The sequence below is a fragment of the Apus apus genome, chromosome 1 (genome assembly GCF_020740795.1).
Source record: "Apus apus isolate bApuApu2 chromosome 1, bApuApu2.pri.cur, whole genome shotgun sequence".
In the NCBI taxonomy this organism is placed as follows: domain Eukaryota; kingdom Metazoa; phylum Chordata; class Aves; order Apodiformes; family Apodidae; genus Apus; species Apus apus.
Window position 1 is genome coordinate 70,553,488 of NC_067282.1, and position 128,148 is coordinate 70,681,635.

Consider the following 128,148-nt stretch of genomic DNA (forward strand, 5'->3'; position numbering starts at 1 on the left):
GGACCAAAAAAAAATATAAGGAGATTCTTGACAGCATGTCACATGCACAAACTGGGACCCACAGCTGACTGGAATCAGGGTTAAAAATAGACATCGGCTCTAACGGGCTCAGAGCAGCCTTCAGCAAACAAGTCCCAAGGTGAATTATGAAATCTAACACACGTTCTCTCCCTAACAAGTGTGGTTTCTATTGAGAGTTATTTACCCAGGTCTTAATACCTGCTGGACATAGGATACTGCTCTTAGGTTTCACAACTAAGCAGCTCTGTGCCTGATGGGGAGATGGCCAAGAAGTCAACAGAAGCATAATTATGGAGGATGCAGCTCCACACGCCTTCTCCTCAGCAACAGCACCAGCCAAAGGACTTTCTGGTTGTGGACCTTTGCTCAGGCAAACTGACCCAGCCAAGTTGTGATGCCACTTGGTAAACCTGGCTTTCAAATAACCTGCCAAAACCTTTCATTTGTACAACCTCTACCTGTCTATCCACAAATGTCTTTGGTGATACGCATCAGGGGGTGAGGGTCTGATGGCTGACATCCAACTGATGCCCACCTGCCCTACCCATCCCTATAAACCTGGTCTGGCTGAGGCACAGTAAGAGGGCTGCATTTCTGTTGAATGAGCCAGAGGATCTCATGGTGCTCCTGATGGTTTTGTTCCCATGTGCAGAAGGATGGGCAGTGCTTGATCCAGAAAAAAAACATGAGCAGCACAGGCATGAAGCCTGGCTGTGCAAGAATTATTGTCTCAAAAATTCACAAAAGATTTTGAACCAACAAGTTTATACCTACCTGTCCTGTGTATGGCACGGGCAGGTTGTGTTTGATCTGATGTCAGAAGCCCTATTGTCAGATCCACCACATCATCAAGCTACTACCTGAAATGTCTGGGAAGAATCTCCCTGCAGCTCCGTGCTGCCCCAGTGCCAAAAGCTGGGCCTGTGGGCAGAGGAGAGAGGAAACAGGCTTAGCAGGCAGCTGTATTTTCCTTTCCCCAGTGAGGCTATTTTCCCCCGTGTTTTCAGTTGTAACTACAGTTAATCATCCAGGCACTTTTTTCCTCTCTCTCTCCACCCCCACCCCCACATTCCCCCAGCCCCTTTTTTTTCTTCTTTAAAAACTACTTTCTAAAAGCAAATTAGTGCAATTTGAAAGACATTGTCCCCGGCCTCTTTCTCACACATGCTCACCCATATACTCTTACTTCTCTGCTCTGCCAGTTTTTTCAAGAGGCAATTCATCCCCAGAGGGATCAAAATAGAAATAAAACAAGTTTTGCCTTGGAGAGAAGAATATTTCTAAGTGACCTTTCTCCTCCTTGGTGAAAAATAGCCATCTTGGATTAATTGCTCCCAAAGCAACAGATACCACTTGCAGGCTTTCAGCAAAGTCTCCTCATTACTGTAGACCAGGGGTCAGGAATGGCTCAACTGTGCTGCTGGCATCCAGTGCAAGCTGGTGGAAAAAATGTGACCACCAGGAAATACGAAGGTACGCTAAGAAAGAAAACTTAATACGGGGATGAGCACCCTCAGTATCTGCTGGAGAAACTATTTTGGTGGCAGATAGAGCAGTCCAGGGAGGATCCTCACTACCTCTTCTGGAAGTAGTCAGATAGCTAGAGTTTGTGTGAGCCTTTCTCTTTTTCATTCTGGGTTTCTGTGTGTTTTTGTAATCAGCTGTCTGAGCTCACCAACATCTTTAAACTCCCATGTGTTGTTACTGGCATCAAGGAACTTGTCCTGGTGTCAGCAGGGTCCCTTTGCATGCCCTCATGATGTAACTGGTTTCATTTTATCAATGAGGTTGTGTGTAATCCTCAGATTACTACCAAATTTGGAAGAAGCACCAAACATCTCTTCCTCCTCTCTGTGCCTCATCCCCGAGTCAGCTCCTCACATGAAGCTCTGCACTTACACTGCTGCATGCACGTGGTTGCTGGATCCTCAGCCAACACACATGAACTCACCTCCCCAAAACACACATGTAGCATGTAACAACCATGCTATAAAAGGACTTTTCATATTATCCTTAAGGATTGCTCTGTTTTCTCTCCCATCAATGGAATATTAACACCAGAACACTCAGGCAAGGCCTAGTTGTTTAAATACATGACCACAGATGTCTTATAGCTACAGCTGTATAAATACAGCTACATAAATACTCTTTTGCCTGATCCCTGTTCAGGCTTGAATAGGCTTGTCCCACTCTCTAGGGGGAGCACAGTAATATTACTGCTCCCAGGGTGTCAGTGGGGCTTGATCCCCAGCAGCTCAGCATCCCAGCTGTGCCCTAAAGGAGAGTAGAGAGCTGGCTCTGGATACCTTCCAGCAGCAGCCTGGGAAGGGTGCAGCAGCCCCCCAGGGAGAGGGCTTGCACCCTTCTGCTCAAAAACACAGGGAGAGGCAGGTATTTTGCCTAAGACTTCATGGATATTGAATTGCCAGCAGCCCTGGAGAGCAACTCGAGATGTGCCTTGTTGTGCCACAACTATGTGATGGTTCACAAGGGATGAGGGGAAGCAAAGCCTCCCGACCCAGGTTTGAGAAAGGCACCCTGCTAGAGCCAAGCTTGAGGAATGAAGGAGTACAGAAAAGCCTTTTCTTTCACAGCTTCACTCATATCAAGCCTTGAGCAAGAAAAGGGAGGCCAATCCCTCTCTGAATATCAGGCTAACATCTGTGATCCAAACCTAAGAAGTCCCACCTGTTACTGTTATACAGACATGTCCGTGGGATGAATTTCTGTGGGGACACAACCCTCCAATCCTGCAGAGGTGAGGCAGGAGTCACACGCCCCTGGGCAGGCACAGTCAGATGGGCAGGTTTGATGGAAGGGGATGTGGCATGGGGAGGAGCCCCTCAGCAGCCACATAAGAGCAAGCACGGTGTGTCCCACCTTGGCACACTGGCTTCCCTTTGAAGCTGTTCCTCTTCCTGGTCCCTGTCTGTGACAGCTGGTGGGACATCTCTGGTGCATGCTGAACAGTTGTGGTGTAGGCTGAGCCTGTTCAGCCACCCCCAGCTTGTATCCTCTTTCTTGCTAAAAAAGTGAGAAAGGGGATTTTTTTGCTTTCCTTCACTGTAAAGCACTTGGGACCAGAGAGATTTTGCTATAAATGGCAACTTTTTGTTGTTCCATGGGGAAAACTATGTCACCCTTGGCCTAGAAGTGCAGAGCTAGCCAAATAAGAGGTATTCCTCCATACTCATATCATTCCCAGTTCCCTAAACTTCCCATCCTCGGCCAAGGCTATGCATTTGGGAACACAGGATGGGGGATGAGATGTGAGGGAAGAAGGGCTTCTTAGGAGAAGATCAAATCTCAAAACATCATATTTACACTCATTAGGGAGCAGTAAAGAAGCTAGGCAGGCAGGACAATTAGAGATAAGGGCGAGCAACACTCTGTTCCCAGCCTGATGTCCTGCTTACTGGTAAAACTGGGGGTGCAGCCCAATGCATTCTTGACATTTTGTTCTCCCAGCTGATGCCAGTTCAGCTCTTATCAGATATCTCCACGGCTAGTGATTTTTCACAGTGGATAACACTGCTGAACTGCATAGCAAAAAGTCATAAACCTCTGTCCTAGGCAGCTAAGTGGAATGTTCCCTTCCCAGCCTTCATATGGGGGTATTCATGACTTTACCTTTTCCACTCTTCTTCACTTAACCTCTTTACTGCCCTGCACATTTATGGCTCTGACCGACCCTGAGTTGGCTGAAGGTGAGGAAGCACAGACCAGATCCTTCCTCCACTCTCTTCCACAAACAACCCAGGCTCACTCCCCCTTTTCTTTGAGATCCAACACACTCTTTGCTCATCCCCTGCTGGTCAAGCCAACCATGAATTGCAGTGCCAGCACCCAGGCTTGGAGCTGGGGCAGGAGGGCACAGCCAGAGCAGGGCTGCCATCAGGGACTGGCACAGCAGCAGGAAAAGGCTGTACCTTGCTCCAGACCCCCTGGCTCTCCATGGCAGGAGAATGCTGCTGTCCACCTTCCCTGCTGAGGAAAGCCATCCCCATGCTCGAGGATGCTCCCAGCTTTCTCATCTCCATGAAGGCCCTATGTCTGTGGCCAAGGTGAAGGTGCACCAGCTGCCCACCAGGCTTAACGTGGGGATTGCCTTGCAGCCAGTGGAGCCGCCTCTGAAAGGAATCTGACCTTGAGCATGCTGGCCTGACCTCCCAGCAGAAGTGGCACCTGAAGCTCCCTCCCAAGCAGATTTTGGCCGAATCTCAAGCATGCTTTTGCTGCTGTTCTTCCTTTACACTGAGCTACGTGAAACTGGGCTTTGTGTCACCACACCATGCTGGAGAGTGTTCTGCTCCTTGTTTTTTTCTGTGTCTAACTCTCTGCTAAAGCAATATTTGGGGAGCTCAGTTACGTGTGCTGAAGCCAGGGGCACTGGGGATGCAATCCAGCTACTTCCCTTTTAATGCTGTGCTCCAGGATAAGAAAGCTTTCCAGTAAGTGATCACACCCTGGTGATAAGAGTGACAAAAGCGCACCCTTGCCTAGTAGGCTAGTGCAAGCAAGGTGCTGCTCTGCCCTCCACCGTGCATGCCACATCTTGAGGCTTTTTAAAGTACTCCCCCTGGGATGGGTCCTCACAGATAAGGCAACAAGGACGATGTTAATTTTGACCAGGTAGCTCTGCTTGCAACCTACCTTGGGCTGCCTTGTCCTTGGCTACACAGCCCAGGGGCTCCCTTTTGCTGCACCCTCACCCCAGGAAGCTGAGGTCTTTTGGTAGTCCTGGGGCTGTCGGTAGAGACCCCAGTCCCTCTGCTGGGGGCCTCAGGCTCCTTGCAAGAGATCTGCCTTTTTCAGTACAACACAACTTGCACTGCAGCTTGCCTGAATCACCAGGGCTAGATCTGGCAGGTACTGTGCCCAGTCTCACATCTTCCTTTTCAGATCAAAACAGGAAAAGGACAGCAGAGTTGGTTAGTGTAGGGCATCACTATAAACAGTCAGAACAATGCACCTGGCAAGCAATGCCTGAGAGCTGCTGCAACACCCACTGTCGTTGTTCAGACTTGCAGGGTTCCTCCAGGACATTAGCAATTGCCACCAGGAGCAGGGGTTCAGGAATCTCGTTCTGCTGTAGCACTTTATTGCTCCTTAACTTCAGATCCTGGGGGGTGTTTGTTGTTTCCTCTTTCTTGTCTCTGTACTACTTCAAATTCCCCCTGTCTCAGGGAGCAGGGTCCTTCTCTTCAGGTTTCTGTTGAAGGTGATGTCAGCAGGCAGAAACACCCTCTTCATTAAGTGCTCTATGGTAACATATATACAGCATAACATATATAAAATGCGTATACTGTGTGTAGGTTGCCTGTGTGTGTGTGTATCCCTACATATACAAACATACACACGTACACACAGACGTACATATATCTCTGTGTCTACACTTGCACACACTACACTCTACTTGCACATTGCTACTAGCTCTGCAGCACTTTGCAATGGAAGTGTTCTTGAAACTGTGATAACAGGGTATCATAAAATTATAGAGTGGTTTGAGTTGGAAGGGATCTTAAAGATCATCTAGCTTCCAACACCCCTGGCATGGGTGGGACTCCCTGGGTCCTCCCTAAGGTGAGCTCTATGGCAAGTTTCTGAGCCAGTTTAGACCCTTCTTTGGGTCTTTTTCAAAATAAGCAGGATTATTTTCCATTTTGTCCATTCCTCCATGGTTTTGACAATGATAGGCATCAGCAGTCTGAATCTCCTCTGTGCAGACTGCTCTACCACAGACCCACCAAACCTTGCAGCCAGTCTCAGGCATTATCGTATTTCAGCATCAGGTAGCAGCTACATCTAGCCATGTTCATGTTTTCGTGGCTTGCACAGATTGCCCAGGGCCCATAGGTCTGTGTGCAGTCATCCTTGACCCACCTTATTCTCCAGGTCCTAACTCCCTGTCTTGCAGTGCTGTGAATTCCCAGCTCTACAAACAGTTTCAGGGCCCTATTCACCCAGCCAAAGCCATGCATTTGGAGGGGATGCACTGTGTTGCTTGGCACAGCCAGGGTTAGCTCTGGCTCTCCAGCAGTCCTCCTTGTTTTCAGTTCCAGCCACAGATCTGTCTCCTCCCCTAAAACTACCAAACCTATCAAGCACATCAGAGCCAGGCAGTCTTAAGAAATATAACTATTCCTGGAGACCTTTTTACTTTCTTGCACCTTGTGCAGAGACAGAATGAAACAGTCTTTGACCTTTCTCTTCTGCTTCCCACAGCCCCAGAGCTCTACTGGAGCTTTAAGTGCTCCATCCTTCTGCTTTGATGTTTTCTTTCCATGTCTGGCACTGTGTGATTATCAGAGATTACTCAATAATCCAGGTATTAATTTGCAAGACAGTGGCCTGCCTGTGATCCACAAGGAGATGCCTTTGCATTTATTACATGCAAACTCTGCTCCTTCTCTGTCCCAAGAAATACTTCCCAGCACCTATAACTGATGGAAACCCTTCCATACAAAAGCCTGGAAGCCACAGGACTACTAATTCCCAGCTCCTTGCAGGACTAGCTCTTCCAGGTGAAATCCTGGGTGACCAAATCACATCCCCACATTTCTTCCCTACCTGAGCAGAAGAATGATTTATTTTGCTGGCTTAGATCTGGACACTGAATATCTGAGCAAAATGCACCAGGGAGATCCTTGAGAGATTTCCTAGCTCAATCTGAACACATTCCACCTGGTCTCTCTATCTGTGGCCAATATCTAGCACTTCAGACAGTCAGCCAGAACTGTCCTGATTTTACAGGAATATGTAGCAATGGGAAGCAGTTAAGCAAGTGGCTTGCAGACAGAGACAAAATCTAGCCAGACTGCATGCCTTCCTCCTGACCATGCAGACAGTAAGCACACCTGTGATGGAGAAGGACACTTTAGAGAGTGCTCTTCATGCTTGGACCATGGCTCAAGAGAAAAGCTGAGCTGTAGCTCAGCAGCTGTTCCTGGGCCCTAAGTGTGCATTGCTACAGATGCCACAGTCTGTAAGGACACCAGCAGTCAGATAACCCTGTGACCTGCCTCCTCTCTCCCTCTCTCTACCAGCTGTGTGGGGCCCTGCAAGTGCCTGGTGGGAGTGGCATGGTCAGGACTGCCTTTTCCAGCAGATGTAGGAAGGCACCTTTCCACCGAGGGCAGATGAGTGGCAAGGGCAGGAATAGCTCATCTGGGCTAGATGCTGCACAAGAAGCTCCTGGCTGGCTCTTGCTCCAGGGGTTTTCTAAAGACAACACAAAATCATCAGCCAGCAACCAAGCTACATCACTTGAGACCCATTCAATGTCCATCATCCAGGGTCACAGCTTGGCTTCCTTGCCTGTGTTCCCTGCCCAGAGACCAGCCCCTAGCAGGGGCCAGCTGTGGCCTCTCTCCTAATCCCAGAAGAAACTTACTGGAAGACTCTGGTCCAGCATCTGCCCAAGACCCCAGCAAAGGCAGCCTGAAGGAGCACAATGCACTGTCCCACTCATTTGGATGGACAAGACGCTGCTGGTGCACACTGATGCTGATTTCAGTCATTAACATTGTTTGCTTCTGAGGGCTGTGTTGGCAAAAAACATTTGATCTCCCTAGCAATATAAATGTGCAGCTGCTTCCTCCAAAATAGGAGGTAAATGGAAGCAGGAGGAGTGAAAGTGTGTGCGCGTTTGTGATGCTTGTGCTACAGAGAAGAAGAGAGAGGAAATGAGTCTCAGTGCAAAATAGAGGAAGTGGGAGAAAAACAACACAAAGCAAAGGCTGCATCCATTGAACAGGGCTTGAATTGGTGTCTTGGCTGCTGTTTGACTAACTTATGGTATCACTAAATCCCATTCTCCTGGCAGGGAAAGAAACCCTGCAACTGTGTATTGTCAGCGTGACGGAAGAAACAACGGCAGCTGATGCTGGTTGGGTCACTATTCCTGTTGGTCTCACAGACTGGCCTTTGTTCCCAGAACAGTGACAAAAGGCTCCCTTCTTTCCTTTACCTCCTCCGAGTTGCTCATAGGCGTGTTGGAACAGTGCATGTTTTAAAATTGTATCAGCTATGGGTGGCATGCTTTAGCCAGCTCTCATCAGGACCTTGACCACCCCTGCATCCTGGGAGGTGCTCCTCTCATGCACCAGTGCCCTCCACGGAGGGCATGGGCAAAGGCTCATCTCCTTATTGCTTGGTGGAGCTGTGTGCTGCTGGGAGCCTGCTGGTACTAAGCATGGCCACAGGAAGATCATAAACCCTGAGCTGACAGGTTCTTAGCATACCAGGAGCGTGCATGGTGCTCTTGTCGCTTTCTGGTTCATCTCTCTAGTTACACTCGGTGTTTCCTAAACTTGTCCCTTGGCCATTCTGCTCTCTCGCCTCTTGTGACAGATGAGGCAGGGGAAAGGGAGGTGGTGGTGGTGAGTCCTAGCTGGGGTTCATCAGAGTGACCTCCTTCTTTCCCCACATGGAAGAAAAGACTTCAGAAGCTTTTGCCAGTGCCTGAGAAGGTGCAAGTTACTGCTGCTGGTATTATCCCAGCTTGCGCCGTACGCTCTTCCAAGAAGTGGTAGCTTCTCAGCTGGTGGCATTTGGTAGGTGCCTGTGCCCAGCATCTGGCAGAAGGAGAGAGTCTGCAGGGCTTTGTGGTGGGTGGCAGAGCTCTTCTAGGCAAGGGACTCTGCTGGAAGACACATTTCCCATGTTCCGCCTGTCTTCTGACTGGTATTCCCTCTGCAGTGAAGGGCTTCCCTCCTGGCATCTGCATGATGTAAATGGAGAGCATGCACAGTGGGGCAATACCTAAAGACCTGAGAGTGCATCTGCAAGGCCATTTGGTGTGACCCCAGTATTCCCAGTCTCCACACTCTGCACAAGTCTAGTCTGAGCTATCAGAGTGGCAGGATTATTCCATCCACATTTCTAGTGCTCTTGGACTCGGCAGCATAAGGATTTCACCTCCATTACATTTCTCATGTTCTTGGTACAGAGGGATGAACCTGCATGGAGACAAAAGTAGACACAAAATAGGGCCCATGCCCTGATGCACACAGGTCCTGACATATAAGAAGACATATTTGCATGCATATTCACAGAGACCCACTTGCAAAATAAGGATCTTGCGTGTACAAGCAGAACAGTACAGGGAGATAATGACAGACAGGTATCTTCTAGTGCTCTGCAAGAAATCCTAAGTTATTGTCCCTTAAGGGAATCTGACAAAAGCACCGTAGTACATTAGATTTGAAGTTAACATTTCAGTGTCTCCCTTTCAGAAAACAGGGAAATAACTTTTTAACCTTGGAGAGCAGCAAAGAGCAGTGTATGGAGAAGCAAACATACGTGCCACAGCCTCCTCTATGGCTTTGATGTGTGAAAAGACTTCAGCAGGAACATCACACGCTGGCCATCATGTTTGCACACAGGTCGTACCACTGGAAGATGCCTGCTGTCAAGAAATCCCAAATCTATCTTTGGAAGTTACATCTCCAGGCCACATTTGTACAGGGTAGCCCCTGCAACTACATGGAAGAGGCTTGAACCTTGAACAAAAGATGAACATTTCTGCATGGAAGTTAAATAGGTGGAGCTGACCACATCAGTCAAGACAAGCGGCTCATGACTAATGTTCTCCTCCTCACTCCTTACTCTTCCTAAGGAGTTATTTTTTCCCCTTTGGCCTGTGTCTGATGCCAGGCAACACGACTCACATGAAGCCTAGGAGGCAAAATACATCTTTATTTCCCTTACCTGGTGGACTACTGTCCAGAGCTCCATGAGGAGCTGTGGAAACACGTCTGCTTGTATCAGGGAGTGCACAATGGTAAAGGCTGTGCCAAGTATGTGCATTTTGGGGAGGTCAGCAAAGAAGTTTACATTAATAGCAGACACCCACACATCCAGATCCCAGGAGCAAAGAGACCTGGGACTGTACTTTATACATCATGTGAAGCTGGGCAAAAGCACATGACCTTGAACCTATGACATTTTGGAGGGACTGACCTTCTGCATCAGGAGTTAAAACTTACCTACTGCATGGCTTAGCTGGTTCCCACAACAAAGCAGGGGGAAGGGCTTAAGCTTACTTGAGATTGGTCCAGGGAGAGAGAGAGTTTGTTTCCAGAGCTGTTTTTTATGGCACACATCTGAAAACAGTTTATATGTGTCTAGAAGGAAGCCTTTATGTTATTGTGGTTGAAATGACCTCTTAGTATCTAGCCTCTATTTTAAGTAGGTGATGTGTATATGTTCCTATGCCAGTACTCTTCAGTCTTTTAGCTCAAAGAGCAGTCCTCTTTCACTGGGATTTACCCATCTGATGTATTAATAGGCAGCAATCATATGCCCTCTTAACATTCCTTCTGCTAGGCTAAAAAAAGCAAAGACCATCTAGACTCTTACCATCATCTCTCTCTGCTTCCCCAGAACACTCTAGTGCCGCTCTTTGCACTTGTTACAATTCTCTCTCTCCTTTTCCTGCTCTTCTGGGAGGTACTTTTCTCCCCCTCAGTACTGGCAATGCCTCCTTCTTTTGTCTCTTCAGCTAACATTTACATTTTTTTCTCCAAGGTCATCAGTGAAGATATGAAACCAACTGGTGCCAAAACCAGTCCCTGAAGAATTTCATTAGCAATTGCCTACTATTTTGTGTTTCAGCATCTCTTCATTAAGCAATTCATTACCCACTTCTCAGATCAAGTGTGAATCCCTGCACTGCCCTGCTTTCACATCTTCCCAACCACCTCCTGTGAAACCTACATACATTTCATATGCCTCAAAACCAATGCTTAAAAAAATTATCTATTACCCCCCCTTCCCAAGCATAAAAATATGAAAAATACTCTACCTTTCATACAGCCATGCTGAATTTTGTCCCCTTGCCTATGCACTTCAGTAACTTTAATTATTCCTACTTTGTTCTAGGATAAAAAGAAGAGTTGTTCTAAGTCCCTGGGTCTGTAAGTAACCACATTCTTGTTTTGTTCCTTAATCAAGTTTAGGTAAAATTGTCGATACTATACAACTGTTGGGTCCCCACCCAAGCTTCAGTTGAAAAGGCTGATTGGACATAAATGCTATTGGATTTACTACTTGATGTGACTCCAGGATCCTTCTGATCTGAATAATTCTTGTGAGTTTTGCCTTGATCTCTGATGGGATTGGTTTGATTTCCAGGCACTTTTAGCCATCAACTTGTAAAACCCTTGTTCTACACCATCTTTCCTGAAAAATGAGGCAAAATTTTTGGTTTCTGAGGCATACCTTGATCTTAGCTGCACTGCACAGAGGTCTGACCTCTTGCCTTGTTCTTTTTACCTTTACAAATAACTTCTTTCAGCAGCTCTGCCAGGTCTATCTCACCTTGATTTCTGCCAACTGACGTGTCTTTTACCCTAAACTTTGTGACCTCTGCAATGTACATTTCTTTGCTGACCACTCCCATCTTTCACTGAAGACATTTTTTCACCAGATAGACACATTTTCTATATGCTTTCCCTCCACTCTCTTGCTCAGGAAAGCAAGTTGAATTTTGCCATACTGAATCTGAATGCCTTCCACATACAAGTACTCGAGACTTTTAACTTAAACTGCTTCATCACTTCAGTCTCATAGTTTCTTTGACCATTCCTGACTCGAGGCTGAAAAATCTTAGCTGTGGCCCCATGATATTTACTCTTCCATTTAATATAAACAAAATCGGTCTGTGCACAGTCAAGGTTAAGAGTTATCTTCTGCCACATTGTTCTGTAATATCTCACTGGTTACCAAGACCAGGTCAAACACAACGGCAGCTCTGATTAGCTTCTGCCTCTTTAGTGAAGAAATATGTCAGCCAGTGATCCAGAAATACCCAGGCCCAGCCTATGCTAGTACTATTTTTTTTCCAGGAAAGAAGTTAACACCTGTAGTAAGGAAGAAGTTAACAGCTGTAGTAATGACAATCCCTGGTACTGTTTATCTTTCTAAAAACATTAGAGACCTTCATCAATATCCTGTTGCAACCTTGGATAACTGCAGCAGAACTACAGCTGTCTTTTCTCAATGTGATTTGAACCCAAACAATGTCTGTTGCATCACCTCTCCTGCTTCTTGTTTCTTCACACCCAACAATAACATTCACAGGCAATACTGTCATACACTGCACTTTTCTTTGCTCTTCCAAGCAGTGCAAATATTTCAGTTTCAGTGGTCCAGCCATGCCAGCTGTCCATCCTGCTCCGAAAGTCCTGGCATACACAGTTGCACACCCTAGTTCTGCATATTGCTGATGAGCTCTTTGTCTTGGCATTCAGGCACTTCCATTGTTTCCCCAGTTTCCCATATATTCTGACTATATAAACCTGAATGGAGTATCAGTCTCTTGCTCAAATTACTACTATGCTCCTGCTGTCATATGTTCCTTTAGTTATTGCTGTATCTTAATATCTATGCTCTTCCATCAACTACACATCAGAAGCCAGTGTGGAAACCACACAAGTCCCAGCTAAACTGCTCATGGACCCCCAGGTCTTCCTCCCCACGTCTTAGTCTAAAGCCTTTCTTGGCTGTCTCGGTCCCTGCAGGCTGTATTCCTCCACATGCACACTCAAGCTGCCAAGGAGAGCCCTCTTTCTGTGGATGCCTTCAAAGAAACAACACATTGCTGGCAGCAGTTCACAAGGTATCTGTAATGTCTGGGCCATGGATTTGCCCTCCTTCTCTTAGGACATGTTTCACTGAGGTACGTAAAGTGCCTTGAGCAGCATCTGCCATCATCCTTCTTCCATTTCAGTAGGAATCTATCTCCCTCATTTGTCTCAACATGAAAGGAATCACTGGATTATTCTCTCTTCCTGTCAGGCTCCTTTTCAGTTCCACATCCCCTTTGAACATGGTGATGATTTGTCTTTAAAGAGTCCCCACTCACACAGACTTATTTTTCCTGGTGCTCCTGGGGGTCTCCAGCTTCATTTTGTCTCTTGCCCATTGCAGCTCCTCCTGAAGCCTCTCCTCCTTTGCATGCTCTTGGATTCATGCTTCCCTGGCCTCTCACTTTGAGCCATCCTCATCTCCTCTTTGCATTCTCTGCTGGGTTAGTTTTTCCTTTCCTCTTGTTGCTTTTCCTCCTCATTCCCAGTCCACAAGCTTTTTTTTGAACTTCAAATGAAGCAGTATCAGGGGAGAACTTGCTAACATGTGGTAAATTCATCTCTGATGTTTGCTCAGAAGGTAGGGTAGGGATTAACTGAGTGCATCCTTCTCTATACTGAAAACCTGAACTCCTGAAAAAGGCTGTGAAATTTCACTGGCACAGAAGCTGTAATCCTAATTTAGCCATACCTAGATCCCAGCTCTGAAGTGATCTGCTGACTTGCAGCAGCAAGGGCAGGCCACAGCTGCAAAAGGCCAGAACATACAGCAGCCTCTACCTCAAGACAGCAATTCCCACTGCATTTTTGAGCTAAGACTCTCCTTTCCCCAGGAGGTTGGCAGCTACTACTGCTCACGTTGTCCATCATGGTGACAGACTGAGATTAAATAATCCACTTGTTTTTGTTGACAGAAGACAGCTATAGACCCTGCTGCTGCCTGTCCCCTGGCATTAGCTGAGAGCTGCCAGGGGGTTGGCAGCTCTGTTGTAGATGCCTCACCTGACCGTGCTGCCTAGACCCCCTGGGGGTTAACTGTCTAGGACAATTAACTCAGGTGCAGGTAGATACAATGGACAGATCTTCAGCACCTTAGTCCAAGTGTCACACCTCCCGCTGCCCTCTGCTAACACCTGAACCACAGTCCATCCCAGAGCTCTCCTGCCTTGGGTGCCATACTGTTCAGCACACCACGGCTGGCTTAGCATCACTCAGGTGGAGCACATATGTTTCCTCCCTTAAGTTCCCATCCTAAATAGTCTTGTGTTGTCCAGGGCAAGTGACACAATGCTCTCACTCGCTGGGCTGAGAAGCAGATTGCCACAGCACAGCAAATGATGCCACGGGACTGCCTCCCATTGACCTTGCTCAAGGTCACGCCGTGTGGCAGCGACAGGAATAGAGCTCATGAATGCCACCTCCTTATCCTGCTCCTTCCAGGGCCAGGCCCTGCTGGGAAAAGCCACATCCGTCCAAGTGCGGCAGCAATGCCCGGGTGTTGTTGTGAAGCTCAAGAACAGGTCAACACTTGTGCTGAAACCCCCCCCCACACACACAATAGGCAGCAAGAGGTGCCAGCTCTGGAGGCTGGAGGCCTGGGGACAGGTTGTGCTGGAAATGCTGGGGCCCCATCCAGCTGTACCAGCACTCCCTCGCCCGTGGGACTGCGAGTTCCTCCCCAGGAAGGCAGCAACGCCTAGCTGACTGTGCTCCAGCCCCAGCAGGAAAACGCCAATTTACAGACAATGCCCAGATGGGGTGATTAAGCAGCCTGTTCAGAGATGCACCGGCCAAACTGTGAGCTGTGTGCACACCAAGGTGCACACCTGCAGTCCGGGCTGGATTTTGTGCCTCTTCCTTGTGAAGGTCTGCTCTCCCCTAGAGAGGCACAGGAGTACCAGGGTATTTTCCCTCCACCTCTCAGGAAGCTTTGTCTCTGACCCAGAGGCATCCCAGAGGAGGCTGGGGAGGTGTTCATCCTGACTGAGACAGCCATCAAATCTGTTAGCACAGGCCCTGAAGAGCTTGAAGGATTTGGGCACCCAAGCACTAGGGAGTGAAATATTGCTGCTTTGACTTCAGTGGATATGGCCATGGATCACAAGCTACTGCCAGCTAATGAGAAATGAGTCTGGACAATTAATCAATACACAATCTCCTCCGCTAATCATACTGATGGAAGATGAGCTCCATCCCCCACAAAGGGCAAAGGCCATTGAGCAAAGCCATTTAGCAGCATTTATTTATATCCTTGGTCATTCGATAATTTTAGTCTTGCCTGATAGCATCAGGTCCCCTACGGCTAGGCAGTATATGGTCCAGCTGGAAAAAAACCCACCAAAACCCACAACAGGTATTACTTGAGAGAAAAACAGCCTTTTAATGGAAACATATATTTTAAAGTTAAATGCATTCCTTTTCTCTAATATTTTTTCAGTGACACATATGTGTGCACAAAGAATTTCTTAAATACTCTATGCATGGTCAAAAAAAAATCATTTTCTAAGGGGAATACTCAGAAAATTATTGTCAAGGTCTCAGGGCATATATTACCCAATTGCAGCAGAATGCCCTGCTTCAGAAATCTACCATGATGTATTAAAAGAGAACTTGTCTGTCCCTCACTTACTCATCCTAAAACCACACCTTTCCTCCAGCAGGCACAAACTGCTTTGTAAAAAACCTGGCCCTGTAGCCAAGGTGAGATCATGCTTACGTAATTAAAGCCTATGTTGAAACGCATACACATCAAGAGACAAAGATGACGTCGTGGCACAGCTGTTTCTGCAACACAGCTGGTTTCCTGGCTCCCTGATACAAGTGCTGCTCTCGCTGAGCTGCAAGCAAAGCAGGTGGTAAAACTGCCAGCTGGTAGTTGCAGATTATCCCCGCCTGGTGTGTGTGTTGCTTCGGCCTTCCCTGCAAAAGCTAACAGAGCCCTTCCTTTGCACCCTCTGCCAGACAACGTAAACTGTGGAGAAAGGCACTGGTGCTTGCAAAGAAGCTGTTTACTTACACAGTTGCCTGCTGGGACTTATTTGCAGAGTACTACTGAGAGCCACCAAATCTGCTTGTATAGCTCTGGAGACAGTTCAAATCCCCTGTTCCCAGACCAGTGATTAATGCTGTATGGAAAGAAGTTGGGACTGAGGATAAAAGCCAGCTTTCAAAACACAGGCCTCTGATCTCAAACTGAACAAACATTTCCCCTTGCCTGTGTCAGCTAGTTTGATTTCCAATAAACAAGCAGATTAGTTTGGAAAGCACAACCACGCTGGTGAATTACCTTCCCGCTGGCCAGAGAGAGGGGTCCCAAGCGCCCTGTCCTGCTGCCTGTCAGGTCACAGGCAGAGCTCCCCCTGCAAGCAGCCAGCACGAAGGAAGCTCAGAGGTTAAGTCTCCCAGCTCAGACCTTGGCAGCAACAAAGCCACACACTTTAGAGCCCCACCTCCTCGTTACCCTTATAAAGAGCCATAGGGCCTACATGTGCTCAGAAAAGGCACCTGGTCCTGCCCGCAGGAGACCCAAATGCAAGACATCAACACAACAGCTAAGCCTGCCCTTTGAAAAGAGTACAGAAACCAGAACAGGGTTTTCTCACAGTTTGAAATTATCTCTTGTGAGGCCTCACCTGGAGTACTGTGTCCAGTTCTGGATTCCTCAGCATAAAAAGGATATGGAGCTGTTGGAGCAAGTCCAGAGCAGGGCCGTGAAGATGATCAGAGGGCTGGAGCACCTCTCCTGTGAAGACAGGCTGAGAGAGTTGGGGCTGTTCAGCCTGGAGAAGAGAAGGCTCCAGGGAGACCTTATAGTGGCCTCCCAGTACCTGAAGGGGCTACAGGAAAGCTGGGGAGGAACTTTTTACAAGGGCTTGTAGTGATAGGACAGGGGGTAATGCCTTTAAACTGGAAGAGTTGGACTAGACATGAGGAAGAAATTATTTAGTGTGAGGCTGGTGAGACACTGGAACAGGTTGCCCAGGGACGCTGTGGCTGCTCCCTCCCTGGAAGTGTTCAGGGTCAGGTTGGATGAGGCTTTGAGCAACCTGGTCTAGTGGGAAGTGTCCCTGCCTATGCAGGGGGGTTGGAACTGGATGATCTTTAAGGTGCCTTCCAACCCAAACAATTCTGTGATTCTTTGATTCTATGATCTCTGGACACTAAAGACTTAATTCCATTAGTATCAATGTGCTCCATGCAAACAGGGTCTGTGGCAGTAACACAGAGAGCGCTGTGATAGCAACTGCCCAAGACACAATGTGCTGATAATATGGTCCTCCATAAGGCATGATTGGACCTCCCTCGCTGCCCTGTCCCACATACACAGGATATATGAAACGTGATGGATGATCATGAGCAGCTCTTAAAGTCTGTGGCTTCCTTCTACATGTCCATAAAAGGACTGCAAATACAGACGTACATATGTGCATGCACACCCCATCCTTCATATACTCATGCTGTTTTAAGCCCATCCAACCTGCAGTCATTGCCTTGGGTACTGCCAGTAACTGATGAGATCTTGCTGAAAAGTTCTCTAAGCCTGCCTGTGCTCAGGTTTAACTTGGTGCTAGCCTTTCCCAGCTGAGTCCATAGAGAACACTGCTATTGTGAGGGTCAGAGCCTTCCTGCCATGCCAGCACACGCAAAGGCTGACGTTTCATAAGCTGCCTGCCATCAGGAAGACAAAGTCCTGTTGAGTGGGCATTGGCTCTGCCTTCCCTCACAGATAGTGAGGGATCAGCTGAACTCAAGTTTGGCAGCCTCCCAGAGCATGGCACAAGGCTAGCCAAGCATGTGAAGCAGAGTCATTATCAGTGCCCTGTTCCTAACAAAGTGAAGACATTCACTTTCATCTCAAACTAATATTTGTCCCTGCTTTTTCCAAGCAGAGGAAGAAAGACGCACATTGTGCCAGATCCCCTGCTGTCCTGTGTACCTCCTGATCTGTACCTTGTACAGGGAGGCTACAGGCATGGGAAAACACTTCAACATCCAAATTGAGGAATAACATCCAGCCAAGGTGTGAAGGAGAAACAATAAATAAAGGCTCTTTGTGAACGGGAGAAGACAAAATTACTTAATTCAGTATGTTTTCCCATCACAACAGCTAAGGTTGCTTAGCTAATGAAGCTCAGGTTTGCAAGGGGCAAGTGAAGAAGACGTGTCCATTCCCCTTTGGGAGGAAGAAGGTACTGGCTGCCCAGAGGCACCATCCAGAGATGTGGTATCTCCTCAGTCACCTGTAACACCGGAGGCAGGGAAAGTGAAGTTTTAGGACCTCTCTCAGCATCTTAGTTCTGGTTTAGGTCACAGACCAGTCAGCCTCATGAGTTAGCCAAGATCCTGAGCACCTGAAGGGACTTACTTCTGTTAAGAGTAACTATTTCTGCATGACAGTTACGCCTTTTTATTGTAACTTGACTCTATCTGTGAACCAGATTCACTTGCATTTCTAAGCAAAAAAAAATCCATCTGTAAATGGTGACTTAGATCTAAGCTGAATTATATTACACATTCTGGAGACGCCCTGCTCTTGCTGGGACAGAATATTTTACACAGAACTGTCCTGGAAAACTGCTTGCATGCCTGTTGCCCATGAAGTAGTGGAGATGCTGAGAGTCCACAGAACACTGAGTTGCAAGGTCCTGGTCCTAGGCAAGAAAGACAGGCTGTCTGGTTAGAGAGGGGTGTCTGTTCCTCTCTGAGGGTTAGATTGAGACTCTGACAAGCAGGGAGGTGGGAGGAGATGGGAGAGGCACAGCTCAGGGGGTCACTGTGAACAAGTCCAGGACAACCACCAGCCTGCCCTTGTATCCTCAGGCAGCTGAACTCCAGAGAAACCTTAGTGGGGAAGGCGCCAGAAGGCAGCTTTCTGGGTCAGCTGATTTTGGAAATACAGGACCAAATTGATTTAATGCACTTTGCAGTTAGCTCCTGTTCAGACCCAGTTGGTCACAGCCTTTGCGCTGCTGAGTGAGAGACAGAGAGGAAAAATAAAGGAAAGCTCCCTTATGGGTCACACCAGCACTAAAAAAATAGAAGTAGAAAGCAGGCAGACTACAGACACCAAGAGGTAGGGTACAAAACTAAGCCACAGGTTTTGTCCCCTGAACTGGAGCCATTTTGCATCCAGCCAGCTCAGAGCATAGGCAAGGAGATGGGCTTTCTGCCCCCTCCATGTGGAAATGTGCCCTTGCTTGCTTCAGCAAGAATGAAGCAGTGCAGTGAACCTGAAGAAGGTCAGCCTTTCAACCATGCCTGCTATTCACATCCAGGCCTTCCCCACTCTTTGCAGATATGGGCCCCTTTGTACCATATCCCCACGATGCTGCCTGGAGAAAGGGACGGGGGAGCAGAGTGAAAAAAAGAGTCAGAGATAAAATGGACAACACAGCTGTGAAGTGCTGAGTGTCAGCCCCTTTTCTCACCAGCTTTCCTTTCCTTTAGCAGCCTGGTGAAAACCCTGTGCAAGCCCCTTACAGACCTCTCACACAGCATCAGTGTCCCTGGAGCAGAGGCGGTGTGTGGCAGTGTGGCTGGGGTGGTGTGAGCAGCCAGCAAAGCAGGTGCCTCATCAAAGGGGCTGTGATACCCAGCACCACAATGGGGATGGTGCCCAACATCACAGCCAAGAGGCTACAGCCCAAGTTGGGCAGCCACGTGCAGCCCATGGGGTCCCAGCACAGCGCTGCAGAGGTGTGCAATACATGCAGGGAGTGGGACCGGACCTCACGCTGGGCCTTACATTCAGCCACGCCTGCATTTTAGCAGGCCTGCCAGCCCAGCCAGCCAGCCTGTAGCCAGACCTGGAGCATGCACATTTCTTGGCTCCTCAGTCTACTCCAGACACCCCTCCTGCATCCAGGGGATGAGCAGGGGTGCTGAAGTCCTTTCACAGGGTGCCAGAGAAGCAACAGAGAAAGAGCCAAGGTAAACTCTTGAAGTAAAGCAAGAGCCACCACAAACACATCTGACTGAGCCCAGCAGGAGCAAGTATGTGCTTGATGTTGTCCCTTTAAACAACATTCAGGGAAGCAAGATAAGCCAGCAGCTGGCTCCCAGGAGCCAGGAGTCTTGGCTCCCATTGCTAGGCACTTTGCCTTTTGGCTTTGCCTAGGCCACAGGACTTCTGTCTTTCTGTTTCCCTGCTATTACAGCACGGGGCAAAGGGGAGGGAATCCTTCCACAAGATGTCTGCTCCCTTCAAGAAGAGCAGCAAAGAAACAACTCACTTTGGCACCGGCCAGTGAAGCAAGGAGAGCATAACATCTGTGTCATGTACAGATGCTGCCTGCCAAAGTGCTTGGAGCACAGTTCCTCAGCATTCAAATCCCTGGGGAAATAGACAATGTTGCCCATCTGTTTTCTTCCAGCCACACTCTTCCCATGGAGCTCTGCCTCCATAGGACTGCTCTGCCAGGTGGTGAAAGGTGGAGGCTCTCAGGTATCTTGCCTCCACACAGTAGTTTAAGCACCTGAATGCTACATTATGGATGAGTCAAATACCTAAGAAATCCACCCCACTACCAGCATCTCAGCTACCTACCCCTCAGCCAGAGCCCTCCTGTAGCCTGCAGGCATGTGTGAGCTCTATGGTGGGCTCACCCCATGCATGGTTCCTGGCTCAGCACATGCCCTTCCTGGACCTCCCACCTCTGCCAGGTTTAGTAGTCGCAGAGGAGAGAATATTCCCCATATGTGAAAGGAGCTTCAGAGAGGCTTCACAGCTGAGAAGCCAGACTGGCTCTCTGCTATCACCTCCCAGAGCTAAAGGGACTAGTTATTTCAGCAAAGGGGACTCCATCCTGGGTGACTGGCACCTGCGGATCTCACCTGGAAGCCTCTGTTTTTCCCGGTGTGCCAGTCAAGTGAAACTAGTCATGGATGGATTTTAAAGTACCATATAGTGTCTCACCATCTCTGTCCCAAAGTCTGTTTCCTCATTTGTGCTGCTGCTTGACAGACTGCCAGGGCCTCTGCATCTCATCCAGGAGTTAATATTTTATCTAGAGGTCCAGGGAAGCTCAGTGGAAATTGAGCTATCCTTGAAATGCCAAAGGTAACTTTAAAATATTTCCTTCCGGACTCCAAAATGTTGCTAGTAAAAATGTATTCTCTGATAAGGACATGGCTCTTGGACCCAGACTAACAGCTGGGGAGATTATTTATGGAAATTAGTGCCATAAGTCTCTGTGTTACTTTCACATGTCTTTCCCAGACTTCACCTTTATGGAGACCAAGTGCATCACTCTTGTAGCTCCAGTGGGAGCAGTGCTCCAGCTCAGGAAAGTCTACTCATCCTGAAAAGATTTCTTTGTTCTCATTGCACAGGATAATTTTTGTACCGTGCAGCAGATTTATGTGAGGAACAGTGATGGCACAGGGAATAATGACTCCATTTTGTTTAATAATTAACTCACGCAGTCGCCTGGTGCCACACATTCCAGCAGATGCTGCAAGGCAGTCAGGCTGTGCTGGCTGGAAAGTTAAGCACAAGGTGGACAGTAAGGAAAAAATGATTTGTTCTGCTTACTGATGTTGTGCCCTGACCTGCTGGGGTTTGGCTCTTCCTACCTTCAGCACAGCTCTTTGAAGACTGAAGATTCTGCACATTTTGAATATTTTACAGAAACAACTGACACTGTGGTGTATTACTTCAATAGGGGGCATATAGCAACTATTTCAAAGACCAAAGTCAAACTATATAGCAAGAGTAAGAAAGAAAGCCAAGGGAAATTAATCTCATTGAGTTTTCCAGCTGCCATCAAGAAGCTCTGTCTTGCAACCTGTCACTGTTTGGTTTGCAAACTGCCAGGAGCAGCTTTACAGCTCAGGTCTCAGGAAAATTTGCTGGAAATCTTTTGTCAAACTTTTCTCAAATTTTAATGCTGGTTCCTCACAACCAAACCATTTTCAGGGAGAAGCTGCTTTCAAATAACTTCTCAGTTTGAAATATTGCTGAGGGTGTTCCCTTTCTAGATGTCATAATACTTAGACATTGTTAAAGAAAGAAAAAAAAAGAAAAAAAAAAAGAAAAAAATTAGACCACAGATTTACAACACTCAGTTGTTTGAAAACTGAAGAAAACATTTAAAGGTTACTGAAATAAAATACTTCAAAAAGAGATTTTTCTTCCTAGCAAAATACAAAGTCTTTGAAAAGTGAAAGTATTTAACTTTTTCTCCCAAGTCAAGATATGTGTTTTTTCCTCCCTGAACCTTTGGGAGAGGGTGAATCTGTTTCCTACTCATCTTGGCTTTTAGAGAAGCAGAAAAGGACAAAACAGAAAGGAATTTTGCTGTGGGGAAAAAAAAAAAAAAAAAAAAAATCACGACCAGAATCCTTTACTGGAGTGAGGATGACCTTAAGGCTACCAGTGACACTTGCAGCCACTGCTGAGGCAGCTGCAGCTTGAGCAGCACTTCCCTTCCTGAGCAAACGCCTGAGGTGCCAGCAAGTCCATGCTGTTTGAGACCTGAACTCCGTTCCTATATTTCTGTCTATTTTAAGGCATAGCCCATACGTGGTCCTTTTAGTTCCTCATGGTCAGGAATGTGGCTCCTCCTGGAAACCATCTGCTCAAGGAGACAGCTGGGCTTTTCCTGAGGGCTGAATCTGCACCCTGCAATGCAGCCCCTCCCGGGTGGGTTAGGGTGCCCTGAGCAGCATTGTCAGGGTAAGCACCTCCTTGCAGCAGGTTTCCAGGGTTTCACAACCTCAGTGCTCAGGGCAGACCAGGGAACATGAAAGAGACTTTGGTTCACATGATTCCCAGTCCTCATACATCAAACTATGCTTTGGATTCACCCTGACACCCATATCCCCACCCCCTGCCACCCCCAAGTTTCCTCCGCCCTCTGCACTCATCAGGCCACGGTCCTGCTGATAGCTTGTGCCAGGTGACTGTTTCCACGTCCTGTGAAGGCTGCCAGCCAAGCTTCGCTGCCCTGCCAGTCCAACAGTCTGAAATGACCTTCAAGAGATTGGCTCCAAGGTGAAAAGTACACAAGCAGATTGAAGCTGGTTATTCAGCATCCAGGGATTAGAGCAAATGAGAGGAAACAAAGCTGGTTTGATCGTCTTCTGCAAGACATCATTGTCTAAGAGTCATATCTGCAAGCCCCAAAGCAGAAGCTAAGAAGAGCCAAGGTAACCCAGACTCCAGGGACTGGAGGACTGGCTGGGCTACCACGGGAGAGAACAAGAGCCAGTGAGAAGTGGGACAATATTATTGCAGGCCACGTCTATCTGGTTACTAAACTCTGGAGTACTCTAAAATCTGTATTTTAGCTTTTCTCCTACAGTCAGTCCCAGGGAACTTCTGTATGATGGCATCATCTTTGATTTACAGTGGGAGAGACAACAGTCCAAACCAGGAGTAAACTTTGGTACTGGGCAAAATTCTGTAGAGAACCTTGAAAATCCTTCCCCAACTGAATGTCCTAGTAATGTTCTAGGGGTTCTTGAGAGCCCTGATGCAGATATTATCTGCCCTGTACCACTGAATCATACTATGTTCTTTTACTCACTCCCTAAATGCTACTAGAGCAAACTGGCTGGGGGGACACACAACAGCACATCTGCACCCCAAAATCATAGAATCATAGAATGGTTTGGGTTGGAAGGCACCTTAAAGATTATCTAGTTCCAACCACCCTGCATGGGCAGGGATACCTCCCACTAGACCAGGTTGCTCCAAGCCCCATCCAACTTGCCTTTGAACACTTTCAGAGATGAGGCATCCACAACCTCCTTGGGCAACCTCTTCCAGTGTCTCAACAGCCTCACACTAAAGAATTTCTTCCTAATGTCTAATCTAAATCTATCCTCTTCCAGTTTGAAGCCATTACCCCTCGTTCTATCGCTACATTGCTTGATTCCTTCAGATGAGAGGTGAGAGATCTAGGAAGAGGAGGGTGGGGAGGATCTTAACCCCTGCTTTTGCTTAGCACCACAACATGCCTCCTGCAATGCCTAGTCTGTAAAGGTGGTGTCCAAGCTCAAGTGATAATGAGGGTTTATGGCTCAAATTCTCCCTCTTCAGCCTATGAACAAGCAAACAGTGGCTCCACATTTCCTCCCAGGCCCATCAAGCTTGATGATGTGTGACAAACTCTTTCATTGACTAAAGCCCAACCACTTCCCTCACATGACCTTACATAACTGCTCATCTATTTCGTTAATGAATGGAGCTTGAGAAAATTTCCACTGCCCAAGGCCCTGAGGGGAAAATGCATGAGCACTGTCTCAACCTTCCGTGTGCCAACGTGGGATTTTCCTATGGATTGACTGGGTACAGCGGTATTATTTTTCAATTGCTCTCACTGGTGCCTAAAATGGTAAGCTAACAGCCAGGTGCCATGGAGATAGGGGGAAAAATATCAAAAAGAGCCTGTCTGAGCTAGAGGAAACAGGAGACTCCGTCTGCCAGGAGGAGCAGCAGGGATGTCACTACTGTGCCCAGGGACTGCACCTATTCCCAGGGAAAAAACTAATGTTTGCTCAGCCCAGCGCAGAGCCAAAACACCTCCTGGCCTCTCTCCCCTCCCTGTCACAGATTGAGCAGCACCAGCCTGCTGGTGTCCTGGGGGCCAAACCCAGTCTTGGGGCTGGCAAGCAGCTCTCTCTGCCCCACCACAGTTGGAATGGAGCAGTCTGATGCTGGGCAGAAGTGGAGGAGGATAATATGTACCTGTTGGCTACACTGGCATGTCAAAGGCACACACACCAGCATTTACAGCAGGTAGGAGCCAGGGAGAAGATGGGGATACTACAAGTCCATAATGATGCTTCAGATTTTTCCACTCTAACCACTTCACTGTGGTGCTGCCTGCAACAGAAATGACTTTTACCACAGAAGTGCTTCTGCCAGTGGAAGGCTGGGGAGGGGGAAGTTCTGCCTCTCCCAAAGTGATCTCATGCAAAGGTGCTTGGAAGTTCTGGAGACGTGTGATTTTTCAGAAACACAATTCATGCAGTTCTCCAAGGCTGTACTTTGGAACCAAGGTATTTGTTGGGTGTGCAATGTGGGCTCCCCATGGTGTGAGCGACAAATCTCATGGCCAAAGGGTTTAGGAATGTTGCTGAAGCTAACACCGTAGCTGGGTTGAACTGTGTATATGACAGGACTTCCATGAAGGGTGGAAGTGACAGCACTGAAATACTGGAGGATGCTCCTTTCTCTTCCAATTTATGGGGAGAAAATCCAAATGCAGCCCTAGCCTCTGTAATGCCTGGTCCATGTGCAATGATAAGTAAATATTTAACTGCAGGAAGAACATTCCCTCCCAGAGACTGAGCAGCCAAGTTAATCAGTTCCAGACTATATTTAAGTCATGGGTGTCAAGAGGACAATACAAGTTCAAAACCTTGAGGATGTTCAAAGTCTTCCATGCCTGGGCAGTTGCTGTATCCCTCCTGGGATGCTAAAAAGGACAATCTTTTCACCTGCTGAGAAAGCAGGGTGATTATTCACTCAAGGATATGCTTTGCAGAGAGGGGGAAGGGCTGGAGGTGTGGCAAATGGGGGTTTTGAAGATCCTCCTCTTCCATCCAGGTGGTGCTTCACGACCTTGGGAACAGAGGCTGCTGCAGCAGATGGGCTGGGCCAGGAAAGCCCTCAGGCAGGTATGGAGATGTTCCCTGTCCTGGCAGCACACCGGATGTTCACCTGCAGGGCTGATGACAGAAGTTGTCACTGGTAGTAGTTCACAGGCTTTGGAAGGTACCCAGTCTCTGCCAGACCCTCCTTTTACACAACATACTCCTAGTTTTCTTTTACTCCAGTATATTTAACTTGTCCTCCTCTGTCTCTTCCTCATAAAGCCAGTCAGTTCCTTTCAGAAATTATGCAGTGGAGAAAAGGTTGTTAGTACTCATCTCTATAATAAAACAAGCACATCCAGACATTATGTAGTTAATATTTTCTTATGTCCTGAGGGCTTGCACAATGCTCTGGAACCTTGGAAAGAGGCTTAGCTGTCAGCATACCTTCTCCTATCTGCATCAGTAGCTGACCAGCTGGTGAGTTGGGGTCCTGGCTGCTCTTGCTCTTGTCATTCACCTTTGACTTCTGCTGGTGCTTCAGAGTAGAGCTGTCTCTCTGTGGAGAAAAAACACTCCAAGAATGTTTCTCTTTAGACACATCTCTCCTCTGGTGTGTCCTCCACAAAACCCCCTGAGTTTCAAGGTAAATCCTTGCAGTCCCCTGTACCAAACAACACTATTCTTTCCTCTAGAGGCCATTTTACTCAAAAGGACATAATTGAAAGTTGGGAGGAGAAAGGATGGAAGAGATTCAGTGTCCAAGTCTACTTGGATGACACTGCATCTCTTAAGTACTTCAGCCACAGCACTTGACATTTACTATTTGGGGTATTTTTTTGTTAACAATCAAAAGAGTCAAATATTTTACCATGAAACTGAAACCTCTGTGTATTGTTCAAAGCTTTATTCCTCCTAGAGGAATGACAAATCATAAGCTGTAGCGGTAAATTGAATTTTGCCTACAAAATAAAAAAGCAAAAGTCTGTGTTGCTGTTTTTCACTTTGGATTTAAATCCTCTGGAGTGAACAGCCCTCGCCAGGCACTGTGTAAATTTTTTTTCCTAAAATAAGATGACAGGGGTCAGGGGCCCAAGCTAAGCTGATTAGCACAGCTAAAGCTGTATCACATTGCCACAGCGGGGTCATATGATTGATCACTGGGCTAAATATTTAGGAAGCTTCCCAGGGAAGGGGAACAGATGAGACATAGAAGTCAGGGAAAACGGGCAGCTGAGGTGTAGCTAAGGGAGGGTCTGATACCGTTCGCCTGTTGTAATGCAGGTCAAAAAATCAGGGGTGCCTTGGCTCTGAGTTACACCTCCCATCAGCTTCCCCACGGAACACGTGTTCTGCTTCACAGCCCCAGGACTCCAGATCATGCAGCATTTTCAGCAGGCAGGACAGGGAGACACTGAGGCAGCCCATGTCCCTCTGCAGCCACATGCCACCCTCCCACCACGCCTTGCTGGCACCAGACAGCCCCGCTCCCCTCTCCCAGCAGCGAGGGACAGCCCCGTGCCCGCTGCAGACGGGCAGCATGCCCGCCAGCAGGTCAAACGGGCTCTCTGGGGGCATTACACCCTCTGTGAAGGGCAGGCAGTTTGGCGGGGGCTCTCAGCAGCCCCCAAGCCCTGCCTGCATGGGAGTTGTTGGGGGGGGAGTGGCACCAGCTACACCCCTTGACCTTTCCCCACCACCACACTCCTGCGGTAGTGAAGGTGGAGAGGAAACAAGCTGTGCCAAAGTAAATGCTCGTTTGCATCTACAGCAAGCACCTCCTGGAGTAACCTGGGGGAGTCTTCTTCCTCTCCTCCCTCTAGCGTAGCTGCTTGAGGAGCTAAACAGCACTCTCAGACTGGCATCCAGCTTGACTTAGACCCCCAGCCCTCCTCTGGGGCCAGACTGTGCCCCCTGCTCCACCGGGACTCAGTTAGGGGGGTGCTGACTGACCTCAGGGGCTTTGCCCCCTCCACAGCAACAGCAGCAGTCCTTCCCCCACTGGTGGGGTCTGCCAGGTGGCCTCCCTTCTTCACAGGTGGACCACCAGCTCGTGGAGGCTCCCTTCCCTTCCAGTCCCCAGAGAGACCACCGAGGCACCAACTCAGGACCAAGAGGACCCCTCCAAGACGGTGCCAGCCCTGAGATGGCCCCTGCTGGCAGGCCCAGGAAGGGGAAGTAGCCCCCAATCCTCCTCTGCTGCCCCACAGTTCTGCAGGGAATCGGAGAGGCCTCTGGACCCCCCTTTTTCTTCCACAAATGAGGGGAAACACCCTGGGCTTGAACCCAGCCTTTCGTAGGCACGGCCAGGGCCTCGCTCAGCTGCCGACCCACTTGCACCCAGAGCCGTGACACGAAAAGTTTCCTGAGCTCCCTCCACAACTAACGGCAGCCGAAATGGGAGGTGGGAGGGCTGAGGGAGCGCTGAGGGGCAGCCGGGAGGGAGTCACGGCCCCAGTGACCCCCCTGGGGCCCCCCTGCAGCACCCGGGAAGCCTCCTCTCTCCTGCCTGGGTCCTGGGCGGCCGACAGGCACGGGAGCGAAGGCGAGGCCTGGGGATCGAAAAGGATAAACACGAAGGCAAGGAGGGGGTGAGTAATGGAAAGTGAGCGTGCAGTCGTCCTGGAGAACCTGTATGATTAGACAGGTGCCAGCGCCAGCTGCCACCTGCCCTGGCGGGGGGGCCTGGGGGGCTTTCCACACAAGCAGCGTTTTTAGAAGCCTTTCCCCCCGGTGGTTAAAAAAGAAGCCACCAGAAGTTAACCTTCTCCTTTAACCGCAGTCCCAGCAGCTCTCACTTCTTCACTCTGTTTGTGTGTTTCCTGCCTTGTTGCAGACCGAGGTTGTTTGCCAGAAAATAAGACAAAGGCTCGTTGCTGCCAGAATCTGCCCTCCAATAACAAGGAATTGCAGTAAGTGGGCAAGTAGGGACACACAGAGCTGCACACAGAGAGGAAGAGAATAGCTCCTATTATTTTGGTAAGTTGCTGTTGACTTTGAGGCAGGACTCCCAGGGAAAGGTAACAGCTGGTGTTAGACAAATGATACAGCTAGAAAAAACAGAGGAGCTTTTAGACACATGAATCCTTCTCCTGAGCTGAAGCAAAAGGCTGTAAACGTCAGACTGGAAATGTTTCCTCCAAGCCTCTCTTTTCTTTCTTCAGGGAAAAATGAGGCTCCAGAGGGAATTAACTTGCCCCCCTGGGGAAGCAGCAAGACAGAGGCACGACTGGATCCCTAATCCTAGCTCTACTGTGGTGAGAAGGTGCTTCCCCACCTGCAGAAGCCATTGCTGTTGCAACGCAAACAAGTCCTGTTACGGTACTGCAACAGCACTCCTAGTACTGGTGAGGCACCAGCAGATGCTTTGCCCCACTGCATCGCTGCACACAAGCAGTTTGCAAGTGCCACTCAGATCCAGCCTTGTAATGTTGAGCTGGGATCAACATTGACTCCAGACACTTCAGGTCACCTCATGCAACTGCTCAGCTGAGCCTTCACTGTAAACATTTTGTGTGTTTTAAAAAAAAAAAAAAAAATAATCCAAAAAACCAAAAAGGAACAGTTTTCAGGCCCTGGGGAGAAGTACCAGTGTTGAGCAGAGCTCAGGAACTTCATCAGCACTAAAAGAAGCAGGTGAGTTAGATGAGGCACAGCACAAAGACACTGATGGGCTGTGACGTGATGATGGACAGTAAAGAAGACTATGCTCTGCCAAGTTACAGGGTCAAGCAGCAATAGCATATCAATTAATGGTGTTAAGGTTGCCACAAGACCTGTCTCAGGTGCAGCAGACAGTTTGCATGGCGTTCTGGGATCTCTGTGTCTGCTTTAGGCCAGATTTGAACTGCAGCACCATTTGGACTCAGGCAGATGCCTTGGCTTTGATACTGCACAGTGGGATTTGCACAGAAGACTGCATTAAGTACAATCACAGAGTTTTGTAGGAGAAACCTGGCCTGTAGGCAACAGACTCTATCCCTGTGACTGGTGCTCAGCTGTGCAATATCCTGTTGCATGGCATGGACATTTTCCGACTTGTAGTTTCAGGCCTTCCTTACCCTCTGCTTTCACCCTGTTGCAGAACTCCAGAGATGTTCCTCCAGCAACAACACTGTTTTGTTCAGGAGAGAAAAACCCAAGGCCAATCAACCCTGCAATCAACAAACAGGTGCCTCAGTTAGCAACAAAAGAAGGAGCATCAATAATGGAGAGGGCAGGGAGAGATAGAGATGCAACGAAGTGGAGAGAAGGAAGCCAATCAACCTAATGAAATAAGGCGCAAGGTTAGTGAAGGGCTATTTATAGACTCTGACTGGTTCAGCCCTGTGCACTTAGAGGCTGGTTCAAACTGGCTCCTTAACAGCAGTAATAATCATTACAGAAAAGAAAGAAAAAAAAAAAGTGAAAGCTTGGAAAATTCACTGCCGGAGGTAAAGCTTTAGAGCCAGGGCTGGCTGGAGTCAGAAGTAACTGCATTACTGAGAGATTGAAAGGTTAATAGGAAACCAGCTGACACTGAAAGGGAACAATTAGAGAGGTTAAGGGGCTTAATATTAGATTAATGGTTGCCTGGAGGAGCAAAAGCAGAGATTTCAGGAGAATGGGAGAATCATGTGCAGAAGGCTGTTTTTTCATGGATGAGGAGCCCCAGGTCTGCTCCTGCCACTCCCTGGAAGAAAGTGGCTCTGCCAGTCTTTGCCAGTCTTGCTCAGTCTCCAGTTTCCATCTCTCTTCCTCCTGTCCCATCTGTTTGTCTTCAAGTCCCTTTGGGTTTGCCCTCCTCTCTTAAGCGCTCTGTGGTCTTGTCTTAGTGTCTTCCTTGTGTTCCTCCTCCATCCTCCCACTGACTCCTTAAAGGTCATAATAATGAAATTATGCTTAGCATTCTCATGGCCCTTTCATTCCCCTTCAGCATGCTGCTCTCCAGAGACAGGGGTGGTGGGGATGGACACTTTCATCTGCATTGTCTTTAACCAGGAGTCAAAGCTTAAAAGAAAAAAAAAAAAGTTGACAAACATCAGATTACAGGCCCGTTCCGCAGCAAATTCTCCTCAATTAGATGGACAAGACTGACACTGGTGAGCTCCCTGACTACCAGCAGCCATTTTAAAAGACTATTCATCAGGAAGATGTTGGACATACTGCAGAGAGTACTGATTTAGCAAGACAGGAACTGGCATGGAGCGATGGCATTAACAAACTTGAAAGGGGGTGGAAGATGCTAAGGAGGGGACATTCAGTACATGAAATGCAGTTGTACCAGATGTAGAGCCATGAGTATGCTGCTGCTGTGTGTCCTGCTGAAAGGACAGAAGGTTAAAACATGCCTCTTACAGGAAGACAACTAAAGAAAGGAGGATATTCTGTAGCTCAGAGGTGCTAAAACCTTGTGCTTCAGAGAGGAGGTAAGTTGTTCTCCCTTCCCCCGCAGTACAAGATGAGTAGCAAAGGATTTGGGATGGACTTGCTGCGTCTGTACAGTGCAGACTCCCCAGCCATAACCTGACCTGTCCCATTTCCCCATGGTCCCCAGGGCTGCCAAAATAGTCAGTCCTCTGAGAGTCCCTGAAGGACTCCTAAGACCCAGGGGAGAAACTCTCCCCTCCTGCACCACCCACGGCTGCCACACTTAAGGATCTTTCCAAACATACATGGTCCTCCCACAGGACAGGGAGAGCTTTCCCTGAGCGCCTGGCCCTTGACAGCTGCTTGTGGACTCAAACGAGCAAGCTGGCTGGATCCATCCATATCTTACACTGCTTCCCACAGCACAGCCTCCTCTCTGGAAAAACTCCCTGGCAAGATTAGAGAGCAATGCACTCGGCACTTCCTTCTAGGGCTGCAAAAGCCAGGCTGGGACTCCGACACTGTGCAGGCACCTGACAAAAAAGTTTCCTCACTTGTGGTTATGACAGTGAAAGCCCCAGCCTGGATGAGTTGTGGTCCTTTGTGGCATATTAGCTCCAAAAGACTTGAGATGCAGTGCTCTGGCTTAATGCAACCTATGGAGGTCACCCATGACTTCCCAAGGAAAGATCAAGGAGGCTCTTGCTGACATCAGAGGGCAACTCAAGCTGTTTTCTACTTATATCCATGACAGCTGAACACAGACTTCTTACCAGCCGGGACACTGCTGGTTGATAGAAAGACCAGAAAGATGGCTGGAGAAGTATTTGCTTGATGTGTTATTCCTCAGGTCTCTCTGCTTAAAAGCAAAGAGCCTGAAGGGACAGGGTCTTCCTCCCACCTTCCAGCCCTACATAGGAGCATTTCCCAGGTCTAACATTAACCTCCCTCCTGTGCCTGGCCAGCCACCTCCCTGGAGCTGCATCCCTGTTTCAGAAGATCTGATATCCTTGCAGTGCTGACCTCTGCCAGAGCCTGAGGGTACCCATCACCTCCAGGCTGCAGTGCCCCAGAGTCAAAAGCACATTTCAGCAAAGAAGTGCTGTACAAACAGTCATTAATCCTCAAGCCACCCCTAGGAGCCAGGCCTATAATTATTCGGCTTGCCATTTATCTCTGGAACTCACTGTGCCTGTTCCCCCAGCCTAGGGATGAAGGAAGGTAAAACAATACCTACCATTTCATAACAAATTGCAAATTAAATTCACTGCAGCTCTGCTGTTAAGGGAAACGTTACCTTTTCTATAATCACCTCCTGCAGGCAAAAGCCTGAGAAAATGTAACAACAGCTATTCTTTAACAGTTAGGTAAAGTTTGACCAAAAAATTTAAGTGATCAACTCCTAGTGAGACAGCCAACAAGTGGTAGTGATTTCCAAGTGCAGAAATCAGGAATCCTCCTGGTTTCTTGTTTTATCAGCTGAATTATCTTTCCTCCAGCCCCCAGGCCCTTTAAAAATGACCAGCAAAGGAAAAGCAATGCCACTTTATGCCCTTTATGTGCCTTTGTAACAGATTAAGGAGCCTGTAGGATTTTAGTCCAAGGGAAAAAGATTAAGCGTTTTTCCACTTGTTTTCTTACATTAGAAATGCAGGTCTTTGGGAGCCTAAAAGTCTCCAGTCTGTCTAGCCTAGATCATGACAAAACCAGGAACAAATGAAAGAGGGCAAGAACGGGGCAGAGGAGAGGAGAGGGGAGGGGAAAGTGAGCCAAACTCATGAAGTGCTGTTTGCAAGCAACAACTGCATAAACACAGTAACACAATGACGCACAAAATATAAGCAAGAAATTATGTGCTCTTTAAGAGTTAACTCTCCTGCAGCTCCAGCCAGGGTGTGAGAACCCACAGAAGTCAAACTCTGAGGACTTCAGGAGATCCACATGAGAAGAAGATAAAGAGGAAAAAGGAAAGGATCTTTTTTCTTGTCTTCTCAAACGGAAGCAGTAAGTGGCATGAGATCTCAAATAAGACAGACCCAACCTACAGGAATGGGAAGGACTAAGCAACAAGAGCAGAGCAATGGCTGTCTTTTTTGTGCCTCCTGTGTTGGCCAGGCTCATGCAGAGGAATCCCTGGAGAGGAGATGCTGAAGGGAAGAAGCACGGGGATGGGTGGGGTAAACGAACAATACAAAAGGCAATTACAATGTGAAGCGGAGGTGAAGAAAGCAGCAGAAGGACAGGGCTGGAGCAAATGTCAGCACACAGAGGAAATGGTCCCACTCCAGTCCAGAGAGCAGAAAGGTCACTCAAATTGGCTTCTAGCTGACAGAGCTGTCCCTTCTCTGCCCTCTTCCTACAACTCTCTCCCCTACCTGTTCCAGGGGGGCAGCAGGAGCCCCTCTCTGTTCTAGGCTCAGAAGGTGGTAAGGAAGAATTTCAGTCTGTTCTAATTGTACTGGTTTAAACTATTTGTGCTGCTGGGAGATTCAATTACAGCTAGTCTGCAACATGGAGGCTTTGGACTGCTTTTATAGTCTGGGGTTGAAACCTGCATGAGCAGAGGGTGGAAGGAAGGGGTAAGGGGGCTGCAGCTGTTCTAAAGAAGTGCACTAGAACAGGTTGAATCTGTATGTAGCTGAGATGCAAGCAGAGTAAGTTTGCACAGCGGCACTTGGTTGCAAGTCACTGGGCACTCTGAGGGCTAAAATCCAGTTCAGTAAGCAAAAGCCTTTCCCTAGGAAACGTATTTTCCCAGGTCTTTGAAAATCCACTAAGGTAGCTTGTCCAGAAACCTCCAAGCACAGAGCATTAAATAATAATTGCTAAAACTACCTCCCTCCTGATTACCTGGCAGTAACGCTTCATTGCTAGATCTAGGTGTGCTGAAGCCCCAGAGAACTCCAAGAACTGCCTGCAGTCACCAAGTGCAAATCTTGTTGGTAATCCCTTCCTTGTGTCAGCAGGCAGGTGAACATACTCTTATCTCTCATGACCCCTCGGGACACGCTGGAGCTTTCCAGCGCAAACTGGTTCCGTGATCTACGGCCGCACCGCTCCCCTGCAGAACGCAGCTGGCAGGGAGGGCGAGGAGCTCTTTGCCCAGCAGATGCCAAAGCAGCCAAGCAATTCCTGGTGCTCGAGCGGTGCCTGCTGGCCGGTCGCATCAGAAGCCCACGGAGGATGAACTTGCCGTCGAGTTCAGGAGCACACTGCTAAGGAAGAGCTGCGTGTCCAGCTCCACCTGCCGGGGAGCTGGCATCCGAGCTCCCACCGGCTGCAAGCAAGATGTCCCAGGTCTGCGGCTCAGTCCGGTGTTTGTTTCCTTTCGACCTCCAGCCCTGTGCGGTTTCTTGTCTTTCTTTACTCTTTAAAGTTTGATGATTTTTTAAGCCAACCACAAGGTAATAGATTATCACTTTGGTGTGACAGATGCAGTTTGGAAAATGCAATTTCAATAATGCAATTACCCTGTGAAAATTCAGATTCTGGGTAGTGTCACCCCAGCAAACTCCTTAACCTGTCTAATGTTGGATGCTAAGAACACCTCAAATCACTGAGAGCTTTTGCAAAGCCTGACATTTTTACATACGTTTTACTTACAGAAACATGTTCAAATTACCAATAATACCTCTGCTACACAAACTGGGTGGAATGGGTGCCAAAACCACTGTCTTTCTGCTTGTCCTTATGGTGTGCCAGGAGACAGAAATGATTTATAGGTGAAACAGTTCTTGTCACAGAGGCAATGTCTTGGATGCTCACAAAATGAAGAATTAAAAAAAAAAGAAAAAAGAAAAAAGAAAATATGAAATTACAAAGAAATAATCTTCAGAAATACAGCATAACACTCTTATACCACCTCTACAGATGTATAACAATGCATTATCATTGACTTAATCATCCTAAGCACCAGGATCTGAAGACAATTTAGATATGAACAAAAGAAAACAGGTTATATCATGTAGTTCCTGAATTTACATTATGAAAGAAAATAGGGCTCCATCAGAAGACTGGGATTATGTCCCCCTGAACCTACAGCTCTTCTAAGCAACACCACACATTTATCCAGACATAAGCACATACACAGACAGAGCCTTGCTCCTAAGGCAAGAGTTTGAAATGGATAAGACTGATAATGGCAAAGGGATGCATCCATCCTCATGGGTCTTCCAGGGGCTGAAAAGGCACAGCAAACTCTCTTCAACCCCTGTTTTCTCACTGATGGCAGGTGATGCCATGTTAGGCAGCCTCAGGTAGAGACTTCCCATTGTTTACATTTGTTTGCTATTTTGCCATACTGTCAGGCTGACATTTTATACCCTCAGCATAAACAGGACAGATGTCTGTGGGAGGTGGGCAGGCAGACAAAATCAATGGTAAGGCTGTTAAACGCCTTTCTGAAGAACTGGATGTTATCTGTATTGCTGTTTGAGGTCCTCCGTGCTGTACATACACCCAAACATTCAGCTGAATACATATTTAAGGTAGACATTGGCCAAGTGTCTGTGTTGGCCCAGCAGCTGCACAGATTTTAACCATCCTGCTGTTGGCAGTAGATGAAAGCACCTCTCTCCCCCCATCCACTCCAGCACAATTCAGTGGAGAGTGCTACACCAAGGGAAAACAGAGCCCTAATACTTCACAGCCCAGCACAAGCACTGATCTACTGGCAAGTACTGTAGCAACACAAACCCTTTCTACTCTAAAAGATCCAGAACACTAAAAGGCTAATAATTTACCACTTCAGCATACTTCCCTCTCCTGTAAAAGCAGTGCACAATAAACAGCTGCACACTCAGCCCTGCACATGGGTGGAACATAATCATCTGCAGACACACAAAGCACAAAGTTTCCAGAAAATATTGGGTTTTACCTAACAAGGCAAATGACCAGCTTGTACTCACTTATAAACAACTTGTCTCCTGGATGCTCCTTCTACTTCTAGCAGAAGGGGAGGACGAAAGTTCAGGGAAACCCGTCTTCTTTGCTACCTAAACATGGAGTTTCACCCAAACAGAACTAATACATGAATTGCCATGCTGAAGTTGTTTGTGCATTCCCTGTTTCCCCAGGTGTGCAGTAGCTTGTAGCTGAAGGTGATTTGAGCTCTGTCTTAACCATATGAGGGCCTCCAGACTACCCCAGCATGCAGGAAAGCCAAGACTTAGTCATGTACACTCCCTGATCAGTGAACCCAACCCACAGACTTGCTCATAATTTCACTGTGTGTCCGTTTGTCCATCTGTAAAAAGAGGACCACACCACCATCTGCCTTACAGAGTAGAAAATTTGTTTATGAAATGGTCAGATGCTATGGCGTGAACATTGTAACTCATACACATCTGAAGAAAAGTGACTTTCAAATACATCTTTGATTCTGCCGAAGAGAGAACACCAGGGGGCTTCACAAAGTTAATGGAAAAAAATTAAATTAAATGTTGAAGCAGGATCCATTCACTACCAGCGACAGGAGTCTGCGGAAAATACAAGTCCATTTTCAGATTGCATTAAGTACAGGGGAATAAGGGAAGATTGTGCAGAAAAATCTTGAATTCAGCATTCTCTGATCTTACGGTCTTTCATTTTGTCACTACAATGAACTTCTGTCAATGGTTTATTTGGCTCCAGAAACAGAGAAGTGAAAACAACCAGATGATAAATAATTATCAATACGGTGCGCATTACTTATGATTACGATGTTTCAGTGCACCATTTACTTGTTGCCAGTATGACACCATAGTGATTAGAAAAAGCATATTGAATGAGTTCTGGTTGAAATACTGCAGAATTGAACCAGAGGACTTCCACGTGACAGCCAAATAACAGTAAACAGTCTGGCTGCATTCCATCCACTGACATATTTGAGGAATCATGTAACAGTGCTATTATTTCCTGTGACCTTTTTTCCTGCTAGATTGGGTACAGGAACCAAGCAGGTCCACACCCACTAGAAGCCGGCAAAACTTTTCTGAGAACACTGGAGTGCTTCAGAGCAGATGGAATTTAGCAACCATGCAAGGACACTGAGCAAGAAAACTCTGCATGGAGCCTGCTCTGCTCCTCAGTGGAAAAAATCTGCAACCCTGGTAAATTTTTTCTCCTCCTGCTGTTGAGGGGGAAGAGAAAAGCGGTGGACATGGGAAGCAGAAGGGTTCTCAGAGCCCAGCACACTGCACAGGACACTAGCAGTCCATGTGTAATGGGAAATGTGACCCACAGCATGGCTGGGTCACAACATCTTTTTACAAGGAAACAAGTCCCCACCCCTATGGGCTGGCCTTCAGCTGTAAAGGCCTTCAACCTCCAGGTCCCACAGCCAGTCCCTTATGGATTTCTTCTCAAATCCAAACTTTGGCCCACCCTACCTGCTGGCCTTGTGTTACCCTAAATCATGATACTGCTGAGATCATTTCCCCCAAGGGTCCAGGCCCCTCTTTCTGATGTTCGAAAAACCATATAAAATGTTGCATGTCTTAGCCAAGTTTCGATTACTCTAGGAAAAAGAAATAAATTATTGGCCCTTGAAAACACTTGCAACAAGCCACCCCACAGGGGAAGCCACCCCCATGCTCAGCAAATGCCCTTTGTCTAAGTTAAGTGGGCAGCAACCTGCCTAAAGCTCTCAAAGCAAAACAGCTAATCCATAAGTGATTCATCTTCAGAAGCCTTTTTCTCTCACTCCAAATCGATGGCTTTCCTTAGTAAACTTCCCTCTCCACACAGCAGAGGGAACCTGGGAATAAACCCGTGCACTGCCGAGCAAGTCCTACCCCAGCAGAGCAGCACTGCTGGGACGGGACATGCAGAAGCTTCTGCCCTCTTTTTCAAATGTTATCTCCTTGGGACTAGTCCTGTGGTTTCAGTGACAGACAGCATCCCCACCAAGAACATTCCTTAATTTGTTTAGTTAAATTAGTAATTTAGGTTAGTCTAACATTCACTTAAAGTTGAGAACTGTGAGAAACGTTTGTCGCACCAATGAACAGGCCCACACAGATCCTTCAGCGAAGCACAGTTTATTTACACTCTTGCAAGAATGGGTGACCTAAACAAGTAGGCACAACCATAGGAAGGTGAATAACTGTTTATATTCCCTATTCCCAATGCAAAGTTCCCTCCCCCGTTTCCCCACTGGCTGGGTAGTTCAGGGTTTACAGCCTATCCGACACTTCTAATGATCCTGTAAGTTTCCTGCCCCTGTTTACACATTCCATTCTAGCAGTTTACTTTTTACCTTTAAAGGTATAATTTTGACCTTTCTTGCCCCTTAGGCTGTCTTCCCAATTACCAAAATGATCTATACCTAGTGGTGTCATCCTGCCCCTAGGAGCAAGATAGAAGTGGCTTTGTTCAGTCTTATCTTGGGCCATAAATCCTGCTCCATGTTTGGATCCCCCAGATGGAGCTCAATTAAGTCCCTCAGTTTCTTGGACCATAAACCACCCCAGGTGTCATTGGAACGTGCAGATATCTCACTTCTCTCAAACAAACTATTATATTCCTAACACTAGGGTATATATATATATATAAACAAACCCAACACTATGTTTCTAACACTCGGATGCAAAAACAACACTACATTTCATTTCTAACAGAACTTGTAACTGGAAGTGAAACCTCTGAACATCTCAACCAGAACTGGCAGGGAAATTCTGGTATCAAGGGAAAGGCATGGCTTCTCTGCTGCCAGGACTATAAGACACAGCCTCTTGCAGCTTAAAGCAAGCATTTCAATATATGATTCTGGGACAAATTTACCCTTGGAGCCCTGAAACCAATCTATTTTGTAGCACTGTACACAGAAAATTCTAGATTATATTTGCACTTACCTCCAGCTACCATTCTTCACTCAGCTCCCCTCCAATACTGGTCCAACTCTGCATTCTCTTCTCTACACTGTCATCCAGGAACAGAACAAGCATCTAAAAGACACACTCCAAGAGCACTGAATCCCCCAATAAAGAGGAATGGCAAACAAGCACAATCAGGTATGACGGAAGAGGAAGAAGTCTAAGTGGGAAACAAACTTGAGCTTTATAAGGCTAGGAATGTTATTTTCTAGGTAAAGAGGCACAGTTCAACTCTCTAACTGCTAGAAAAAATTGTTAAGTTTCGGGATTCACAGGCCCATCCTCAAATATACAACAGGGATTAGCATAAGCTGCATTATACCCAACTTTTGACTCGTTTTATATTTGGGTAGTATTTAACTTGGCAAAATAGAAACTTAGATATGCCCTTTGGCGTAGGATATACTGATTTCTCCCATGGCTGCACTAGTTAAGCCACAGAGGCCCACATGGTGCCTCGCAGTCAGCTGTACTCACCACCTTTTAAGCAGGAAAGTCCCCTTGAAGTCAACCCTAAGGCAAAACTCCTCAGAATTTTGTTCACGTGCTCATTAAGGCCGTAGAAACACTTCAGGCCCTTGTGCCACAGCTCAGACTGCACCCAGAGACAGCGGGAGCACACAGGCTCACCTCCCCCTTCCTGCTTTGGATGTTAGTAAACTAACCTGCTACTGCTTGAAAAGCACTGCAAACTTGTGCTCCAGCAGCAGCCTGCCAGGTGTTACCAGCCCCTGGTTTTAAGGTATAGACACAAGTCTGCTCAAAAGGCAACCATGCCACCTGTTGGTGTTCCTGCTGTCCCCAGCTTTTGCTGCAGTCCTGCTCCTGGAAGCCAGTCCTCACAACTCTTGCCTGTGGAGCTCCATATGAAGTTAACTTTTAGGCACCAATGAAGGCTCTTTCAACTCATACTGTAATCTGAGATTCTTCCTGACAGTCACACAGCCAATGATAAAATGAGGGTGGTGTGACTTTTCAACCAGCATAGCTAGATCCAGGACAGGGTGTTTGCAAAACAATCAAAAGCTACCCTATGCATGTCAGCACAACACAAAGCTGCCTTCATAACTGTGGTTTGAGCTTGTGGCCCAAAATCCATAAAATTCAGCCTGGAGAAGAGAAGGCTCCAGGGAGACCTTATATTGGCCTTCCAGTAGCTGAAGGGGCTACAGGAAAGGTGGGGAGAGGCTTTTTCAAGGGCATGTAATGATAGGACAAGGGTCAACAGTTTCAAACTGGAAGAGGGTAGATTTAGATTGGATATTAGGAATAAACTATTTTGTTCCATAGTGTCAAGACACCAGCACAGGTTGTCCAGGGAGGTTGTGGCTGCCCCCTTCCTGGCAAAGTGTTCAAGGCCAGGTTGGATGGGGCTTTGAGCAACCTGATCTAGTGGGAGGTGTCCCTGCCCATGCAGGGGAATTGAACTGGATGATCTTTAAGGTTCCTTCCAACCCAAACCATTCTATGGATCTATGAAAATCAGTTCAAGAACAGCACTTGGGCTGTGATCTCACTTATTCTGGGAGGGAACAACATTTCCTGCAGGGATTGCTGCCATAGGTTAAAAAAACTAGTATAAAGAAAAGGAGTCAGGACCAAGGAATCAATTTGGATCCATCTTGTGAGCACAAGTACTTGGCAGCAGCTTCTCCTCACTGTGATTTTCTGTTATTAGCAACAATCAGGTCTCAACATCAGCATGAGCTGGGACTCCCAAGTTGTCAGAGGCCACATTTGCTTCCTGGAATACAGTCAGCATTTCCTGGACTCAAGTTGTACATGAGCCAGAACTTACTTTTTGCATCTCCAGTGAACCTCTGCTCTTTGCTATTGAGAACTGCCTATTTTAGCATTTACTGCAAGGTAAGATTGGAGACAAATTTTTCTCAGAAAATACCTTTATTCATCTTTAGTCATTGCACAGGAGACATTTGGGGAGAAGGACACGGGGAACGGCACAGCAAATGGCTGTCACCAAAACTGGCAGGAAACACAGTAAATTTATTCTCCCAAATGTCTGTCTTCACATCCACATGGGAAATAAATATCTACCCATCATAAAAAGTACAGAAACAACAATACCAATAAAAAGAGCCCCGAGTTTCATACTCGCTTTGAAAAGTGCGCAGCCTGTACTTCTACCGGTGGGCAGAAGTTTCTCATGCCCAGCAGACACGGTGCAAAGGGAGTGGGTGAAAGCAGGCAGTGAGATGCTTGGAGTCTGCAGCTCTTGGTCTTAGGTCAGCCTGCCATGTAAGTGTTTTTTTCTACTTTTGATAAAGCTCCAAAATTCCATTAATTATGCTGAAGGCTTCCAGCAACTGTGGTTAATTAACTCCAATTGCTTACTATTTTTGGAGGCTGTTGCTTTTTGCTTTGGAAACAAAGTCAAGTATGTCAGGGCTCAAGGTATTTTCAAACCCACATTCTATATGAGACTTGCATGCTTGTTTAATATTAAATTGCACAGGATGTAAACTGCAGCAGTGTATTGGATGAAGTAGTATAGTTTCTCAGAGCAATTTCAGCCAGTTCCTCCAAACAATCATGATTTTGATTATTATTACTTACAATAACAGAAAGTAAGCCTCTGTCCCATCAGGGAAACAAGTTACAGGTTTACCCTTAACACAATACACATGACAAAGGACATCCTTGTGTGGGAATCTGTTTAAAAGTTACTAAGAAGTAGACAGTATCATCCTGATAAACCCACTGAAGGTGCAATGGAGAACAGGAGCTGTGACTTACAAAAATTTAGATATAAATCACTTCGTGTTAAAGATTATTTTGGGGATCAGTTCCTAACTTTTAAGGTTAAAAAAAAAAAGTGTAGACACATATAACAAAAACATATGGCAAAGTTTTTTTACATTTTTATGAGTTTGTTGGGTTTTTAAAAATAAATTATGAGCAAATATTTACAGACAGCAGTCAAGTAGTCTAGCTCTAACAAAAGATCCTATTGCACACTCCTGAAGTGCAGTGTCAGTGGAAGTAAACATCTACATGGTATGTATAGCAATAAGGAAAGATCTGACACTTCCTACATCAGGACAAGGTACAGGCATAAGTTACCTGTGATTCTTCTCATACTGTTGTTAGTAACTGTTAGTTAGGTTTCACTACCATAAAAAGCACACAGGAGTCATCTAAATATCCTCCAGAGCTGCCGAATGGAAATCTTTTATCAACAGGCTGGCCATCTCCATGAGGAAAGCTCTGAAGTAGGAATGATGGAAAGGGAGATCACCACCCACCACTAAGTAGCAGTGGATAAGGGTTCAAAGTAAAGGGTACAGGGTGACAGGAACAACATAGACCTCAGAGCAAAAAGTAAAAAAAAAAAAAAAAATCAATCGGCAGAGCGAAGCATGAAGGTACATGCACAAATGCATGGAGCTTGGAAAGCAAGCAGGAAGAACTACGTTTCTCCACGAGTTCACAGAACCACAACATTGTTGGAGCACCTGAGACATGGCGAGCCAGTCTGCATGACTGAAGCTCTTGCAGTGCTTGCATAGAAGCTGCACAGGAAAGCCATGGAGGAAGGAGAAGAGAGGCTGCCCTCTCTGTGAAAGAGTGGCTTGAATGTTCAGAGCTTTGATACAGAGCAGGTGACAGGCTGGCTGAGAGCTTGTGGGTCACAATCCCAGGAAAGGTCAGTAGGCATGACAACACGGTTGGAGCACACGACAAGCCACCAGATAACAGTAAGGAAAGAGGAAAAGGCTTCTGTAAACAGCTCGAGGACATCCTTGAAGCTGTTCGAAGATCAGCTTGGCTATGCAGGGAGCCCCTGACAGGGCTCCAGTGCAAAAAGGACTTAACACTAGATGTGGAGGCAGGGATAGGCTACAATGGGGGAATGTAGGAACACTGCCCGAGTAGGTAAGGAAGGTGTCAGGAAAGCCAAGGCTCAGCTATATTTCAGACTTGCAAAGGACAACAAGGGCAACAAGAGCTGCGTCTGCTGCCACATGAACTGTAAAGGAATGAAGGAGGAAAATACAGGCCCATTCCTGAACTGAGGAGCATGATTTAAGGCTATCAGACAAAAAAAGCTTGCATACTTGATGTGTTCCTTGCATCAGTCTTCATTAACAAGGTCTCACAGACTCTGTGCTTTGTCAAAGGGCTCAAGAAAAACTACCACAAGTCAGGGATTACTTGAGAAAACTTGATCCACACCAGTCCATGGCACTTGATCAGATGTATTTAAGGGTGCTGTGAGAAGATGGCTGATGTCACTCTGAGTGCTGTTACCTTTAAAAGATCATGGAGTTTGAGGAAGACCTTGATTAGACTAGAAAAACTAGACAACTAGGAAAGTTGCACCTATTTTTAAAGAGCACCAAAATATCAAACTAGGGATCTGCAGGCTGGTCAGTCTGACTTTCATCCCTGGAAGAATCACAGAGCTGGTCCTTTCAGGACATATTTCTGGGCTTGTGAAGGATAAATTAGCAGGGAACAGTCAGAATACACTTAAGCAAGAGTAAATGATGCCAAACCAGCCGAACTTCCTTCTATAAAGATTAAATAATTAGATTTGTGGATTAGGGGAATGCAGTATTTTTTTATCTTGACTTTAGCAAGGCCTTTGACATCATCTCCCACAGTATTTCTGTATCCAAATTAGAACATTACAGCTTGAATGGGTGAACTAAATGGAGTGTTGGATGGATAAGGAATGGGCTGGATGGTTACATCCAAAGAATTACAGTCAATGGTTTAACGTTCAAGTGGAAACCAGCAATGAGTGGCAAGCAGGTCAAGGGAGCTGATCATCTCCCTCAATTCTGCTCTTGTGAGACTCCATCAGAGGGCCATGAAGATGATCAGAGGGATGGAACACCTCTCCTATGGAGAATGCCTGAGAGAATTGGGGCTTTCAACTTCAGAAAAGAAGGCTTCAGGAAAACCTTACTGAGACCTTTCAAAACTTGAAGGGGGCTTGTAAGAGAGGAAGACTTTTCACCAAGGTCTGTGGTGAGAGGAGAAGGGGCAATGGAATGAAAGAGGGTGGATTTAGGTTGGACATAAAGATGACATTTTCTGTGATGAGGGTGGTGAGACACTGAAACAGATTGCCCAGAGAAGTTGTGCATGCCCCATCATTGGGAGTGTTCAATGACAGGTCTTTGAGCAACCTGATCTAGTGAAAAATGTCCCTCCCCACCTTTAAATGCCTGTTCCAACCCAAACCATTCTATGATTCTATGGATATGTTAAGAACTGGTTGGACTATTTGGCTCAAATGGTAGAGATTAACAGGTCATACTCCACCTGGATAGCTGAGACAATTCGAGTACTACAAATGCCAGTGCAGGAACTACTCCTATTTAATACCTTCATTAGTGGTCTGGAGAAGGGGATAAAGTGCAGCCTTGTCAAGTTTGCAGATTACATCAAACTGGGGAGAATCAGTCAACATACTAAAGGGCTGGGCTGTCACAGAGACCTAGACAGGTTACAATTACAAAAGGACAAATGTAAAGATCTGGGAAAGAGGAACCACTTGCACTGATACAAGCTAGGGTCTAGCTGAAAAGAAGCAAGAGGATTTCAGTGAGCAGCAAGCTGAACATGAGTCAGCAGTATCCTCTGGCACCAAAGGCAGCCAAAAACCTCCTGGGCTGTATTAAGAAGAGCTCACCCAGAAGATTGAGGGTAGTGATTATCTCTTTCTAATCAGCACACATTACACTGCATTTAGAATAGCACATCCAGTGTCAGACCCCTTCAAGAAGGGGCATCCATAAAACTGGAGCAAGGTCAGTGCAAGGCTACCAAGATGGTCAGAACACTTGTACTGTGAGAAGAAGCTGAAGGCACTGTACTTGTTCAAGCCTGGAGAAGAGGAGGCTTTGGGAGGGTACCTAACAGCAGCCTTCCCATACCTATGAGTTGAGATGGAGACACATTCTTCATAGTAGTGCCTTGTGGAGTGGCAAGAGATACTGGGCATAAGCTTTCAAGTTTTCTTTCCAGTCACAAGCAACCTAAAAACGTATTATTATTCCCTAAAAATAAGTAAGTTGTCTTCATCTTAGAATAATGCGAAGCAGAAGCCAAGACATAAAAAAACCCTCTAAGAGTGCAAAAAACCATCAAAAGTTCTAGGAAAAAAACCCAAACACCAAACAAACCACTGCTAATAGTTTTTTTCCAACACAACAAATTGGATTACAGCTTTATCACAAAGTCAACCACCATCAGGAGATTATCAGTCTGCCAGTCTTTTGCCAAGTCCAGGAGATAGCTACCTTGGAGAATATTTATCTGAAGCACCAAGTTCCTGCTGGAGAACTGAGACTAGAAAATACAAACTTCTGTCCACCTGGAACTGTTGAAGGATGAAGTGTTTTTCTTCTGACTGTAAAAAGGTGCTGATCCAAAACTGCATAGCAAGCTGAGTAGTTTTCGGTTTATCCATATTCATGCAAATGAATGCCTTTGTTACTCTCTACATTCCAATTATAAAAAAAGGCCTGAGCTGTTACATTGTGTTAGTAGAGCACTGTTCATTACAACCGGATACAAAAGAACACAAAATATTTTGTCCATTATTTGGCCTATTTATCTTCATGCAGTGACACTAGACAAGAAGGCTGTCCTTCTGAGAAAAAAAAATAGGCACTGGAAAGAGCTCAGCTAGTCTTAAAATCAATTCTTCAGGGATTACTTCAGTGCTAGTGGAAAACCTCCAAGAGAAAAGACAGCAGCTCCTTAACTGTTGAATTCTACCACTTCTCTTCCATTGTTGTTTGATCCACAAAGTAATTATTTGCTTATGATTTAAGATCTGAAGCAAAATAAAAAAGAAAAGCACATAGGTAAATTATTATATTTTCTATAAACTGAACTAGTTACACAAGAATACTGCAGGCTTTAAATACTAATAAAGTCTGGAAATGAATCAAGACATTGGCACATGATCCAAACCAATCCAATTACAGTAGCTATACAACCGGTGGGATCCGACAGCCATTAGCCACTTTATACCCAAAATTACCTCTTCATGGTTAGACAGGTTCCCTGCAATTGGGAAGAACATTTACCACTTACTGCCAGTCACCTGTTAAGCAGCTGGTAACCTGTAAGGCTGCTCTGGATCACATAACAAGGCACTTGTGACATCATTTTTATGCAGAGCTTCATGTCTATTATCTTAGTATCAGGTGTGCACCACATGTGCATGTGATGCTGCTGCTAATTCTTCCACAAGGTAAAACCATGTGTGTTTGGAGTTCTCTCTTTTGAGGACTGCAAATAGAGGTCTTATTTGCCAAGCAATGAAACTGAAGGGAAAGGCAAGTTACACTGCAGGAAGTTAAGACTCCTCCAAGTTCAAGACTACAGACCCAACACAACTCACTGCATGAAACATCCATCAGTTACTAACCAGGCTGATCTCCAACAGAGCCTACACAAGGCCCACTCACATAGGAGTTTCCATCTTGGTGCACACAGAGCAACAGTATAAGGGGAACCAAATGGATGTTCAAAGGCACTGTCATTCAGTCTTTGCTCCTATTTTGATAGCACTACCCCTCCCTTCCACTAGTCTCTAGCTCAGTATCACTCCAACCTGGGATAAGGTGCCAGGAGACAACCCAGGAGAGCAGCATGTGGTGACTCACAACACTCATCTCTCTAGACAATGAGAAAAAGAAAGATATCCCTAGTCTGAGCAGCCCCCACCCCTGCCTTTCTATTATTTCTCACTGTTTTGCAAGAAGGGGCCAGAGTCATACACAGCCCAGCCCAGCACTGCCACTCCCAGCCTTCGTGCCAGTCTGCACACTCTCCCGAGACATGTGGAGCTTGCCCTGCACACACCTTCTTCACTGCAGCTGCGAGAGTTTCTCAGGTGCTCCCCATTTCCACCTTCCACATCCAGAGTCACTTCTGCAAGGACAACAGGCAACACTCAAGACAACTCTGCAGATCACAACACTCGCCCTCTCCAGCCCAGGTGGATGAAGATTAATCTGACTGACAGCTGGGCCCCGTGTTTGGCATCAATAATAGCCCTGACCAACATCTCCTGCTCCCATCATACAACACCTCCCCACTCTCCTCCATCCCCCAACTCTGTACTGTCCTCATTATCCCTTCCAGACCCTGCAAAGGCCAAGCACAGAAGGCACACAGCACCCATAGTGCCACCTATAACCCATCACCCATCAAGAAGCATTAGGCAGAAGCCACAACAAAGACTGCTCCATAGCACAGGAACTTACCTCCTTCATTTATACCATGGTCAGCTGCATGCTTGGACAGCAAGCTGCTGTTCTCCTCCTTAAAGATATCTGAAGAGAGATCAGAAGACAACTACAGTCAGTCCCCTGCTTTGCTCAGCTTCAAGGCAGTGGCTATTCCGTAAGAGTGAGTTAGTAGCTAAAACTTAACATTTTTCCAACATCATCAGCCAACACCAGAAAGCCAACACCTTTCCCTCAGGACAGCTCCCCACCACAGAACAGGCTTTCACCTCCCTTGGTTACATCATGGTCAACTGCACACTTGGATGTCAGGCTGCTGCTCTGTATAGCAGAGAGCTCTGAAAAAGACATCACAGGACGGAGTTTCAGTGCTCCAGAGTGTATCTCACTGCTTAACTTCACACTGGTATCAGCCATTACTTAGAGAGGAGTCACCAGCTACAATTCATAAGAGGCACAGACTCACTCAGGTTCCCTCAGGGACAGATTCCAGGAGGTTTCTAACCCAACATCCTCCTCAATGAAAAGTCAACATACAGTTCTAGACAGGTTGCTCAGGACTTCTTCCAGTCAGATCTTAAAAACCGCCAGGGGTATAAACTCCACAATGACTCCATGCAGCCTGTCCTAGTGGCTAGTTATGCTTAGAGGCACTGTTTTCTCTCCTTTGTCAAGGTCACCATAACAACAGACCTCTGCAGTACTCCACTTGCCACCAGCATCCATGAGGAGTACAACCCATCAGCCACTACCTGTAAGCTTGACGATCTAGCAAGTTTTCTACCCATGTAGATAATCCCATTCACTGGTGTTGATCAAGCTTTCTCAAGTAATCCCTGGCTTGTAGTCTTTCTTGAGCCCTTTGACAAAGCACAGAGTCTGTGAGACCTTGTTAATGAAGACTGATGCAAGGAACACATCAAGTATGCAAGCTTTTTTTGTCTGATAGCCTTAAATCATGCTCCTCAGTTCAGGAATGGGCCTGTATTTTCCTCCTTCATTCCTTTACAGTTCATGTGGCAGCAGACGCAGCTCTTGTTGCCCTTGTCCTTTGCAAGTCTGAAATATAGCTGAGCCTTGGCTTTCCTGACACCTTCCTTACCTACTCGGGCAGTGTTCCTGCATTCCCCCATTGTAGCCTATCCCTGCCTCCACATCTAGTGTTAAGTCCTTTTTGCACTGGAGCCCTGTCAGGGGCTCCCTGCATAGCCAAGCTGATCTTCTGCTTTGACTGCATGTTTTCCTGAACATCAGGATGGCCTCTGCTCATGTATGGAGCAAGTCCTCCTTATAGTTGGAGAACCTGATGGTTCTCTTGAGCTCCTTTGCTCTTCAGCACTGTCTCCCATGAGACCTGGCCTGCCATCTTCCTGAATAAGTGGAAGTCTGCTCTCCAAAAGCACAGGGCTGATGGTTGCCTTCCTCACTGCTTTCTGCAGCTGCAGCTGTAACTTGGTCACTACAGCCAAGGAAACCATTCGTGACCACATCCCCATCCACTCCTCCCTTCTTAGTGAGCAATAAGTACATCTGCACATCAGCCTTTGCTGGTACATCTAGTAGGCTGCGTGTGAAGAAGTTGTCCCTAACGCTGCACAGAAATCTTCCTGACTGCTTGAATTGTCATGTAGCCTAACCTCTCTGCCATCTGCTGGAAGAAGACACGCAAACACACACAGAATACTGTCTTCCATCACAGACAACAAAGGACAGCTTGACTTCACTTCACAGAGCAGCAATCTCTCCAAGTTTCCTCTTGGCAAAGCTTCTTCTTGTTCACATCAACACTTGCTCCTCACTTACGTGCTTCATGCGCATACTGGGGGGACTGGAGCCCCACTTGCAGCCATCTCCCAACAGTGGTAACCAGAAGATCAGAAGCCGGCACTTCAGCACAGACAGCCACTTGACTAGTATTCTCATCTCACTCTGACTGGGTTTATTATTTTTCTTTTTCTTTTTTTTTAGGTCCAAACACATGTCCTTCAAGTGCATATGCTCTCCTGGCATTATTTCCAAGGCTGGTAAAAATGCAGGACTGGCTCTGCCCTTAACTAGAGCCCGAAAGCTGTTTAACTGTATTCCTGAAACCTCTGCAGAGGACAGGTATTCAGTATTCAGGGTGCAATCCACCCAGTACCTCTATTGAGAAGCATTGCAAAGACGTCACTCTGAGGCTTCAACTCCAAGAAATCCCATTTGCCCACTGGGTCATTAACACTGACTGCTCCATACAACACACACTTACCTTCCTGATTCACACAATTGTTAACCATCTGCTTGTCTTTCTGGGCACTGTCCTCTTTGTTCAATTCTTTGTCTGAAAAGAGATTAGAGAAGAGCTACAATCCCCTTAGGAGCACATTCCACCACTTCTTCCCCACACCAGCATAGGTCATTGCTCTGTGCTGTCCAGAGCTCTGCAGTACACACCCACTGCAACTGCTGCATACTGCTGTCCTACCAGCAGAAACTATTAGAATTGCTTTGTACATGCATTTTGAAGAACATCATAGCCTTGACTACTGTTTCCCATCTGCACAGCAGTGATTTCATGTTACCTGGGTGCTGCAGGTCTACTGCATAAAGGTGCACTGACTCCGCTTTCTGGTATTCTGGTTTGTTCTTCTGGCGTCCAATCAGACAACCTTTATCTATGAACCTGATTCTCTGCTGTCTGAGCCATACATTTCCCTCCTTTCTTCCACAAGATAGGCATATAATTAACCTCCTTCTCCTATATGCATATCTATGTATGTGGAAATAGTTATGCAAGTGATTAAAAAATCCCACAGTTCACCACACCTTCGCCATCAGCTACACAACCCCTGTTCCTCCAGATGAGGAAAGCTGTTCTACACCCATTACAATTCATGCAGGAAAAATAAGCAGCAAAACCTAGGGGCTTCTGGGTTTTCTTTCCCTCATTGTCATCATTAGTGATTTTTCCCTTAATCAGAAAAAATTTATGCCTTCTCCAACTCTTTTTATTAGCCACTTGTGGAAAATGGTGGAAGAGTGAGTTAGTGAGAGAATGAATCGCCAGTGTAACAGCCTGGGGAAAAACACATATTTGTTTTTCTGACTTGAAGTATAATGTTTGTATTTCACTATCCCTCTGGAGTAAAAAGAGCTTCTAGAAAAAAATACAGGTCCCAGAATTTCCTTGAAATGTACATTAACTGTACTAAGAAAGCAAAACTGGGGCTTTGCTTAGCTGCCTGATGAATGCAGTAAAAATACTTTCCTAGAGCATAAAGACAGTGAAAGATACTGCATCCAGAAATGGTGCTTCTCTAAGGAAAGAAGTCTACTGTATCTACCAAAATAGCATTTTGCAAGCTTGTAAACATTCCATCTCTAAACTGGTGTGTTGAGTCTCAGATCTATTTGCCATCAACACTAACAAAGCTTTGAAGCCACTACATTTCATTGTCTTAGGTCATTACCTTGAAGTTTTTTTTCCAGCTGAAAGCAAAGATCACCTACCCGTGAAAACATGCTATAAAATATCCTTGCACTCTTTTGCAAGCAAGTAAAAGGTAGTATTACACAAAAGGGTGATTTGCTTATTTACTATAAAAAAGGGTTCCCTCATACACACTTGGTTCTTTCCATTGATGGTGAAGTGATTTGCAAACACAGCACAATTCTCATCCTATCAAGAAGGAAGCTGAAGCCCTAATAAGGTATTTGTTCTTTAACAAACACAAGGATCCAGTTTTTTTTTACTTCTCATCTAGTGATCTACCCATCAACATTTATTGTTCCTAAGGTAATGGGTCTTTCTAGGTGTCGCAAGCCGGTACTGGGGGGCTACCACTGAGATTTGTTTAGACTTGTGTGGGGAAGAAAAGAACAGTTTCCCACACTAGGCCAACAGGGGAATGGTAACCTCTACATTGAGACCATGCTAGTATGCTCTAGACTGTGAAAGCCATATGTGAAATTGACTCCTTCCTTCACGTTCCCTTGTTTTAGGGCACCATCTCAGTTTTCACCTGCTTCGGCTTTTCATCTTCATATTTGACAGCTTGTGAAGATACAGCTGTAGGTACATAGAAATCCTTTCTAGGAATGTGTTTGGAGGTAGCACAATAGCCTGCAAAACATACCAACACAGCCTTAAAGTACAGTTTCATTATAACACTTTTAGCAGATAACCCTTGAGAACCAGTATGTTATGCTACTTTACTGAAGGACTCACAATTAATTTCAACTCCAACTTCTCTCCCACAACAACTTGGCATCCCAGACCATAACCACCTTTATCTATTGTTATACCTACAGCGTCACAAAACCTTTCTGACAGGGGTTTTCATGAGGTGACAAAGATTTGCCATAAGAAGCCAAAGGCAGCTGAGAATCCACATCTCCCTTCTTTATTTCATCTGCGTGTTGCACTGTGACTTTAAACCCTTTCTCTTTACAGACCTTAAAGTTGTTGGGTTTTTTTCCCCTCCATCCTTCTCCTTTTTTTCACTTTCAATTCTGTCAGTAGTCTATTTAGACTTCAGTGATCTCTGAATCATGGGTTAGAACCACAGCTTTTGGGAATAAAAACCCCTTAACAGACTCAACAACAAAAAGCCCCAAACCCCTGCTTTCATGGCACTGCCTCCCAACCTGTGGCATCTTTTCCAGGCCCATCACCAAGGACCTCATCATGTTTTTTTAACCCCCAAACCCATAAAAAAAGCATTAAGAAACTTCAGGAATCGAATTAAAGAACAACTTAAGAAATAAAATTAAACATACAGAAAACCTCTGCAAAGGTGACACAGTAGTTTGCAATCCAAGAAGCATTCTGCTCCAGCCATGTACTAACTTCAATAGATCGTGTAAGATATTAGACCGAGTATCTCATGTGAAGCCACTGTTAGTTCAACACCACAACACTCCAAAAGGGCACTGAACTTGCATCTGAGCCTTGGCCATTCCTCACACTGACACTGTATTTTTTCTGGTGACCTTCACAACTAAGTATTTTTCAAGAATCTTTCCCTGCTCCCTCTGATCTGCTTGACAGCCTATGTTCTGATTTAGTTTGGTTGTTAAGAACAGATCATGGTGATTCTGCCAACAAGACACATACATGTTAAAGCTGGAACACATTAGCCTCATTCACACTTGTGAAAATGGCAGATTAGAGGAGCTGTCTCCTTCCTCAGCTGCTCACCATGCAGAGTGATTCCCACATCTCAACACACAGACAGACAAGGCAGAGAACTGAGCCATCTTGCTGCAAATTAAAGGAGTAAAAAATAAAAGGGCATCGCATATCAAAATCATGGGTGGGCAGCAGACTGGTAACTAATAGAAAGAGGGTGAGAAGTTCCTACATAGTCTCCTTCCTTCATCTTGACTGTTACAAGAAGGCGTGTACACAAAACAGAGTTTTGAATCAAAAGGTCAAAAGGTGAATCAAAAGGTGCTGCTAACAGATTTTTTCCAAACAAGTGAAAGGGGTTTGAGAAAGTAAAGAAGACAACTGTAACTTGACCCACAGGATGTAAGCATGTGCCAGTCATGCACAAAAAGCCAGGACTGGAGTTCTTGTCATGGTTTGGGCCCAACACAACAACAAAGAAACAGCCCCACGGCCACTAACTCAACTTCTCCCCCTCAACACACACACACTCTGGGATGAGGACAAAGCTCCTGGTTGAGACAAAGGACAAGGAGGGTTCTTCACAGATTAAGGTCCTGGGCAAAACAGACTCAACCTGGGGAAAAAATAGTAATTTGATTTCACACTAATCAAACACACACAAGAAACAGACACACACAGAGCAGGGCTTGCATATGTTACCCCACCCCTCCCTTCTTCCCGGGTCCAAATCACTTTGTTCCCGGTTTCCCTCCCTCCTTCCCCCCAGCGGCACAGGGGGACAGGGGATGGGGTTTAGAGTCAGTTCACAGGCTGGTGGTTCCTGCTGCTCCTTCCTCCTCAGGAAGAAGGATTCCTTACAGTCCTCCCCTGCTTCCCCACGGGGTCCCTCCCATGGGAGAGAGTCCTCCACGAACCTCTCCTTCATGAGTCCTTCCCACAAGGTCCGGAGCTGCTCCAGCCTGGGCTTCCCACAGAGCCACGGGCTCCTTGCGGAACAAACTCCCCTGGCCCCGGGGTCTTCCAAAGCTGCGCAATCAGAGTCCATAGGCAGCAAATCCTCTGGCCACAAAATCCAAGTCCAGTGGCCAAGTTCACCCCTCCTGGCACCTTCAGGGAATGTTCCACCACGTTCCTCCATGAGTGCAGGGGGACAGCTGCCATCTCGCCATGGGTTGCAGGGAAACTTCTGCTTGGGCACCTTCTTCCTTGCCAACCACCAGCACCACTCTGCTCCTCCAGCACAGCTCTTCTCTCCTAAGTGCTTCTCTGCTCAGGTGTTATAGCTGTTCTTTCGTATGTTAATCGCTAAGGCACATCTGTTGTCCTCTAATGGATCTTTGGCTGGGTTTTGGAAGCAGAGGGAACTTCTCAGCTTCTTACTTGAGCCATTCCTGTGGCCCTTCCCCCGCTACCTAAAAACCCACCAAACCAAACCAGAACAGTTCTGCACATCACACTAGCAACATGCCTGTCTTCACCAGTCCTTGGATGGATTTTCAAAATATGATCAAGTTAAGCTAACAGCAAATGCTGGATGGTGGCATCCAGAGAGTAGAGGTGAACAGCTCAATGTCTGGATGGATTCTCAGTGACAAGTGGTGTCTCTCAGGGGTTCATATGGGGACCAGTACTGTAGTATCTTCATCAGTGACATAGACAGTGGGTTTGAGTGCATCCTCAGCAACTTGGCAGATGACACCAAGCTGAATGCTGCAGTTGGCATGCCTGAGAGACCAAAGATCTGGATGAGCTCAATAAATGGGCCCATGTAAATTTCATGAGGTTCAACCAGGCCAAGTGCAAGGTCCTACATGAAGCAACCAACCCCCTGTATCAATACAGGCTGGGGGCTGAAGGGATTGAGAGCAACCCTGTAGAGAGGGACTTGGGGATACTCGTGAATTAAAAGCTGGATATGAGCCAGCAACGTGTGTCTGCAGCCCAGAAAGTCAACTGTATCCTGAGTTGCATCAAAATAAGCGTGGGGCAACTGGAGCAAGTAATGGATATGCTGGAGGGCAGGGCTACCACTTGGAGAGACTTCAGTAGCCTGACGAAATGTGCTGGAAGACACAATGTTCAAAGTAAACCAAAGTCCTGCACCTCCCAAAATCACCCTATGGAGAAGTACATGCTGAGCTCTCCCTTGCTAGAAAACAGCTCTCCAGAAAAGGGCTGGAAGCACTGGTGGATGACAAGTTGAATATTAGTCACAAATGTGGTCTTGCAGCAGAAGCCTACCAGATACTGGGCTGTGTTAGCAGAAGCATAGTCAGAATGTTGACAGAAATAATTCTTCCCCCCTATTCAGCATTTGTGACACCACATGTAGAGTACTGTGTCTACTTTTGGCCTCCCAATTAAAGAAAAAACACTGATGTTCTGAAGGCACTCCAGCAAATAACCACCAAGATGTTTAAGGAGCAGGAGTTGCCCAAGGAGGTGCTGAGAAAATTGGCTTTGTTCAGCCTGAAGAAGGCTAAGGGGATGGCTCATTGCAGTCTACAACTAACTTCCACAGAAAATAAAGGAAACTCCTCTCAGAAGTACAGAACAGAAGGGCAGGACCCAACAGCTGCATGTTGCAAAAGGGAAAGACCTAAAAGAAATAAGGAAAATATCCTTCCCCACAAGGATGATTCAGCACAAGAACACCTGCCGAAAGAGGCTGGGGAACTTCCATCCTTGGAAATATTCAAACTTTCACTGGATAAGGCTTTAAGTAACCTGATTTAGCATTGACATTGGTCCTGCTTTGAGCAGCAAATTGGATGACACCCCCAGAGACTCCTTCCCACCTATTTCATTTTATGATTTCATGCCAACAGAAACTAAACGGAGAATGATCAAGAAAAATATAAGGTCCACATGATACATACATGTACAAATGCTCTCATCAGAGCCTCCCTACAGAGTATCATCAATTATTCCTTCCCAGTTAGGAGATGCATCCCATGTTCTTCACTCTGCAACCAGCGCCAAGTGGTGACTCACACCTGGACACCAACAGGAATTCTCCATGGAGAGCATCCTTAGGATGAGGCAATGTATTCTTGTTTAGGACTTTCTCAAATACAAAGAGAAGAAATTGTGTGCATCTCTTTTTTGAGCCAGAATACAACCTAACGTATCCACCTAAAAAGGTGGCAGCATGAGATACACACATGGAATAAGCTTTCAGATTTACAAAACAGATACTCAAATTCAGTGTAGGGGTGGATCAAGATACAAATCTAGCACTCCAAGAGGATGGCAATACAGGCTGACAGGAGGCACAGAAATCCCTATCTATCACCTGAGCACAGGGAGTTGTAAGATTAAGACTCAGCATAAGGCATTCAGTGGACTTTGATAAAATCTGGTCCTGACAACACATCTTATCTTGAGGACAGCTTTTTTATGCTCTTAAAGTAAGGCAGTGAAAGCTCACACAGGTAGGAATGGGAGAGGCCATAGATACTTGGTAAGTAGAAACACACAGTAAATGAAACATCCATTCTGAAGGAGAAACATGGAAATACAAACTACAGTGTTTTCCAGTACATAAAGCCCAGTGTCTAGGTGCAAGAAAGTTCAGTATATTATTTCCTTCAAATCTACTAGTCTTTGCATAAGATGTACCTGTTTCTACTGCTGTATTTACAATACATCCCACTGTCAGAAACTCACACATTCTATAGAACCTCCAACCAGGCTATTCTTGAAGCATGTTAAGCTCATTTAGGAAATTCTGTACATACCTCTTCTGCATAGGAATACAAGTATTACTGCAATAGGAATGAAGACAACCAAAGCCGCAATAAGACCACCTCTGCTTCTTTCATTGTAGCTGCCTCCTTTAAAATAAATAGTGAATGGTTAGTTAAAAAGCAACTGTTATACATTACTTCAGTAGAAATAGAACCCTGAGTATATTTTATAGCTATTTGTTTTTTTAAATGTAACCTTAAAAAAATTAATGCACCAGAGTCAGTTATTAAAATAAAAACCTAAGCCAGCTCCAGAAAAGTTACACAGTAAGACCCTAGGTCAATGAAAGTTCATCACTGCTTCAGAGCTGATGACTATTTCATTTTTTGGCCTATGAAAGGCTTAGTCAGATCTTAGCCAAGAGCATTAGTGACTAAGACTCTTAGTGAGTCCAGAAAACAGGAAGGGGTAGGGAGAAGGTGTTTTATATTTTTTCTTGTTTCTCATTATCCTACTCTGATTTTCATTGGCAATAAATTACATTTATTTTCCTCAAGTTGAGTCTGTTTTGCCCTTGATGGTAACTGTTGAGTGATGGTCCTGTCATTATGTCAACCAACAGCACTTTTGTTGTATTTTCTACCCTCTGTTCTGTTGAGAAGCAAAGTGATAGACCAACGTGACAAGCACCTGGCAGCCAGCCCAGGTCAATCCACCTCATCTCATTTCTAACAAGTCTCTAACACAGAATTCCAGTGGAGGAGGAAGAATTCTATACTGGTGAACCACGAAAATTACGCTTGCACAGAAGTGGGAAATTTTGTCAATTAGGGAGTGCCTTACACACCCTAAAACCAGATAGTTCCAAAAGTATTCTCATCCTATGTTTTAAAACAAACAAACAAAAAAAAACCAAACAAAAAAACCAAACAAGCTTCAAGCTGCTCAAGCTGACCTGAAGCTCAGCCATGGCTGTCTGTGGCATTCAGAATGTACAGTGCTTGTCTCGAACAATCCAAGAGATAAGTGATGGACTTTGGCACTCAGGATATCTGTTGTCTGTCTTGTGGCATCTGAGAGTTGAACAACATTTGTTGATGGACTAAAGAGATGTCTCAGCAACCCACTCAACTGTTTTGCTTCCCCTCCTGCAATGTGTACCTGAGAACTGGGGAGTTTAATGTGGGACATGCTGAGCTTGGAGAAAAAAAGGAGATCTACAGCTGGTGCTGGGACAGTGATAACCAGGCCTTGATATGATATCTCATGAAAACCACCAACTTAGCAGGACAAGACAAAGAGTGCTGGTCTCAAGCCACTTCCTAGGACTGAAACTCCACTGCAATAAACTAATCCTGTGGTGCCAGTTGTCTCAACCTCCTCTTTGAAATGGCTGGTCTTAACATTTAGCCAAACAAAGACTATCTGCAGGACATAGCCCTGGAGCCGTACCTACCCCCCTGCTATCTCGGAGGAGCACAGAGAAGATAGCAGAATTTTCTCCCTTATTCAGGGAGAAAAGTGGGGGTGCAGTGGGCAAGAACTGTATAAAAATCTGTGACACTATGGGTGCGTTTGAAGCACTTCCCCACCAGGAACCACTTCCCCACCGACGACATCGCTGGACCGTGGTGGTAACTATGCTCTTGCTTGCTGTCATCTGTATCTCTGCTTTCTCCTTTCTTTTCTGTCTCTGTTTTCCTCCCTGTCCTGTCCGCTCTAGGGACTTTGCTGTGTTACTCTAATAAAAGTTTGTTGTGCGTGTGACATCTGACCTCGTTTGCGTCTTAATTTCACCATTTGGGATCACCTTTAATAAAAAGTGCCACGTATCCGAATACCGGATCGTGACACTGTCCCAAAGCAATAAGCAACAGCAGGAAAACTCCCCTTTCTCCTTTTTATATGTCTGTGAAAAAGGAAAAGAGGCATGCTCATTGACTCCCTGTCGCAAGCCACTGCCAGGGGGGCTACCGGCTGTCAGGATGCTTTCCTGACTTCCACCCCCCCCAGTTTGAAGGGGTTGTTGAGTAAGACCGAGGGTCACACGTGGCGTTCGCCTCTCACAGAGGAACGGCTGCTGCAGGACCATATTTTAGAGTGGTAGTTAGAATACAACCCCACCATGGCCACAAATTGCTACTGAGACTAATGTTTAGTTAACCAGCTTATTAAGGGTTAACACAAACTGTGGGATTAGGTTTAGGGAAAATGTAAAAATGGCAAATGGCTACCAGGGATATATCAGGGAAGTAATGTGTCCTTTAGGGAGGTAATGCAAAAAGTACTGTGCCCTTAAGGCATTCTCCCTGAGGAAGGGTTGTGGAACTCTTTATATCCTAGTGACCCTCCTGTCCTGTCAGTGTCACTGTCCAGAGCCAATGCGCATCCATGAGCCCTAAATTAGGGTGGTAACTATCAGGGGCAATGTATAACTTGTTGCCCATCCTTCCTGCCTTGTACCTTGTACCACACCTGTTGTTTTGCTTTTGTTTGCCCTTGAGCAGCAGGCCTGTTTTAGTCTGTTAGCTGGGAATAATCAGCAGAAGGCCTTTGCTGACTTAAAAGACATTTTGTTTAGACTTATGTGGGGAAGAACTGTTTCTCACACTCCCACACACACTAGATGAGAAATTGTTTTTCTAATGGCTGCCAGGTGACTCACTTGAAATGACTGCATAATTTCATTCCGGTTCATAGAAAGCAATACAAAGAACACATTAGTCGTAAGCATTAATTGCACAAGGCTAGAAGGTTCAGAAGAGATTTTCTAAGTGCGTCTCCCTCTTTACCATTACTCATTTCAAGTCACACGTTTCGTTCTGTTGGGATCCCCACAAAAAAATGTCTTTCTGGGGGCATCGAACTGTTGACCTCATCCCTTCCACCAACCTTAAACACACTTTTAGCAGACAAATCACTTCTGATGCTTTCTACTCTTAAATTCAACTTCCTGAGAAATAAGTAGAAATCTTACAGTCAAAGTCCATGCTGCTTCCCAAACTAGCCTCTCACTCTGTTGCGTATACAACCTGTCCCATTCATTACCTGTTTCTTCTGTAAAACATTGAGTCAAAGAGATTTCAGAGCTCTTTTCTGTTTGAGAGAATTTAATGACACATGTAGCTTTCTCGGAAGCATCAACACTCTTCTTAGGGATTATAATCTCCTGATTCTGATAAATGGGTTGTATGGTAGTGAACTTCCAAGTATAATCCAGAGGCTGCTGGAAATGTGCTGCACATTTTAACGTAAAGTTATCACCACTGATGTTGCAACTTATTTGAGGTTCTGAAGGGGGATCTAAAAAGGGAGAAAACATTCTGTATTTACTTTGGTTATAAACAACCTTGAATTTTAGCACAGTACGAGGGCTGGAGCAACAAAAGCAGCAGGAGAATGCATAGATAAATGTGTGTGTGTAAGGGGTCTGTGTGTGTGTGTGAGAAAGAAATTAAAGTGGCCCTGTTTGTGATTCCCCAGTTTGAGACTCCTCATGGTTCACTGTCAACGGGACTAATATAGACACTCGTCAAATATATTTCCCAAGACTACTAGTGAAGCTACATAGATCTGCACTAGATGATGCCACAGATATTCAAGCATGTATAATATGCTTGCAGGAGCATCTTTATTAGATATTGTCGTGATCTGCGGCCTATTATATTTCCTTTTTGGAGTGAATTTGACTTATCGGGACCTGCCGAGAGGTCCGCACGCAGCGCTCGCCTCTCAGAGAGGAGCAGTGAACTTCGGCACTGACTTTTCAGGTGAGACACTTGTCCAATGCTTACTAATGCTTCTAATAACAGCAGACAACCCCCAATTAGAATTTACAAACACACGGTTTATTGAGGGGAAAAATAAAACAATTTGGGGCAGGAGACTCAAAGAGGGTAATCAAAAGAAATAGGATCTGTAAAATGTCTTTAAAACACCGAATACCAAGTACTTACATATACCCTAATACTTATATATAGATACACCTTATCATTTACACACCCAGATTAACTATTATTATCTAAGAGGGGAAGAGGAAGGAGGGATATGCCCAACACCTGTCCCGTATAGGGTCGCGGTTTGTGTGGAGGTAAGAAGCAGGAACACCTGAGGGAGAGAAATTATACCCAAATTACAATCCCTTACTTTATTCCTGAGATAGTCCAGGTATTTATGTATTAGGTGCAGATGACTTCTCCTGCAACCCGGTCTTAGAACCCACGGGTGTCGGGAAGAAGTCTCACTGCAGATGGTTGGCAGCAGGCAGGTTCTGCAAGCAGGCAAGGACTGCAGGCAGTCAAGCAATTAATGATGGGCACACAAATTAGATGCCACATTTGAAAATCTGTTAAAAGTGCCTAAGCAATTTAACAACAGACCCAAAGAACAGCCCTCCTTTGTTTCTGTTTGCTTCCCTGACAAACAAGCAATCCCCTTTTTAGCCTTCTGAAAGTGAATATAGTGGTGCAAATTCTTTATGCAGTTCTTCCACTACTTACCTAACACAAAAAGGACAAAAGTTAAGTCATAGTTTTCTTCCACAGTAGCCAAGTAGTGTAACTCATATGTGCCATTGTCACTGCTCTCCAAATTATATATAGTTAAGCACCCATTCTCCTTGTTAAGCAAGCCTCTGTTACGGAGAGAAGGATAATATGTTGCTTCGCTTTCCCCTTCCCATTCAGCCACTTTGTTCTTGTTTCTTTTCCAAGTCATTTCCACTATTCTTCGGTCTATTTTTACTGGAAAAGTAAAATTTTCTCCCACAATGCCAAACACTTCCTCACAGTGGATGTGTGCTACAGAGGAAAAAGAGAAAAAAGTTACTTTAGCAAAATATATATATAAAAAAATAAACTATTGCTTGACTAATGCTGTACACACTGTCAGATAGATTCAGATTTAGACCAGAAGCACACCACAATGTAGCAAAGTAAGGCAGATGTCAGTTAAGAATTACCCAAACCCAGTCTGTCTGCCCAGTCATGTGACAAGTACCACAAAAGAGATCCAGTTTCCACATTACGGTCCCAGGGAGAATTATTGTCCTGATCTTCCTCATTATCCTATGCACCTCTATCCTGAGTATTTTGCTCACTCGAATTAGGTCTCCTGCAAAAAAATCTATCTCAGCATCTTGTTGCAGAATGTCCAGACTGAAGCTCTGGCTGAACAAATAAATGACAATTTTCCCAGCATGAATATTCACGGGATTAGTAAAAGCACATTCTTGACACAAAATCACTACTTGGTTCAAAGAGCCTGCTCTGAAATCATGAGGATGCTAGGAATTTCCCTTGGAAGCATCACTTCAGCAAGTTTCTTTCACAGCCAATGTATGTGAAATGGCTCCAAGCAAGAAATGAGAGCTGTCCAGAAACCTTAACTGCTATCCAGAAACCTGAAATTAAAAAATCCCAAGACTATTGCCATGGCAGATGTGTACATGGACATAGACAAAAACATGTCCTGGTAGGGTCCCATGGGATAAAACCCTGGAGGGCAGAGGGGCCCAAGAGTGCTGGTCATTATGCCTTTCTTTGTGTTCTGTCCTGTTCAGACAGATGTAAACATCTCATTTGCTCCTGCTGCTCCAGTATAAGCATCTTTCCACCTATCTCAATTAACGATTTCCAGAAAAGACAGGAACCCAGGAGCTTCAACATCTGGGAAATGTACCAGAGGTGGAAAAGTGAAATATTACCGGTTGAAAATTACAAGGCCGTTACCAGAGTATGCAGAGATGCAGTTAGGAAAGTACAAGTTTAGCTTGAGTTGACTGTCGCGATCTGCGACCTATTATACCTCCTTTTTGGAGTGAATTTAACTTATCGGGACCTGCCGAGAGATCCGCACGCAGCGCTCGCCTCTCAGAGAGGAGCAGTGAACTTCGGTACTGACTTTTCGGGTGAGACACTTGTTCAATGCTCGCTAGTGTTTCCAATAATAGCAGACAATCCCCAATTAGAATTTACGAACACACGGTTTATTGAGGGGAAAAAATAAAACAATTTGGGGCAGGAGATTCAAGGAGGGTAATTAAAAGACACAGGATCTGTAAAATACCTTTAAAACACCAAATACCAAAAACTTACATATGCTCTAATACTTATATATAGATAGGCCTTATTTACACACCCAGATTAATTATCTATGAGGGGAAGAGGAAGGAGGGATATGCCCGACGCTTGTCCCGTATAGGGTCGCAGTTTGTGTGCAGGTGAGTGAGGCAGGAACACCTTAGGGAGAGAATTGTACCCAAAATACAATCCCATACTTTGTTCCTGAGATGGTCTAGGTACTTAAACAGTAGCTGCAGATGACCTCCCCTGCAACCCAGTCTTAGAACCACAGGTGGCAGGAAGAAGTCTCACTGCACCTGCTCAGCAGCAGGCAGGTACCGCAGGCAACCGCGTTCCGCAAGCAAGGACCGCAGGCAGGCTGGCAGGACCCACAGGCAGACCGGGAACCAGGACTGCAAAAGCCGTGGGCGAGGTGGGACGAACTGGGGCTGCAGGGATTAGCTGGCACTGCAGGTGAAGCGGGAGCTGGGAGTAGCTGGGAGCCCGGCTGCAGGAACTAGCCGGGAGTAGCAGGTACGAACCGGGAGCCGGGACTAGCAGGTAAACAGGAGTGGGAACAGGATCGGGGACTTCTGGCTGGCAGGCACCCCCAAGGCGCAGGTCACCCCCCAAAAGCAAACAGCAGCAGCTTCCGTGTCCATCCAAAAGCGCGCCCAAAGCAGCCCGCACGCTTTCTCTTTTATGGGTCTCCTTTGCTCCCAATTGGCCAGTCTCTTGTTTCTGGGGCTTCTCAGTCAATCAGGCAGGGAGTTTTTCCCGCCACTGCTGGCACCGGGCAGACTTGTGGTTTGCAACATCGTTGCTGTTTTCCCTCCACTGCTCCTGTCTGGCAGCTGGCTACCTCCTCATGGCGTCTGAGCTGTTGTTTTCTGGCAGGGGAGGCAGGCAGGAGAGGGTTTAAAGTGCCTGGTGGAGCAGCCATCTTTAAGCCAATTATGACTGCTGACCTAAAGGGCATATTATGTTCGTGTGAGGAAGGGTCTGGTCCTTCACAGTTGACATTGGCCAAAGTTGTCAAAAAACGTCAAGAAAGGGTTCTTCAGATATGTTAACCACAAGCAGAAGAGAGGAATAATACTGGCCCACTTTTAAACAGGAGAGGTGAACTAGTCACCAACAATGCTGAAAAGGCAGAGGTCCTCAACACCTTCTTCACGTCTGTCTTTACCAGTGCTCTTGGGTCCCAGGCCATAGGAACAGAAGTCCAGGTTGATGCAGACCCTGACCTACTATCAGTGAAGGAAGAGTTGGTGTGTCAACTATTACAGGAGCTTGATCTGTACAAATCAACGGGCCTGGGAGCCATCCACCCTAGGATGCTGAAAGAGCTGGCTGATGTTGTTGCAAAGCTGCTCTCCATAAGCTTTAAGAAGTCACGGAGATCAGGAGATGTCCCTGAAGACTGGAGGAAGACTAATGTCACCCCCATCTATAAGAAGGGTCCAAAGGAGGACCCAGGTAATTATAGACCCATTAGCCTCACTTCAGTCCCTGGGAAAGTCATGGAACAAATCCTCCTGGGGACTCTAACAAGTCAATTGAAGCACATGATTGGGAAAAGCCAACATGGATTTACCACGGACAAACTGTGCTTGACAAACCTGATTGCCTTCTACGACAAAGTAACCTGCTCGGTTGATGTAGGATGCATGGTGGACATTGTCCACCTGGACTTCTCCAAGACTTTTTATACGGTCCCCCACAGACTCCTCCTAAAGAAACTGACTCGTTATGGCCTTGACAAGTGGTCTGTGCGGTGGGTGGGCAACTGGCTGACAGACAATACCCACAGGGTGACAGTAAATAGTTCCTTCTCAAACTGGCAACCAGTCACAAATGGGGTCCCCCAGAGATTGATACTGGGCCCAATGCTGTTTAACATCTGGACGCTGGGATCAAGAGCACCCTGATTAAGTTTGCTGATGACACCAAGATGAGTGGAGAGGATGACACTCCAGAAGGGAGAGCCATTCTCCAGGATGACCTAGACAGGCTGGAGGAGTGGGCTAGCAGGAACCTTCTGAAGCTCAACAGAGAGAAGTGTAAGGTCTTGCCTCTGGCAACACAGAACCCAGGAATGCAGTTCAGACTGGGATCCACCTGGCTGGAGAGCAGTCCTGTGGAAAGCGAACTGGGGGTCTTGGTGAATAACAGGCTCAACATGAGTCAACAGTGTGCTGCTGCAGTAGCAAACAAAGCCAACAGGATGCTGAGCTGCATCAACAAGGGGAGATAAAGCAGAGATAAAGAAGTCATCATCCCACTCTGCTCGGCGCTTGTCAGACCACAACTGGAGCGTTGTGTTCAGTTTTGGTCCCTGCTCTACAAAAAGGATGCGGACATCTCTGGAGAGGGTTCAGAGATGATGAGAGGGCTGGAGGACCTGCCATATGAGGAGAGGCTAAGAAAACTGGGTTTGTTCAGCCTTGAGAAAATAAGGCTATTCCCCCACATTGGACAGTTTTAAGTCTCAGCTCGACAGGGTGCTGAATCATCTCATATAAACGATAGTATTACCTAAAAAGGTTGGACCAGATGATCCTTGAGGTCCCTTCCAACCTGGCATTCTATGATTCTATTATTTGTGTTCAGAGATCACAAGAAGGCAGGATGCTGGGTGAGATGAAACACTGTTTCCACCTGCTAAGTCTCTCTAACAAGAGACTTAAATTTCATAAAGACAATTTCTAGGAGGGCATTTTCCTCAGGAAGTCATCTGTCACTGCTTAGGAACCTATAGTATTCCTAACATGGAAAAAAATTCCCTGCTCTACCCACTGTGAAATTCTCCCTCTCAGTAACCTCAGCTCACAGACACAACCAAGCAGTAGGGGCTTAATATGAGCAGGCCACACTGGCTGTTGACAAGAGCAAGGAAATGTGACTCCCTTCTGGGAGGAAAGCAGCCATATACTGGCGTCTAAGAACACAAGCAGGGACAGCCACCATTGCTCAGCCAACCTCTAATAACTCCCTAAGCCTGGCTGCTGATGCAATTAAAGTCTCCATGTCTTTGCACTCTTTCAGTTAGTCATAAGAGCTAGGCTGGAGTTAAGAGGGCCAGATTGTTTGTTCTTCCAAGCCCAGAAACGAGACTGGCAGAGAACACAGCTATAATAAGTAAAACACTTTTCATTCACAGCTTCTGCTTGGCATGGGCAAGTGCTGCCATCTTCAGCACACTCTCCTCATACTGGTTGGTCAAACAAAGGCTTGGCAGCAAGGACCTGAAGAATTCCTGCCCAAGTACACACAGGGCTCCCAGGAGCAAGAGAGGGAGCGGGTTATCCTTTCAAGGTAATCGTCATCTCCTGTCTAAAACCAGGGTTTGGGACAGTTTTATTTCCCTGCTCCACTGCTCTAGTGAAAATGCAAAGGAACCTCCCACTTGATGCTGTCAGCTTCCTTTTTCAAGGAAATGACACATCATACACAAATGTTTCATAATGTCTCCACCACATATCTTTGAGCTTCTAAAGAAAGCATGTGTAATCATAAGTTTTCTAAATTTCCCCAGAACCTTTCCCCCTCTTTTCTACCTCATTTCATATGGAGACAGATTTCCTATTTCACAGCAGTTAACTTCTCTGCTGTGAGCAAAGAAAGAGAAGCAACAGCCAAACACTTTATCATACACTCTTTTTGGAAGGCTAGAAATACGAACTATGTTCTCTGCTTTCTCCCTCTCTCCTTATTGTAACCTGTTATTCCAAGATAAAGATCACACAACATAGCTCTGCACTAAGGCCTCCAGTAGCCTCTACAGAAACCATTGGACTACCCACTCCTCTACCTCTTTCAAACCACTCCAAATTCCTTCTTACGCCATGTCTTTGTGCTCTACCCTTCCAAACAAATCACATAAAGTGTCACCGATAAAGAGAAGCTAACAAAGTCTCTTCGGCAAACCCACCACCTCATCTCATCTACATCATCTTCTGTTTCCACTTCCCCAGCAGCCAGATACCTTTCCATATGCAGCTTTTTCATCCTACTCAGGCCTCAGAGCCATGGTCAAGTGTTCACTCATCAGCTGAACCATGACAATAGTATGGGTGCATGGATTCAGCTTACAGCAAACAGCAAACCATGAATCTGAGCCTGCTTTGCAGGATGTTAAACTATTTCAGATTTTCTCATGTTTGACAATGACTCAGGTAATGCACATAACCTGGAACTCCATGCCAACTGGATCATGCCTCTGAATACAGAGCTTGGATTTGTAGCCTATAGAAGACAAGGCACAGCCCTCCACTCACAGAGTAACAGGTCACCCATAGAACCTATTTTGCTATACTTTGAGTTTTAATATTCAGCTGAAAAAATCTGACTCTTTTAAGTATTTAAGCAGGCTGAAGGTATCAACATGTTCTGTTTAGACTATGTAAGTAGAATTTAATATTCTATTTACCAGCAATAATTACTTCATTATTACATTTGTCTATCTGATTTGATTTTCTTCACTGTTTTACTTGGTGTTGATGTTAAGGCTTAGTTTTTCCATAGAACTTCTGTAAGCTTTTTATTTTTGATGCTATCACTATCATCTTTTTTGGTCTCAGCTACCTATTTGAAACACATATATGTACTTATCAGGTCTATACAAGGGGAAGTTAGGCTCCCATATTACCACTAAGACGTTATCGTTCCAGCTGTTGAAGCTGGGTGGAAAAGTCCTCACTGATTAGCTCATAGCAAGGAACTGTCTGCCTCAGGAGCTGGGCTTTCAAAATACTGGATTTTTGTACTTTTTTTAAACTTCCCAACTACCCTTTTTTTTTTTTAAATTGTGAATTTCCCCAGCTACAGTAAGCAGCAGAGAGTTACATTCTCTCCAAGCCCTTGGAACCATCAGTTGCAGAGAACCCTGAAATAAACGTTCAGTCCAGAAAGACTATCAAAATATTCACCTGTAGTCCTCTTAATTTCCCCCATAGGCCACTAACATGAGTTGCTTCCCAAACACCACTAAGAAATCACTGAGACCTAGGGTATAAAAGCATAAGCAAAGCTACAGCCAGGAAAGAGACAAGGCAGATGACAGCAAACTGTAGCACATCCTAGGCTGTTGGACGAGAGAATCAGATTTGTGCAGGAATGACTGCAAATCTTAAACGTAACATCAAAAGCCAAGATTTTCACTTGCCTATTTCAGCAAGTTCACAAAGGTGTGTTGCTATTCATGGACAACATGGGGCTGCCTGCATCTACAGAGCTCTACACATCAGCAAAGGCAGGACCTAAGGGTGGTACCCACCAACAAGTGAGGTCACTCCCCACTACAAAATCCATGCCTTTGGTTATATCCTTCAGCACAGGCATAAAAACAGGCAGCATGCCCATGCAAAGGTCACCCAGTCATTCTGAAACTACACCACTGACCAAAAGTGTGTGGGTGATATACCCATTCCTCCCTCTCCTTTGTTTTTGTCTGCCTATTCCTGCAATAAAATAGCCACGCAGAGAGTACGGCTGAAAGTTAACTTGACACACACCCCACCCAAAAAAAAAAACACACGACACCAAATAAACCCACAGAAGGATTGCAAGTCACTCAGATGTGACTTGCTGTGGGAACCCCGATGCTTGTGCACTGGATGGAGAAGAAACAAGTGAGTCGGGAAAGAACTGAGACTGTCCCTTTGCCAGCAGCACAGACTGGGCTTCAAGCGCAGTGACCGCACCCTTCCCCTTGGGGCTGCATTCTGAAAAGAGCTACCAGGAAATGAGGAGGATTGAGTTGCATCCTAAATCAAACACCTCCTGTTTACCCACTTCACTGAGGGTGCCTGCTCTCTCTGGGTTCATAGCCTTAAACCTTCCTAGGATAAAGGTAAAGCCTTCTGAAATGCTGTCAAGAGACAGAGATGCTGCCTTCCTTTTCTCCAGTAACTCCCTAGTCAAACCACATGTTCAAGACATTTTGCTGTGTTAAAGAGATAAAATGCACAGTCAACTCAAGAAGAGCCTAAAAACTTCTTACCAGTGTTTTGACCAGACCGTTGGGCCCAGCTGCATTATAATTCACTCATACAAACTGGCACAGCCTGAAGGGGAGGGAGAAAGAGCACACTCAACTGCACAGCTCACTGAAGTGTATGGTAGAGTTATCAGTGCTTGGGTATGCGACTTTCAGAATGACTAGGTGGATCCCAGCAGAGCTTATGTACAAGCAAGGTGCAGAAAGCTTAGCTATGACAAGGACTAGGCAATCCTAGACACCTCCAGGGAAAGAAGCTGATGAATGGGGAAAACAGAGGATGAAAACATCAGCTCCTCAGCAACAGTGGTGCCACATGAGCTGACTTTGACACCAGAATTGTGTGGAAGCGCAAATCTCCAAGTTTCATAAGTGTAGTTCCAAAGATTTTTATTTTTTTTTACAATACATAGAATTTTCATTTCCTCTGCCCTGTTCCCACTTACATCTCTCTTCAATTTGCTAAAACTTGCAGACCTCTCTAGCTCCCTCCACCCTGCTTGCTGCCCAAGCCTCTTCCATTTTCCTCGTCCTCTGATTACTTGCCCAGCCTTATTCTTCCTAGTACTTGCCATGGTCATTGCTACCATGCACTTGTGTACTAGGTCTGATTGGGATGGAGATAATTTTCTTCATAGAAACCTGTATGGTGCTGTGGTTTAGATCTGAGACCAAAACAGCACTGAGAACACACCAATGTCTTACCTATTGCTGAACAGTGCTTGAGCATCAAGACCTTCTCTCTTTCTCCTACTGCTCAACCCTGGGAGCAGGCTGGAGACGGGCAAGAGATTGAGAGGGGACACAGGCATGAAGCTGACCCCAAAAGACCAAAGAGATATCCCCTACCACATGTCATGTGTTGCCTTTCGGGGAAAGGCGTGACGACCTGGTTCAAGAACGGCACGGCGGCCAACCCCAGGCCGCTCGGTCCATCAGCTCACAGACACCAATGTGGTGGATGGCAAATGGCGTTTATTAGTGTTTACCACGGTGTTTATATGAGTTAGGTCTGTGGTGTCACTTCCGTCTGCTTACATCGTGAACTAAGTGCTATTGGCTATTAGGAGAGGGGCCTTATCTTTCCGTACAGCGCGAAATCTTCCGGCCGCCGGACCCTAACTACCCACAGTCATGCTCAGTAATAAAAATGATGGGAACGAGTTTTTCCAAAGTAGCCATTGCTCAGAGAGGTCTGCTGATTGGAAGTCTGCTGCCTCATTAAATTGTCTTTATCTGGACCCACAAGTTTTTCTTGCTTTTTGAGCTCCTGATTCTCTATCCCATCTTGCAGAGGGGTAGTGAGTGAGTGACAGAGTTGGGCTTCAGAACTTGTTTCCAGATCTCGACTGACCTCTGACTCTCCTGTGAGCCAGGAGGATCTGGTTCACAACAATCCACCCAAAATCCTTGTGTCTTTGCCTTTGAATTAAGCCCAGAATCTATCCTTAATCCAAAATTTGTATCTCAGGCCTGTTTCTTCAAAGGTCTGAAATGGAAGCTCTGAGCCTAGTGCAGTGCGTATCTCAGCATGAATACTGATTGTGCAGCTCTGGCAAATTTTCTTAAGCTTTAAAACTTTTTATATCCATGTAACTCTGAGGAGATGCCTCTAAATAAACTTCCCATTAGAAGTATCTGCTGGGCTGTATTTCCAAGTTGGAAAAGATACTCCTCTCTCTGGATGTGGCACCTTCTTGATTTTGGTATTTTCTTTTTGCCAAAAAATTCCTTTAGGTTAGTTCAGGTAAGTGTATTCATTTAATACTAAACAAACATCAACAAAATTATTCCATCTCTAACAAGTCTGGCTGTTCATACACTGGGATACAGGTACAAGAAAAAGCTTCAGAAAGTTACTGTGAGGTAGAATAGCATCGCTGCCTTTCAGGTACTGTGGTACAGCAGCCAACACATTGGTCAACCTGTACTCGCACCTCTCTCATACTTGGTTGTGTTGCCCTCGTTAACAGCAAGGGGCAACTTCTGATGTAACAGCCTAGATACACAGAATACGATTAGCAAACTTACGCCTACTTACAGCTTGTGTCATCATGCTGAATTAAGTAGAGAGTTTTCACTGCTGCTAAGCAAATCCCATGTAGTTCGTCATGCTGCTTCCTACCACCCATCTAGCACAAACCTGAATTCACCTCCAACATTCCTATCACTTGGATAATAAGGCAGCCTTTCAATCCAAGGATGTTAGCTTTATATCATCCCTCTGCCTCCCAAGCCTCAGTCCCCAGAACTTACCTCTGAGGAGCATTATGACTTTATTCATAACCATAGAACTATACAATGGCTTGAGTTGGAAAGGCCAACAAAGTTCAATCTAGTTCCAACACCCCTGCGTGGGCAGTTCTGCTTGTAACAAATGGCACAAACAGAGGACACAGAGAAGCACTATTCTTGACCTGTGGCAATACCAGATTACATGCACTCCAAATTACAACCTATGTCTCTTCCAAACCCTGTAACACCCAGATAGCCTACAGCCACCCCACCCTGCACACAGACCATACAGTCTCATGAGACTGTAAACTCATAGGAGGACCAATAAAAAAAGGACAAATCCATATACATGATAAAACCTTTTTTTGATAAACACCTTTAACCACGCTGCAAACTCTCAACATGAGTCTGTCCATGTAAGCCAGAGATGATCCTGGCTTTCTAAGGACTTAAAACACATTAAGCCATGAAACTACCAGAAACACTTTTCACTCTAGTGTTCATCCTGTAGTGTTAAATATCAATGGCAAAAAAAAATAGGTTCCTTTTGGTTTTAATGTAACAGCCACAGCTCTGGAGGCAAATATTTATCAAGAATTTATAAGCAAGGGGCAGAGGATTTATTTTTTTTTCTCCTCTGTGAGAAATTCAGAAATTCCTCTATTTACTCAGAGAAGGCAACACAATCAAGTGTTGGCTTCATACAGATGAGTAGCAAAAATTTTTCCACTCGTGCCATTTAAAACCATGTTTAACAATTCTATTAGCAGCTACCAAACTAAACACATGCTACGATCAACCTGTATTTATTAGGAGGTCATATTTCCACCTATTTGTCCCCATGTGATGTGGTTCCCATGACATCTCTCATGGACTGGGAAGACATAGGAAAAAAAAATCTGAGCACTCCTGGTATTCTTATGAACATCAGAACATAGAAGGGAGCATATTTCTACGAGTAGAGAAAGAAAGGGGGGGAACTTTAAAATAACCCCCCCACACCCCAAACTTTAAAACTGCCTAAAAACAAAAAGCCACATTTAAGGTAAGTTTGGTAACTGTGTTGGTCACCTTCAGAGGAAGTCAGAAAGAAAACATGAGATTGTTAACAACATCTGTCAGCCCATGCTCAGTATCGTATATGGTAATTTCTGCTCTTAGGTGAACCTGGTCATCTCCCCATAAACCAATTTTTTAAAAATAAGCTGAATTGGAAAATTAAGCATTAAGGAACTCATCAAAATAGGCAAGAACTAGAAGGCAGCAATACTGCTCAAAAATAAGATTACGCTCAGACCACTGAAAGAGCTCTCTGGCTTTCAGATGAGCCTCACTACAGACACAGAATGCTTCTAGGTGCTCTAGTTCTCCCATCTGGCTTACCTCCTTCTTCCTTTGGGGTGGTGGGAGAGCAAAGATCTGTGAGTCCTTCAATAAACTGACTTCTTTTTCCACTCCCATACAACCTCTAGGATCCCAAAACTGAACAGAGTTTTGGCTTGAATTTCCAGCGACTGAAGGAACATGGTCTTAGGAGGTCTAAAATCAAAGCCCTTTGGAGCCTCAATGCAACCTTTACACTTTAAGCACCATATTTGAAAGTCTGAGGTTTTATCAGACAAAAGCCTGGCCTGGCAGGGCACTGTGCAAAGTGTAGTGAGTAGGGATTCTGAAGGTGTCAAAGCTACGCTGCAGCTTCTGTGTGTCACAGTTTGCCACAGGAGAACAAAGCAACATGTCTTCTGGATGGATAATGCTATGTGCTTCTCTCTCCCTCCCATTTCCAAACGTTCAAGGGCATGAGATGGGGACGGGTGCAGTGTTTTGAATTCAGGTGGAGAAGCGGGGAGGCAGGGAAGGCAGGGATTCAGGACAGGAAGGCTGATAAAGGATAATGATCTATCTACCCATGGCATCCTGATGTTTACAACATCAGTTTTGCATGGCTAGAAACCTGCATGCCAAGTCAAACTGCTACTGATTACTTTATGCATTTGGGAAGATCAATCTGACCTTTAGAGTCTTAATTTTCTCATATAGAGATGAGAGATTTTATTTAGCTTGATAAAATTAACATAAGAACATTTACACGTAAGCCACAACACATGCGATAGCAATAACGCAAGCATACAAACAAACACATTGTGTGAAATCTTGCCGATTTAGTTTAAGGAACAACAGTAAATAGTTTGTATCCCCAATCTTCTACCCTAATCAAACACCAAAATCAAAGTTTTATAGAAAGGAAAAGACAACAGAGCTAGTTAACTTTCTTGTTAAAAGATGCTATTATGATATCCAGCCACAACTACGCTCTCCAAATGCCAAGTTACCGTTGTCTCTCCCATTCAGCTGTTTGTTGTTTGGAACCTGAAATCTTATTTCCTGAATAACTCTACAGCACAGAGTAGCAGCGGCAAGCCAACTTACACACAGTGCCTTCACGTGCACAAAGAGTTACAAGAGGATATGCTATTAATCATGCATTCCTAACAGTCATTTAGAACTATCTGAAAAAGCACTGCAGGTGAGATGAAGAAATGGCATCTAAGGCTGAACACAAGCAGACTCATGCAGGTCCTCCTCACACACCCAGTTCCAACACTTTCTTAGAGCATTGGCTACAGAACAGGATGTCACCATCTTAATCAAACAAAGCTAGCTGAAGCTTTCTGGAACGGTATGGGAGGAAATGGTCAGGGAGTTGTTCTATAACACTCAGAAGAATTAGCTGTTTAAAGCCTTCAGGAAAAGGAAGAGGACACTGCCCTTTTTTGAAAAAGGGATGCAACAGGTCCTGTTTTAGGCCCACCCAGGAAACTCCCAAAGCAACTAAGAAGTCACTGAGAAATCCCTTAGACTAGAGGAACAGTTAGAAAGTCTTTATTCAGCAAGCCATGTTGCTTGGACCATCTAGCAATAGCAGCTACTTCTGATGACATCGAGAAAGTCTCTACATCTACCTTCAATTCAAAAAACGAGCAAGTTTTGTTTGTACTTCTCAAGTTCACAGCCCCGTGCAAGGGCTATAGATGTGAGGGGCTACGCTCCTCAGGCACACGGGTGTAATTTGGATTAAGAAGGGCTTTGTTTAGCATTTTACCTCTACATGAAAAAGTCCCACCATTAAAAACAAACAAACAAACAAGCAAAAAACGCACTACAAAACGAAACCATAGAGAACTCCTGATGGTTTTTCCTCGAGCGAGAACTAACACAGAATACAAAACAGACAGCATTTTTATACGCAGGGATGACAACAAATGAATGGGGTTTTTAGCTTCCTAACCTCCTTAATATCTCAGGAAGGGGCAGGAGAGCGAGCAACACGCCGCAGCTCCCTGGGCACAGGAAATTAATCCACCCGCGTACCCCACAAATCACACCCATTTCCCAAGGGAGCCTTTTCCCTTGACACAACCCGGGGAGACAAACCGGGGCACAAGCCCTACCCGTGCCAAGAAGGGGAGCGGAAGGGTTCGGGGCAGATCCTCAAGGCGCTGAGCGGCGATGCGAAGCGATGCCAGCTTTAAAGGCGGTGGGGGGGACAGGGAGGACAGCTCTGCGGGTCTGCCTACCCCCCCCCCCCCCCCCGGTGCCACCGCCGCCGGGCTGGCAGCGGCCAAGCCACGGCCACCCCTGCGGTCAGGGGGCCGGAACCCACCCCTTACCCCGCAGCTGCCAAGACCGAACTGCGACTGCCAAGATACCGCCCTCCCCGCTCCTCGGCTCCTCAGCCCGGGGTGGCACAAAACCCGGGCGGCCGCCGGAGGAACGAGGGGGAACGCTCCGCTCCTCTCCGCCCCGCTCCCGCAGCCCTCCCGCCGGCGAGAGGAGCCGGGCGCTGGGGACGGGGTCCCCTCTGCGTCCCCCTTCGCCACTTACCCAGGAAGGAGCCAAAGAAGAGGAGCTGGCCCAGCAGCCGCATCGCTGCACGCAGCAATACGCGCCGAAACCGAAACCGAAGGTGAGGGCGGCCGCTCCGGTCCCCTCCCGCTCCGCCGCGCCCGCAGCAGCCTCTCCCCGCCCGGCCCCCCGCAGCCTCTCCCGCCCGGCCCCCTCTCCCCGCCCTCCCGCCCCAGCAGGGCGCAGGGTGTCCCGTCCCGGGCGCGGAGGAAGCGCGGTTCCTCTGGAAACTCCGGGCCGCCTTCGGGAAGGGGGATTTCCCGAGCTGGCGGCCGCCTGCGGTGTGGGGTGGGGTCGTGGCTGCCAGAGAGGGGCTGGGGTGCCAGGCGATACCGCGCAGGGGGTTTTCTGGCTCCCGGGCAGCAGGCTCTGGCAGGAGGGTTGGTTGGCGTTGCACTTGCCGCGGGGGGGGGAGTTTCAGCTCTGCTGGTTGGGAAGCTGACATTGAAGCGATTCAGTACGGAGCGAGAGCCGCACAGGCTTGGGGGGGGGGGGGGGGACAGGCTTCAGCAGGTGGCTCGCCACCTCGGCAAACGACAGTCATCTAAACATCGTACTCCCTGGAGCCTGGCGTGTGACGCCCGTGCTCCCCAAAGTATCCTCTGCTCTCGCTGGGGGGGCCCCCTGGCAAGGTCTCCCATCTGAGGGTTGGACTTGAGGTGAAGCCTGGCCATGCTCACCCGCTTCCCCCCAGGCTGGGTTGGCCTTTGGGGGTGTGACCCTTCTGCCTGAGGGAAGGAAAAAAACCCTAAAAACAGAAGCCGGCTCCTGTGTGATGTGCTCTAGGTGATCCTGCTCTGGCAGGGGGGTTGGACTAGATGATCTTTCGAGGTCCCTTCCAACCCCTAAGATTCTGTGACTCTGTGATTTCTAGGGGTTTTGTTCAACACCAGCTGCCCAGAAGCCCATTCACAAAACTAAAACAAACTTAACATTCACTGTCGTGGATTGCTGGCTTCTTGACACTGTCAAGTGTTTTTGAGGGAGAAAGGGAAAATACCACAACAATTTGGGAAATATAAATACTCGGCAGCTGCTGGAAGATTGCTGCTCTGCCAAATACTCCAGCAGCAGCCACGGGTCAGCTTTCCTCACACAGCAGTGAATTGCTGTGAGTGGGTATGCCAGCCTCCTTTGCCTGCATCCCAGCTGCAGTGCGTTTTCCTGGCTGAGAAGCATCCACCTGCTGGCAGGTCTAGCTGCAGACGTGACAGCCTGAAAGCGGGCTCTGTTCCCAGGCGCTCCACTGCCGGTCCCAGGGAGACCAGCACCGCGCTAGTGCTGGGTGGGGAGGCTCCCACCACAGGTTTATCCCTTGGCTGGCTCTCTCCCTACGTGCTTAGCCCCCACAATTGCTCCTGAGCAGCTCTGTTGGGCTGTTCACCACCACTTGGAGCAACTTCCGCTCCAGTCTTTGTATAATGGTGCCTATAGAGGTTCAGAAAAAAAATCATTTGGCAACCACGGAGATCTCTAACCAGAGGACCTTCCAAAATCCACACTGAAGATGTTCCAATGCTGAGTATTTTTTTCTCTCCTTCTAGGAGATGCTGTAAGCTCCCTTACCTCACGGCTGCAGGCTGCTCCATGAGCTAGCTAGAGCAACACTGCACCCTGGGCTAAGCAATGCTGTCTTGTTCAATTCCTACAACATCAGAATAATATGGATCCATTCTCCATAGCTATGTTGAAACAACATGGCACATGACTGGCTTCAAAATGGAGTCAGGCCCATTCCATAAATTCCTTTCACTCAGTGACAGAAACCCGCAACAGGCCTTTCTGTCTCTCTCTTCCCTTTTCCCCTCCGTTCTCAGTCTCTGCCAAGTGTCACAGGGAGCTCCTTACCCTGTAAAGGCTCCAAGTCACAGTGCCTACTGCCTACACCAGAAAGGTACCTTGGCCATGTTCGTGTATCCTGGCAGCACGAGCTGCTGTTCTCTGTTGCTGACTAGTCCTCTTGTCGGGTAAAATGTCCTTCCAAGATGTCAGAGACTTTGGTCTTAACCTTTTTGCTGGGAGGATGCCACCTCCTACCTTGCACACTACCACTTTCTTGTAGCTCATAAGATCTTCGGGGTTAGCAGAGAGAAATGTGAAGCAGGGACTGACATTTTGACTTAGAAACAGCTTGTTTTAGGGTGTGTCACAACTGGGAGAGTGAAAGGTAATTTGTCACAAATTAAGATTTTACACAACTTCAAGGCAGCAGCAATTTAGGATTCATTATTAGGTAAATCACAAGATTAGATTATATGACGCTTGATCATCAGAAAATTAACAGGGTGATTTAACCAAATTTCATATAATCAGACAGTGACTTAATTAAAGGTTTGAGAATAGCAGCGTTCACACAAGACTTAAAGTTGCCTAAATCAAAACATGCACAAACACACCCACACACAGAGATTCTGCAATTAAATCAAACACACAAACACCTACACACTCACACAAAGAGGTTAATCTGTGATTTAGATTTTCTCCTTTGTAAATTGTAATGAATTATTGGTACCAAATTACTTTTAAACTTCACAAAATCCAATTATAGTGAATTACTCACTCTTCTCCTTCAAGAGAGAAATTTGAGCCTGGTGGCTGGTGCTCTCACTTGGGTTCCTCTGTTTTGGGGAGACTATAGGGATATATGGCAAGGGTGCATTCACTCTTTTTGTGCATATTTATGCAGTCATACTAGGTAGAGAGTCCATAAAGTACGCATGAAAGACTGAAGAAAATTACTGGTTTTCCTCCTTTCCTGACTGAGAACCCAATCAGACTTTCCCATATTTTTCCTTCCTCGGTTGTCAATTCAATCGTCAATGTTTTCTTCCTCCTGTATCATAGGACACTCTTCTGAAAGTCAAGAATAACTTTTTTTTTTTTTTTTGAGGTGAGAAGTAAACCTGGTTCCTCTGTCAATCCTGAGAACAATACATAGGAGTCTAGATGCTTAACATAAAGCCATAGTTTCTATTCTATGGACAAAGGACAGAAAATACAGGTGCTGTCATAGCTATTCCAGTAGTCGGGTGGATCCAGGCCTTAATGTGCAGTAAGCTAAGCTCTGCATGTATTTCATGCCCTCCCTCGAATGCGAAGACCACAGGGAGAGGTTTTAAATACTCATCATTTGCCTAACTCACACTTGGTTTCCCCTAAGGTCCCACATTGCCACCCTGACTGCATAATTTCCAATGCCAGTGAACAGTTTTCTAATCTAAGTGAATTTTCTTCTGATCAGGTTTCTACTTGACTACTGGGCATTTGCCGTGCTTGTACACCTCTGCCAGCTGTTGCTTTTTGGGTGGGTAGACAATGTTTTGAGCTGAGTTGGGCACTATCAGCATTTGCTTGAATGTGCAGTCAGTAAGATTTTTTTTCAATTTTTTTTAATGAAAAGAATTCGTGCATGAAATCAAGTTTGTTTGCTTTCATTATCCCTGACTCATTCTCTAGTGAATCACACTGAGCTCCATGTCCCTATGCTGTAAGAAACTGTTAAAATAAATCTAATGTGGTTTGAAAGTCTTTCCAACAGCATTTCCCAGTGCCACTATAATCACTGCCATTGGGAAGCAAAGTAGGTGGCACCAACATTAAGTTTCTGAACTAATGTGACTGTAGTTACTGAGTAATTAAATTCACAAACAACAACAACAAAAAGAAAATCCTTCTTTCCAAAATAGTTTTAGTGGTAAAAGCATTTTAAGCACAGAGTGGCCACTGAGTGGCTTTCACTGTTTGCATGATGGACCCCCATGGTATGTTGATTTAACAAAACAGTTCCTCTAATTGCTAAGTCTGAGATCACAGAAAGAAAACTGCTCAGGAAATAGAATTTTCAATTTCATGAAGATGGGGTGAGGGCATTAGCATATCAGGATGTTGTTTAACAACTCCACAAGTACATATAGCACTGCAAAATTAAATCAAATCTGCACACCTTGACTGCAGACTGCAGGTTTATTTTACTCCAAGGCTGGAATACCAGTGCCTGCCTTATATTATATGGCATTTCAGAATTTCCATAGAACTTAGCAGAGTAAATGTTGCATCCTGCTACATGGGGTAGAGCCTATTGCCATAATTTTAAATAAAAATTGAAATAAGTGTTTGCTGGTTTTCTTTAGGTGCTCCAAATTTGTCATTTTTCACAATCATGCTGTTGCTCTGGGAGCTTGTATGGTAACGTCACTACCTATTGGCATGATTTCACATGTTTATTTCATTTTTTCTTAAGAAATTATCCAGATCAGTGGAATTTGTGGGGGGAATGAAAAAATCCATTGCCTTACCTCTTTTGGCAGTTACAGGAATCTGACTGAAAGTAAAAACAGAGGAAAAGAGACAGCAATGGAATAGGAAAATAGGCATATATAAGACCGGTATGAATCTTCCTGACATGGACTTAGTGTAAAGCCTTGAGACAAATCGGTGACCCCAGTCAGAATTTGGTAGACAGGTCTAGGTGGCAAGAAAAAAAAGCACTGTTACTCTGACAATTTTTGGGACTGGTTTCACTAGCTGATTTCTGAAGTGAGAATTTTGTGAAGTTTGCCTTGAAGAAAGGGAGGTAGGGAGGTAGGGAGGAAAGGGAGGGGGTGTCAGCATCTTTTTTTAGCCAAAAATTTAGCAAAGCCTTCTGCTGAGAAAGACTTTGGCTAATAGTCAAACAAGAGCAGAGGTAGTTTGCCCTACCTTTTTTTCCCAAAAGAGCACAGGGTGGTTGATCATTAATGGAGTCAAAGCTGATTGAGCAACCCACCACAGCTGTTTTTCTCTGTACAATCCTTGTAGCGGACTAACAGGAAGATGGTTGAGGATCTGAAGAGAAAGGTGCTCATTGTTCTTACTGTCCTCCTGCTCCTCAGCTCAGCACAAGCAGGTAAGAAAAACATGAGTGCCTGGCAAGGGATTGAAGGTTTTACACAGACAGATCAGAATTCAATTCTTCCTAAACGAGCTGTGTGTCAAGAGGTCCTTGCTATCATCTAGTTAGGTGCCAGGAGAAAGAGAAGTGCAAGAATGGTCCTTTCTTCTCCCATGCTTTGATTCAATTAGTCTCAGTGATTTAATTCCACTAACTTGATTTAAAAGAATGATTTACCCTGAAGTATAAGGAAGCGGAAGAAGGCTCACTTGACCTCTGGCCTTGTCGTCTCCTGCTTTGAAAGCTCAGGGAGTGTTATCTGCAGTAGCTGAGAGAAAATAAACAGATGCTACACTTCCATGTCTGTCTTTAATTGTCCTGTCAATGAAACTGCTTTTGCAATCATCACCGCAGGCCCAGATCACCTGCACCTTCACAGCAGGGCACTCATGATCCCCCTCCTCTTACGCCATTTCTGACAGGCGCTGTGCTTGCACTGAACCTGCCCTTGCTAGTTAAGCTGGCTCATGAGCTGCAGAGAACAGCTCTTTCTCTCTTGCCTTCAGTACACAGGAAAACCAAAACAAACACCAGTAAGTTGTTTATTAGTAGTCAAGCCCCACAAGGGGAAATCTGAACGTTGTCTATCGCTCCTTTGGGCTGACCCTTGGGCCATGTTCTGCCTAGCTAGTGTAAAGTATCTTCTATGGAAACAGCCAGCAGTTAGGAAGCTGGTGGTTTGATTTTTTTATTATTATTATTTTATTATATGTGCTGATTCAAGGCTTTTTCACTTCCTTCAATCCAGAAAAGGGAAGATGCATGCGTTGTCATTGCAGCAGGATGCAACTATGTCAGTTCATAAAGTAACACTTTTTAGGTTAGGAGGGATCATTCCATCAATTATTTGGCTTCCTGCTTATTGCAGATCATTAAATTTCACCCCATTAGTCCTCCATAAATCAAATACCTTACCTTCAACAAGGTTTCTAAAATAGCAGCCAGTCCTCTGAAATGATAAAAGGCAGAGAATCCAGCTCTTCTGTGGGTAACAGCCATACATACTGCTAAACTTACATGCTTGCTTTCTAGCCTCACTTTGTTCAGTTTTTTACTAACTACAGGTTTGAGATGGTTTTGTTTTGCTGTCTAGATTAAAGTCTATTCCAGTAGCTCCAGTAGCTGCCTTTTCCTTCCCAGAAAGCATTTTTATCCAGTAAACAAATCAATCAGGAAATTATAATGTACACATTTTGTCATCAGCATTCTAATTGTCAATTAGACTTGTACTTCTACTATGCCTACCAGAATCTAAATAGAAATATCCCTGTTCATTGACGACTACCTGTTGGCAACCACTTTTTAAAAAATCTAATAGCCAGCTCATAAATGTACTTAAGTAGCTGGCCAGTTTGGAAAAAAACCCCAACAGAATGTCTGTCACTCACGTCTCAGTAAAACATCTCTCAGAAGTGAAAGCTATCATGTCATCCACAGTTATCTTCCCCATCCAGTGCTGGAGTTCCAAAGGAGAGAAACAACTTTATGAGACAGATAAAGTTTCCAGAATTTGCTGATTTTAAGTAATGTTCTGTCCTTTTAATCTTTATCAATAGAAGCAAGATTGCTGCCTTCATTTTCCTAATGAAATAGAATGAGCATTTTTTTTTTCATTGCTCAGACACAGACTAAACATGCTGTTAACTCCCTCTGTTGCAGGGAGTACAGACAGACTCTCAGGGCATCAATGCACTGACTTCCAAACAGCAAATTTCCTACGGGGCAGTAAACTTAAGGTCCAGTTTCTCCTGTTCACCCACTCAAGTCCCAGCTGTGGGGAGCTGATTTTAGCTGATGATGGAATCAAGAACTGCAGCTTCAACAGCAGCCTGGAAACCAAGATTATAATCCATGGCTTCAGGTGAGAAAAAGAAGAGCCCTGTGACTAAGTTTTTGCTGGTAAATTAAACACTGATGGGGCATTCCCAAGTACTGGGTGGGGCTGGCACAGAAACCTCCTGCTGGTGGGACCTCCTTAGTATCCCCAGCAGAGTAGCTGTATGCAAAACTCCAGACAGGAGTCCTCATCCCCAGACTAGACCTGGGAATTTTCTGGGAGACTGCTGATGGGGTAGAGGCATGGAAAATGCTGTTGACAACCCTAATGAGAATAAAACTTGAAGTATTTTAGTTTGTGACCAGCTGGCTCTATTGTGTGTGTTTCACAATTTTTGGAGGAAAAAATGTTAGGAAATTATAATTTTTCTCTTTCTCTCCTTTTTCTCTTGCTGTCTCTCTCTTGCTCATTCTTTCACTCTCTTCTGCTTTAGCTCTTTCCTTTTCTTGCCTTCTTTCAACCCTGTTATTTAAGAAGTCTTTTCTTCCAGATTAGTGTCCCATTAAATTGTCTTTCTGGAGCACATCCTGATTTATCAACAGCCTGGATTAGCCAGCCATTTAGACACCCTGCTAGATGCATTGTACTTCTGTTCTTGAAATTGTGGGGATTTCAGCTGGGTTTTTTTAAGCTGCCACTATTTTGCAAGCTTGTTTTACTGTGCTATTTTTCAGCCAGGTGTGACCATATAACATAATTTGTTTTGATGTGCAAAAGCCTGAATGGAAAGTACATAGAAGACCAGGATGAAACCACAGAAGATGCTGAAAAGTCTATTCATAAAATCAGCTGTTGCCCTTATATGACATAGCACACCCCTCACCAGGTGGTATTAGGGGAAGTGAGGAGAACAGCTTCCTCAGTGTTTCTTGAATTCTTGGGTGTATATAAATTATTTTTTTTTTTTTGTTAAATGTCTACAGGTGAGGAAATGTAGCAGTGAAAGACTAGGTGACTGAGCCAAGGACTTCCTGCCATTTGATAGCAGAGCAGAATCCATGTCTTCCTGGTCAGCTCATTCCCTCCAGGTGTGCTCTGCGGTGGTGTCTCAGTTTACTGGTCAGGGCAAACCACAAACCAGAGGGTAGAATTGCTCTCTATTACCCCTGCTCCACCCTCCCAAGGGAAGGTAAAAGGGGAATGTGGAAGAGAGACTTAAAGGCTGGAAATGAAAACTGGAACAGGTTTGCTGGGGTAACGTGGGATGAGGAACAGATATATCCACTTACATAAAAATATATATAAAACCCAATCCCCATTATCATAGAATTAGTTGGGCAAGGGTTCCTTGCAGCAAAGCTGGCTTGGGTGAGGGGTCCACATCTCTTCACAGCACCCAATGGATTTGGATTCTGCAGAACATGTGGTGAGCTGAGGGGATAACAGGAGCCTCCAAGCACACCAGCAGCAATGAAAAAGGGCGTAAGGAAAATGTTCTGGGCTTCTGGTTCTCCTGGCTTTTATATAAGAGTATGGCAGGAAGTGGGAGTGAATACTGACCCCTCTCTGTTCTGCCCCTCCTGGGTCCTTCAAGGTCTTGAAGACCCTTTTTCTAGGTCCTCCTATCAGTACCAAGAAATTGGCTGGGCCCACTCAAACCGTTAACGGGTAGCTAATTGAAGCACCACAGCAAGACTGAGATCTCAGTCTGAGTTCTGAAAATGTTGTCTCATTCACTAAAATATCTGGTTCCCTTCTGAGTTATCCCATTCTGGAAAGTGTTATTATGCCACCACAAAGAAATGCCAGGTGTGAGTGTCTGGCAACAGAAAAAACTTTCAGCAACTGTCCGGCAGCTTCCTCTGAGACATGTGAAACTCCAACACCAGTGAACAACCTATTGGCACAAGCCCTACTTTGAAAGGCCCCTAAGATACTTGTTTCTGATGACTCTGCAGGGCTTTGGGTACCAAACCTTCCTGGATTGAAGGGCTTGTCCATGCCATATTGCACTCAAGCCAGGTGAACGTGATTGCAGTAGACTGGATTTATGGGTCTACAGCAGCCTATCCCTCCGCAGTGGAAAATGTCACACTTCTGGCCCTCTCCATCTCACAACTTATCAGCAAGCTCCTGGTAAGCTACTGGGCATTTCCAGTGGAGGGGGGAGCACAGCCAGAGAACATAATTTCATGTAAACCCAGAGAGCTGCTCCCAACCTGCTCTCTCCAGGAGCTGAGCAAGTGGGCTTTTTATTCCAGAGTGCTGTAAAGCACTGAAGAGACTTTTTCCTCTCTCTCTGTCCAGGCTCAAGCATGCCACTGATCCTATTGTTTCTCTTGAGTTTTGCCATTTTCTGGAAAAACATCCTGGTTGTCAGCTGCCTCTCCAGCCCAAGACAATCTGAAGGATGCCTTGGGTTTTCTCAGGTCCACACTGCACTGTACAGTCTTCTGCTTGGAAATTTTGTCCAAAATTTCAGCTGGAGGCTGTGGGATTTAAGACTGTTTTATATTTGCTTTGGACTCTGGATACACTTCCCAGTAGCTGGAATCCCTAGATGTGCCCGAGATTGTTCATGCACAGCACAGCTGAACAACACTTACACAGTGAGGGTGGTACATCTGTGCTAACCAGCCATGCATAAGCTCTCCAAGTGATGTTTGCAGTACAGACCCACACTGCACAAGGTGGGAGTTCCTGGATATGGAACCACGCTGTGCACTGTCACATATTCCTATCCAGAAGTATGGCAACCCTTGGAGCTGCTGTGTCATTAGGAGGATGGGGTGAGGGCTAGGGTAGGGGGGAGAGGACTGTCACCCCTCACTAGGTCACACAGTGAACAAATGACTGAGCTGGACAGTGTCCCCACCACTCATTCTGTGTCTGTGCTGAGCTCTAGTCTAGCTACTTAAGGATTTTTTGTGTCCAGCCTCTCCTGGAACACTACACTACCACAGAAGACTATATCTGGCTTCTCATAAGCCCCAGGATGTTGCCTCATACATTTCTAAGTTACGACTTTTCATCTCACCCCCACGTTCTCACATGCCCTGTGCCCTCCCGTTGGATGGCACTGCATCATGCAGACTAGGATTCCTTTGGGTAGAGTCATCTCACGTCACATCTAAGTGGCTGTGCTTTACCTGGCCCATGGATAAATCCTTAATCTCTGAAAATATAATTTTAAAATACTAATCAGGATTTTGGTACAATGGTGGTATAAAAGTGAAAAAAAATATTGCTTTGCTTTACTCAGAAAACGATTATTCACATGGTCACCATGGGTTACTCAGCTGAGAGGGAGAAATTCAGTCTGAAGCAACTTGTGGAAAGAGAAGCTACAGGATATGTAGTTATAAACAGGAGCATCTGACCAACCTGATTAGGGTTGGCTTTGCACCTTTGGACCTTAAGAAGGACTCTGAAAACCAGAAAGGGCAATACCCATCATTCCCACATCCATGTGGTTCTCCACCATGCACCTCAAAAGCAATCCTGCATTAGAAGAGTTACAGAGCTGCTGGGTAGACTGGGACATGGTATTTCACTTTTCTGCTACAGCAACATTAATTTGTGTTATCATCAATCTGCAGGCCCTGGGAGTCTCAGGGACATCCATCCACATCATTGGGGTAAGCCTTGGTGCACATGTTGCAGGCCTGGTGGGGCACTTCCATGGTGGTCAGCTGGGACGGATAACAGGTATCATAAAGCTGAATCTTGGGTCCTCACCTGCTCTTCAAGGGAGAGAATGAAAGAACAAGGAAGGGGAGTAATCCATAGTGATCTTTTAATTGGATAGAGATTCATTAGATCCAAGCTTACAGGCTTCTTCCTAGCTTCACAAGACCCTGACAGTGCCTTTCCAGCCATCAGTCCCCTCCACAGAGCCAAAAGAACACATGTATTTGCAAAAGGATCCTTCTGCCTCTGTTTCACTTGTCAAAGTGGTGCCAGTTTAACATAATAGAAGGCCTCATGATTTATGAATCCCCACAACACCCACGTGCTTTGCTTCCACTTTATAGCATGTGTACCTCTGTGACAGCAAGGTAGGCAGGGGCAGTGGCCTCACTGAAAAGGGACACAGTCCTACCATATCTGGGCAAGAAGAGCAGAGCAGGTCCAGAGACAGGAAGAAGGGTCAACCACAGTCCAGTGATGGCCAGTCAAGCCTGTAGTGATGAGGCAGGCCCAAGTTCAAGACAGGAAGTCAAGTCAGCAGGATAAAAGCAGGACCAGCAAGATACATGGCTAGGCATGGCATCCCTACAACACAGCTCAGGCAAGGACCAAAACCAAAAGTCTTAGCCAATGTTGGGAATTCTCAGATGAGTCTTCTTGCTGTTCTCTCTCATGAGTCAGCTGTTCCCACAGTAGACTGGACTCAGGCCACACAGTTCTACCAAAACAAACCTGACCCTAAACACAGAGAGCCAGACTTCTGAGTGTGAGGAAGAGGCTGCAATGGGGGAATTACAGAGAAAGATGGCTAGAGGCTGGTCATGGTATTTAGGGCTTTTGGGTTCACTCAGTGCTTTATCATCTTCACACGAGCAGAAGCAGACAATTTCCCAGGAAACCATGGTCATTTACTTCAGACACTCTTCCTCTTTATGTTGTCTACATGTAATAAAAGCTCTGTAAGATTATTTACTCCATTACTTTTTAACTCTGCTAGAATACAACCCTTTTTCCACACTCCTGATAATCCTATTATTTCATTGGAACACTGTGCGTTGCAGTTTCCAGTTCAGATTTAGGAGTGTGAGGACAGGTGGAATTAGACTCAAGATATGCCTGATCTCATCTCCTGCCACCTCACCTACATGCACCCATGCACAGAGGAATGTGGTCCCAGAACAACGGTTTGCTGAAGTGTTTTCAGTCACCTAAAAAGAGCTGTGGTGCAAAATCAGAGTGAGTCTTGGAGATCAGAGAACAGTCTTTATTTTTTTTAAGTGAGTTTCTTTAAACCATGCTTGTTCCTGTAGATATCTCCCTGTGCAGGAAAGCAGATAGTACAGGAACTGGAATGAATAGCTGGTACACAGTACCGCTTCAGTGAGTGGTTTCCTGAGCTGCTGAGGATGTACATCCCAGTGAAGTTTATGTGCAGCTTGTGCTTGGAGGAGATAGGCATTGAAAACAGAGGATAGAAATGTGCTTGCCTCAGAGCTGTTCTGGAATTGATGGCTGCTCATATTAGGTGTTTCTTCCTGCTCAGGAAGAACTTTAAGCTATACCAAATGGCACTTTTCAGTATCTCTAACTAAAGCTTTTAACTAAAACTTTAACTGTAGAAGTGGGTAGGGGGCCTCTCAGCTTTTTGTATGTGTCAAGATTGAAGAACACAGAAGAAAAATCAAAGCAGTAAATTCTTCTGACCACTTGTCCCAGTGTTAGCTTTTATTTATAGAAGGAGTAGGAATTTTTTTTTTTTCCTTTTTTCCCTTTTCCTCCTTCCCTTCCCCCTCACATACATAAACACATCCATTTGTATATTGTTGATATTGCCTTCTCCATAGAGAGGGACTGAGTCCAAGACAGTGAAACTGGCCAGCTCTGAGGCTAAGTGGCATGTGGAGCAAAGCTGCTTCCTAAACTACTGTTGTCAGCTCAGGAGTGAAAATAAACTTGTGAGATGATTTTCTATGAAAATTGAACAGGATAAACTTCAGATAGAACAAAACAAAATAAAACAAAAAAGATCTTTAACTTGTTCCTTGGTATTGCCAAGGATAATTTTCTTTATTCCTTTGACTTCCCAGAAATTGCTCTAGGAACAATTTTAGGCAAAAATGTAGATGGCTGCTTAAGGGCTCCATTTTATTTGTGGGAAGAGGGCTCAGAAACCTCTTTGCATTAAGGATGTTTGATAACATCAAACTTCGTAATGCTTGGATTGGTTAATGCCTGGGATACTGAATTCATCACCTAGCTGATCATCTTCAGTGACATTTCTCAGACTGTAGATGACAATACAATTAGGGAAGGTGTGACAAGTTTGATTCTCTTTCACTGAAGATCCAACAGACACTCTGCACCCTCTCTGTCAGAGGTATGTGAAGCACAGTCATGGGTTTACAGCCTAGAAACTAGTACTGAACTGCCACAGGGAAATGGAACAGTGCAGGGCAAGGTAAGGAAGCTGTGGTGGAAGCTAGCAGGAGCAGAAATCATTCTGGAGCATAATCACTGTGTCTCCTGGGAATAATGTATCACTTCAGCCTAGTAACATTTTTAAAGTTTGGATAAAATAATTGGTCCATAGATAAGAAAGAGAGGGGCTGGAGAGGCCTTGTTGTTGTGGTGTTTGATTTTGTTATAGGCCTGGATCCCGCAGGCCCTAAATACACCAGAGCCAGCCCTGAGGAACGCCTCGATCCTGGGGATGCCCTCTTTGTGGAAGCCATTCATACTGATGCTGACAGTAAGCTGGCTCCCTTCTTCTTCAGTCTGTGCTTCTGTTCTCCTGCCATCATGATTACTAGGGAGTGTGTTGGTCATTGCCCCTTTTATGCCAGATTACCATGAGTTCAGTTGCACTCTGAGAAAGTTTCTTAATTAGATAGGCTTTAATGATTAATTCATTGGCAGGTATCCATATCTCAAGAGCACTTCCCAGAAAGAGGCAGGTGGAGATTAGACAGAGGACAATCTTCCAGCAGATATTTCTTCCTTAACCCTGCTACAGCAGAGTGAGCTCATAAAGAATCAGTTCAGCATGGCTTTTACCACCTGGCAGGAATTTACATGTCTGGTCTCACTTTGCTTTTTCCTACCCCATGGTGCCACTGTGAGTGCTGGTGGGAAGTAAGAGTCAAACCCACAGCTGGTGCAAAAACAGAGTAACTTTTCTACAGTTCATAGGGTCTTTGTGGGCAGAACATATGCTAAAGAATAATGTGGTGCCTTTGAGTTATACCTCTTGCCCGGAGATCATGAAATGTCTACAAACATAACTCTCAATCAGGCTTTATAATCCACCATTAAGGTTGCAGTCAGTTTTGTTCTCCTTTATATGGAATCAAGAACCCAAGTCACCAAGATGGTGAGTAAGCCACAGTTCCCACTCATGTTGATGACAGAGCCCAGAACACTCTCTGCTCTGTAGGGCAAAACTGCACAATGCAAGCACGTAGGAACAGAAAATCTGACCTGGCTGGGTCCAGCACTACTAATATTCAACCAGTTAATGGGGCCTGACAAATACCATGTAGAGTAAAACTTATGGAAGAGCCAAGCTTAAGAATGAAGTGGCATTTCACCTCTTTTCAGATTTTGGGATCCGTATTCCTGTAGGCCACATTGATTATTTTGTCAATGGAGGAAGAGATCAGCCAGGATGCCCCCGATTCATCTCTGCAGGTGAGAACACTGTGGCTAAGCAAAAGGCTTTCATGGCCATTTGGCAGCCTGTGAAAATGCTGTTTGACAACCAGCTCCTGCTACAGTGACAGCAGCTATCAAAGCAGAACAACATGTATTTGTAAAGACACATGGCAGCAGACATTCACAGCCCATATCTCCTCTCAGCAGTACAACAAGCAGCTGAAATTAAAATCTCAGATAGACCAACCACCTATGTCAAGGGACGTGGTGACACTTCTGTATGAGCCAAAACCCTAGCATCAGTAGCATTTGCATCCACAAAGAAAATATTTTTTCTAAAAAGGCTCTTAGGTACTACTAGCAAAAGCTTCTTTTTGTTTTCATGCTGCAAGTTTTATCTATACGTAGAGAGATGGCTTGTATAGTCACTGCCTTTTCATTCTAGAGAATTGGACTTTACACAGTAAATAGTGTAAATATTCAAAGGTGTTCTGAATAAGCCAGCTACATGGTGGCTCAGGTTACAGGGGTCATCCATGGTACCTCACTTTCCACAGATGGGGTCACAGTGCAGGTGGGAGTCAAAGCTATTCTACCCCCTTGCAGAGCGCCTGGGGCCTCATCAATGGCACACTGATGGAGACATGGCAGAGCCCTGTGGTCCTCCTCTTCTGGGGGACTCCATTAGTCTGGGAGATACACTTCTAACCTCCTGCATAACTTCTCTTGCAGTGGGATCTGGGCAAGTAGTCACAGAGATGCTCTGCAAAATGTTATTAATAGGAGGAGGGGTGTCTGCAGAATCAGCGAGAGTGTTTCTTGTTCCTCAGTTCCTTTAGAACATGTAGAAAGACTGAAGCCAACGGAAAGGCTCATGGCTGCTTTTCCCTGTGTGCATTTTTTTCTTGCAGGCTATAAGTACCTGATCTGTGATCACATGAGGGCAGTACATCTCTATGTCAGTGCCTTGAAACATTCATGTCTGATGGTGGCATTCCCTTGTGCAAGTCATCAAGATTTTTTAAACGGTCGTTGCCTGGACTGTGTTGACCCATTCCTGTACTCCTGTCCCAGAATAGGTACAGTACCAACATGAGACCTTCCTGGGTGTCAGTGCAGAGCATGGTACACTGTTCAGATTTCTCCAAGCAGGATTTGCTTTGCATCTCTCTTCAGGGATAGTGAGAAGCTGTTTAGTTTTCAGGCTTCTATAGGGATGCCCCAAAAGCTCATATAATGTCCAAGGCAGAACACCAACATCTTAAACATTTCTGATCTTTAAACATTTCAAAGGGCCCTCAAATGTGTTGAGAGTCTCCAGAATCACCTGCCTAGCAAGTGAACAATTAGCTCAAAAAGCATCTTGCTTAGAGAAGCAGATGGAAATCTTACCTGAAGCCTGAAGTCCCATTCTTCTACAAACCACTCACTGTTGCTGTGTCACCTTCTCATAAATTCCTGTCATGGCCACTCCATAGTTGAACGCCTTGGACTGGGAAAAGGTAATAGTTGCCTCTTTTAGGCTTCTGAAACTGGGCTTTGGCATGAGGAGACATGTCCTCTGGTGCTACTTGCAATCTGGTACTGGAGGAATATAAGGAATATATATTTTGGTATATGTGCTCTCAGATCAGCCACTCATTTCTCATCTCACCAAGCCATGATGTCAGCTAGTCAGTGGTGCAGGCCTCAAGTTATGATGGTCTTCTCACTTGACCAAGAAATTCAATTTCCCAGCACCTTGTGTTTGCATTGTCTTCTACAAGCACTAAGCTCCCTGACATGGTAGTCTTCAGTCTTGCTAATTTTGCACAGGTGCAACTGATGACACAGTTTGCTAGCAGAGGAATGAAGAAAAGCCACCGAGACGTACTCTGATGATGATTACTTGGGGTAGCCAGAATAGATTTTCTGAGAGGATGTTAACCTGTCAAACAGGCACCACAAACCTGGGCTTGCTCTCATTTGCAGTGGAATGAGGAAAGGGTCTGTCCTCCAAGACAGCAGAGTTGGGCAGGGTGAGTGGAGGTGAATTGCAACCTATTCTATTCTGTTCTGAGTCACTCACTGGCTGTATTTCCTCCTGCAGGTCTGCAGGAACAGGCAGGTGTCAACATGAGAAAGCTGCCCAAGGAGGTGAAAGTTTATTTAATGACCAGTCCCTCAGCCCCATTCTGTGGTAAGTAGCAATGAAAAGAAAAAACATACACCAACAAGTAGGGAGTTGATGAAATGAGGCAGATTTGCTGAGGAGGCCAGGTAGTTATAACCCACCATCCCCATCAGAATCAGCTGCTTTGTCCCAGATGGTCTGAAACACACTGCTGAACAGCAATAACTGGGCACCTCTCCCCCATAAAGCCATTTCCAGTGGGTTTATTTGTGTGGGCACAGCCCTACATTAAGACAGCCACTTAGCTTCAGGACTGAAGAAAAGGGTAGTGAAAATGCCTGTCTGTTTACACTGGACTGTGCCGACCTGCCCACTGTGCCTCTCATACCGCAGATACTAGTTTCTTTCTTATGCCAGTTTAATCTTCTCTCTGCTGGTGGGGCCAGAGATTAAGTTCTAGACACCTTCTTTTGGCAGGGGTACGTGCAACTGATAGTACCTCCTTTCACTCACACATACGTTGCCTCTTGCTCAGTCCATCACAGCCTGGTTGAGTTCCATTTGCAGAAGACAAGAAACACAGTCACCAGCATTGAGATAACTTTCTTCAGCAACAGCACCAAGGACACAGCGAAGATCACCATGTGAGTGACAGTACATGCTTCTGGCCTGTTTTATCCCAGCTCTGGGCATAAGGATGTTCGTACTCATCCAGGAAGGAGACAATGGTAACCTATCTCCTTGAGTCCAGTCACTGTGTGATGAACCACAACCTTTCTTCTTGAGCCCCTCCACATTTACCTTAAATGCTTTCAAGAATTAGGCATGTGCTACCTTTACACGGTAACCCTGGCTGCATCCACCAGAGCGCACAAAGCAGTAGGTATGCTCCAGGATCTCCAAACTTGCATACTTTTGTGTTGCTTTGTTAGTTCATTTTCTGCAACATCCCCTTGTCTGGTACCAATTCAAACCACAGTCACTATCAGATAGCTATTAGCTCTGCTCTGCCACACTGAGATGGCTACAGCAAGACGCCATCCACTGGCAGGTCCAAATGGATGGACTTTGTGGCTTAGACATTTCTCCTGAAGCCAAATAGGACAGCAGTTGCAAAGAGGAGACAAGTACATCTCTGCACAGTGAGAAGTGTGTTCGGTAGTTTGTTGCCACTGCAGTAAATGCAGCAAAGCACTCAGGCTCCCACTGTAGGGAAAAATCTAGGGGCAGGGGTCCAAGTCCACCTATTTAGATAGACAGATCTCTCTTGAAAGCACCACCCTCCTCCAAACTGTGTCTGAATTAAAGAACCAGACTCAGACTCCTATCCCTTGCATCAGGGAGATCTCTGACACCAGAGAGAAATTCCCCAGAAGTCTTCCTGGCCACTGCTGTGGGCTAGGAACTGCAGTGTAGACAGGCAGCTAGCACATGCTGCTGATTGCCTCGGGAATCAGGAAGACAGTTTGCTGAAGAGCCTCAGTCAGCTCTCCTAGGATCAGAGGGGTTCCAGTGCTGGCTCCCACACAATCCTTACTGCTAAGCCTAAACATCATGACCTGAAGCCCAGGGAAGGGGAAGCCACACTCCAGGGTGTTCTCCAGTATGACATAGCTTCTTGGTCACAGATTTTCCAGCCAGGCACTGAAATTTGGCATTTATACTCCAGCTGGGTGAAGCTCAGTTCAACCCCTCCCCAGCTTGGAAGTCAAATCTACTTTTTCTAAAGATGCAGGAGGGATGAAATCATAACATCCAGGTCAAGGCAGGATCTGTGATTTGTTCAGGAAGATGTGCAGTGCTTCATCCTGCAGTGCTGGACACAGGGTTTGATAAGTGTCTAGCAGAAGGCATGTGAGCACTGGAGAGGAAGGCTTCCTGGGGAAGAGAGACAGGCAGGCAATCCCAAAGGCTTTGCTGTACCCTCAAGTTTTAATGAGACAGTACAGTTATACCAGGGTGACCTATCCAGAGATACCCTTACCCTGGGAGAACAGCAGCTGCGTTTCATTTAAGTGCCTTCCTAAGAAGCAAAAGGCTAAACCGAAAAATCCGCTTACACCATAGACCTACTGATTTGGGAGTTAAAAATTGAAGATATCCCTTTTAATTCACACTGTAGCAAAGAGCAAAGAAACTTGCCTGAAGGCAAAGCTCAGCCCTTCAGTGCAGTCAAGCTGCGAGTGTCAGAGGGGCATCTGAACAGAGATTCTCACATCGCAGTTCAGACGCTGATCGATCGCTGACTTACTTCAGGTGATCTGACGTGTGTGTCACCCCACAGTTCCCCAGAAGTGCAGAGGGGCTTGGGAGTGGTCAGCCAGCCTCATTCCTTCAGCAAGTGACTCACACAGTTGTGTCTCGCCTCACACTGCCCTTCCCTCCTTCTCTCCCAAACATCAATTCCAGTCTCACTCCTTAGGATGCTGTTACCCCACACACATTGCTCTGAGTCACCCAAGAGATATGTCTCCAAGCCCAATAGCTTCGATGAGGCTGACAGAGTAAGGACCTGCCTTGCCATTGCTTACTTAACAATTGCTTACTCAACAATTGCTTACTCAACATATGACATCATCACCCAGATCCAAAGAACAGAACATACAGTGTCCTGTTTTGACAGATGAGTCTTCTCATTCCATTTTAGTACATGAAGGCTTCACAATAATACCCCACGTTCCTCCAGTGTCTCAGCGCATCAGCATATAGCCTGCAAGTTGATTCAAAGTTCTTCCTCACATCTCTCACTCTGCCTTGCAGACCTAAGCACCAGGAGATGGGCAAACGGCTGCTGGCCCACAGTGTTCCCCTCTGCCAGATAAACAGGGTGACACTGAAGTACCTCCCCAAAAGTCAGTTTTGGAGGAAGGATGAATCATTCATTGTCGGCAAGTTCTGTGCAGCTCCGCTGCCTCTTGCCAGCAAGTAAGTCACAGGAATATTTTACAGGGATCCTCTGAGCCTATGGATGTTGCCTGTGATTTGAAACAATGCATTCTCTCTCCCATTTAGATTAACATGCAGAGAGGTTTCTCCCATCCCCCCATGTGTCCCTATGTAAATAATTTTCTACCTGTTACAGAGAAAAATTTCCAATGTAGTTTTCTGGGAGTTGTCTGTGATTCTTCCCTCAGGATGAAAGTGGTGTGCCATGGAAGGAAAATGGCTGCAACTCATATGTTCTTGAAGATGCTGAAGTCACAAACCATGGCAAAAGCTCGTGCTAACTAGAATTTGTTCCTTTTGTTCTTGCTTGCTTTCTCCATCTTCCCCCTGTCTAAAATGGGCCTTCATTTGAAACATGATAGATGCACATTTTTCAGGATGAGACCAATAATACATTTTTGCTTCTTATACTGCCCAGGTTTATAAAGCACTAAGGCTAAAGACAACCACTTTGGCCTTTTCTGGGCCAGGCATTTTAGAGTATATGCCTTCAGCCACAGTGACCTTACCCAGAGTAGAAGCAGCAAAGTCCTTTCATCCCAAGGGAGATAATGGTCTTCTCCATAATATAATATTCTTGCCAGGAGCTTTGCAGATGCAGATTTCTTGCAGGCAGGGAAAAATAGCTGTATACTGACACTAAACTCTGTCCACTTTGCTTCTTATGCTGGCTCCAGGCTGAAGCAAGCTAGTAGATACTCCAAAGCAGGGAAAACCAGAAGCAGAAGGGAAACTGGGCTCACATTCAGACTCTGTTCTGATGAGCAGTAAAGAGACCCTAGTTGAAGACAGTAAAACTATATCTAGTGGGCTCAGATAGGGAACAAAAGAGGCATTCCTACAGAAACACCAGACACTCCCTTGAGTGTAACAACTACTCCTTAGTAGCCAGGATGAATGTGCAGATACATGGCTTTTTTATCACTTATGAATGGGACAGCATGGCACATTGCCTTAAGCTGTACCTCTAGAAACACTGGACTTGGCTGTGGTTCAGGCAGAAAGCTGTATCACTAAACTGGGAGCACTCAGAGCAACAAGGAGCTAGGAGGAGGTGGTGGAAAGGTGAAGGACACAAGCCCATATGCACTCCTGCAGCCAATACATCCCCAGCCAGGGCACAGCACCTAGTTCATCATACCCTTGCAAAGCAGAACAGGTCCATCTGCAGCTTGCTTGCCTCTGTGTTAGGATAGCAACCTACGCCTGTTAATGCACATCCTGACTTCCCTGTGCTCTTCCCACAGCAGGACCACATCATGCCTGCCCTGGAACCTCACCCTTCCCAGCAAAACAGACATCTCCTACGAGCTGCCCACTGCTTGTGCCTAGCACTGCCTTTGGAGCTTGCAGGCATACCCAAAATCAGAAAGGAGCCCTGAAGATACTGCTGTGCTCTCCTCACAGGCTATATTTTCACCATAAAACTGGATGATTATTTTTTTTTAGTTCCTGTATTATCATAGAATCACAAAATGGTTTGGGTTGGAAAGGACCTTAAAGATCATCTAGCTCCAAAACCCCTGTCATGGACAGGGACACCTCCCACTAAACCAGGTTGCTCAAAGCCCCATCTAGCCTGCCCTTGAACACTTCCAGGGGGACAGGATGTCAAAATGGACAGGCTTCCATTAGGGACAGGATGTCAAGGAAAAGAAGTGTGTGGCAGACTGGCAAGTACAAGGTTGGTTGGTCACATCAGGACCTCTCAGTTAAAAGACTGGATTGGGACTTATCTCTTATGGATTCTGTACCCAGCTCTAAAAGTGAGATGGGCAGGTCATTTAATCTCAAGGTTCGGATCTGTATGAAAGAAGAAGATACCACTTTTCCTACAAGAAGAGTATTGGGATGATTAATTTGTGTTTTATATTAAAGTGTCCCGAGAACTTCATATTAAGAATTAGAAATATTATTTCTCCTCATCAAGGGGAAACTGTGTGGTTCAGCTTTGGCAGCAGATGGAGTCATTGTTAGCCAATGCTTTAATGGGAAACTCTAGTCCTATCTACAATACACTTTGAGAGTAAGACCCTATTGATTTCATGTTAGTGCTCCTGCTAAACAATCAGTATTAATATCCTTCCTGTGACAAGCCTGGAGCAGCTCCTCTGGTTGTTGGCTCTTTGAAGCTCACATGAAGTGAAACAGATACCAGGAACATGGCAGTGCTCTTGCATCCAATTTTGTACTGCTTTGAACAACTGTCAAGAATAGAAGGTAACGGGAGTAGAATGGAGCTTTGTAGCTACAGGGCCACCTAACACAAATTAACCCCAGGAACTCCACACAGCCTTTCAGACCTGGAAAAGCAGCCAAGATTTTGAAAGAATTGGTGAAAGAGTACAACATGAGAGACACGTACATAGAAACAGCCCTCACCCATCCACACCTTTTCCACCACCTTGATGCACATGCAAATTCAAGAGGAGAAAGTATTACAACACTTCTGCCAAGAAACCACATCTTCTGTATACTGGTTTCTCTGGTTCCCTGGACTGGCTTCACTTGGTGACAGAGAAATGCACCAGGAACACCATGGTCAGGAGAAGGACATGACAAAGGCACTTCTGCTGTGAGGAAGCCTCAGACATTTGGCATGAACTGTCAGTACTGCTCCACTAGACTGTGTCACTGCAGAGTTACCTCCTGCTTTCAGCTCACATCCAAGCTTTTGGTCCTTACCATGTGGCTGTTTGGAAGCCCAGGTAACAAACATCATCTCCAGTATGCACTCAGGAGAGGGTTCGAGCTGGGTTCTGGCAACCTGACAGAGATCCAGGTTGGTTGGTGCCATAACTGAAGAGTTTCCAGGGAGCTTCTTGTTGAAGACTGAAATATAACCTCAGCAGACACCTGTGAAGGGCAGTGTGTAATTCAGCCCAACCCAGTCCACTGCTTCAGGGAGGCGCATAAAGCACCGCAGTGGACACAGTTGCATTGTGCATTTCAGTTCCTTTGCAGAAGGGACCCCAACAGCTCTCACATGAATTTGCTGGAGACATTTCCTAGCTGTGAAAGGCAATGGGGTCAGGATGAAGCAAGAATGCAGCAGCACAGCATGGCAACAACCATTAGGAGGATGATTCCCGGGCCTGGGGCAGCCCCGTTCTCGTGCCCCGGGGGGACAGCGAAGGCGAGCGGCGCGAGGAGCCGCGTACGCCGTGGATCCCACACACACACCACTTCAGAGGCCTCTCCAGACCTCAGCAAGACAGCCAGGTCCCGAGGGCACAGGTCTCACCCGGCCGAGACTTGCAAGATGCCAAACTGGTGTCTGAGCCCCAGCACCTGTGTAAGCAGCGCAAGGCAGGTAGGGCTGCCTCCAACAGCTGGGGCTGACCCAGAGCCAGCTCCACATGCAGGGTAGCCATAGCCCTGTCTGTCTGTGCCAGGAGACACTGAAGAATGCCCTGCACTGTGTGTGCTGATGGAGGGACTGATGCTTCTCCCTCCTTCCCGAGATTTCTGGAGCCTGGATAGGCCCTTACCCTCACTGCTCAGCTTGTTTGCACCAGGTTCTGTGGGACAGAGGGTTCCTCTCTCAGTACTGTCATCTCCAATTTCCTGACAGAGGAACTGGCTGGAGAAGCTTGTCAGCCAAGGCCTGTTGCAGCTGAGCTTGGAAGAGGCTTTCCATCTCCACACTGTTTTCACCTAGGATATTGCACTTCTTCCTACCTCACCAGAGATGTTTTGTACTCACTCATTTCTTCACTCAGTGTACGCATCCTGAGATCATCCTCATTGAGCATGTTAAAAAAAAAAGGGTTCAGACTCTCCTTCTTGCCTACACCTGCCCCCAGTCCCAATTCCTCCTCTTTCTTATTCCAAATGAATCGACTCAACCAACCAACCATTCACCAGAATTTGGTAGCTTCTTTGAGAAGTCATGCTTGTCATACATGAGAAATCCTAAAGATAATTCCTGGTCTTTCTAGAGTGGATGCCCAGTGAGATGCACGATACCAAATCTCAGTATCATGCTCCCCATTACAAGCCCGTTACCGAAGCCATCAGGCAGCCCGTTTTCCTCTGTCCCTTCACCCCCTGTGCCTTGAGATCACCTCAACCATTTCAAAACCTGTTACCTCCCTCTCCAAACCCTCAAACACCAGTAGTTTCATCTCTGACTTTAATAGGAATCATTAAATCAAAGAGAACACAGGTTCTGCCAGCAGGCTTGGGATCGCGATATCGGTGTACCTTGGTATCAGAGCCGCCGACACGCCTCAGAGAGGCAGGACTAGAACACAAACCGGGGAGGCACACTGGGGCAGGCAGCTCTGGTGAACAGCCGTGGGGGTGGGAGGTGCTGGAGTGTTACACTGCAGTCTCACTCGTGTCCTTCATGTGCTTCTGAGTGGACATGTCTGCAGGCAGACATCTCGGTGCTTGCTAAAGAGTGTCTCTCTGGTCAGAAACCTGTGTGAGCATATGCTTCCTTGGAGGGACTTTGGGATCAAATCAGCCTGTTGTTCCCTAGAGTTCTGGGGTCTGAGTGGGAGCCAGAGGGGCTCGTCCTTTGCAGAGAGGGTGAGGAGAATTCTGGAGATGGTTTCCAGAGGCTGCAGAAGGAAAGCAATGGAGGAGGGAGGAAAATAAGAGCAGAGAGGGGAATGGTAGAGGGCGGGGGAGGGAAAGAGAAAGAGAGCACCATTATTATCAAAGGAATAAATTTTACTTCCAAAATTTTCCAAGACCCAAGCCTCAAGGAGCCCACCGTTACCTGTCCTTCTGCCCACCCCTATAAATTAGCATGCAAAACGGTGTCATTCTTCAACATGTGAAAAACTGGAAAAGGGCCAGTTCCAGAAAACAGCCATCCTGAGACTGCAAAAACCAACCCCTCCAAAGCACCTCCTGTGGTATCAGTGAAACAAAGCCCACAGCTCCTTCGATGTTGCTCTCAAAGCAACTGTAAAACAATTCCTACAAACCTGGATACCAAGCTACAGTCCAAGCATCCATCCATTCATCTGCTCACCTCAGTCACCCAATAGAAAGCCAGCCGCAAGATGTAACTGTACAAAACTAAGTAGCAGCAGCCCCACATCTGGCAAGCACTTGATAACAATGAACTAGATCATCTGCAGTATGAAAAGGGGAAAAGCAGGTGGCTTTTGGTTGTTTGAATTGTCATGCAGAGAATAAAGTTTAGTTTGCTATGGGGCATTGAACTACACAGCAGTACACTGTTAAAACAAGTTCTGAGCAGAACCTTTGAACCTGCCTCTTTTATACAGGCAGCCTGTAATTTACTGAAATACCTCCCCTCCTCAGAGAGAGAATGTGCTCATCAGTAGCATCTTAGTCTGTCTTGCTTGTCAGCAGAGTAGAAACTCTTTCAAGGAACTAGACTGTAAGACTAGTAGACCAATTGTGTCCTGGGACTATTTTGTTATGCACAGTCTTCACAGAATCACAGAGTCATTCTGGTTGGAAAAAAACCTTTAAGATAATTGAATACAGCCATAACCTAACTCTACCAAGTCCAGTGCTTCAACCATGCTCCTACACAGTACTTCGGGCATTCAAGAGTTGCCTCCGGCCCTGTGGCATAGCAAGGTGACCACAGCAGTGACAGAAAATGAAAAGGAACGTGATCCATAGAAGCACGTCAGCATGGGGAATTTAGAGAACTGGAAGGTGATTACCCAGTTGAGAAGTTGCTGGGGAAGGAGATGAGAGCACAGACATGGGGAAAGCCCCAGGGGAGCGCTGACCTCTGGGACCGCAGCTACCACTTATTTCAAACAATGACACTGGAGGTCCCTGCTCACTATGGATGTTTTCACCACTTCTAGAGGAAAAGTTACAAAAGTGCTTTCCCTGGGCCATGGCAGACCTGCTCAGATCACCTGCTGAGCTGTGAAAAGTGCCTGGCCAGAAAGGAAAACTGCAGCCCTGCTGTATCACTTTTTTTTGCTGGCTGGGCACTCAAGTCACTGTGGAATGCCGTCCGGACGTGACGACTGCTGTTGTGCTGCAGGGACGTGATGTGATTAGGATACCCAAGTGCTGGGCAGATTAACAAGGAAGTGCTGGTTCCACTGCTATGGACACAGTAAACACAGTTTGTGTTTCCTTGTCTGAGTATCTTAGAAATCAAAATACCACACTGGCTGTTGTCTACAGACTGAGAGACAAGGAAGATAATCCTGCTCTCCCACCACAAATACTGGCCTCTGAAACATTTAGGATTTTATCACAGGTCTCTACTGCAAGTATCAGCACGCCTTGATAGTTCCTCATTCACAAGATCTAAAAACCCAAAAGCTTCCAGCTTCCAACATGTTCTAAAAGGACTGTGTGAAAGAAATAATAGTTTTGTGCTGTGTAGCACAAGGTTTCTCCAACACACACCCCCCTCTTGCATGATTGTTCACAGTGTTGACTCATTACCAAAACCAGGTGGAAACAACTCAAAAAAAGCAACAGTGTCCCTTGCCTTCTCCTTTGTGTAATTGTATTTGAAATTCTGATATTATTGAGCCTGATCAACCAGGATAATTCTGCCAGTGACCTGAGAGTAGCTGTCTTTCTGCTGAGAAGACAAAATACCATCATTGGCAAAATGACTTCACCATGTTTACAACACTAGCTGCATTCATTTTTTATTCTATCTACTCAACAGATGTGCCTAACAGTTAGGAAGATAGCTGTCTCATAAATGATTCCTGCCTCTCCAAGCAAGGACTGAAAAAGCTACAAATGCATATCACCAGCAGTCTAGCAGCAAAACCAGGAACTTCCCATTCCTAACATTTCTCATCTAAAATAAGGATTTTTTTTTTCTTTCTCTGCCACTTGTGTTAAAAAAAAAAAAAAAGTAAGAAAGAAAAAGACAACAAAGAAACAAAATTAGCAAAATTCTTGCTGACTTCTTAGCTGATCCAAGCAAACCCAGATACTATTGTTCCTTCCCTGGCCAGTTTCTTTGTATCCCAAATTTAAAGTTTGGAGGCACGGAAGCAGTACATGAACAAGCACATGACTCAACTGAAAGCAGAACTGTATAAAACAGGAAGATCTTCCAGTTCCACAAATTTCAAAAACTAAGAACAGCAACTGGATGAAACAGCAAGAAAGGCCTCCTCCACCAGAGGCCTACTGCAAATAGCAAGTGCTGTCTGACCCAGCCAGCCTTTTCATTTAGAGCACTTAGGAGGGATGGTCCCCTTGCAGTCACAGCAGTGAGGCTTGTGCACAAGCACTGCAGGGGAGGGAAAATCACTGCAGACTTGTCAGGGTTTGTTTGTGCTAGGAGTCACTGTGTCCTGCCTCATGCTCTCTGCCAGTGAGTCCACAGCCCAACCATTTGCAGCCCAGAAGAAGGCTGCTGGGAAGATCAGAGTGCAATGGTGCACCATGTTCAAGGATGCCTGTCTCAAAGATGGTCTCGCTAGCGGCAGCCCAGCCCTGCAACTTTCTTCCTGCCAGACAGACCAAAATGGGACACATGCAGCTCCCGGGACAGAAATCCCAGTCCCAGGGTTGGTGTCTGGCAGCTGGATGCCAGAAAGCAGCTGTTATGGAACAGTGGCAGGAATGCACGTTTCAGGGTCTGCAGTTGGTGTGCAGCAGCTGGCTAAAAGTAGCTCAGTGTGGAATTCTTCTCTTGGCCACTTGAAGTTGAATTTCAAGTATGAGCTACCCTCCCATCTGTTTGTTTCCTACACTGCTCCTCTGCCCCAACATCCACCATGTCCCAGAATTTTTCTCTTGCAGGGTAAAGAGTTTGTATTTTGTAAGAGAGGATCTCGTTCCCACTCACTGGAAAGCAGAGTTTGAGGAGTGTCAAAGCAATGCTTAGCCTGTCAGTCCAACCAGGGTCACTGGAGGCAAGCGCTGTACCACACAGGGCAGTCTTTCCAATATCTTACTGATCTGGCTGAGCCAAAGCTCAGCTAAATGGAAGACAGAGCAAACGCTGGGATGAGTGGTGATGGGGAGAGGGAAGAAAGTCTCTGGGTTTTCTGACCCTGCCCAGATTGAGCACTTGCAAGGTGTACAGCAACCCCCCATTATCAATCCACTGTACACCCTGGAGCTGTTTCTACCCCTGTCAGCATCTCCTGGGTTGTCTGCTCTCTCACATGCAAATGTTTTCCTCAGCTCAGTCTTACAGTATCTCCAGGTACAGCATGACAAGCCAACTCAAGCCTTGTGGGGACTCTGTGAGCACTTGTGTACCATGTGCCAGACTGGACACTATTCCAGTTTCACTGCCTCCCCTGACAGACGGAGAGAGGACAGGGCAGGGAACAGCTTCCTATGGCTGGGTAACCATCCCTTCCACCCCACAGTGAGGCTGATGCCTGGATTCAAGCCTTCATCCCACTGCTCCTCCTTAAGAAAATCACACAGCTGGAGCCAATCTCCTGGGACTTGAGGCAGGAGGCAAATAAAACACTGTGGAGGAGTAAATCCACAGCAAAAAAGGATGAGAGGCTGTGGGCCACTGCTCTGCCCAGGCAGTTGCATGGCAGGAGGGACTTGCTTCCACAAGCAGGTACTTACGCAGGGGTCCCACACAGGGTGAGGTGTGCCCGTGCCAGGAGTGCCCTCACTTCATATACTCCCCTTCGCTCACATAGTCCATAAAAGACCCCGGCAACTCAGCAAAATCTTCCAAGACAAGACTGGTGGAGTCCTCACCCAGCAGGTCACTGTCAGGACGGGATGACCGGGAGCGTGGAGCCGGCGGTGGCGGTGGTGGTGGCTGTGGAGGGGGCTCGGAAGTGCCAGCCTGGCCAGAGGCAGGTGGTGGCTCCTCGCAGTCCTCTGGTTCCCCGTCAGAGGAGGCTGGCCCGAGGACGTGGTAGAGGCTGGGCAAGCGGATGTCGAAGCGAAGGCCAAACTTGGTGAAGAGCTTCTCATTGATGGAGTAGAGCTTCTCCGAGATGTCGTAGCCCAGGTGGGAGGAGAAAAGCCGAGCAACATAGCGGTCCTTCCTCAGGAGGAGATACAGCTTCTTCCTCGGCCAGGTGATGAAGCTGCAGTCAGTCTCGGCTGTCAGTGTGACCTGTGAGGCAGGGAGGGAGCAAAGTAAGCCCTACCACCCAGGTAGGGGTCACCTACCTTGGGGCTGCATGCTTCTCTCCAGTGCATGACCCCAGCCCCTTTGACGCCTGCTCTCTCTGGAGGCAAAGGAGCTGACGAGCCAGGTCACTCAAGCCAAACAACTGCATAAATCCGTACCTGCCTCTGCTTCCCCACCCCAAGGAGACAGAGATCAGGTTTTCCTATGCAATTATCTGCATGCCCTTGCTTCATTGCTGAATGGCCTTGGAGGATGCACAGCACAGCTCAGTGAGAGAGGAAATAAAAGAATTTTACTGCCTCTGTGTGTAAGTAAGGAACTTCTACCTGAGATTTTATTGGGTTGGTCTTAGAGAACATTTATTTTTGCTTCGGGTTTTGCCATTGTGGACAAAGCCATTTCCCCTCCTAGCTCTAAGACTAGTCTAATAATAATAATAAAAATAATTATACAGTACATGAGTGTATGTTGTAATATATAAATTTAATAATATTAAAAGGTAAGAAACACAGGAAGGGTCAAACTGCTTGGGCCAAAGAAGAACATCTGAGTGTAATGGAGACACTGGCATGTGAACAAGTGCTGTAGCCAAAATATCCCGGGGGCTCCCTTGTACTCTATATCCAGGGGTCTCCTTGGCCAGCCACCATGGCAGAAGGCCACTGGGAAGCTAAACACGGCTTGGCTGCATGTGTGTGTCCTTGGGCTTGATATTTAATGCCACTGCCATGCAAGCAGCTGCTTTATGAAAGAAATATAGGAGATAAAACCTGAGAACTTTCCCAGGCCGAGGTGAGCTAGAGGAAGGGTCACACAGAAACTGAAACAGTCAGAATCTCATTTTCCTAACCAATTTCTGGCATGGCAAACAAAAGCCTCTGTTTCTCATGAGGGATCAAGTGAGATGTAATAAGAAAACCTGCTTCCTAACCAGAGCAGGACAGATTTCAGTCATGAATCTCCCCAACACAAGTGCTCCAGCACTGGCCTTCTGGGGAAAAGTGAGAGCCCTGAAACCCAACTCCTTCAGGCACTGGGAGCCAGCAGTTCTATGGGAAGAAGACATAGCCAAAGCAGAAAGCTCAAGGAAACTGGCTCTTCTTGTAGACGGAGTCATGCTTCTGCCATTTTCCAGTGGGCTCAGGACTGAAACTGCTCAATCCAGAGAGCTGTGGGGAAAACCTGGACAGGGAAAAGCTTCCATGGCCTTCTCTAGCAAAGTCCCAGAGTCAGTCATGCACTTTTTTAAACAAAATGATTGTGATGCTGGGAGGAAGGTTGAAATATGCCACAGAGTTGTATTAACTGCTCCAGTAAGAGGGACTGGTGAGTTAAACAGCTGCTAAAAGCCGCACATCACCAGGGCTAAGCACAGCCACCAAGAGTAATGTGCTGCTGGGATCATGGACCTGTAAAATCTCACTTGCTGGATGCCAGTCTCACACAATCTGCTACTTCTTCATGCTCCTCAGTGAGCAGATGCAGGTTTTGGGCATTCCCACCACATGGCTGCAACCTTTCCCCACTTAAGACTCTACCTCTCCATCCCAGCGCCAGGCACAGCAGACATCCCTTACCAGCCCTGTTTTGCAGAGCAGGAGAGGGGCCAAGAGTGTGCTATTGGCAGGGCTGATGCAGCCTGGCACCAGCTTGCTCACAAGCTGTCTCACACACCACAGATAAAGACACTCAGGAGGTTTGGGAACATTCAGGTCCACAGATATTAGTTCAGAATATGCTGGAGATGTCTTTACGGGTTGCATGCCATCACGATGGCCATTTCCTGCTTTAGAGGGAACAGTTCCTCACCAGGAGCAGTGAGCAGCCATCATTCTGTCCTCTCTGCTCGACTCTTAGGCAAATACAACCCAGGAGCTAGCAGCAATCTGCAAAATCCCTCATGTGCAAAACATGAGACACCCCAACCCCTAGCACAGCCATGCTGTTCTTGCCCTTGCTATCTTGGCCCAATATCCCTATTTCTGCTCAGAAGTGGTAGCCCTGTGCCACAGGCACTTGGTCAGCCAATGCCTGCAACTGTTCTTGCACCACTGTTCCCACTGGCCAGGGTGTGGCTTTCGAGAGCGACCCTCATGACCCTTTCACGCAGTACATGGGCCAAATTCAGACCCATGGAAAGCAGGTTTGGAGAGCTGCCCTGCTTTAACCATCTCTGAATGTGGCTGCGCTCATGAGAAAACACTGTAATTCCCTCATGACCATCCCATGCTCCTGAGGGATTAGCAAAATCCCTCCTCATGTGCCCTAGCTGATATATTCTAGATTGACATCCTGACAAGGATCAGCCTGTCCCGGGATACAACTTAAAGGCAGAGAGATGTGAGCTTGAGTAATCTCCTCCAGAAGGAAAGCCAAATAAATAATGTGGTGTTGACAGCAAGATCCTTTCAGTTACTACAAATACGAACTGGTCTGGCCTCTCAGCAAGGGATTCTTCTGCTCAGAAAGAACCGTATTTGGGTGTGAATCATCCTTTCTGCTTCTCTACCCCAAACACATCACCATCAGAAACTTCTGTGAGGAACAGGATATTTATGGATTTACATCATTGCTGCCTATTGCCGTGGCTGCCATCCTGATGCTGTAATGATGAACCCTGCTCATAACATGCAGGGGAAGTCCATCAACACAGGTACTAGGGAGCACTGCAATGGAAGTGAGCCAGCAATCCCATACCTCATTCCCATGCTAAATTGGAAGGAGCACCACAGCCCACCCTCCCTGCTATCAAGGGATAGTAGGAGCAATCACTGAGCTCTTCAGAGGAAGGCAGAATAAAGGTAACACAGCTGATACCACCATCCTGTGCTGGATAAACCGTAAGGACTGGGGGGAAGGTATTCTTGGTTAGCTTTGAATGGCATAATGATGCCCTTTCATCTCCTTCTCAGGCAGGCAATGAAGCAGCAAGGAGAGGCTGGGCTGCTGCAGAGCCACACGAGGTTACCTGGAAGGTTCCTTCCTCAGAGGGTCGCAGCGACTCCCATTCTGGAGAGTCCAGGAACTGGTATGGAAAGATGTAGTGAAGGAATTGTCCATCCTGGCTCACTCGAATCCTGCAGAAAGGACAGGATTAGGTGCACAGGCTTAACACCACAAAACAGATGTGACACGAACCTTATCGGCTCACTCAACATGCAAGCAGCCAGGTCCACCAAGGAGGAAAGGACTTCTCCCCCTCTCACATGTCTCATTTCCTCTCTGGGATAGCTCCAAATGCTCCAGCCTGTAGGGCCATCCCCCTTTTCTCTGTGGGAAACAATATTTGCTGCCACTTCCCATACTCCATCTGTTTTTTGTTTCCTGCTACAAAACCAGCCTTCACAGGTACAGTGCTTGGTCCTAAACCAGGACTTCTCAGTCTGCAAGACTGATGCTGCTTTTCAGGTACTTCTAAGCCAGCCTGTGGCTCTTTGTACTTGCATCTTCTTCTGTCCTCAAAGTTGCATTAGGACATTTCCCACCTTGATGTTAGGAAGCTACTGCTATACCCAGAAGCCCCCAAAATCACATTGGCAATTGTTCCTGACACATTGCACTGTAAACTTATAGTTTGCTGCAGGTTACCATTTAATCTTTCTTGGCTTCTTTGCCTTCCAAGTATTCCTTCCCCTGTTTTTGCCACGAGTGCCTACAAATGGCAAGGTCAAACTTGCACCCAGCTGTGCTGTGGGAGCAGAGAAGGAAAGCTGCACATGCTTGAGGCAATGGCAGAGCACTCTGAAGCTCTATTCATAGCTCTGCACCACCAGATTTGGATCCTCCTGCCTTCATGTTCCCCTGTTGTATGATGCACAAAAGCAGTTTAAGGTTTCAGAAGGCTAAGTTCATTGTTGACTTCCAGACAGCTGGGAGGGCAGCCTGGCAGGGTCAGGGATTGCAAGGCAGGTTTCCTGATCCAGGCACATTCTCCATTTCCAAGTCCCCCCCATCTTGCTGTTGTTCAGTTTAAGAAGGGGCACCGTAACAGCAGAAATGCTCTAGTGGGTTGGCAAGGACCTCATAAGGCAATAGAGTGCATATCAGGAAATGCAAATCCAATCCCATCTCCATGGAGATGTTTGGTAAGGGGTGAGACACCTAATGGAAACACACATACCAAATTTCCCCCAGGGATTTGCACGGGTTCAGCATGGGTCAGTGGCCCTAGGATGCTCTTAACACATCCTATAAAAGGGACAAAAACCAAAAAACCAGAAAGGACAGCTCTTCTTCTTTACACAATCCCCTCAACTTCACCAGAGGGGATGGACCACCACAGTAAACCAGGAGCTCCAGGTGATGCTGGGTTTGTCTTCCCAAAGGAAAATCCTTGTGAGACACTTCTCCTACAGCTCAGTGTTACTCCCATTTACAGATCTTCTTCCTTTCCCACCCTCACTTAACATTAGTGTCAAGCACCTGGCAGCAGCTGTAAAGCCAGTACCATTACTGTTTTGCCTTGCTTTTGCATGTTGCAAATTGTTAAGACATATGTTCATAAAAGGATGCCACAGTACAACCTGATCAGCACAGTTCACTCAATAACCAAATCTCCAGTGTAACCATCTAGAGGTTCCTGAGGTCCTCCTTGGTGGTCCAGAAGGAGTATCATGAGTGCATGAGAACACAAGGAAAGAAAGAGGCCTGATGACACAGGATCCACCATAGGAGTGCTCTCTGTCTTTTGATTAAATTACCCTCAAAGGGAAAAATGTTGGAGCCCTGAGTGTTCGGGTGTTGGCAACAGGAATGACAACCTCTCCCTGAACGCTGCTGGCCAGGGGGAGCAGGTGAACCAAGGACTCCTATTCGGTGTATTCAGTGAGCAGCCATTCACATCACAGAGGCATGTCTGGCAGTCCCAGAGACCACATCTCCAGACACACCACCTTCCTGCTTTGAGAAACATTTTCAAACAGACTGCTCCCATCAGAAATAAGATTACTTTAAAATGACAGAGGAAGAGGTAAAGATCCCCCAAAAGGAATCACAAACAAAGCTGAGCTGGCTGCTTCACTGCATATAGCTTGATTCTGCAAACCATTCCCCAAAATATTCTAATTTAGAAAAACAAAATAAAACAAAAACCACACCCAAAAGCAAATTATCCCCCTCCCCAACAAACAGATGCGTATCTCAGAGCCCCTTCAGAGGAAGGAAACAATCACCACGCCCGTTTCCACAGAGGGTGAAAATACAACAATAAACCTCAGAGCTTTGCTGACAGACTTTGTTCAGCAACGGGAGTGCCTTTACCTGCCAGACAGCAGCAGGGAGAGGCGGTCGATGGGTGTCTTGCCCTCCACTGCATAATTCTGGTCTCTGACTAGTGACTGGACTTGCTCTTCACAGCACTTCACGATTTCTTTGTAGACTCCCAGGGGCACCTGCAAGGGCAGGTACATGGTCTTGTAGAGAAGGTCAAACTCTTCCGGGATGGTGTTTCTGCGCAGCCGGTAAGCCAGGTGAGCCAGCTGAAGCAAGCAGGCGAGGACAAGCAGCATGTTCCAGATGAAGATATCCAGCCCGCAGGCGCTCAGCCAGCCCCACAGAGCATAGCAGAAGTAGCCTGGGGCCAAGAGGCCAAAGATATAGAGAGACCCAAAGATGCCACTTCCCCCCATGTAACCCAGGAGGACAATGCAGCTGGCCAGATGGTAGGCTGCTCCCTCCATAATCTCGTTCCAGGCATCGCACACTGGAGGCTGGAGAACAGCCTGGTCCCAAGAGAGGCTGCTTGCACTCATCCTTCCCCACTCCCCACCCTACCCAGCCGTCCTGCGCTCAGAACGAATTGTCATACACAAAGGGTGCTGCAGAGGTCTGAAACCAGAGCTGCTGGGTAGCTGTTCCTCCTCTTCTTCCTCTTCAGCGCCAGCTGGTCCCACAGCAACGCGCTTCAGGGTGACATGTTAAAGACCCCCAAAAGTTTTTTGTGTAAAAAAAAAAAAAAATCCCCAAAAGACTGCTTTCTCCTCTTCCTGGCTCACAAACCCGCAGCTGGAACCCTCCTTAGCCACACCAGAGAGAAAAGGAGCTGGCAAATATGAGGCCAAAAGAGCTTGGGCAAAGAAAGAGTAGAGGCCATTAGCTGGAAAACTTGCAGACGGGACAGAGATCTCGTTGCACTGCCTCTCCCTCACCAGCCTTCTGGCACTGGAAATAGCGACTGTGAGAGAGCAGCGGAGGGAGCTGGTGTTGAATGTGGAATGTGTATCACTTGGCAGCGGAAAGGAGAGAGACCCCAAATGGATAACCATGTTTGGAATTGAAATCCAAGGAGCAAAAGCAGCGAGGAGAACAGAGAGCAGGCATGCACTCGCTACTTAACATAACTCAGGCGCCCAGATAAGCCCGGCACACTGCTGGGAAGAGAAAGGAGAGGGGAAAACAACCAGCTTATCACACTCAGCTCCAGCCACGCATGGGGCTCTGCACCCCTCTGCACTCCTGCAAGAGAGTGACTTTCACCCACCACAAAAAAGGAGAAAGGTCACCCCCTCCTCCTGCTGTGGATCGTAGCGGTGGCAGGAACTTAGCAAAAGAAGATGGGCTGGTTCTCCGGAAAGGCTTTCCAGGCGCTGCAGCACAGCCTCCCCTTGTGCCAGGCAGCTCTGTCTCAGGGGGAGTTGTAGGTCAACGGGCCTGAGGTAAAGCTCTGCACAGGCAGGCAGCTGGGACTGCAAGGGACAAAGCTGGAGCTGGGACACAGCTTTACCCATCACAGAGGAGATTATTATCCTGCATAAAAGTTTGAGAGTGTAACACCCAGAAGCGTGCTTTGCAGGGAAATCCTAGTGGAGGGAGGGTTCTCCTACTCCACAGATAAACAAGCTCTGTTGGGAAAAGACCTGGGGAAACATCATTTTATGTCTTCATTTTTTTATAGCTATTTGGAACCCTCCAGACCTTCATTTAGCACAAAGAGGAAAGTGAACACTTTCCACTCAGACAACCTGGGACAGAGGCATGAGAGAGACCTGCCAAGTTCAGTCCTCTGGGTTCAGCTGCAGAAAAGACGCATAAATGCAATTTCTCCTCTGCTTCGAGTAACACATTATCAGTCACACAGGCAGGATCTGCCCTGCCGCCAGGACGCAGTCACATTTCAGGCATTGACGCAACGCACATGGTCAGTCAACAGTATGAAGTCAGCCTGCATGGGTCAGTGGAGTAGAGATAGGGTTTCCAGGGTGGTCGTGTTTCAGGCCGAGCTTGCAGCTGCCCTGCCTAACGTGCCATCCCCATTGGCACCACTCACTTAAAGACACACTAATCGGCTCTTCCACTAATAGTACTCGGGAATAGCACTGTCCACTGGGCGAGGCGCAAGCAAAACTTTATGGCAACATTGAAGGATTCATCATGGTCTTGGGCACCACAACCTATCTCTACAATGATAGCCCATGTGCAACACAAAGCGGTATGACACCAAAGAGGAGCAAAGGCTGTGCCATCTTGACAGGTGGGAAGGAAACAAAGCAAATTAAGCTTTGCACAGGGGTGAGTGCCTTCGACTCAAAAATGTTTTCTGTGAAGGCTGAAGTTAAACAGGGAACATTGTCTCCAGTGGTCCCTTATTTAAGTGAAGAGGTAAATCCTATGAACTGAAGTAGAACAAGGTTCAGCTGCAAGAGGTATGGGGAAGTTAAGAAATTTATTTCTTTTCACCTTATCTGCAAAGCGGTAAGGATGATCGCATAGCTAAAGCTAAAGTCTTGGGAGCCAAGTTCTGGTTTTCATACCATTGTCATATACTTGCTAGATGATCCAAACAACACCTTGTCTGCCTTTAGGCCTTATCTGCAAAAAAACAGTATTTATAAGGGGCCCTCGTTCCAAGATAGGCTGATGTGTGATGGAATGGGGAATTGGGATATTGAGATTGGGAACACTTACAGGAAAGATACTTTACATAAGATTTGGGAGACAAAACTGAACTGCTGTTAATAACAATGTTGAACTACAGTAAAGGAAGCATTCTGAGAAGTAGCATTGTAATTTTTCCTGCCTTTCCAAACTACCAAAATCTTTTGCAGCAATCGAAAAAAGTGACCAAGAAAAAAAAAAGTTATTAATTTCACTCCTCAGTTAGGTTAATTCCTGAGCTAGAAGATACTCTAGAAAACAATTATAATGACTTGATAGGACAAAGAAGGTGCTTCCTCTAGCATCTTCCAGCAGATGGACAGTGGCAGTGCTGCTGGGGCCAGCGCCACAGGTGAGGACAGCCCATTGTGACTTCCCTGTGGAAGACAGACAGAAAGCTTTAATCCCACTGCAGTCACAGCACAAAGCTCTCATTTTAGAAAATATACAACTTTTCTGCTGGGGCTGAATGTGACATGGTAAAGAGATCAACATAATCTTTTAAAAGGCAGATCTCAGCACATGCTAGAGATTAATCTAGCTGTTTTCAAGCCCAGTTTTTTAAAAGGAAGATTTGTACAGTGGTTGAACCACCAAGGCTCACATCTTCCTTTCTCCCTTGAGTACCATGGCCATACAGACCACTTTTACAGCACATTCACAGTTTGTCACCCAGCAGAGTTCAAAAAGCTTTCTTAAATTTCCAAAGAGAAATATTATTTTCATGCCTTGCCTTGAATCAGAATGCAGGCCTTCCATCCAGTGGTGCTGGGATTCATCCAAGATGAGTGTACAGAAGCCAGTAATGACTGAAGGGGAAAGCCATGCAAGTATTAAAAGGGAGTTATCAAGGCCCAAACCAATTTGGAATCAAAAGAGCAAGTGCATAGGGAACACCTGAGTAGCACCAAAACTCTTAACTGGAAGAAGGCATGCAGACAATACAACAATGCAGACAAATTAGTCTCTGAAGAGAAAAACAGACACATCAAGCTTTTCAGCACTGAACTTGGTAGCATGTAAATAGTTATCCTACTGATTTCCCCACATATAAATAATTCAACCAGTAACAACTGATACTGAGCCCCATGCAATGATGCAATTCATATCCAGCCTGCGCTGTTTGGCAAATAAATCCTCTGTCCTTGAGAGCAGCCCCATACTGAGAGATTATTAGTCCTGGATGTCACAGCAGCTAAATGACTGGCTATATGGCCCAAGCCTACAGGTTCACTGCTGATTCCACAAGCTAAAAACCAGTCTCATCACCTGTGCTGAGGACACTAAGACCTTGATGGCTTCAAGTCAGAGGAGGCATAATCAGGCATCTCCTTTTTGATTTATTACATAATGCATTGCTGCCATTAGTCTGCAAAACTGTTACTTAACATGCTAATAGACCCTTTTAAGTCACACTTGATTAACAACTGTTGGGAGAGGTGTAAAGCCTGCTCCAGGTAAGCTCATGGTGAATCACAAAGGAACAAGGCTGTACTGTATTTAGTTGAATTACTGCTACATACTTCAGCCAAGTTTCCTGCTACTGCCACATTTCACGCCATTGCAGCTACACCAAACAGCTTGTGCAGGGCAGTGTCTGTCACCAGCTGGTAACACAGTGCCAATAACCTCCAACCCCCAAACCAAGCCTGGAATCCACACCACAGGAATCCTGTGGTGACAAATTAATGCTCTCAGCAAGGAATCTGATTTGAAGGTTTTTTCTGTTGTTGCTTTAAAGTATATAGTTCTCCAGTGTCCTTTCTGTACCTGTTTCACACAGGTATCACAGTATCCCACTCATCATCTTCCAAAAGCTTTCTAAAATATCTACCATGCTTTTACCTTCATGCAAGCCTAGCTCTCACATTTCTTAAGCTTCTAGAATGTGTAAAAATGTATGAGGACACATTTTTTTTCTTTTCTTGACCTGAGGTAACTAGCACTCTGTTCTTAGTTGACCACTGCATCCCCTGCCCTCCTAACTCTGTGCACCATTTCCAGTCTCACCCAGACTGGACATGCTACCACAAAGCTGGTGCTCATCCACTTTTTAACATGGTGTTAAGTTCAAGCCAAGTCATTCAACAATAAATGACCTTATCCAAGTTTCTTACCTCAAGACAACAATAAACACTAAGTGGAGCACCAGGTCCTGCTCCCCAGGTGCTACAGTGCTGCAGGCAGCTTTGAACACTTTTTGCCAGACTGACACCTGCATCTCTTCTCTCAGGCTGGAAGCCAACATGTGCACAGCTCTTACCTCAGGACAGGAGAGTAGACAAGCAGCATAAAGTGAAGTCCCCTGCAAGCATTTTTATAGTCCATTTCCCCAGACTCCAGTACCTTTGAGAAACATTCCTGAAAGTAGTCTAAACTCTCATCATACAACTTGCACCTCTCGGCAGACAGTACCAAAGTATCACATACTAAACATTCACAGCCTCTTCATTACTAGCTCAGAATACACAGGCCCCAGTAGGCAGAGACATGATGACTGCACCCACCCCTTCAACAGAATCAAAGCCAGAGAACAATCAAGACAAAGCACAGATTTTGTATACTCCATTTCCAAAAAGAAAACTCAGCAGGAGGAAAGGAATTATCAGTGATGCCACCTTAAGCAGTCAACTCACCAAAGGAAGAAAAACGTTAGGGTTGCACAGAGACACAGTATGGAGCCAAATAAGTCCCACATCTGTAACAAATGATCAACCGCACTTATTTTGCTCTAGAAACAATCAAAGGCCATGATCAATTACCTTCCCATTGTCACAACATATAGGTGAGGAAAAAAGCCAGACAAAAGCAGACAAAAGTCCACCCACACCCAGCGCAAGAATAACATGAGAAAAAACAGGCACTAAAAAAACCACAAACTTTTCTTTCAGGCTAGTGACACGTACATACATCTGTAGTCCTCTGCTCCCCTTCCCCTTCAGAACTACTGGCTCCGTAAGTTGAGTTTGATATAGAAAGTACTTAATTCTTCACTATCAAGAATGAAGTTTGAATCCTAAACTGAAGCTGCTAGAATTCTTCCAACTTTTTTTGAACAGGGGAAAGCAAATCCAGTTTTGCCTCCAAAGAAAAGTTTATAAGGCTGTAGTCATCTTTGTACAAACACAGTTAAACCTGTGACCGCAAACACCACTACAAGCTTCAGCATGACTTTGCTAAACACAGTAACAGGGCAGTGTTATTAGCATGATTTCTCAGTCTGCATCACAGGGAAAACCCACCAAAGGCCCATCTGTTCAACTGCAGCACCAGGTTAATCACTGTTCTCATTTCAATTAGTAAGCAGGCTTTTCTCATTCTCTCCATTCCACAGTGTTTTGAATGAGGTGGGCACTGTCATTTCTTAAAAGAATGAGAAGTTTGGAACAGTGGTCATTTTCAGATTTTTATTAAGAGGAAAAAAATACATTTTCTATAGTAGTGGTGAAGAGCTAACAGTGGAAAAGCCATAGATGTGATGCATAGTCTATTATAAATAGATTCTTTGTTTATATTTTTTCTTTGAAGTAATTTGCAGAAATAATTTATTTTGCAGCTTTCCAGCACACAATCACACCACAGACACCATCTACAAGAGAGAGAAAAAAACAGCTTCAGAAAACATGGATTTCCACTGGATATTGAGGGACAGTTCAACAATCAACAAAAAAAACCCCAGTAACATCCCACAAAAACCAACCCTCGCACTGCCTTACCATTAGAAATCTTGAGTTGAATTTCAGGTCTATTAAAAGACAGCAGAGGCAGCACCATATTCTACTGCTGAAGAGGTACTGACAGAGGCTGTTTACTGCCAGGAGGCTTCACCACCCACACAAGGCCAGCAGCACTTCACTCCAGTGCCAGGGAGGGTTACTTTGCCTTCCCTCTCACAAGTAAGATTCCTTTGCCATCATGAACGTTACTCTGGGCCTTCTAGTGGCACCAGCTGAGATGCACTGGCTCTTCAGAGGCAGAGCTCCTGAAGGCTATACTCACCACATTCACAGTCCTGCTCATCTCACTCATATCTTGAAGCCCAGAGCTCTCAAACACTCCTTGTGAGCTTCAATTAGGTGCTCACAATTTTCTTCCCCCTTCTCAAAGACACTGCAAAACAAAAATACTTTCAAGGCTCAGCAACAAAACATTAGCTTATTATTAGCCAAAGCCACAGGGCTGACATGCTGTTGGGGACAATCGAAAACGCTATTAGGCTCCAGAGATCTTTTTGCCCATCCTGTCCAGGGTAGGGCTTTTTTGGAAAACATTATCTCAAAAAGGTGCCCAGGTCTGGGGCAGTGAACTTAAAACTCTGATGAGATGGGTAAAAGAATTTCCTATTAACAGGCCAGTGTCTATTCTGGGCAAGTCTAGACTGGGATTTGTTACACAACACAAGGCTGTCGCACCACTTCATCAAGTATGCTGATTTCATTAGCAACCAGTTTCAAATAATTCAGTATGGAAGCAACCAAATTTATCCAGTGAGAGACTGATACAGAACAGGTTGAACAGTAAATAACATTTTAGTCCAGCTTTAATTGGTATTAAGGGTAGTCTGAAGGAAAAAAAATCCCCGTCCAGCTTCTCTTAAATAAAACATGATTTGCCACATATGGTAACTTTTGATGTTACTCATCCATCCAAGTCTCTTAATACATATTCAAATAGTGGCAAGAGCCTACCATCGTTAGTATATCATGGATACCAGAGAAACAGTTCAGACTTGCTCCTTGATTGACCTGCAGAGCAACTTCCTGCCCCCAGGGGTGGGGATGTCACCATGCTGCACAGTGCAGGTCTCAGGTCTGATCAACCCTCATCTGCCACGTTATGCTATTCTTGCTGCCAAAGGAGAAAACCACCAACTATGAATAACTAAAACATTTTATTTTCAAAATCATTTAAGTGTTATTATGATATATATGGACAGGTGTGCTGGCTACCCACAGCAGCTTCATCTGACCTGGGACTTGCATCCCACTGCCCTTTTATTAGTGGGACCTGGCCTCAGCTTCACTCTAGCATGTAACTAGACTCACACCTCTAACTTCAGCAAAAGCATTGTGCCCTGTATCATGTCACCTACTGAATATCATCTGTACCACCCGTCAGGTAAAAAAACCCAGCAGTTTGATCACCAGACTAAAGTAATTTACTGTCACAGACAAACTTGCTGTATTTTGGTGGTGCCTTTCATGCTATTTCATAGTTCCTACATAACTAAGCCTGTAACTAAACATGCAGTTATATACACCAATGCCAAATTTTGCACCTCTGTGAGAAATATCATCCTCCAAGACCTAAAATACAAGGTTTGTTTTGGGTTTGGGGTTTATTATTTTTTTTAAAAAGACAACAGTGGTTATAACAACCACAGCATTATAAAAAACAGCGTTCCAGGCACTGGAACAGGCTGCCCAGGGAAGCGGTCGAAATCACCAACTCTGGAGATATTTTAAAAGTGCAAAGATGTGGTGCTTAAGGACGTAGCTTAGCGGTGGATTTGGCAGTGTGCTAGGTGGAACTTCATGATCTTGAACTAAAACAATCAGATGATTCTATAATCAATTAAACAATACCGATGCTCCTACTTGCTGGTCCTTGCTGCTTCAGTCAGCCAAGGCCAGCGAAGACCTGCCAGCAGCCTTAAAAGCTGATCTCTCAAACCTGTTTCAAACTAGGGCTACAAAACACTAATCCTCGTTTTCAGGCACCCCCGGGGGCGGGGCTCAGAAAAGCACCCCAGCAGGTCAGGCAGCCAGGCAGGGGGGCAGCCCGGGAAACCCACCCACCCCCCCGGCCCGGCCCGGCCAGGCCAGGCCCGGCCAGGCCAGCAGCGGGCCAGGGCCGCTCCCAGCGCCTCAGCCCCAGGCCGGCGGCCGGCAGGGGCAGCCCCGGGCGCCGTCAGGCCGCCCCCCGCCCCCCGCCCCGGGGCGGCCGGCCCCTCACCAGGCGTCCCGCGCCCGGCGGGTCTCCGGGCAGGCGCAGCAGGGCTTCAGCGGCTTCTTCTCCTCCCGCGCCTCCCCCGCGCCCTTGGCGCCGCAGCCGGCCGCAGCCACCGTCGACATGGCGGGCGGCTCCCCCGGCAGCCACGCGTCCCTGCGAGGGAGAACGTCGTCAGCGCCCGCCGACAGACCCCCAGCCCGCCCCCCAGCCCGCCTCGCCTCCCCCCGCTACCTGCCTTGCCCGCCCGGCCCGAGCGCTGCGAAAAGCCGCGGTGTCGGCGGCCCCGCGTCCCCGCCCACAGCCCTTCCGCGGCCCGCGGGCAGGCCGGGAGATGCAGCGCGGGAGCCCCGCACTGCCCTGCCCCGCACTGCCCTCCTTCCCTCCCTCCCGGCGCGCGTGGCGAGACCAGCTCCGCCGCCGTCACTCGCCGCGGAGACAGCGAGATTCTCCCGGGGGCACTCGGAGCCCAGCGAGCCCGGAAGACGAGCGGGAAGGAGGGGCCGCCGGGAGCGGGGAAGATGGCGCGGGCAGCCGCGGGGACCCGCCGCCCGCCGCAGTCCGGGCGAGAGCAGCGGCTGGCGGGATGCCGGCCCCGCCCGACCCGGGCTCCCCGAGCAGGCAGCTGCGGGCAGCTACCCAGCGCTATCTTCTCCTCTTCAGAGCAAAACGGGAGGGGGGGGGGGGGGGGGGTGTCGGTGATTTATCGCAGTTGTGCAGAGAAAACTGGAGGTCTGCGGGGGTGGAGCGGCAGGTGTTGCACGCAGGAGCGCAGCCCTCAGCCCCGGCAGCCTGAGGCGTTGCTGCCTGGGGGCTGGAGTCCTGCAGGAAGGGAAGAAGATACAGAGCTGCTTTCCCTTTGTAGTGTGCCCCAAACCAGGCGTCAGAAGCCCCACGCTTGCCTTCCAGGAATCCGCTGAATATTTAGCTGTTTTGACACAGCCGGCTCTCCAAGGCAATGGCCTGCTACAGCTGTGCCTGCAGCCAGCCCTGATGATGCACAGGTTATTGTTTCTGCACGTGTGTAGTCAGCCAGCCAGCCAGGCTGCAGAGCAAAGGGGCACCCTGTACAGGTGATGGGGGAAGGACTGCGCATCAGTGGATGTGACGCTGCTGAGGAAGGGGAAAAGAATATGCCCACTGGCATGCAGATGCTGTGCCTTTTAATGTGGTGTAGCAAGAGTCAAAGAAGAACAGGCAGCTTACAGGAGGTATTAAGGGGATCCAACAAAAAATGTACGAACACTGACAAGAAGATCTGGAGGGGCAGAAAGCCTGTATTTTTGGTATTTAGTTAATTCTGACTTTCAGTGTGAGTTTTTTATACTGGCGGCAGATTATCGCATTGTCGTCAGTCACAGAGATGTTTCTTTTGGTCTGTGATGACAAGTAAATAGCAGTAGCTACTGTAAAACATGTTACATGCTCTCAGCCTCGGCAAAACTCGGGAGCTCAAAATACCTGCTCAGGATGTGAACGTGTCAGTCAAATGAAAGATTAAAAAGAGTCCCACCCTGTAAAGGGTATGATCGTGATCAATCAAAAATATCAAGCAAACCATTGTTTACAAGGGCAAGACAGAATTATTTCATTATTTTCAGTATTTACCCTTCCAATAAACCAGGCCAAAAGTGAGTTAATTCTCTGTGGAGAAATTTAGCTCTTCTTTTGCTCTGGATCATCAAGGTGTGTGCCAACGCCATGACTCATTCTACCTGAAGGCGGAAATAATAGGATTCTTTTTTGATCCCCTCATTCTCACAAAGAGAGATGAAAAGTAGAACCTAGATATTTTCCAGAAGTCCAAAGCTCCTGATTTTCATTGCATGAGTAGATGAAGCTCTCCTATTTTCACCCTTGAAGCACCGCTGTGGCGCCCTGTCAATGCGACTCCTTGCAACGCAGGCTCCTGAAGAGATTGCCTGTACAAGGACTACAGATTTCCCTGGGCATTTACAGCTCTGGGTTTCAAGGAGTAATGGGTGAAACAGGGGTTTCACCATGGGTTTCCAAGTTCTTTTCCCTATACAGCCCTTTCTCAGAATTAAAGAATATACAGCAGTGACTTGTGGTGTGTAAACATCACAGTAGCACTGCAGTTTATCCATTGGTTTCTTGTATCTTCAGTTTCAGCCCACTAAAAGAACGGTGGTCCAAAAAAAGAAGTATTTGTCTGTTGGAGACGCTCAGGTGGACAGACTTTTTAAAAGAACCTCAAAAATGTACATATATTTACATTGTTAATGCTAGGTAGAGTAAGTCCCCTATCCATGTCAGTTGAAAGTAGCAGTCTAGCGTAGTCTGGGGTTTTCCAGATTTCTCACATTTCTTATCTATATGACAGAGGGTAAATTTAACTCTGGAAAGTCTGTGTGGTGAAACAGCCAAAGGTATTTTGATATCTTTCACATAGTGCCTATTCTGAGAACCACTAACCGTTTATCATCTTGAAAAAATAAACAAGTTTAATATAGGTTTAGAAAAATATTGTTGTCTTTGGCCAAGTATGAACTTGAGACAATGACTGCTCTAGCATTCCAGTCAACCACGAGCTGTGTTTTATTGTCAAAGATGTTGTATGTGGTTTTGGTCAATGCCCAGATACATGTGATGAAAAAAAGGACTTCAAACCTCTGAGCAAAATGACTTTTTGGGCCCTGCTGCTTATTCTGTTAACTGCCCAAGTACAGGATAGAGTTTCTCTTTTTGAACAGAGTTGCAGATACCAAATACTATCAGCTCAGCAGTGTGACCCAAGAGAGAATGAATACTGGAACAGAAGGACCTTTGCTCGGGTCCAGTAAAATGGAAGAAACTCTAAGGTTCAAACTTCGTCTTCAGGTAAAGGTAAGTGGCTCACTGGGCTAAAATTACCTCAACAATTGATGTGCCAGTCCCTTTCCAGGCTGAAGAGGCAAATCCCCATGTTTCAGGACTACAGTATGAACTCTGTATGCAGGGATGCTGTAACACAGGACTCAATGATTCCCTCCTGGGAGATCACTACAGAAGGCTGTATGGAAAGGGTTACCTTCCACGCTGTCAAGCAAGCCCTTAACTAAACAAGAGTAGAATCAAGATTACTTTTAAGGCATTTCTGTCTCTTTGAATGTGATACGAGCAAGTACTGCCACCAATCACCTCTTGCCAGAAATTTGACAAAATCTTCTGAGCATCAGAGACTAGAAGTGGAAAGTAGATTGCAAGATTGCAGTCACTTTCCACTTTAGAAACAACTGCTGTCTCTTTTTTTCCCAAGTCTTGCAGGACATGACCCACAGCACCCCAGAAATTCTGGGATCTCGTACTGGAACCAGAACTCTGTGGCCTAGCCTTGCACAGTGAAGATAGTGACCCTCCTACAACAACAGGCAGAGCAGACACTTCTGTTCCAATCAAAATTTGCAGCAAAAGTAATGTCAAGAACTGCCACAACTGCTTGCTTTTGCTAAGAAACCAATCAGGATACTGTTTCCAGCAATGAATGACATTCCCAAGGAAATCTGGATGCTTGTGCAGGAAAAAAAAAAAAAAAAAAAGAAAAAGAAAGCCTAAGTGCTTCTTTTTCCTATAAACTGAAAGGATCCTAATGTCTCTTTTTTTTTTTTCTGCACATTTCTTCACAGTCTGTGCTAAGATTATGATTATAATCACTTTCATGTTATGCCTCTTCTTTTCACTGCCCACTGAAACCTTATCCAAATGTATTAGTAAAGATGAATTGGCCATGCAACACTGCAAAAGCCAGATCAGCAAATTCAGTATGCAGTCTCCCTGGTAACCTGGCAGAAGAAGGAAGCTGGCATTTTGTACCATGCCACAAAGTACCCTGCCTGTTCTTCATGCCTTGGAGGCAAGAACAACTGAGCCTCTGGCAACACAGCAGCTTTTCCGCATTACAGATGTGCAGCAACTAATGTTGGATGCACATTTCAAGCATAGTCAGTCTTACTTCAGTGCTTGCTGGGATGGCTGATCAGCTCCTCCCCTTCATGGAGGGAACACCCTTGAAAATCCAAGCATTCTGGAATGGATCCCATCATGCAGGCTGGTGAGAAGGAAAGCCCAGGTGTTTGCATCCAGATGGCTGCACATGCTACTGACAAAACAAAAAAGCATGCCTGACAAAGACAAGTATGTATTGTCTGACAGTCTTGGTGACTGAGAAAATCGTAACCTGTATTTGGAAAATAACATCACTAATCCTACAAAATACATGAATCTGCAAGGCCTGTCCCTCTGCTGCAGTCAGACGCATTAAAAATCAGAAAAAAGTAGCTCAGGTTTAAAATTCTTTGGGCATGAAGAAGATACACACTAGTCACTTGGGGAAATTTTGCTGTCCTCAGATATTTTTATTTCCTCCACTGCGGAGTTAACCAAGACAGCTGCCTATATAGTTCCTTCCAAACAGGAAACCCCTTTCATTCTCACTTCTTCTGACTTGAAAGAGTAAGGCTTTCAAACTTCTCTGCATAACCACTAGATGAATTGTCAGAACTGATCAGAATGTGACCACAAGCAATCAGACAGCTGAGGCACTGTTAGGATAGAACATTGCATGGATGCACGGATGTTCTCCATTTAGTCACTCAACAAAAACCAAATGCAGCCTGTGGTCTGTGCTTATGCGGGACAGGAAATCTGGACCAGAACCCAAGTTCACTTGGCTGTGTATTGAAGAAAATGCCTCACTGCAGTTCCATAAAATACTCTGCAATAACAGCTTCCAACCTTAATGATTTCTGCTGCAAACAAGGCAGTGTTTCTGAACAACTCCAATGAATTATGTTAAGCTCTTGATGAACTGAAAAACAGCAATAAAGTAGGTCAACTTCCTTCCCTCCGCACACATTCCAGTTGCCCTTTTTTCCCCCCAAGTGTAGCTGCTGTTAGCAATTTAATTTGGCTTGGTGGCATGTCATTTTGATGTCTGTATTGGTAGCAAATCTGGCTTGTTTGAATCCATTTTATGAAATGTGAAGCTGCATGATAGCAAATAGTTTACCATTCACAACAAATTGCAGAAGCTAACTGGAAGCCTGGAAGGAATCATTAATATTTACAAATACATGAGTCATTCCATTTTTGAGATGTCACTGATTGCAGCTGCATACTTCTATGTACTCACATCCCAGCATCTCACTCCCTTTAAATGTTGCATCAAGATATATGCTGTACAGTACTGCAAGCTGCTTGTAGAGAGCCTGCAACATCATATATCTTCTGAATCCATTTAGAATCCCCACAGCTTGCAAAGTTACAAAACAATATAGAAAATTCAATCACTTTTAAGCCACATCAGTTGTCAATCTAGACTTTGGCTTTCATCACTTAATTCTCTTGCACTTATATTCTTCTGCTTTTCTTATCATTGATCCAGTGAGTCCAATGAGCATTATTGGCATTTTCTGAAAGATCTTTAGAATCCTTTTTCCCACCAAAAATCAATTGGATTTGATGATCAGGTGCATAAGGGTCAGATTTCAAGATGCAGCAAAGCATCTCCATAGGCAGATGGAGGGATTCTCAAGAGAGCATGTTTACACTGACATCTTCCTAAATACATTATGTAGCTGGAGTACAATTATTTTTGAAAAAGTGATGGACACGCAAGAAACCTACATGGCAGAAAAATTCATCTAAGCCTTCAGCTCGAGCCCACATCCTGACTATTTTGCCCTGTTTTTCAGTATGTTGCACATGCTGTTTATTACAGCATGCTGTGAATTATCTTCTCCAAGTACTGAGAGTCTTGGGTTGGTTCTCTGTGTAACAAACCCGAAATTTTACTCAATGCATCCTGTCTGGACTGGCACATCATTAACTTCCACTACTCCAGTCCCTTATTTAAAACCCAGAATGGATTTTTTTTCCAGGTTCGATTCTTCTAGGGGTTCATCCAAAGACTTCCTCAGGATCAAAGAGGGAGTGTTTCTAAATCAACACACTAAATGTTGAGCTCCTATCATGCACTCACAGTTTATAAGACACCAGGGATGTGCTCTAGATGCTGTACTGTGTTCTGTTCAGTCTCCTCCATTTTAGACTGGGAAGTGAAGTGGGAAGGGCTTTGTGGGTGCAGACAAAGACAGAGGGGAAAGACAGGGGATCTTTCATGACTGGAGAGAGCACAGGTTTTGGTTTTCTATATGAGAGAAGTGATACTTAGGCATCCTTCCTCAATTCTTGAAAGGGCTCTGCTCAGCCCCTATGCAATTTTAGCTATTTTATTCCCCTGAGCTGAGTGTCCTGTCATTGCTGTCTCACCCTTTTAATTTTGGCAGGCCTCCCCTGGGCCCTTGGACACGTGCTAGCCCTCAGCTGACCTCTGTTCAGTGGATTGCAATTAAAGGGTGATAAGGAAATATTTTTTGAAAGGTTTAATAAAGGTTTAACGGACAGGATTAAAATAATATACTAATTGTTTAAAAGGAAATAAAAGTGTATCAATAGAAGAGATATACTATATTGTAATAACAAGCTGAAATTACATTCCACAGAACTTCTGTCCAGCTATTTGATTTCCATCAAGAGAGTGGCTAACGTGGTCATGGAAAAATTAAGAGTTCCTGATGCTCCCCTTTCAGATCAGGCAAGCACAAACATTCACTCCCTGGAAACATTCTTCCAGTTGGTTGGAAGCCAGACTTGACCAGGCACGTTGGAAAAAAAAAAAAAAAAAAGAGCAACCAAGAAGAACAGAAGTGCTGCAGTGATCAGCAAGGTACCCTGCTTCACAGTGTTTGACATGTCAGATAAATACACACATCTTCCTATCTGCTGAACTGTTAAGCCACCTGTGCTACTGCAGGCCTCTGTACAAACCATCCATCAAGCAGCCAGTAAAAATGTATCTACTGATCTTCTGAGAGCTACTGATCTTCTCCACAAAGAGGTCTCCTTGGCTCAAGAAGACAAGTTTCTTTGTACAGCCCTTGACATTCTTACGGAGTCACCACCCCTCTTAGTCATGCCAGCCCCCTGCCTAGTCTGGAGGAGAGCAAAGTAAGCAAGCATGATTGATTGGTCAGGCCAGGATGGTCGATTCTGGTGGCAGCATCTTTCCTGCATCCCTGCAGGCTGAACAGGCCACCAGTCAAGTGTGAGGGAGATCAGGACTGCAGTGGGGCCTCTCCTCAGGCTTGGCTGAGTAAAATAGGGCAATGCACATCTATCCCATCCAGACTAAGAGAAAAAAAAAAAAAAAAGGAGAAGAAGAGGGGAGCATAACTTACACTTTCATCTGGTTTTCCATTTCAGTATTTGTATGTCAAGATACCTCTCTTAGCAGAGGTCTAAGTAAAAACAGCAAAAAGAAACCAAAGACCACCTCAGCAGAGCTCCATTTACCAGAATCACTACTCCAAGGCCATTTTTACAAAAGATGTCACAAGTTACAACTGAGATATTCCACAATGGATATAACACCTTACTGTAGCCAAAAGCCAGCTGAGAGACAAGATCTAGACCGACAAAACATCATTTTTCATGGCACCTGCCTTCTCACATCTTTTTAAGACTCCCCTCTGCATCCTCCCAGACACAGTGACCATGTCTTCCTCCTCATCCTCTTTTCCTCACCACTCCCCTCCACCATGTCTTCTGATGGGCTTTTCCTGGATTGAAAACCTAGCAACCACATTGCCTACGGTCTTGTGCTGCTGCTTTCCTGCTCCTTCTGAATCACACATCTGGAAAGAGGTGTTTATTACAGACAGTTTAAACCATGGGGAGATCAGACAGGGCACAGAAATTAGGGCTTACCTTGGATGGGTCCAAGGGCCAAATTAATTTTATCATTTCACATTTAATGTAAGTTCTGAACTGGTGCCACCCAGGTTAGAGACTGTGATGGACCATACATGGAGAAACTGTGACATCCTGTGGCAAGAATGGGAATTGGCACTCTAACAGTTACAGTCTTAAATGGATGACTTTAATTTTGGCATTCCCTGCCATCGAAGTCTCAACGCTATAATTTATTGCCTGTAACTTAGATTCTTTTAATAACTAGAAAAAAGCTGCCCCCAGCAGCACAACAGGGCTGTCATTCGACAACTGTTAACAGAGTGCAGGACAGGAATGTCTACGTAATTAGGCTTAAAGCTAGATGGAGGACATTTTGTCAGGGGATTCATGGATCCTCATGGATTGCAGGGGAAAAGTCACATTCAGGAATCATAGTTCCCTCCCAGGCTTTGGAAGACAGAAGGAAGACAGAGTAGAAAGACTCAATCTGTTTAGCTCATCTTCTTTGCCTTCTCCCCCCACACTGCTATCCTGCCTTTCCACACCCTTTGCCACTTTTTCAGCTCCTCATATAGGTTTCCCTGTCCAGTTCACTTCAGTTCCACTCTACTGACTGCTCACTCTGCCTCTTCCTTCTCCCCCTGCATACTAGCTCTTTACCACACTGTTTTCATACTAGGTTTTCGTTGCTCAGCCAGCCAAGTTTCTCCTCTAAAACTACACTTCAACATCCAATCCATCTTGTCATTGTCCAGCTGCTATTCTGCTCTCAACTAATGTCTAAACCCACACTTGTCTAAATTTTCCACTTCTCTTTGTCTGATTTTACAGTTCAGAGACATCAGCAAGTCATCACAGCATGAGACATCCATCAATACCGTGGCAGCAATTCATTTTGCAGCAAATTACACTGTCTTATCTCAAGGTTAATGTGAGGTAAAATTCATTTGGCTCAGCCTCCTTCACAGACCGCTGAACTAGTGCACTTTACAATTTTGCAACATGCTGAGCATTGACACAGTTAATCCATTCAGTCACTGCACAGTAATTCATGAAGTCGTGGACTTTTTACTCAGACATCTGAGCACCTGGTGTCCCCTCAGAGCCAAGTGGCTGTAAAAAAAAAAAATCATCAGATAGAGAGCACCCCAGCTCAGGTGAACAGTCTTGTTCTGAAAAAGCTATTACTAAAAGGAGAAAAAAAACCAACCACACCAAAACCCACAAAAAACCCCCCAACATCCAAAACGCAAATCAAAAAACCCCCCAAAACCCTTAAAAAAGCAAAACCCAACCCCCAAATCATGCTGCAGCTCTCAGCTCTGAGGAGAAAGCCTGTCAATCAAGTTATTTGAAAACTGCACCTACAAAACAGGAATCTTTTTTGATTGCTTACAGTTCAGTTGCCTCCAGCTTACTTCCACCAGCGTGACAAGATACATCCTTGACACAGACCTGCCAGATAAGCTTTGAATACCTTTACTAAACTGTTGGTGAGAGACAAGGTTGACAGAGTTTACTGCCTGGGATCAAACATCTTCTTGGAGCCTTGCGTGTTTGGGGATCTTTTTCTTTGGAAATGGCAGATCTGCATTTCAAAAAAACCAACAACAACAACAAACGACAAAAAAGACCAATTCAGACACAACCTCACCACTTTGCCATTTCAGTGTATTCCACAGCACACACCAACATGCCAGGGTCCCTGGCTAAGTTGCACTATAGCTGCAGGTCCACATGAATATGAAGACTATGAAGGAACATTCAAGATCGTAATAATGAACACATTTTTCAACACTGGTAAGGCTGTTCACTGTCCACATCTGTAATTCACAGAGATTTCCCAGATATGTTAGTTAAAAGTAAGCCAATATTTCACACACATTAATCTAATCTAAGCAAGCTCCATGAATCTGAACCTTGAGCTTTATAGCTCTGCCACATATACCTGTCACCTCCCATGACCAAATGCTAGTCTTCAGGCAGCTATGCAGTGATCTGAAAAACGTTCAGATTTTCTGACAGGTTAGTTTTCAGCCACATCAGTCTCCTGAGATGGTTCACCACAAGGTCTTTCAGCTGCCAATACCAACAGATCAGAAGCAGTGCCAGGCAGCTCATGGTGAACAAAGAAGAAGGTGTCAACTTATTACATTTAGTGCAATTTAATGTGGTTACAGTTAATAGCAGGACTGTACCTTTTTGATCTTCCACAACTCCAGAGAGTATTCATCTGTTAGGCTACATCCTGGGATTCTGTTGTACTCTGTCAAGAACTCATGTAACTATTCCATTGTTCCTTCTTTACCTGGTTTCTATCTGGTTCCTTGCCTCATCAGAAAAAAACTGAAGTCCAGGCCACCTGTATTCAGTCATCTCTGAAAACCTTGAAGTGGAAAAATGTGAGAGGGTGGAGCTGACATAGTATCATTTTTTGGCCAACATGCAGTTTACACACCTCGTTACCTCAAGACAGATGTCCAGCATGGAAAATTGCACCATGGAAATGATGAAGTTGAAATGAGATACAAAAAAGAAAAACTTAACTTGATCATGGGCAATGTTGGGCAAGTCTGTTAACAAGTGACCTTCACTGCCCCTGTCATTAATTATAGTAAGGTATAACTTTATAAAACTTTAGTAAAATGAGGCTCTTTACAGACTGCTGAGTATCTCTAGGGCATGGCTCAATCCACTGGGGAAAGCAGTATCCTACAGATGTCAGTTAGCTCTGGCAACATTTCTTAGTTCTGACCCACATCTGAATCTTCAGTTAACCCATTTTGATCAACTACCCAAAAAAGTGATGGGCGTTTAACAAATACGTAAAGGGTGAGTGTCAGGGGGATGGAGCCAGGCTTTTTTCAGTGATGACCAGTGATAGGACAAGGGGCAATGGATGCAAACTGGAGCATAGGAGGTTCCATGTGAATATCAGGAAGAACTTCTTTACTGTGAGAGTGATAGAGCACTGGAACAGGCTGCCCAGGGAGGTTGTGGAGTCTCCTTCGCTGGAGACATTCAAAACCCACCTGGACACGTTCCTGTGTGATGTGCTCTAGGTGACCCTGCTCTGGCAGAGGGGTTGGACTAGATGATCTTTCGAGGTCCCTTCCAACCCCTAAGATTCTGTGATTCTGTGAAAGTAAGCGAGTATTCAAGTTGAATTAAATATTTATGTATTCATCAGCAGAGCCAAGGAATTTGGAAACATGCTCCTAATGTTGCTCTCCTGTGATAAAGCATTGAGGGGCTAAAACTTTACATCAGACATGGCAAGCTCTGAGTAATTCTTTGCTTTACAGCCTTATACACAAAACAGCAAACACGAGGGACTGCTTCAAGCTCGGAGGCAGACAGGGCCCATTTGCAGTGCTGCTGCCTTTTACGTCCTATACCAAAAGCCTTGCCAGCATTGCCTCCAAATCTCCTTGGGCTGAGAAAAGCACTGGCCTATCCTGTTCAACAGCACGAAGAGGCTTCCCGCTTTGTTCCCCATGGAAGATGAAGGCCTCCTCCTTGCCAGAAGAGCAAAGCATCTTATAAAGAGTGCCGTATTTATTTGTAATGCTTTGCACAGTTCTCTCTGGATGCTTTATAGATTCAAAAATACCCGGGGCTGCGCCGGCATGTAGATACCAAGCCTACTTTCACCACTTTATGGCAGCAAAAACCCTACGCAGCAACAAGCAGAACCAGGAACAACAACATCCAGGCTCGAATCCAGAACCCAACCGTAATTGCTAAACCAGTTTTCTTAAGAACTTTTCTTAAGAACTTTTTTCTTAAAAGTTTTCTTTCCCCGCAGGTCCGGGGGAACTGGAGAGCATCAAACTGAGCAGCCGGCGTGGAAAGGCAACAACACAGGGCGGAGGCGCCGGGCCCGCCGCCCCACAGGCCTGCGGGGCTCTGCGGGGAGCCGGCCCTGCGGGGCACCGGCCACCCGTGAGCGCGGGGACTGGGAGGGAACCCGCGGGGAACCCGGCCCGGCCCCAGGGAAGGCGCCCGGGAGCCGCCCTCACCGCCAGGCCGCCAAGGCCCGCGCCGGCGGTCGCCATGGCAACGGCAGCCGGCGGGCGGGCAGGCGGGCGGCGCCATGAGCCGCAGGGCGGGCGGCGCGGGGCGGGCCCCGCGGCTCCGGGGCGGCTGTCGCGGCTGAGTCGCTCCCGGCCGGACCTTCCGCTGCCTCCACGGTACCGCGCCCTGCCGGGACGGGCAGCGTCCCCTCGGCGCCACAGCCCCGCCTGCAGCCGCGGGGCGAGGGGGCCCGGTGCGGCCCGGGCGCGGCAGCCGCTGCGGGGCGAGAGAGAGGGAGGGAGGGAGAGGGAGGCACCGCGCCTGGGCTGGGCGCGGGGCGGGGCGTGAGGGGCCGGGGGGACGCGGGGCGCTGGTCGTGAATCGGGGGGGCTGCCCGAGCCGGCCTCTCGCCTCGCTCCCCGGCCTCAGCCCGGGGGCTGTCCCTGCGGTGTGGGGCCGGGAAGGCGGGTGCCCCGGCGGCCCCGGGGCGGCCCCGCCTTCGGGTTGGGCAGCAGGGACGGAGGGGTGGGTGTCGGGGGGAGGTGAGAGCGAAGGGTTCGCCTGCTGCAGGAAAGCCGGCACTAGCTCTGTGTGCCCGAGGGAAGCATCGTGTGCAGGGTGCTGTTCCCCGCTGATCGCCGTCGCACTCTGCTTTATTTGTTCTGTTGCGGGTCTGCGTTTTCTATTTAAGTTGACGGTGCTTCCAGAGAAGGAAGATTTTTCTTCGGTCAAGTGCACGCTCCACAGAGGAGTAGTATCTCAGCTCTGAGGCTCTTTTGCACGATGGTGGATTGTTTTAATATGGAGA

General features: G+C 46.3%; 4 protein-coding genes and 1 long non-coding RNA gene across 19 annotated transcripts; 1 reads left to right on the forward strand and 4 right to left on the reverse strand.

Annotated features, from left to right (window-relative positions):
• Positions 1-24,958: 24,958 nt before the first annotated feature.
• LOC127383073 (uncharacterized) lies at positions 24,959-33,532 on the reverse strand. Of its 2 annotated transcripts, none has more exons than XR_007889106.1 (3): positions 33,354-33,532; positions 25,602-25,713; positions 24,959-25,289 (listed from the first exon to the last, which is right to left on the reverse strand). It is a non-coding gene; the product is annotated as an uncharacterized LOC127383073 (long non-coding RNA). The 2 variants fall into 2 exon arrangements; XR_007889107.1 differs by lacking the exon at positions 33,354-33,532 and adding an exon at positions 29,216-30,139.
• Positions 33,533-40,239: 6,707 nt separating this feature from the next.
• On the reverse strand, positions 40,240-73,637 carry CD58 (CD58 molecule). Of its 6 annotated transcripts, XM_051615349.1 has the most exons (8): positions 73,577-73,637; positions 59,893-60,192; positions 58,442-58,696; positions 55,444-55,539; positions 48,839-48,910; positions 46,609-46,677; positions 46,205-46,273; positions 40,240-45,167 (listed from the first exon to the last, which is right to left on the reverse strand). In XM_051615349.1, exons 1-8 carry the CDS (start codon positions 73,617-73,619, stop codon positions 45,154-45,156), a joined length of 918 nt encoding a protein of 305 aa, XP_051471309.1. In that variant the 5' UTR covers positions 73,620-73,637; the 3' UTR covers positions 40,240-45,153. The 6 variants fall into 6 exon arrangements, 5 of the variants coding, with proteins under 5 accessions (XP_051471309.1, XP_051471345.1, XP_051471324.1 ...); XM_051615385.1 differs by lacking the exon at positions 58,442-58,696; XM_051615364.1 differs by lacking the exon at positions 48,839-48,910.
• Positions 73,499-102,206, forward strand: PLA1A (phospholipase A1 member A). Of its 5 annotated transcripts, XM_051615317.1 has the most exons (12): positions 73,499-73,658; positions 78,395-78,482; positions 80,187-80,388; positions 82,263-82,440; positions 83,904-84,012; positions 86,642-86,743; positions 87,592-87,681; positions 88,557-88,724; positions 89,735-89,824; positions 90,294-90,402; positions 92,519-92,683; positions 93,952-102,206. In XM_051615317.1, exons 2-12 carry the CDS (start codon positions 78,410-78,412, stop codon positions 94,034-94,036), a joined length of 1,371 nt encoding a protein of 456 aa, XP_051471277.1. In that variant the 5' UTR covers positions 73,499-73,658; positions 78,395-78,409; the 3' UTR covers positions 94,037-102,206. The 5 variants fall into 5 exon arrangements, with proteins under 5 accessions (XP_051471277.1, XP_051471250.1, XP_051471260.1 ...); XM_051615290.1 differs by lacking the exon at positions 92,519-92,683 and having other exon boundaries at positions 73,577-73,658; XM_051615300.1 differs by lacking the exon at positions 88,557-88,724 and having other exon boundaries at positions 73,577-73,658.
• Positions 97,179-107,909, reverse strand: POPDC2 (popeye domain containing 2). Of its 2 annotated transcripts, none has more exons than XM_051615330.1 (4): positions 107,010-107,909; positions 104,719-104,827; positions 101,228-101,732; positions 97,179-97,272 (listed from the first exon to the last, which is right to left on the reverse strand). In XM_051615330.1, the coding sequence occupies exons 1-3, from the start codon at positions 107,498-107,500 to the stop codon at positions 101,274-101,276; spliced, it is 1,059 nt and encodes a 352-aa protein (XP_051471290.1). In that variant the 5' UTR covers positions 107,501-107,909; the 3' UTR covers positions 97,179-97,272; positions 101,228-101,273. The 2 variants fall into 2 exon arrangements, with proteins under 2 accessions (XP_051471290.1, XP_051471297.1); XM_051615337.1 differs by having other exon boundaries at positions 97,187-97,272; positions 101,366-101,732.
• Positions 107,910-113,015: 5,106 nt separating this feature from the next.
• Positions 113,016-116,126, reverse strand: LOC127383064 (cytochrome c oxidase copper chaperone). 4 transcript variants are annotated; one of them, XM_051615427.1, is made up of 4 exons: positions 116,003-116,126; positions 115,578-115,727; positions 113,622-113,732; positions 113,016-113,211 (listed from the first exon to the last, which is right to left on the reverse strand). In XM_051615427.1, exons 2-3 carry the CDS (start codon positions 115,694-115,696, stop codon positions 113,648-113,650), a joined length of 204 nt encoding a protein of 67 aa, XP_051471387.1. In that variant the 5' UTR covers positions 115,697-115,727; positions 116,003-116,126; the 3' UTR covers positions 113,016-113,211; positions 113,622-113,647. The 4 variants fall into 4 exon arrangements, with proteins under 4 accessions (XP_051471387.1, XP_051471366.1, XP_051471357.1 ...); XM_051615406.1 differs by having other exon boundaries at positions 115,981-116,125; XM_051615397.1 differs by lacking the exon at positions 116,003-116,126 and adding an exon at positions 115,810-115,965.
• Positions 116,127-128,148: the final 12,022 nt, after the last annotated feature.

What these genes read in the sequence shown, in the direction of transcription:
- CD58 (XM_051615349.1), bottom strand. Translation starts at nt 73,619, where the DNA reads ATGCGGCTGCTGGGCCAGCTCCTCTTCTTTGGCTCCTTCCTGG. An exon ending in CTTCTTTGGCTCCTTCCTGG is followed by an intron (nt 60,193 to 73,576) that starts GTAAGTGGCGAA and finishes TTTCCTCTGTAG; the next exon opens with CACACATCCACTGTGAGGAA. An exon ending in CCATGGTATAAATGAAGGAG is followed by an intron (nt 46,274 to 46,608) that starts GTAAGTTCCTGT and finishes TTGTCCTTGCAG; the next exon opens with AAGTGACTCTGGATGTGGAA.
- PLA1A (XM_051615317.1), top strand. Translation starts at nt 78,410, where the DNA reads ATGGTTGAGGATCTGAAGAGAAAGGTGCTCATTGTTCTTACTGTCCTC. An exon ending in CATTCATACTGATGCTGACA is followed by an intron (nt 86,744 to 87,591) that starts GTAAGCTGGCTC and finishes ACCTCTTTTCAG; the next exon opens with ATTTTGGGATCCGTATTCCT. An exon ending in GACACAGCGAAGATCACCAT is followed by an intron (nt 90,403 to 92,518) that starts GTGAGTGACAGT and finishes TCTGCCTTGCAG; the next exon opens with ACCTAAGCACCAGGAGATGG.
- POPDC2 (XM_051615330.1), bottom strand. Translation starts at nt 107,500, where the DNA reads ATGAGTGCAAGCAGCCTCTCTTGGGACCAGGCTGTTCTCCAGCCTCCA. An exon ending in TCCCTGCTGCTGTCTGGCAG is followed by an intron (nt 104,828 to 107,009) that starts GTAAAGGCACTC and finishes TCCTTTCTGCAG; the next exon opens with GATTCGAGTGAGCCAGGATG. An exon ending in CTGAGGAAGGAACCTTCCAG is followed by an intron (nt 101,733 to 104,718) that starts GTAACCTCGTGT and finishes CCTGCCTCACAG; the next exon opens with GTCACACTGACAGCCGAGAC.
- LOC127383064 (XM_051615427.1), bottom strand. Translation starts at nt 115,696, where the DNA reads ATGTCGACGGTGGCTGCGGCCGGCTGCGGCGCCAAGGGCGCGGGGGAG. An exon ending in CGCCGGGCGCGGGACGCCTG is followed by an intron (nt 113,733 to 115,577) that starts GTGAGGGGCCGG and finishes TTTGTTTTGCAG; the next exon opens with TGTCTTTGAGAAGGGGGAAG.